General features: G+C 35.2%; 4 protein-coding genes and 1 long non-coding RNA gene across 7 annotated transcripts in view; 3 read left to right on the forward strand and 2 right to left on the reverse strand.

The window, feature by feature from the left end:
• The first annotated feature begins 17,641 nt into the window (after window positions 1–17,641).
• On the forward strand, window positions 17,642–28,502 carry LOC129888953 (uncharacterized). 2 transcript variants are annotated; one of them, XR_008766760.1, is made up of 3 exons: window positions 17,642–17,864; window positions 18,014–18,134; window positions 28,364–28,502. It is a non-coding gene; the product is annotated as an uncharacterized LOC129888953 (long non-coding RNA). The 2 variants fall into 2 exon arrangements; XR_008766759.1 differs by lacking the exon at window positions 28,364–28,502 and adding an exon at window positions 18,552–18,740 and having other exon boundaries at window positions 17,643–17,864.
• LOC129888952 (NAD-dependent malic enzyme 62 kDa isoform, mitochondrial) lies at window positions 20,173–64,913 on the reverse strand. The gene is made up of 19 exons (XM_055964025.1): window positions 64,520–64,913; window positions 61,262–61,358; window positions 60,655–60,773; window positions 57,853–58,020; window positions 56,999–57,127; window positions 49,792–49,852; window positions 48,669–48,772; window positions 48,501–48,584; window positions 47,711–47,817; window positions 41,868–41,979; window positions 33,303–33,416; window positions 32,473–32,538; window positions 31,550–31,622; window positions 31,390–31,476; window positions 30,816–30,870; window positions 30,655–30,726; window positions 30,488–30,550; window positions 29,557–29,671; window positions 20,173–20,590 (listed from the first exon to the last, which is right to left on the reverse strand). The coding sequence occupies exons 1-19, from the start codon at window positions 64,700–64,702 to the stop codon at window positions 20,516–20,518; spliced, it is 1,884 nt and encodes a 627-aa protein (XP_055820000.1). The 5' UTR covers window positions 64,703–64,913; the 3' UTR covers window positions 20,173–20,515.
• Window positions 64,914–95,551: 30,638 nt separating this feature from the next.
• Window positions 95,552–108,401, forward strand: LOC129888955 (uncharacterized GPI-anchored protein At1g61900-like). Of its 2 annotated transcripts, none has more exons than XM_055964027.1 (8): window positions 95,552–95,749; window positions 97,212–97,351; window positions 97,858–98,709; window positions 101,580–101,825; window positions 101,932–101,946; window positions 105,927–106,070; window positions 106,196–106,243; window positions 108,141–108,401. In XM_055964027.1, exons 2-8 carry the CDS (start codon window positions 97,318–97,320, stop codon window positions 108,206–108,208), a joined length of 1,407 nt encoding a protein of 468 aa, XP_055820002.1. In that variant the 5' UTR covers window positions 95,552–95,749; window positions 97,212–97,317; the 3' UTR covers window positions 108,209–108,401. The 2 variants fall into 2 exon arrangements, with proteins under 2 accessions (XP_055820002.1, XP_055820003.1); XM_055964028.1 differs by having other exon boundaries at window positions 105,930–106,070.
• A 1,576-nt stretch (window positions 108,402–109,977) lies between these two features.
• On the reverse strand, window positions 109,978–116,353 carry LOC129888954 (protein NLP9-like). Its single transcript, XM_055964026.1, has 5 exons — window positions 114,764–116,353; window positions 113,762–113,806; window positions 112,898–113,650; window positions 112,463–112,586; window positions 109,978–111,763 (listed from the first exon to the last, which is right to left on the reverse strand). Exons 1-5 carry the CDS (start codon window positions 115,610–115,612, stop codon window positions 110,625–110,627), a joined length of 2,910 nt encoding a protein of 969 aa, XP_055820001.1. The 5' UTR covers window positions 115,613–116,353; the 3' UTR covers window positions 109,978–110,624.
• A 20,926-nt stretch (window positions 116,354–137,279) lies between these two features.
• Window positions 137,280–138,161, forward strand: part of LOC129890390 (cell number regulator 1-like) — a 2,485-nt gene continuing 1,603 nt past the window's right edge. Inside the window, exons 1-2 of the mRNA XM_055965946.1 lie at window positions 137,280–137,877; window positions 137,964–138,035. Coding sequence (XP_055821921.1) covers window positions 137,280–137,877; window positions 137,964–138,035 — 670 coding nt within the window. The remainder of the gene's footprint in view (window positions 137,878–137,963; window positions 138,036–138,161) is intronic.

A 138,161-nucleotide genomic window follows, 5' to 3' on the forward strand; every position in this document is an offset into this window, starting at 1 on the left:
AATAAAACGAAATATACATATATGGTATCTCTTAGTAATATTTAAATTTGACTTATAAAAAGAAAATTATTATTTACCATAATTAATTATTTCGTAAATTAATAATTAGTTACAATGAGGTTAATCATTTTACTTTTGTTAAAATTAAGAAAATCGTAAATTAATTCGTCTAATTTGATAACCAATTTCACTAATTAATTTTACGTTTTCATTATTTCTCCTAAATAACAAATAATTAATATTGAATTAACAATTTTTTTATTTTTATTCTTCCATTAATACTACAACACGCAAATAATATATATGTCATCTCCTCGTCAAAAAAATAAAATAAATAAATCAATAAATAAATAATAATAATAATAAATAAAGAAATTAAAAAATATATATATTATTTATTCATCCGAAAATAAAAATAATAAAAAATAAAATAATAATATTCTGCACACCTTTTTGTCCCTCTTTTAAAATAATAATAAATAAATAAATAATTAAATAATTTAATCTTCCGTAAAATAAAAAATAAATAAAAAATAATAATAATTAATAATAATAAAAAATAATTTACTACCCACACTTTGTCCCCTCCCCGTTTCCCTATACTAATAAAAAACTAACGCGTGCCCCCGCCCATACCCCTTTGTCTCTAAACTATATATATATTTATATTCATCTGAAATAAATAAAATAAACAAATAATTTTGCCTATCCAAATATATCTATATCTATATATATATTTATATTCATCCGAAATAAATAAAATAAACAAATAATTTTGCCTATCCAAATATATATATATATATATATTATATTCATCCAATTTTTACCCTCAATAATGTAATTTTTTCAAAAAATATACAAATAAAAAAATAAAAATAAAATAAAAATAAATAAATAATAATAAAAACAATATATATATATATATTATTATTATTTTTAAATAATTTCGGTATATATATATATATTAAATAATTTTTGAATATAATATATTTTTATCATTTATTCGAATATTGTCTCAAAAAGATTTTTATCTTTTTTTAAATAAATATTTTTTTTTCCAATTAGTTTGACTTAGTTAACAAACTCATATTTCAAGTTAATTTGTTTAAAATTTAAGCTAAATATTTTACTTGTCAAAAGCAAGAGCTTGTTAATTAATTGACATTTACCCATTTTATTTTAATTCTAGCCTTCTTCAAATAAATTGAAATAATTAGATTTTATAAAAAACTTGAAATATTTTTAGTTATTTTAAAATCATCTTTATTTGTTTTAAGCTAATGTATATAGTTTGTATAATTATTACCATTTAAGAATATTCAAAATTGATCTAAAAGGGGGATTTTTATTTTGTAAATTATTCCATAAATTAGTAGCTTTTATTTTTGAATTAATCAGTTTATAATTAAGTTAACTATTTTATCTTATTTTTGTTAGAATCAATTTTTGTAGTCATTTCTTATAACCATTTTTTAATATATCTAACCACCCCTTAGATTATTATATTACCTATCCATACTACTAAATACATCCTCCCATACCCCTTTTGAGAATATATATATACATACTAATCTCATTTCCTTTTTCAGAAAACTTCCTACACGCGTGGCCCCTCACCCTATATAATAATAATAATAAAATATATAATATATTAACATGCCATCCTTTTTGTATCCTCCATATATATATATATATATTAAAATGCCATCATTCCTTGTCCCCTCCCTTTCCAAAATAACCGTGCCCCTTTTTCCCCATACCCTATATATATAATAAAATATATATATTCATCCTAATAAAAAAAAAAGCAAATAAATAATAATAAATAAATATATAAATAAATCCCTGCCCATACCTTATTAAAATAAAAAGTATAATAATAAAAAATATATAAATCCCATACCCTTTTTTTTTTCCAGAAAACATATTTTTAATTAACTAACCACGCGTGCCCCCTCCCCATACCCTATATTAATACTATATATATATATTTCTTTCAGCTATTTTATATTTCTATTCATCCCGCATTATTTTAATATTTTGCCCATTCCGCATTATTTTAATATTTTGTCACATTCCGCATTATTTTAATATTTTGCCACATTCCGCATTATTTTATTATTTTTCCGCCGTTCCGTATTATTTTAATAAACCGCCCATTCCGCATTATTTAAATATTCCACCCATTTCGTATTAATTATTATTTTTCCGCCGTTCCGCATTATTTTATATTTTCGCCCACTCCACATTATTTTAATCATCCGTTATTATTTTTATTTTTTATTTAATTTCTATCTCCCTATAAATAGAGGGATTAGACAGAACAAGGGGGGCGGACACGAACACGGACAGAATAGGGAAGAATTTTTGAATTTTCTCTCAATTTGAACTCGATTTTACTTGAAAAACAAGGGTATATTCGTGACCAAAGCATTTCCGTTCACTGCCCAGCAACAAGTAATATTTATTCCGTTCTTCTTTTATTTCTCATTGTTATTATCATAAAAGGTTATCCTAAATTATTATCTTGCTAATTTCGTCATTATTTTCTTGTTTTGCATGAACACCCCTGGAGCAAAAATGGAGTCTTGATCTGAGACTCGATATAATCATCCTACCCTCACATGGAGTCGATATCCTAGATCTTTTAAAAATAGCAAACGAATAAGATCGCCATATTCAGTGTCAATCCGGGCTGTTTATATTTTTAGCATTTATCATTATTGTTATTATTATTCTTATTATCAGTGTCTGTTTATTTGATGTCGTTATTATTGTTATTTTAATTATTATTGCTATTATTATTATTAGTATATTTTATTTTCTGTTATTACTATTATTATTATTATTTTCGCTGTCAATATTATTAATAGAAGTAGTAGTATGTTTATTTTTCCGTTAGTATTACTATTATTATTATTATTATTATTATTACTATTTTCGTTATTCATATTAATATTATTATTTTTATTATTAATATTATTAAGAGAAGCAGTAGAATGTTTATTTTTCTGTTAGTATTACTATTATTATTATTAATATTATTATTATTATTGTTATTATTATTTTCGTTATTATTATTAGTAGTAGTACTATATATTTTTATTATTACCGTTTTTATTATTATTATTAGTAGTAGTAGTAGTATCTTATTTACTGTTAGCATTATTATTATTATTATTATTATTAGTTTATTAATATTTTCGTAATTATTATTATCATTATTATTAGTACATTTTGTTTACTGCTATTATTATTAATGTTACCATTATTATTATTATGTTATTATATGTATTATTATTTTCGTTATTAATATTATTAGTAGTACTATTATTATTATTATTATCATTTTCGTTATTATTATTATTATTATTTGCATTATTATTATTATCATTTTCGTCATTATTATTAATAGCTATTTTTTTTACTATTATTATTACTTCGTTAATATTACTATCATCATTTCATTACTATTATTATTATTATTATTTTCGTCATTATTATTATTAATAGTAGCAATGTTTTTTTATTCACTATTATTACTATCATTGTTAGTATTTTTGTTATTATTATTGTTATTACTATTATCATTACTAGTATAGTTATCATTATTAATATCATCATCATTATCATTATTATTATTATCATTATTTATTGTTATTATCATTATTATTATTATCATTATTATATTTATCGATATTTTATTTATGATTATTATTATTATTATTATTATTATTATTATTATTATACTATTATTGTTATTATTTTATTATTATTATATGTTATTGTTATTTGTTATTAACGTTATTATTTATTATTCTTATTGTTATTATTCTTATTATTATTATTGCTATTGTTATTATTATCTATTTATTATTATTCGTATTATTGCTATTATATTTATCGTTATCATATTATTATTATTATTATTATTATTATTATTGCAATTATTATTATTGTTGTTGTTATCACTATTTATCATTATTATTATTATTATTATTATTATTTACTTATTATTATTATTATTATTATCATTATTATACTAGTATAGTTTATTTACTATTATTATTACTACTATTATTGTTGTTGTTGTTGTTGTTATGAGTTGTAGTTATATTTTATTTTACTGTTAGTATTATTATTATTATTATTATTATTATTGTCATTAGTATTAGTAGTATTTCTATCTACTATTATTATTTTCTTCATCATTATTATTATTATTAGTAGTACTAATAGTAGTAGTAGTATTTTCATTTACTGTTATTATTATTATTATCGTTACTATTATTATTCGTAGTATTTTATTTTACTATTATTATTATTAATATTATTATCGTTATCTTTATTAGTATTATTAGTATTAAATTCGTTATCATTATTATCCTTAGTATTTTTTAGTGTTACTATCATTATTATTATTATTATCATTATTATTATTATTATTATTTACTGCCGTTATTAATATTATTATTTCTATTATTATTATTATTATTGTTATTATTATTATTTATCATATTATTATTATTATTATTGTCGTTGTGTTCTCACTAATGCAATAGCTAACATTATATGGATATTTAGATTTGTGAAACTTTAATTAAAATGGTTCATCATAATAAAAGAAATCAATATTTTTTTTAAGGCTTAGTTATTAAAATACATATATATCGCATTTAAACACTCACTTAGTTACTAAGCTTTGTTTTCAAAACTTTTGAGCAACCTTTTTATAATTTTAATCATTTAACCTAAGTTTGGCCGGTAATCGTTTTTAACGAATCTTGAAGGATGCCTAACCCCTTCCCTTTAGGATAACTAGAACCCTTATCTAGAATCTCATAAGCTAAGTAGACCACTAATCGGAGATCATTTTTTTAGCATTGAATAAGTTAATTATTTAGGTATCCTAATTTACCTTAGAAATAATTAGGTGGCGACTCCTTAGAATTAAATAATTTAGGAATCATCAATATGTTGTACACCGTTTGACCTCGAGTTAAAATGGGGTATAACAATTACCATTAAACCGAAATGGTTTGTTTAGATCTCCCATCTTGATATCCGCGGATTTTTCAATTGTAGCCATAATCAATCTCCTTAAAATTGTTGGTGAAATTATAAGATTACAATTGAAAAATAAAATGAAGAAATTAACTTTTTTCGTAAGACCCATTTGCAACCAATTGTTTTACAACCTGATGGTAAATCAACTAACTTCCAAGTTTTATTAGAAATTAGTGATTCCATTTCATCATTTACAGCCTCTTTCCAAAAAATAGAATCATGCGAAGATAAAGCTTCTTGTAAAGTGAAAGGGTCATCTCCAACATTAAAAACATAAAAATCAGGCTCAAAATCTTTTTCTACTCTAGCTCTTTACTTCTTCTTAACTCAAAATCATCAATTTCTTTATTTTTTAAAATAAAAGAAGAAGTACTAGGTAGTGATAAAATATTTTGTTCAATTCTTTGACCCCCACTATTTTTAGAATCAAAAGGAAATTTATTTTCATGAAAAATAGCATCACCTGATTCTATTACAATATTATCACTAACACCTTTTGAGTTGTGGAAAGGTCACAAGCCAAATTTGGGATATCTAAGAATTTGGGGTTGTCTAGCCTTTGTGAGGCTAATTGTCACGACCCAAAAACTAAGGTCATGATGGCACACATCTCAAAACTCAATCTGATGTGTAACCCTAAAAATAAAACTCATACAAGACTCCCAAATGAGAAAGTGATGCCACGATTTAAATAAAAAGAAAAAAACAATGAAGAAATTATCCCAAAACCTAGTGTCATAAGTATAAAGAGCATCTAATACAAGGTTCGAATCTAAAGATACAACATAAGTCTCTGAATGATACAAAAGACTGAAAAATAAAGATAGACTAGTGACGATCCGAATTCTGGGACCTCACCACTAATCTGAGAATACACAATCTGCTAGAATATTAACTGCCACGTGGGGTACCCCGACTAGTATCTGCATCAAAAAGGGACACAGAAATAGGGGTGAGTACAATTCACATGTACTTAGTAGGTTTTAGCTGACTGAGTATAAGGAATTAATCAAACCTATGAAATAAACTAAGGAACGCATCCACCTACATACAGAAAAGTCTCACTTCGGCATCGGTGCCGCCAGTTTATATATATATTGACGCGAGTAAAGTAAACCCATAATAACATCTCATAATCACAATTAACCAGATAATTCAAGCAGCACAAATATCAATGCAATGCAATGCAATATAATGATGCAATGATGTGGTGGTACGGTGGAATCAAGACTGTTGCACAGACAGTCGTATACACCTGCTGAGCTGTGCTACCAAGCAGGGCCCATGGGGGTCTTGCAGACCATATACCTCAATCACAATATCTCATTATCCTTGCCACCTCCTCGTGGTCAAGGGATCACAATGCATCCACTACCCTGCCGGAAAACCGCCTCGGTCAGAGACTCAAGATACAAAGGTTGAGATCACAATGCATCCACTACCCTGCCGGAAAACTGTCTCGGTCAGGGACTCAAGATACAAAGGTTTAAAAGTGTTTCATTTTCTTTCTTAAAAAGAATTTCCATATTTCTCAACTTCTCATGTTTCATGATATGATGAATGAGGATGAATGCATCAAAACACATATGACATGGAAGTAATATTCAACTCACATGTGGTATAAGGTTCAAAGTTCTCAAAACTTAACCTACACATGTTATTCACCCTCAATAAATAGTAACGGGAAGGAAACACTTTCTTTTAAATATTCACCCCTTTCTCAACAATATTTCAATGCTCAAGTATGCTAAAAAAAAACCAACTCAATCTCTCAGGCGGCATCACAAGTCAAATAATATACTCAAGCCTCTCTCTTAGGCAAATCACAAATCACATGCTCTCAAAGCAAATAAGATAACAAATAAGTCCCCCACACGGGCTATGTAATACGAATAAACCCCCACACGGCAATACATTAATAAATAAGCCCTCACACGGTCATCACAATATATATAACATTCTCAACTCATACTACAACCCCATCCCAAAGTCTATAACATATGAATGACTAATTACCCCATCTCAATCTCAAAGAAAGATAGCCAAACCTACCTCAATTGTCGAAACCGCACTCGAATACCTCCACCGGACAAGCAACTCTCGAATTCAGCACTCAGAATGACAATCCACTATCAACAATGAAACATACACGTCACAAGGAGTCCAATGACACCCATATTGATAGGTTTCGAAATCGAGGGTAAAATGGTCCAAAATTTAATTATTTTCGAAAAGGGTCAAATCTGAAAATTTATTGAACAATCCCATTCTATTGGTAATAAGGAACTCATGGTTGAAAAACCCATAAAAATAGAGCTCAAAACGAGTTGGAAATCACAATTTTCCTTAAATTCGGATTAGGGAAGAAACAAAGATTTTTGGGGTTTGAAACTAAAATTTAAGAGTTAAAATCGTCAAAAACTTAATGAAAAGGAAGGTTTTAGGTCAAAAATCACTTACCCAACACTTTGCCTCGAAAATCTCTTCTCAAATCACCTCAAGGAGTTCAAGAACTCAAACAAATGATGAAAAATATTGAAATGGGAAGAAAGGGGCATTTTCTGCCCAAAAAGTTACTGTTCACGCGTGTTACTGTTCACGCATGTTACTGTTCACGCGTGTTTTGTACAAATTTTCGAAAATCACCCTCAAGGTCATTACAATATCCACCACTAAAAAGGATGTTCGTCCTCGAACATAAGATAAAATAAAGTACCTGGGGTCTCAAAAAGCTAAGGGTACCGAGCCTGCATATCAGACTCTAAGTCCCAAGTCGCCTCCTCAGCAGGCCGATGCTGCCACTGCACCTTGACCGAAGCGACCTCCTTGGTCCTGAGTCTACGAAGCCGCCTATCTAGAATAATTGTCGGCTCCTCCTCATAAGTCAAATCCGGACTCAACTCTACCGCATCATAAGAAATCACATGAGACTCATCCGATATGTACTTGCGAAGCATGGAAACATGAAACACCGGATGGACAGCTGACAATTTAGGGGGTAAGGCCAACTTATACGCCACTCCACCTACTCTCCTCAGGATTTCAAATGGGCCAACAAACCTTGGGCTAAGCTTGCCCTTCTTTCCGAACCTCATCACACCCTTCATGGGCGATATTTTAAGCCACACGCAATCACCCACCATGAACTCTAAGGGACGAACCCTCCTATCAGCATAACTCTTCTGACGACTCTGAGCTGTCAATAGTCGACCATGAATCAAACGTACCCGCTCCACAGCATCCCTAAGTAAGTCAGTATCCAATGCATCAACCACAATAGAATCAAACCATCCAATGGGTGATCGACACCTACGACCATACAATGCCTCAAATGGTGCCATTTGAATGCTGGAGTGATAACTGTTATTATAGGCAAACTCTGCTAAGGGCAAGTGTTGGTTCCATCGGGCACCAAAATCAATCACACAGGCCCTAAGCATATCCTCCAACACCTGAATAGTCCGCTCGGACTGACCATCGGTTTGGGGATGAAATGCTGAACTCATCTCTAGCCGCGTACCCAAACCACGCTGTAATGCCTTCCAAAAGTGAGAGGTGAACACTGAACCCTGATCCGATACAATAGAGATAGGCACCCCATGCAGCCTAACAATCTCACGAAGATAGATCCTAGCTAACTGATCCGCATTGTAGCTAGTCTTCACCAGAAGGAAATGGGCTGATTTGGTCAATCGATCCACAATCACCCAGACAGAGTCATACTTACCCAATGCCATGGGTAATCCAGACACGAAGTCCATAGTGATACACTCCCATTTCCACTCAGGAATGGGCATCCTTTGCATAGGGACACCCGGTTTCTGATGCTCATACTTCACTTGTTGGCAATTTAAACACTTAGCCACAAAATCAATAATGTCTCTCTTCATGCCACACCACCAATAGTGTTGTTTCAAGTCATGAAACATCTTTGCCACTCCCGGGTGAATCGAATACATGGAACAATGAGCTTCCTCCAATATCATACGTACCCATTCACTAACCTTGGGCACACAAATGCGACCATTAATCCTCAAAACTCCTTCCGAATCAAGAGAGGCTGATTTTGCTTCACCACTTAACACTTTGTCTCGAATGGCCCTCAACTTTTCATCTTCAAACTAGTGTGTACGTATCTGGTCCATCAAAGTAGACCTAGCCTCCACAAAGGCCAAAATACCATGATGTGTAGAAATATCAAGTCGGACCAACTGTCTAGCCAATGACTGAACCTCCAATGCCAAAGGCCTCTCCACAGCCTTAAGAAAGGCCAAACTACCCATGCTAGATGCTTTGCGACTCAGGGCATCCGCTACCACATTAGCTTTTCCCGGATGATAAAGTATGGTAATGTCATAGTCTTTCAATAAATCTAACCACCTACGCTGCCGCATGTTCAGATTCGGCTGAGAAAAGATATACTTAAGGCTACGGTGGTCAGTATAGACCTCGCATTGCACTCCATAGAGATAATGCCTCTACAACTTCAGAACAAACACCACCGCTGCTAACTCTAAGTCGTGGGTAGGATAGTTCTTCTCATGTACCTTCAACTGTCGAGAATCATAAGTTATAACTCTACCTTTTGGCATCAATACACCACCCAAGCCGACTCCTGAAGCATCACAAAACACAATAAATACCACACCCTCCTCGGGTAAGGCTAGAATAGGTGCTGAAGTCAATAATTCCTTGAGTTTTTGAAAGCTCACCTCACACTCCTCAGTCCACTGAAATGCCATGGTCTTTTGAGTTAGCCTAGTCAATGGGGCTACAATAGAAGAGAATCCTTGAACAAATCGACGATAGTAGCCTGCCAACCTAATAAAACTCTGAATCTCGGTAACCGAAGTAGGCCTAACCCAATCACGAACCGCTGCAACTTTGGCTGGATCAACCATAATACCATCCTTGGTCACTATATGACCCAAGAATGTCACGGACTCAAGCCAAAACTCACATTTGGAGAATTTTGCATACAACTTCTCCTCTCTCAATCTCTGAAGGACTGTCCTCAGGTGCCTAACATGATCCGCCTCATTCTTGGAATAAACCAAGATGTCATCAATAAATACGATCACAAACGAGTCCAAATAAGGTCGAAATACCCGGTTTATCAACTCCATAAAAGCAGCCGGGGCATTAGTCAACCCGAAGGACATAACCACAAACTCATAATGCCCATAACGAGTCCTAAATGCAGTCTTTGGGATATCAGATTCCCGAACTCTCAACTGATGGTAACCCGACCTCAAATCAATCTTTGAGAACACCGATGCACCTTGAAGCTGGTCAAATAAATCATCAATGCGAGGAAGAGAATACTTGTTCTTGATAGTGACTTTGTTCAACTGTCGATAGTCAATACACATCCTCATAGTACCATCTTTCTTCTTCACAAATAAAATCGGTGCACTCCACGGTGATACACTAGGTCTAATAAACCCTTTCTTCAATAAATCTTCCAATTGTTCTTTCAACTCTTTCAATTCTGCCGGAGCCATCCGATAAGGAGAAATAGAGATGGGTTTAGTGTCATGCTCCAAATCAATCACAAAATTGATATCACGGTCAGGAGGAACTCCCGGCAAGTCTGTAGGAAATACATCCATAAACTCTCTCACCACCCTCGTAGTCTCTATATGAGATGACTCCGTGGTGAGATCACGTACATGATCCAAATAAGACAAACAACCCTTATCCATCAAGCGACGAGCACGAATATAAGATATCACCCCCTTAGGATATGAACTCGGATTACCTTTCCATACCACGCTAGGTAAACCGGGATAAGCTAAGGTCACGGTCTTTGCATAACAATCTAATATAGCATGATAAGGAGATAACCAGTCCATACCCAGTATCACATCAAAATCAAGCATGTCTAATAAAATCAAGTCTGCACGGGTCTCTCTACCCGAAAATATCACCAAACATCCCTTGTATACCCGATCCACTACTAAAGATTCACCTATTGGGGTAGAAATAGCAATAGGCACAATAAGGGACTCACTCACATAATCAATACCCACATCAAAATAAGTCGACACATAAGAATAGGTAGACCCTGGGTCAAATAATACTGAAGCAGAACGATGGCAAACTGGAACAATACCTGTAATAACTGCATCAGAGGCTTCTGCCTCATATCTACCCGGTATAGCATAGCATAACTGACGGTCACCCTTAGCCTGTGAACCCCCACGAGCACCACCTCATGCTCCACCCTTAGCACCACGGGTGCCACCTCTAGTATTCTGCGAAGAACCTCGAACAGCTGGAGCATCTGTAGAACGAACAACTGGTGCCCCGGGCCGTCTAGTAGAAGGAGCATGTTTGGGGCAATCTTGGGCCTTATGCCCAAACTTATCACACACATAACAACCTCGAGGACCTGAACTCCGTGGGGAATAACTAGAAGTGTCAAAACGATCTCCGGAGCTCAAAGAACCCTGAATAGCTGCCTGGACTGGTCTGCCCTGATAACCATGGGTTCCTGAACCCGAATATTCTCTACCCTTGGAGGAATGATCGCTCAATTGACCCTGCCGACGGAACCTCTTGGCCCCGCCCTTTCTAGCACATCGGATACTCTCTATCATCCTGACATGATCAATAATACTCTGAAACGTACCCCAGACAATACAAGAGAGGCTGTAGCCTCTTGGAGATAACCGGCGAATCCCTTCACTAGTTTGCGAATCCGCTCGAACTCGGTGGGAATACTCGACATAGCATAATGAGATAACTCATGGAAGCGAGTCTCGTACTCAAATACAAATAGGGGGCCCTGCTCCAGTCTGTCAAACTCATCCCTACGCTGATCACGAAGGCTATAAGGCACAAATCTCTCAAGGAACACCTCAGTAAACTGTTCCCAACTCATCATAGGAGAACCAATAGGTCTACAAGCAAGAACTGACCTCCACCATTCTTTGGCCACTCCCGCAAATTGATATGAAGTGTAAGCAACTCCATGTGCCTCTAAAATGCCTAGGTTGAACAACCTGTCTTGGCACTCAGTCAAAAAGTCATAGGCTTTCTCTCCGGCTTTACCATCAAACCTTGGAGGTGCCAATCTAACGAACCTCTCAAAACTCTTCTGCTCAGATACCGACATGGCAGCATTAGCAGAAACTGGCGGAGCTGCAAATCTCGGAGGTGCAATAGAAGGCATTGAAGATGAACCAGGAGTATGAAATCCTACACTAGGCCCCTGAACTGGCGGTGTTGCACCAACTATGATAGGAGAACCTACAACACCTGAAACAATACCAGAGGTAGGAGCACCATCCAGTCTAGCCAATAATCGAACCAATAGCTCCTAAAGAATCGAAGCACTATCGGAAACCACAGGAGGCTAGGATGGCCTCTGCTCCTCAGTCTTCTGCTCTAAGTCATCCTCATGCCCATACATGGGCTCAGGTGATAGCTCTCTAGCTCGTCCACGAGCAGGTGCCGCTCCCCTTTCTCGGCCTCGTCCCCTGACTCCACCACGTCCTCTACCTCGCCCGCGTACTAGGGCTCGAGCAGCAGGTGCAGCCTCACCCTCAGTAATTGTGACTCTAGTCCTTACCATTTGCGCAGAAGGAATATATTAGAGGTATACAACACTTGATATGAATAAATCGCACGAAGGGAGTAAAAAGAAAGAAATTCTCCTATTAAGTATCTTGTAGCCTCTCGAAGATAAGTACGGACGTCTACGTACCGATCCGCAAGACTCTATTAGACACCCTGCTCTTTAACTTATAAGACCGGTGAACCTAGTGCTCTGATACCAATTGTCACGACCCAAAAACTGAGGTCATGATGGCACACATCTCAAAACCCAATCTGATGTGTAACCCTAAAAATAAAACTCATACAAGACTCCCAAATGGGAAAGTGATGCCACGATTTAAATAAAAAGAAAAAAACAATGAAGAAATTATCCCAAAACCTAGTGTCATAAGTATAAAGAGCATCTAATACAAGGTTCGAATCTAAAGATACAACATAAGTCTCTGAATGATACAAAAGACTGAAAAATAAAGATAGACTAGTGACGATCCGAATTCTGGGACCTCACCACTAATCTGAGAATACACAATCTGCTAGAATATTAACTGCCACGTGGGGTACCCCGACTAGTATCTGCATCAAAAAGGGACACAGAAATAGGGGTGAGTACAATTCACATGTACTTAGTAGGTTTTAGCTGACTGAGTATAAGGAATTAATCAAACCTATGAAATAAACTAAGGAACGCATCCACCTACATACAGAAAAGTCTCACTTCGGCATCGGTGCCGCCAGTTTATATATATATTGACGCGAGTAAAGTAAACCCATAATAACATCTCATAATCACAATTAACCAGATAATTCAAGCAGCACAAATATCAATGCAATGCAATGCAATATAATGATGCAATGATGTGGTGGTACGGTGGAATCAAGACTGTTGCACAGACAATCGTATACACCTGCTGAGCTGTGCTACCAAGCAGGGCCCATGGGGGTCTTGCAGACCATATACCTCAATCACAATATCTCATTATCCTAGCCACCTCCTCGTGGTCAAGGGATCACAATGCATCCACTACCCTGCCGGAAAACCGCCTCGGTCAGAGACTCAAGATACAAAGGTTGAGATCACAATGCATCCACTACCCTGCCGGAAAACTGTCTCGGTCAGGGACTCGAGATACAAAGGTTTAAAGGTGTTTCATTTTCTTTCTCAAAAAGAATTTCCATATTTCTCAACTTCTCATGTTTCATGATATGATGAATGAGGATGAATGCATCAAAACACATATGACATGGAAGTAATATTCAACTCACATGTGGTATAAGGTTCAAAGTTCTCAAAACTTAACCTACACATGTTATTCACCCTCAATAAATAGTAACGGGAAGGAAACACTTTCTTTTAAATATTCACCCCTTTCTCAACAATATTTCAATGCTCAAGTATGCTAAAAAAAACCAACTCAATCTATCAGGCGGCATCACAAGTCAAATAATATACTCAAGCCTCTCTCTTAGGCAAATCACAAATCACATGCTCTCAAAGCAAATAAGATAACAAATAAGTCCCCCACACGGGCTATGTAATACGAATAAACCCCCACACGGCAATACATTAATAAATAAGCCCTCACACGGGCATCACAATATATATAACATTCTCAACTCATACTACAACCCCATCCCAAAGTCTATAATATATGAATGACTAATTACCCCATCTCAATCTCAAAGAAAGATAGCCAAACCTACCTCAATTGCCAAAACCGCACTCGAATACCTCCACCGGACAAGCAACTCTCGAATTCAGCGCTCGGAATGACAATCCACTATTAACAATGAAACATACACGTCACAAGGAGTCCAATGACACCCATATTGATAGGTTTCGAAATCGAGGGTAAAATGGTCCAAAATTTAATTATTTTCGAAAAGGGTCAAATCTGAAAATTTATTGAACAATACCATTCTATTGGTAATAAGGAACTCATGGTTGAAAAACCCATAAAAATAGAGCTCAAAACGAGTTGGAAATCACAATTTTCCTTAAATTCGGATTAGGGAAGAAACAAAGATTTTTGGGGTTTGAAACTAAAATTTAAGAGTTAAAATCGTCAAAAACTTAATGAAAAGGAAGGTTTTAGGTCAAAAATCACTTACCCAACACTTTGCCTCGAAAATCTCTTCTCAAATCACCTCAAGGAGTTCAAGAACTCAAACAAATGATGAAAAATATTGAAATGGGAAGAAAGGGGCATTTTCTGCCCAAAAAGTTACTGTTCACGCGTGTTACTGTTCACGCATGTTACTGTTCACGCGTGTTTTGTACAAATTTTCGAAAATCATCCTCAAGGTCATTACACTAATGGATCCCAAAATTACAAAATTGGGTAAAAAAGTTAAAGCCAGATGGATCAATCGATAAATATAAGGCTAGACTAGTTGCTAAAGGATTTAAGCAACTAGAAGGCTTAGAGTTTTTTGATACTTTTTCTCCGGTTACAAGAATTACATCCATTTGACTTTTAATTGCTATGGCTGCAATTTTTGATTTGCATATTCATCAAATGGATGTAAAAACTGTTTTTTTATATGGAGAACTTAATGAAGAAATTTATATGGAACAACCTGAAGGTTTGGTTGAAGCAGGCCAAGAAAGCAAAGTATGTAAACTTACTAAATCTCTATATGGCTTGAAACAGGCACCAAAGCAATGGCATGAAAATTTTGATTCTTGCATGATTGAAAATGATTTTAAAACAAATGAGTGTGATAAGTGTATATATCATAAGTCTTGGAATAATACACATGTTATTATTTGTCTATATGTTGATGATTTATTGATCTTTGGCTCGAATATGAATGTTATTAATGATACTAAGAACATTCTTAGAAGCCATTTTGATATGAAAGATCTTGGTGAGGCAAATTTTATTCTGGGAATAAAAATTACTAGAACATGTGATGGAATTTTCCTTGACCAGTCACATTATGTTGAGAAAATTTTAAAAAAATATAACTTTCTTGATTGCAAGCATGTTTTAACTCCTTTTGATTCAAGTGTACACTTGTTTCCTGTTCAAAGTGAAAATGATGTGATAAATCAAAAGGAATATGCTAGCGTAATTGGAAGTTTGAGATATGTGACTGATTGCACTAGGCCTGATATTGCATATGCAGTAGGAGTACTTAGCAGGTTTACTAGCAAGCCAGGTAATGAACATTGGCATGCTATAACAAGAGTTATGAGATATTTAATTGGAACAAAAACTTGTGGTTTGTTCTATAAAAAATATCCTGCTGTACTTGAAGGCTTTTCTTATGCAGATTGGAACACTCTAGCAGGTGATTCCTGTTCTACCACTGGTTATATTTTTACATTGGGTGGTGGTGCTGTTTGTTGGAAATTAAAAAACAAACTATAATTGCTAACTCTACGATGGAGGCTGAACTAATTGCTTTAGCTTCAGCTAGTGAGGAAGCGAATTGGTTAAGAGATTTATTATTTCAAATACCTTATTTTGAAAAACCAATTCCTCCAATTTTAATTCATTGTGATAGCACTGCAGCAATTGGTAGAGTTCAAAATCGTTATTACAACGGTAAATCCAGACCTATAAGGAGGAAACACAGTAATGTAAGATCGTATTTGACAAGTGGTACCATTAATGTTGATTATGTCAAATCTTGCGAAAATCTTGCAGATCCTCTTACTAAGGCCTTAACAAGAGAAAAGGTCTGGAGCACATCGAGGGGGATGGGATTGAAGCCTATAAATCCATGAGTCATATATGAGGAAACCCAACCTGGAGACTAGAGATCCTATAACCAGGTTCAATGGGAAAAATGAATCATATGATGACTTGTTGTGAAAAAAAATGCACTATTTTTTATTCCCTCCCTATGATGTGAGTGCATTGTTTCCTATAGTGAATTGTGGAGGTTGAGTTTAAAAAATTCTTAATGAAAATCTGTAGCCCGTATGGGTGGAGTGTTAAATTTACAGGAGCACTCTCGACAAATTTTACCTATGTAAGTATGGAAGTAGGCCGCTTCCTATGAGAATTAGGCTTATTCTCAAAAGCACTCATAAAACCGGGATAGCACAAGGCCGTAATGTGCTGGCTTATAAAGCTAGTGACAATACCTTGATTACTATGTGTGAGTAGTAATATTTTATGTCCCTTAAGCAGTCATAGTTCAAGTCTGAGACCACTACGACTCTGGAGTAAAAGTTATTGTTTCACTAAGTGGAGGTTCAATGCAGAGCACACCTTCATTATGTATAGAAATCTTCCTTCAGTTGATAAACTCTCTTATACAATATTAAAATGAGTGGGGGATTGTTAGTGTGATCATTTTAACATTTTAGTAAATTGCAATTTTAGCAATTGTCCATTGATGACATTTAATGCCATCTTTATTATTCTTTCTTTAGTGTATAAAAATGTCTTTCATTATCATCTTTATTTAGTGCAAGACTAAATCATTCCATTATGTATTTTTAATCTAATTATCACTAATAAGTGGTGCACTAAATCATATTATTATGTATTTTTAATCTAATTATCACTAATAAGTGGTGCACTAAATCATAATGGTGCACTAAATCATAATGGTACACTAAATGATGATAATGATGGCATTCTATTATTTTTTCATCTTTGTATGATTTTCTCTCCTATAAATAGAGAGGTCTTCTTTGTTTTGAAAAGTAAGATAAGAGAAGAAATAATTGAGAGAGTTAAGTTTATATAAAAAAGAGAGTTCTTATTAGTTGAAGGGAGGTGTTCTTTGTGTAGAGCTTTAAACTCAACTCTTGTCCAGAGTTTGTTGAGTTACATTTTTGTGATAAGGTTGTTGTATCCTGGAGGGGACAAGTCAAGAGGACTACTGCTGGACCAGTGAAACAATTTACTGCAGTGGGCTTGAATCTCCTTAAAGAGAGCGAGATATCCGCGCCTCAGCCAAGAAGTGAAGTTAATTTCTTCATTTTATTTTTCAATTGTAATTTGTAATCTTATAATTTCACCAACACAGTTATCCAAGTACATATATTTAGAATCAAATATTCACGGATGCATTCCGCAAATAATAGATGATACAGTCTAGATATACGTGTCCAGTATCAATTATGCATTGATACATTCATCAAATAAAAACAAGTCACATTCTTGTTATTTTTCAAATTCAGATACATATTTCAGTATTAAATATGCACTGATACATCTATCAAACAAGGCATCTGGTTTCTGTTCTTCGACGAGTTAACAGCTCTCTAGGAGGTTCTAATTTGTTCTTTTTTCTTGCTTTTGAATGGTGGAGATTCTCTTTACTTTGCAGAACATGCTTTCTTCTTTTATATTGCTTTGCTTTGAGTCGATATACTTTTCGAAAAGTATAAAAATGGATCTTCTTTCTTAATTTTTTTCAGAGGAAATCATTGCAGGAGCAAGATTATGGAGAAAAAGATTGTAGAGGAGATCTAGAGAGAAAAAAATGATGCCAGCAGAGGGAGATTTGAAAAAAAATAATACTGCGAGAAAAGGAGAGAGGTGAGCCAGAATTTTCTATAAAAATTGAAAATGTCGATAAATTTCATAATTTGTTGAAAGTATCGTTAGCCGTTAGGTAGTATAAATAGGGAAAAAGGCATTAAATCCCTTTTAAACTTGTCCCAAAAGTCAGTTACGCGCTTAAACTATCGTGACAACTTATTACACATCTAATTTTATTCAAAGTGATATTAATATCCCCTTCTGAAGACAATCTCAGTTTCTGTGTGAAAAGGTGTGATGCACGCATTTTGACATACAAGTAATATTATTTTAATAATTTTAAACTCTTTTTTCTTAATATTTTCTTACACTTTTGCAAGACCTACTCGGGTGTTCTTCCTATTCTCACCATACATATCTCTCTCTTTTTTTAAACCCATTTCTTCATCCTTTTTTATCATTCATAAATTGAAGGGAAAAAGAGAAATTAGAAGAGAAAACAGAGAACACTAAGATGATTATGAAGTATAGAGATGTTGGCGGTGACGATAGGCGGTGGGCAACACCATTGTTGCCGGTGAAACAAATAAAAACTTTCAGATCTGTAAAATTCTTTAAAAATCTTGATTATTATGAATGAAAATAAAGCAGTTTATTTGTATTCTTTGTGTGTAATGAATAATCAAATATGCTATTAATAGTGGCTTGAAACAAAATGACATAGTGATGGCTTGAAACTCTGGTAATTTTCTTTGATGAATTTTGGATAAATTTAGACAATATAATCATGAATTTTATGCATAAATGTCATAGGATTTTCATGAGAAGCTATTATCTTTCTCATGATTTTTTTCGAAGATCTTATCTAGTGGATCCTTCGGTGAGTTTGAGCAAAAAGATCATGAACTTTGAATTGAAAAAATATTAACTTTTCGATGAAAGTCATCTTCTCCACTCCTTTCTATTTTTTCATGCTTCAATGAGGATAAAGTGAAAGAAATAATCAATAGTGACAAATAACAATGAATTGTTGTTGTTGAAGAAGAAGAATTAAAAAGAAACGAAAATGTAAAAACTTTAAAGAATGGGGCCACCAATAAAAAATAAAAAAGAAAGAACATTGATATAATTAATATATTAGAAATTATAATACTTACTTATACAATGACCAATAAAATAGTGTCACATATTCAAATTTGTCATTTTAATAATTTTTTCCTTTTCACGCACTTTAAGGAAGGTGAAGACACTTTCTCTGCCATGTCACCTTCTAAGGGGGCATTAATATCATTTTGAATAAGATTAGGAGTGTAATAGATCATCATGATTGTTTGAGCGTGTAACTGACTTTTCAAGACAAGTTCAAAAGGAAATTTATGTCTTTTCCCTGTATAAATATAATAGTTATGTTTGCTTAGCTATGCAAATTTTTCTTATTTTCATCTTATTTTAACCCCTAGTATTAAATATTTTTGAAATAAAATTAGCTTAATTTTGTTGTTAAATAAAGTGTAATTTATTGGAGAGAGATAATGGTAAAATATACTTCCTACGTTTTATTTTATTTGACTTGTATACTAGATGTTTAATTTTACTTGTTCCTTTTAGCAAATAAAATAATAGTATACAAATTTAAAGTCAGAAAATATCATTAATAAAGTTAGTTTAGTAAAAATACACCTCTAATAAAAAAAAATCTTAAAGGATATTTCAATTCAATAGGAATCAAGCCAATAAATGGTCCTCGACTTACTTTCTTGAGTCTTGGAAAAGATAGCACCTTCAATTCCAAAGATAAATTTGTTATTCCCATATGCCAAACACGACAAAATATGTAAATTGCTAATTTACCTGTGCACTAGTCGTCACCGTCACCATGCACCTTACTACAACAATATACTCAATATACTCCGTGTAACTCCACGAGTGAAATCTCGAAAAGTTGGAGTTTATGCAAATTTTATCATATCTTTATAGGGTAGAGATAGTTGCTTCTGTTATACCCTCGGCTCAAGGAAAATTGTGATTCAGAACATAACTATGCACGAGTAAAAAGCAACAATGAAATACTGGGGCAAAAAAGAGATAGTAGAAATAGTACCGATCACAATGTACCTTAATTCACAAAATTTATCCCATTATGTTTGTTAGTAATAATTTTGAGGTGAATGCTAGTCATCCCTTTATTGTACAAGTCAAATTGAGTACACAGAACTATCAGACCTACAAACACTTGTACACAACACCTACATCACAGGGCAATTATAGTACATTTGTGCAGCAAAGCCCATGATATTACATGAGCTGCGTGCTCGATGTTAAATTTAACATGATGCCATCGTGTCACAAAATGTCCATGATCATGTCTGATCCATCAAAACCTTGCTGATGTTGCAAGAAACATGAAAAGATGAAGCTTTGCATGCAGCTATAGATGATCAATCTTTCTTGTAAATCAGTGTTGGATAATCCGGACTCCACATATTGTTCTCCACAAACTCAGATATTTGTGCCTGCGATAGAGTTCCACCAATTAAAGTACCCAAGTTTTGAAATAATATTAATGTAGGCAATTACTACAACCAACAGAACAATCTTCTCGAATGTTCAAAGAAGGTTTAGGTTTTCCTAAGTTGTATTGCAGTAACACTCTGAATAGAAGCTACAACAGGGGAAAACCTTGAGAAATGATGGAACATAATAATCCTAAAAAAGAGAGTCAAACCAATTCAAGGGCTATAAATCTAAATGGATGAAGGAGAGAGAGTGCCTTAGGAGGGCTACCTTGATATTTCAATTTCTCTCGGGACCTAAGAAACAAAGTAGCACTTACAAAAATGAGCATATGGCTGGAAGAGGATATTTTTATGATGAATACGCTATAAAGATTTTCATTCATTTTCTAGATGTAACCTTATAAGAGAGTTGTCATCCATTATGGTAGAATACTTTATCCAGCTTCTAAAAATTGAGGTGATCTTGTGCCTAAGGCATTTCTGTAAATATACAGAATGACCTTTTATGAAGTAGGCAATATGTGAAATAGCTCGTCAAACATATCTCTGCAGTGTAGCGTACTAGTGAGTTCTAGCTTCATGCTCCAGTCTCTTTTTCCGCAGATCCTTTTAGTGTCCCCTTGAGTATCACATTATCCCGTAACTGAAATGCTCCACTTCAGATTTTAATTCTTTTGTACTTCATTCTTTTATGCACAATAATACAACAGGACTCATACACTGCTTATACAGTTCCCTTAACCTTAATCAACTGTTATGTTTCTCTCTTTCATTTCATACTATAGATTCTTGCTACTTCTCTAAATATTACCATAGAACCAAAAATTCAAACTCAAGTTAACTAGTAGAAATCAATCAATCCATTAGACCTTGTTAGAAGTTCCTCATCAGTTGTGGGATGGATAATTGGTTTCCTTAGATGGTCATGAGCAGTTCTCATCTTATGAGCAAGCTCTTTTGGAGTTGAGTTAGCCCCAAGACCCATTTCTCAACATAGTATCGGGGCACAGACCCATCCCAGTCCTTGGTTTACCCGATGTTGCCTCCCATTGTCTCCCATGTTATATTGTCCACGCTCCACATGTCAAGTCTTGGGTGTGCAGAGGGTGGAGATGAGAGGAGTCAGAAGTCTCACATTGGTTGTGTGATGGATAATCCGCAAATTATAAACTGTTGTACTTCATGGCATTGAATTCCGTCAAATGGCAAATAGAATGCATTAGGAAAAGGGGGGTAATGTCGTTGAGTCTTCAAATGTGGTGGAACAATCTCAACAGAGACCACAAAAGGAAAATTAATCGACACATGGGACTATTACCGTCACTTTTGGAAATGCCCGTTTGGCCTGAGCTCATTGAAGTCCTCACCGGATATTGGGATAACGCAAAAATGGTATTTCATTTTGGAATCGTAGAAATCACCCCAACAATGGAGAAAACATTTTCATTCCTAATAAGCCGACCGCCAAAGAAATCATAGAGTACCTCAAATTGAAACGTGGTCGAGCCGACTGGGTTTATGGGTCAAACATCGCTTTCAAAGATCTTTATGATCGATTTAGGCATACTGATAACTATATAACTTTTAATTAGGAGTTTCAATCATATAAAGAATGGGATGAAACGCGACCTCTAGCATTTGCCATTGCACTATTATAAACCATGGTGTTCCCTCAGGGTCCGAGTCTTACTATCAACTCTCGAATCATCATGTTTGCTCATATTGCCTTCCATGGACTTACTAATCAAGGAGCGGTGAAATATTACTCGCTTGCGCCCACTATCATAGCCGACATGTATCGTGCCTTGGGAAGGTGCATAAATGGGCATAGTTATTTTCAGGGATGTAGTTTGCTTCTCCAACGGTGGATACTCAGTCATTTGCTCAAGGTACAAGGAACTAAGGAGTTCCATGTCCAAGACAATAGGAACACTCTTTTGCATCTTAACGGGATATTGTATTGGGGGGATCTCAATACGAGGAAAACTAAAGGGCAGTGGGCTCAAATCTTTTCTGAGTTAGGAGAAAATGACATACAATGTATGTTTGATAGGTTCATCTCGAAGGAAGTCGTGTTGCGAGGTACTAAGTTTCCGTTCTTACCATTTTCGGGCATCCGAGGTATTTGTCCATACGTACCTATCCGAGTTATGAGACAACTCGGAAGAAGACAAACCATACCTTCGACAGGACCTATTAATGTCTTTGTATTTGATCATGGGGACGATAAAGTCTGAAATGCAAAAGATATGTTAAAAGAATGGAAGAACCCCCCAAAGTTAGGCGAGGAAAATATTGCTGAGGACCGATTCAATGCTGGATATGTGGAGTGGTACAAGGAGTGATTAAGGAAACACCTATAGAATGGTACAAAGCTACCTATTCGTTGGAACAGAGACTCTCTTTTAGAGATAAATGGTTTTAAAATATGGAAAGATTCAAAACTGAAATTGAATTTTTCAAATGGTTTGAATGCTCAGGACAGTTAGATGATACTAAATCATCTCTTCAAGTCCTTGTTAACAAATGGTACACCAGAGAACAAGTGGTTGAAAGCGTAACTCCCCCTTTGGAAGGATTAAGAAGTTATTGCCGCAGATGTCAACAAAATCTTCGAGCAGAATAACTACACCAACCAGGTTCTTCATGTGGTCTCTCAGCAGATTGAAGAATCCAAGGGTAGCTACAAAAGTTTAAGTCAGATTGGAGATAAACCAAGTACATCCAAGGTTACTCCCCATATCGAGACTAACCCTATCTTTAGAATCCCTGAATTCTCAAAGGATGATTTTCCTGAACTCTCTAACAAGTTTAGTCAGTCTAATGACTTTTTGGATAGGATTAATGAGCAATTGTCCAAGCTCAATATTACCAAAGGAAATAAGATTAGCGTGATGATAGGAGAACGCTATCCGAACAAAAGAAATTATTACTCCAGACCTTCCTTCCCAGATGTACAATTCGAGGAAGATACCCTTCACCCATCTGCAGCTACTGATGGAACGGATTTAACTGAATGGAATATTGACGGAATGGCAGAAGGCCAAATCTATGGAAAACTCCAGGAAATGGGAATGAATATCACGGCATAAAAGATGAAGAAGGCCAGGGATAAACAAGTTGCCAATATGCTTATAGCAGGCTTCACTGGAACGCTCAAAAATTGGTGGGACAATTATCTCACTGACTATAACAAAGCTGAAATTCTGAATGTTGTTACTATGAAAACTGTTGTCAAAACAGAAAATGGAATGGAAACTACAGCAGAAGTAGCTTTTGAACACGCCACCACTACGCTAATATACTACATAGCAAAACATTTCGTGGGTGAACCTCGTCTCTTCCAAGATAGAAGTCTTGAAATTCTGAACAATTTGTACTGTAAGAAGTTAACAGACTTCAGGTGGTACAAAGATATGTTCATAAACAAAGTCATGATAAGGGCTGACTGCAATAATGACTATTGGAAGGAATGCTTTCTTAGGGGTTTACCTCCTCATTTTGCTGAAAAGGTAAGAGCCAAAATAAGAGACAGATGTGATGAGAAAATTCCCTATACTCAGCTATCTTATGGAGATTATCAGCATTGTTAATGTTGTTGCAATGGAACTTTGCACAGATCTTAAGCTAAAAGAATAGCTTAAGAAAGAGCAAAAGTTGTCTTCTACAGAACTTGGCAGCTTCTGTCAAGATTTTGGGTTTCCTTTGTTGAAACCTTCGTCTGCAAGGAAAGCAGGCAAGAAGGAGTGTACCACTGGTCACTATAAGAAAAGATCTTCTAGGAAAAGAAGAGAAACTAAAGAAAAACCCAAGAGAAGGTTTAAGAAGAAAACCTCAAAAGATTCTTCTTCTGAAGAAACTTGTTGGACATGCAACAAGAAAGGACACAGGTCTAACCAATGTCCTAGAAATAAGAAGAAGAAGAAGAAAAAGATTAATCTTCTTGAAGTTGATGAAGAAATCAAGCAAAAGCTCTTCTCCATCATAGAAGAAGAAGAATCTGAGTCAGAATACTCTTCAGATGAAGAGCAAGAAGAAAGTGACGATGACTTCCTTAATGTCGCTCATGATTCAGAATCTGAAGAAGAAACTTCAGAGTGCAATTGCAATGGTGCATTTTGCCTCTGTGATAGTGAATCTATCAGAGTTATTTCTGAGAGTTCAGCCGAAACTGTATTCTCAACAATTGAGCATATCCAGGACGAAGAAGCCAGGAAGAAAAAATTACAGAAGTTAGTTACTAGGCAAAAGGAAGAAGGGCCTGCAGTAACTCCTTTTAGCATGAAACAAATCATGAACAGATTTGATTCTAAAAAGGACGAACCTTCTATCGAAGTGCTTCGTGGAGAAGTCAATCTTCTTAAAAAGAAATTAAAGAGGTGAAGGCAAGACTTCACAAGATTGAAATAGACGCCCTCACGGAACAAGTTCTAAAAAGGACAAACAACCAAGCTGAAACAACAACTTCGAAAGCCGTAATCACAGGAGATTAGGATGAAGATAGAGATCTTGAATCTCCCAAGTATGAATCTGAGGCAGGAGTAAAAACGATTACTAAAATCCGACCTCAGAGTTCTCATATTTTGATTAAATTAGTCATTAATAATAATTTTGTGCTTAACAAAATTGCTTTGTTAGATAGTGGTGCAGATAGAAATTGCATTGTTGAAGGATTGATTCCGACAAAATACCTTACTAAGGGTACCACAAAATTATACAGCGCTACAGGAGAGCGTATTTTGATTGATTACAAGTTATCCAATGCCCATATTTGCAATAATGATATTTGCCTTTCTAATGATTTTGTTATTACAAAAAACATTAATGAAGAAATTATTTTGGGTATACATTTTATTACTCAAATAAAACCATATCTTTCAGATTTTGATGCTATACGCACAAAAATTTTGGGAAAAGAAATTTCATTTCCTTTTATCAAAACTCTTTCTCATGAAGAAAGTAAACTTTTACATAAACCTTCTCTCGAGTTTTTCTTTAGTTTCTCTTCTTTCTTTTAGTCTTTCACTCTGTAATCATGTTCAAGCTTCCGCTTCAATCAATATAAACCAGCACTCATTTGTGAGTAATTCTTGTCTTTATTTACTTACAGTATATACGATCCATTAAATTATGTTCGGAACCGTAAAAGAAAGACCTTGCAGGTCTTCCCTTAACCACTCCTTGTACCACTCCACATATCCAGCATTGAATCGATCCTCAGCAATAGTTTCCTCACCAAACTTTGGGGGCTTCTTCCATTCTTTTAACATATCTTTTGCATTTGGGACTTTATCGTCCCCATGATCAAATACAAAGACATTAATAGGTCCTGTCGAAGGTATGGTTTGTCTTCTTCCGAGTTGTCTCATAACTCGGATAGGTACGTATGGACAAATACCTCGGATGCCCGAAAATGGTAAGAACGGAAACTTAGTACCTCGCAACACGACTTCCTTCGAGATGAACCTATCAAACATACATTGTATGTCATTTTCTCCTAACTCAGAAAAGATTTGAGCCCACTGCCCTTTAGTTTTCCTCGTATTGAGATCCCCCCAATACAATATCCCGTTAAGATGCAAAAGAGTGTTCCTATTGTCTTGGACATGGAACTCCTTAGTTCCTTGTACCTTGAGCAAATGACTGAGTATCTACCGTTGGAGAAGCAAACTACATCCCTGTTAATAACTATGCCCATTTATGCACCTTCCCAAGGCACGATACATGTCGGCTATGATAGTGGGCGCAAGCGAGTAATATTTCACCGCTCCTTGATTAGTAAGTCCATGGAAGGCAATATGAGCAAACATGATGATTCGAGAGTTGATAGTAAGACTCGGACCCTGAGGGAACACCATGGTTTATAATAGTGCAATGGCAAATGCTAGAGGTCGCGTTTCATCCCATTCTTTATATGATTGAAACTCCTAATTAAAAGTTATATAGTTATCAGTATGCCTAAATCGATCATAAAGATCTTTGAAAGCGATGTTTGACCCATAAACCCAGTCGGCTCGACCACGTTTCAATTTGAGGTACTCTATGATTTCTTTGGCGGTCGGCTTATTAGGAATGAAAATGTTTTCTCCATTGTTGGGGTGATTTCTACGATTCCAAAATGAAATACCATTTTTGCGTTATCCCAATATCCGGTGAGGACTTCAATGAGCTCAGGCCAAACGGGCATTTCCAAAAGTGACGGTAATAGTCCCATGTGTCGATTAATTTTCCTTTTGTGGTCTCTGTTGAGATTGTTCCACCACATTTGAAGACTCAACAACGTTTCTACAACTATGTCAAATTTGAGAAAATGGGCATACCTACAAAACAAGGTACTGTTAGTATCCCCACTCGAGGGATAACAGTTTAGTTACCACACATACATCTTTCAAATGTCACGTAAGAATGGTATGTCGTTAGGTTGTGGACGTTTGACATGTTTTGGCGGTCTACTAATGGACTTAATACACCTTGGGTATTAAGACGTCTTAGGCTAATGCTTAAATAGGGATTTGGTTTCGCTCTATATTATGTAGACTAAAGTGGGCTTTGAAAAGAGACCGGTTACTCGAGTTGGACAAACTGCAGGGTGAATATAATAAACGGTGTTGGACGACCATGAACCAACTATCCGTTTATTACTTCAAAAAGTAGAGAGTTATTTTCTTAAGGGACAGCCGCAGATGACCACGTAACCTCTTTTTTCCTAATGCATTCTATTTACCATTTGGCGGAATTCAATGCCATGACGTGCAACAGTTTAAAATTTGCGGAATTTAAACAAATAAAGGCAAGTAAACAATATTACATAGCCAAATAATCAAATCTAATGGTTAGAACCTATCAAATTCCCCGACGCTTTTGGGATCGGTTGTATGAATTCCCTATATCCATTTCCAATATTAAAATTATCTTCCTTATGGGGAAAATAGTTTCTCTCACACTTATCCTAAGCGAATAGCTAGTTCAATCCTAATTAATTGGTTAGCCTATATGAATTCTTTACTTATAGGCCTATAAACACCAAATTGGGGATTTGAACATCAAATTGAAGTTGGATTAGAAATCTAATTGTAGATTTGGACTTCTAGGGTTATGGGTAACTACATAATTTATTTTGAGATTTGACAACGGCACTAAGGGTTGACCTTTTTGGGTTGACTTTGACCTCGACCGAGCTTTCAAATATGGAATTGACATCCATGGATTGATCTAACCTCGTAGAGTATTCTTTTGAGTAGATCAAGTTTATTTGAGGATTCAGAGAGAGGAAAGGTGGTTTGAGAAGGTTAAGAGTTACTTCAGATCGAGGAAAGGCGGTTTGAGAAGGTTAGGAGTTACTTCAGATCGAGGTAAGATAAAGCTTTGACCTCAATGAGGGAATTTCCCCAAAATTTATATTGTTTTACGTATACTATGTTTATGCAAGTACCATATATGTAAGATGAAGAGTAGGAATGAGGGTACCGGGGTTATGATTGTTACACAGGATATAAGATATTGTTGTCATACATTCTTTACATGTTCTTCTCTGTATCATGACTACTTTATGCATTATATCATGCTAGAATAATGTTATAGGCATCGTATTTCCATGCTAATTTAACATTGAGTTATGTGCATGTTTGATTACATGTTTAGTTGTTAGTCATGCATTGTACGAGACTTTGTAATTGCATACTTGATTTCACATTTAGATGTGACTATGACATGTAACTTGTCCGTACGAGCTATGATATGGCATGTGTGCTGTCTGGGCGGCATGTACAGGCAGGACTATTGTGCTGCATCACTGGGGTCACTTGGGCTGCGACGTAATGTACACCCAGGACATTTACACACAGGATTATTGCACTGGGAGCACCGGTGTTGAGTAAAGGTCAAATCTTTATCATACATCCATGATTTCTGACTTGTGTATCTGTGCATAGCTTAATATGCTGCATCTGTGCAAATATTAATGTCATAATTGTGCATACTTTATTATGATGTTATGTGTTTTCCCTTTGTTCAGATTATACCATTATTGCAGGTTATTTAAGTGGGTATATTTAGACCAACCCTCCTCACTACCTTGTTGGGGCAGCCGATGATACTTAAGGGGTAAGAATTGGTGTACTCATGCTACATTTGCTGCACTTTTTGTGCAGATTCTGACCCAAGTACCATCAGAGCTCAGGAGCGGGTCCAAGAATACTTGGAGATTGCTGTGGCGAGCAGTTAGGCCTATTCCATGGAGTCATGGAGTTCTCCCCTATCTTGTTTCATTACTGTTTTCCTTCAGACAGTATTTGTAATTTTACTCCGGTGTATTGTCATTCCATTAGACACCCATCACTAACAGTCTTTGGGGGTTATTTTAGACGTTTCCACACTGCATTGGTTTTAAACATATGTCCTTACCCTGATTTTCTGCTTTCAAACTTAATTATGCCATTTTGGGTAATATTTGGAAAGCATGATTATTGGGTTTGCCTAATAGGTTTTGTTTAGGTACCATCGCGCTGCTTAGGAAAATAGGGTCGTGACAATCCAATTTTAATTTGCACCTTTAAATCTCTATCTATCATTGCCATTCTACCGGAAAAATGCACTTAGATATCCACATTGCCTGCATTTACGCACCACAATCTCATCAAATCTCGTTTCACATTCATTCTTCTTATGCCTTCGTTCTTATGGAAGCATAACTTGCAATATATTTTGTCTTAATTCTAGCTTATTACGAATCCTTTATGCTTCCAGTGGGTTCAAATTAGTTGACTCCCATGCTAATTCCATCAATTATAACAAATGCAAATTGCACATACTTCATCCTATATGCTATTGGTTAGTTCATCCAATAACTGGGGTAACTAATTACATAGTCCAAAAAAGTCCAACGTGGAAAGACGCAGCTATGGGAATTCCTTTGTATCTCCAAAGGAAACTGGCATGTAGAAAGATCCATAAAGTAAGAATACCTCATCAAGTTTCCGCAACTCTCGGCTGTCCATTTCACGGTATCCTTCTGCCAGATCCTCTTCTATAGCTTCTTTCACGACTGCTGCAGCAACCTCCTTTGTTATATCGCGTATCCTGTGATGAAAATAAACCATTCACTATGTTAGCAATAATGTAAATCTGAAGCATATAGAGCAATGACATCTTAGTGATGCATTTCAAAATGTAAAATGATTATTATGACATGAGAACTAGATCTAAGAAGGCTGAGGAAGTCTGGAGCTTTGTATGACACATTTACTTATATCAAGAGGATTTTACTGGGAATTTAGCAGATCTTCAGAGCTGGTCCCAACTTGAGACAAGTTTCTTATTGGTCTCCAACTAAAGATTCAGGTGCATAGTCTCTGAAATTGAATTTTCATTCTGAAATTCTATCTTTGTATCTTGTATTGGAAAGCAACTTCTGAGTGAAACTGAGAAAATTTCTATTCCTAATCTATTTTTAGACGGAAGTAGATACGACATATGAATTGATCTGGGAATTCCCTGCAGTAAATGTTTAATTTTGCTGCTAGGAACTGCTTGAGATAGAAATACCAACAGCAGAAACAACACATGCGAGGGCATGGCACGATGCATTTTTTCTACTATGTAAGACCCACTATATAAGCCCAAGGTGTGGGCATAAGTTCCATGAATTTTATTTTTATTAGTTTCAGTTACTAACATTAGTTATAATTTTTCTAGTAAAAGTTTTATTTTTTCCGACTTAAACTCAATTTCTTTTACTAGTCTCATAGTTCCTCTTTGTAGATCGAAGAAGCCACCCCCTGTAAATCTTCTTTTATTTCTTTTTTTTTTTGGAGGAGGAGGGGGAGGGAGGGGGGGGGGGTAAGCAAGGTTGTCCCCCTGTAAAGTAAAGTTCCCTAATACCCCTAAAGCATATACCTGGATATTGAAGGGTATATAATCCCCTTGAGCACCTCCTCCTCAGTCATATATGCAGCCAAGCTGTAAAAACCACACTGTAGTTAGAAAATAGAAGTAGAAGCTACTCATGTGCTATAGATCAATAGACTTGGAAACTTTACAAAAGCATCAAAAAAGGGAAGTACCACTCAGCTGCAGCCTGTAACATGCCATCTGAAACTATTCTAGATCCAGACAGAAGAGTACCAAGTCCTATTCTGAAGCATGTATGGAAACTATTGTCAGTAAAGAGAATATAGAAAAGCTTAGACTAGCTATCTAAAATTTTGGACATTTGGAGTCTAACCCAGGAAAAAGGAACATGTTGTTTGCTTGGTTGCAGTGTCCAACATGACCGTTTCCTGCAAAATTCACATGCAGATAAAATATTGTTAATCCAAATATGGATCTATATATAATCATCGTAGGTCAATTTATCATGTATGCATACCTATACTAATATCAAGTTTTCCAAATTTTTTTTTACAAAATTTTTCTTTCTTTTTTGTTGGCTATACATGATTTGGAGACCATGATGATCTAAACGTTACACAAAGTAATTCTTTTTCCAAATAAACTGCAGCAATATAAATATCAGAAAAGTGGACTGCAACATTTACCCTATCCTATTAGCATTTTTCTCATATGAAAGAGAATAAAAGAAACACTGCGAACAATTATTAATACTTGCATTATTATACAGATACATCCATTATTAATACTTGCATTATTTATACAGATGGATCCATTATTAAAACTTGCATGCAAACCAGTACTCCAAATGTTACTAACCAAAAGCAGAAAAGTATGAAAACTCTATCAAGACAGAGAACTCAAAAGAATGATAACAGATTTTAGAACCAATTGCTTACTAGACATACCAAGATCAACATCCTTGAATGGGCTTCCACTTGCAAAAATAATGTTGTCACCCAGAATTGAAAATGCTTCCTCAGGGGTGCATTCAGCTATTAATGAAGAAAACAGTGAATGAGAATGTTATCAATCTCAAAACCTTATATGTTCTCAATTAGTATATACCATTTCTCGTTGGATTTGACATTGGAAAAATTGCAGCCCGGGTTGAAGTTGAATGTTTAAGGGCTTCCAGTACCTGAAATGTTCACAATTTTTAAAAACCTTGTATGTTTTCAATTAGTATACACCATTCTCCTTTTTTTCCCCTTTGTAAGTAATGTTTAAAGCACTCTCATTTTCTCTGGTGTACAGATGCCAATACACAACTTCATTACCTACAAAAAGAGGGGGAGAATGTCTTCCCACATCTTTTAAGAGGCCACTAATGATTATATGGTAGGGAAACATTGTCCTCCAAAAAAAGCACAATATTTTCTATGTTAAACTTTTAAAGAAGATAATGAAGTAACCTATTAATCCGAAAAGGAAAATGAGAATCCTTAAACTGGCCTTGTCCTGTTCTTTATATGTTAGCATCCAGATGCAAGTCTGCTACAATGAATTTTACTGAAGCACTAATACAAAAATTCAATACCCATGCCCTCAATGTTGGTAGATAATTACAGAACTGACATTCATTAGTGGGACATGGAGAATTCACATTGTATGACGACAAGAAAGATTCTCTGTTTTCTAGTTTCCAAATGTCATCCAAGAAACAGAGGGATTGATTTCAGCTAGAGATGCATGGAGTGTTTGATAATCATAAACACTTATAAACAATGTTAAGTAAGATAGTTGTTTAAGTAAATTTGGACTAACATTGTTAGATCATGATATTGATTGCGACTAAAATGCTAGTATCATGTTAAGTAAATTTGGAGAAGCATGTTGGTTCTTATCAATGTTAGATTGATGAATCTTGAATCTCACTAAAATTTATTACGCAGGGTTCTGTTCTCGTTGTGGCCACAAATAAAAGGAAACAAGTGTATATATTTATGTAGCTAAAAGAGATTCAAATTATCAACTTTTATATGCTATACCTCTTTTGAAAACAAGCCTCCACAAGCAGATAGACCAAGAAGTACATCTGGCTTCACTTGGTGTACCTGATTGGAATCAATACATTGCAATTGTGTCATACTAATAGCCTATGGCAAAGAACATAAGGGATATTTCACTCATGAATCAATACATTTTTGGTATATAAGCTTCTATCTCTATACTCTCCATCTCGTACCTAACTTTCTCTCTCTTCAGCTCCGTTATGGCTTCTCACAATGGAAAAGCAAGCCATACGAGTTCAGAAAACAGTTGATTGGCAATGTGATTCAAAGCTAAGTCAACCTCATAATTACCTACATTTTCTGTATTTTGAATGCTTTCACACTTTTAGTTTATGGAAGATCCTATTGAATCAAAATCCATGTTCTGTTTTTCATGTTGGAACAAGTAAAAGTTCACAGCACCACTATTCAGGCAAACTGCCAAATCTAAAGATCTAATATATATTGGCTGGCCTTATCAGAGTTAAGCCATCATCATATTATTACGCTCATCTGTCCATTCAGTTTCTATTTTCCCACTAACATGATAAGTTGCATTTGAACACAACTACAATTCTTATTTTTGCCTCGGTCAACATTTCCTTAAGATCTCAAATGTTTATCTGATGAATAAAACAGTCGTCATGTGAACATTCTCCTTTCATATAAATTTACTCAGCATATATTCACAGTAAGCAATCGACAAATTATGAAAACTTTTGAGTCCTACACTAAGATGAGACAGAGTGACAGACCATAAAAGCCCTGATTCTTTATTCAAAAATGAGAAGTCAGTTTTCATGAGTGAAAGGATAAAGGTTAATTACCACTTCCGCTAGGGTTGCACCTTCACTTAGTCCCTGACGTTCAATCTCTTTGATCTTTCTGGCAAACGGGCGAGCATCAGGATCAACATTTTCACGTGCCTCAGTAATTAATCCCTAAATACATTGTTAAACACCCATCAATAATTATGTCATAGTTAAACCTACCTAATGCATTTCACTTCCCCAAATGATTTCATATCTACAGAGCAATATAGAAAAGCAAAAGAAGTCCAAACTAACATTTACAATATCATCAAACTAGACTACTTCGACAACCTAAGCTAGAGAAAGGAAAGAAACACATTAAATGCATTTAACGCACGACCCAAGTCTAAATTGAGAACTGCTCGCAGGCAACAAGCATGAAAGCACTTTTCAGGAACTTGCTTGTTGCTTTGACCCTTATAATCATTGCCAAAAGAGGCTGATGCTAAATATATGGTATAACCCTATAATTACTCACTATTCGTCAAATTTCTACCTGATATTCCACTCTGTTGATGTATCTGTACTTTCTTTCCCATCTTTCTACGCAATACGTAAACCACAACCAGATTTTTTTACTTGTTCACAAGGCTTATCACTTATATCTGTATTCATTGGACTCTAGATCAGCATTGGCAAAGATGTGCATAGAAAAGCACAAAGATTGATAAGGTTTAAGTGCAACGCATAATTCAAGCCCGACCATTAGTGAAACACGACGTAAATGAAGAAACAAACAACAACAACAACATACCCAGTGGAATCCCACAAGTGAGGTCTGGGGAGGGTAGGATGTACGCAGACCTTATCACTACCTCATGGAGATAGAGAGGTTGTTTCCGAAAGACCCTCGGCTCGAAAGTCACAGTTCCAAGTACGAGAGAAAAAAACAATATATATAGCATAAAGAAAAAAAGGAAAAAAAAATTAAAAAAAAAAAGTAAAAATAGAAATAAAAATAAAAATAAAATGCAATGCACAATTTACAAGACAAGAACAATAACTATAGCAAAGTAATGCAATAAACAAAGGCAATAGCAACACAACTATAAAGGCACACCTAGACCTACGACCACCCAAAACCGACACACGGTAAGACACCATTCTATCCCTACTAGCCTTCTACCCGCGACCTCCACTCTTTTCTATCTAAGGTCATGTCCTCGGTGATATGGAGTACCGTCATATCTTGTCTAATCACCTCTCTCCAATACTTTTTTGGTCTACCCCTACCCCTCCGCATAGCCCCCAAATCCAACCGCTCACACCTCCTAACTGGGGCGTCAACACACCTCCTCTGCACATGCCCAACCATCTCAGTCTCGCTTCTCTCATCTTGTCGACAACGGATGCCACTCTCACCTTCACCCCAATAACCTCATTCCTGATCTTACCACTCCTAGTGTGTCCACACATCCATCTCAGCATCCTTATCTCCGCAACATGCATCTTCTGAAGATGAGAGTTCTTTGAAAAATTATTTGAACGATGCAAAAAAAGTTGTTGTAAATACAAAAAACAACTATATGGGTATTTGAATTGAAAAAAGTACCATTAATTGAAATATATGAAGTAAATTAATGTAACCAAGCCCAAAATCATTTTAAACTTCTGATTCGAAAACAGATATGAAATCTTAAGTTCATAATAGAGGATAAATGCTAGTTTTCTTATACTCACTTTGTTTCAATTATGTGTTTACTTTCTGTTTTACTCTGTTTTAAAACAACGCCACATTCTATGTTTAGTAACCCTTTAATTCCAACTTCTCACATGACATGTTTAAGACCACATATTCAAAAGGCATTGGTACATTATATATTCTTTAGTTTAAAGACCACAAGATCTAAAAGTCTCACTTACTTTCCTAATTTCATGCCAAGTCAAACTAAGACACAAAATGAAACAAAAGGTGTAGTAAATTTATAATTTTGATTTGTAGACAGTAGCAATTTTATTCATTACATTCGCTAACAAAATATGTCCCTTCGTTGACGACATTCATTGTTTAATAAAATCATCTTTCAAGATAGAGCTTATGGGTGATAATGCGTCTCAAAGTAGCTTGATGTCTTAATGTCCACACTGAAGCACCACCTAATAAGCAAAACATTCATCATGTATTGCACCTGCCTTCAAGACTTACGCACAAATCTTTAACAACACTGCAGTGAACGGGACTTTTATAACAAAATACAAGCAATGGTGAACTGATAACATACAATCCAAAGTTTTACTCCAACGTCCATGCTAATGTTGTCAAAGACCAAAAGTTTAGGAAAGTACCAAAATTTGTTAGGGTAAGCTCTAAATCTAATTAAAATGAATGCTTTAGTAAAGGAAGGTGTATAATGAAAGGAAAAAAAAAGTATACGTAAAAATAAAATGCTCCCTCCCATTTTATATAAATGTGAAGGTGAAACTATTAGGGAAGGGAACAGTTTTTTCTTTGACTATGATTGTGTCTTGTAAAATACTTCAAATCATGAACTATGTTGACTTATACTCCCTCGTTTCAATCTATGTCTTACTTTCTTTTTAGTTTGTTTTTAAAATGTTGTCTCACATCCATTGTGAGATGTGAACTTGGTTAATTATATGGTCTTGGGGAACACTCACCTCATTAACTATCTTAATGAACCAGTTTTTGGGGTTGATTAGGTCCAAGATCCATTTTTCATCATGGTATAAGAGCCCAACTCATCCCAATTCTTGATTTACTGAGGTCGAGCTCCCACATCATGCTGTTCACAGTCCAGTTAGCAAGTTTTGGGCATGTGGAAGGGGAAGGGTATCAAGTTCTTTCATATCATTGTGGGATGTGAACGTGGTCTCCCTATATGGCCTTGAACACCCTCTCCTCATGAGCTAGTCCTGGGTTAAGTTAAGCCCAAGGTTCATCTCTAATCAGAAAAGAATGTATTGTTCTATATTTAGTAAGTTTTTTTTTTTTGAAAATGGCAACTTTTTCATCTATTTATCCACAGGTTTACTACATCAATGTAGTCCCCCTTCCAAAATGAATTACAATCTAACAGACTTCTATCAGTGCTTTTTGTCACAAATAGTCTAAAACATCAAAAAGATCTTCTGCCTGTACTAATAATTCCTGTTGACACCAAAAATAATAAAGAGCTAGACAATTCATCTTTAAAATCTGTAAATTGTTTTTCTTGCCCTCAAAGCACCTTTGATTCCTTTTTTTCCACACTGTCCACCATATGCAAGTTGGGACAATCTTCCATCTCTCTTCCTTTACTGTAGTATTGCCCACATTTAGTAAGTTTTTAATTCCAACATTCCCATTTTATCCCTTAATTACACTCCGTTATAAGAATAACATGGCATGTTTAAGACCACAAGATTCAAAAGCCTTCTTTACATTCTTAAACTTCGTACTCAGTCAAACTAAAACACATAAAATGAAGCAAAGGGAGTAGTACATGCATATATTTGTTTCCTCCCAAGCCTCCACTTGATCAATCTCTGAGGAAAAGCGAAAGCTCAATTCAGTTGGCTACCATTCTAAAGAGTTTTCTATTAAGTTCACTCTCTTTCCTTGATGAAAAGGTACAAATGGTCAAACTTTGCCAATAGTCAAATATCTCTCTGTGTTCCTTTGGAACCTCGACTTACTAGATTTATTAGAATGCCTATGAACGTCGGGCTTTATTGAAATCCATTCACAGATATATCGTTGTCAGCTGCAAGAACCTATGACTATGCTTCATAAGGAGTATTGGCGCCCGTAAAGAAATGGATATTGGGCCTAACTCAACCCCATAAGCTAGCTCAAAACCCTTTTTCATTCGCTGTGGGACTGTGCAACACCCTGCCTCATGTTCGGGGCTGGAAATCTAGAGTGAACATCGGGGTGTGGACAATTTAATATAAGGCCCAACATCTGGAAATAAGAAATGGAATGAGTCCTGTTCTACTACCATGTAAAGAAATGGAACTTCAGCATAACTCAACTCCAAAAGCTTGTTCTAAATGAGAGGGTCCAAGACCATATAAGGAACCCATCCCTTTTTCATTCGATGTGATACTCTTCAACATGACCTTTAGGACATAAATGGTAGACCTGAAACAAAGGCATGACTACTTCAAAACATAATTTTTAATTATAAACATAATGTAATTTTAGTTTGAGAAGGTACAGGGGGCAATTGTAAGATGAGAAAGGTAAGAGCGATTGAGTCACACGAGATTCATTTGCAATTTGGAAGAGGGCAGGAAAGTAGATATGGAGTGACTAACTAGGTTGTTTGATGTCATTTTTAGGACGACTAAAAAATGCCAGAAGAATGGAGGTGGAGTCCAATGATCTCATTGTACAAAAACAACGGTAATATTGAAAATTGCAACAATTATAGAGTATCAAATTATTAAGCCACATTATGAAAGTTTGAGAGTGGATGATAGAGATGAGGATGAGGAGGGATGTGTCTATTTTTTAGAACCAACTTGGATTCATGCCAGGCGATCAACTACGGAAGCCATCTATCTTTTAAGGAGATTGTTGGAGTAGTATATGGATAGAAAAAGAAACTCACATATGGTGTTCATTGATCTGGAAAAGACATACTACAAATTCCCAGAAAGGTTCTATAGAGATGCTTGGATTCTAGAGGCGTACATGTGGCTTACATTAGACCGATTAAGGACATGTACGATGGAGCCAAAACCCGAGTAACAATGGGAGAAGACTTGGAATACTTTCCAAAGTGATAGGGTTGCATCATGAATCAGCTCTTAGACCGTTTTTATTTGCCTTGGTGAAAGACAAATTGACACGGCATATCCAAGGAACTAGCAAAATAGACGATGATGTCACACTCTTAAAATTAGAAACATTCTTCCTTACGATCCTATCTGATCTCAATATATGCGTCATAAATTGGCTATCAAATGTTGATTTAACCCATAGAATTTTTTCTTTAAACTATCAATCTCCGGTGTTCTATGTGATAAGAATGTGTCTCCAAGACATAAACTACAAAGTGGTTGTTAGACCAACTATGTTGTATTGGGCAGAGTGTTGACTAGTCAAGAACTCATACGTTCAAAAAATGAAAGTGGCAAAATGAGGATGCTTAGATGGATGTGCGGCGAAGAGATAAGATTATGAATGAAGATATACGGGGCAAGGTGGGAGCGGTCTTCGTGATGGACAAGATGAGGGAAGCGAGGTTGAGATGGTTCAAGCATGCGAAGAGGAGGAGCACAGATGACTAGTGAGGAAGAACGAGAGACTGGCAATGAAAGGCCTAAGGAGAGGTAAGAGGAATATCGAAGAAGGGGAAGGAGTGATTAGATAAGACATGGGATGTTCAGCTCATGAGGACAAAAACCTAGATAAGAGAGCATAAAGGCTGAGGATTAGAGTAGAAGGTTAGCAGGTACTTGAGTGATTTATCTCTTTCCCATGGGAAATCATGGTTCTAGCTTGGAGTACCTTATTTTCTCCCTTTCTTTTTTTCATTATTATTTTACTATTATTTTTATTCTTCAATTTTAGCACTATTGTTGTCCTTTTGTTTTGGTTATCTTAATATTTTGTTGTTAATATTTCTCTTTTCTTAGAAATTCGTTCACCTTGTGTTTTTCAAACCTATTTGAGATGTTTTTCTTGAGACGAGGGTCTACCATAAACAGTCTTTACCTCACAGGGTAGGAGTAAGATTTCCTACACTCTATCCTTCACAAATGTCACTTGTGGGATTACACTGGGTATGTTGTTGTTACAATTTTTTTTGGATAAAGTAATACATTTCATTAAACAAAGAGCAAAAGTTTGCCTGTATACCAAAAGTATACCCAAGAAAAGGATAGAAAACCTTACAAGAAGACATGGTTTTCAACAAATAACACAAAATCATCTATACATGTAGGAATCTTATGGGTGCACCAAAAAGAGATAAAAGGGAAAATAGATTATTCCTCAAGTGTAAAAAATCTCTCTCTACTCCTACAAAAGCCCTCTGATTCCTCTCTCCATATGATTCACATAAGTGCTAGAGAAGCAACATCCCATGCCTTGTATCTTCTCTTCGCCTAAATGCCCAACTAAACATTGTTTCTCACCGTGCCCGACATAACTCACTCAAGTCTGAACCATCTCAAAATCTCCCACCACAAACAAGAAGATATCCGACAATGTAAAAGAAGGTGATTCAAATCTTCTCCTGATTCTTTGCACCTGAAACACCAACTGACACAAGTAATCTTTTTCTTCCACAAATTCTCCACCGTCAGGATCACTCCCCTAGTAGCTAGCCAAGTGAAAAAATACACCTTTCTCGGTACCATCCCATACCAATATATGTGGAAAAACATATTCCACCTTAGTTAGAAGCTTCTTATAATATGACTTCACTGAAGAGACAGCATTTCCCCCCTCCTCCCAACTCCACACATCAAGGCTATCCATAGTAGTTTTTTGTCGGTGATGCAAACCAATCAAGTTTTGAAATTCTTCAAACTCCCAGTCTAACAAATTTCTCCTAAACCTCGAAACCTAATGCACTTCTCCCCCTTATATACTCCATAACCGTTGAATCGACATCTTTTTTTGCCAAGAACTTCTATATGTGTTAGAAAATGTGCTTCTCAAGATGTTCCCACCCCCTAAGTTCCCAAAAACTCACTCTACCCCTGTCACCCACCCTGTAATATATGTTCCTATTGAACTCTTCCCACCCCTTTAAGATATTCTTCCATAGACCACACCCATATGGAAGTGAAATATTTTAGTTCTCCTACCCCCTTCCAAAACTCCATATTTCTCTACAACTACCCCTCTCTAAAAAGCAGTCACATCTACCCCAAATCTCCATAGCAACCTTCCCAACAACGCCTTGTTAAAGACACTAAGATCTTTAACACCAAGCCCACCCCAATGCTTTGGTGTAGTGACTATCTCCCAATTTACCAAGTTGAAACTTTCTTTCCCCGCTTGAGCTATCCCATAAGAAATCCCTCTGAAATTTTTCTCCAACTTCCCTGTAACACTTACCGAGGCGTGAAGCAAAGACATGAAGTTGTTATTACTTTTGTTTCGAAATGTATTTTGGTTTTTCCACTGGATACACATAAAGATTTTGAGAGGATGGGCTATGCATCATGGATGAGGTCAGGGAAAAAGTAGTGTTTGTAATCTACTTTTCCCATCTAGTGATGTTATGTACATCATTCTTTCACTTCTACTTACGTTCGAGGATTGTGTGGAACAAATGGGGTTTTAAAAAGCTGTCTTTGCCGCAGCCTTTTGAACCATCATTTTAGTGATATTTGCAACAGTCAAGTTTTAAAGATCAACATACTTCTTTTTCCTTCTATTCTCTCAAACTGTCTCCCCACTGATAGTAAAATATAGACATTTCAAATAGATCCAAAACACATTTTAAAATCGAGCAACTCACTGATGACTACAAAACTGTACTTTAGAATCGGGGTTACTCCCCCATGGGAAGAATCTTATTTCCTCTCTCTGATTTTTCTACACCCAAGAAATGCAAGAACAAAAACTGCTGGCTTTCATTCTATCTTGATGTTTGACTCCTTTTAAGTTTGGATAAGTACGGTAGGTGGAAGAACATATTGGTCACTTGAGCTAGCAAAATGTTCTACAGAAAAAAAAAATCTATGGTTTACAATAGTTCTAATTATTCGGTTATATTATCTTTCATCTTGGAACGAAATTGTGTCGAAAGACCTACAATCTCTTGGAATCTATGCACATTTAGTGAAAGATAGGGTACAATGGAAGAAAAGGCCCATATATGCGATGCCTATTAGTTGAGAATAAGTTGTAGTTGTGTTAGCAATTTTACTTTACCTGTTGTTTAGCCTTTCAAAGATTTATATGTCAGTAGAAAATATAATGAACTTCTGGTACTCTATATTTTATAATAATCACTCCCTTTGTCCCAATTTATGTGGTACGCTTTCCTTTTTCATCCATCCCAAAAGAATGGCACCTTTCCATAATTGAAAACAATTTAACTTTAAAATATCCATCTTACACTTAATGAAATGATTTATAGCCACACAATTGGCCAATGAGTGTTTTAGACTGCAAATTTCAAAAGTCTTCATTTTTTTCTTAATTTTTGTGTCAAGTCAAACGATGCCAAATAAATTGGGATGGAGGGAGCATTATTTTGTATAATATTATCTTAGATGAGTTTACATGATGTAACATGGTCAGCTAGGACTTATCTAACTGACCTTAACTTATTTGGGACTGAGGCATAGCTTTTGGTTGTGTTTGTCATCTTTATTACCTTTTCAATGGTTAGACAACATCTTTCAAAAGTTAAATGCACTTAAAAGAACAACGAAGATTTTATGAGAACTATCATTTCTACTATTACTAAAAGAGATGATGAAAACAGGATAAAGGAAAAGGTAAATATTCTTTAAGATAATTATGAACAGCTTGTAACCCGGCAATCAGAAAAAAATAACAAGAATGTCATTTAAACAAGGAAAAAAAATAACAAAAAAATGCTATGCTGCTCGATTGAAGCTTAAAAGAAAGTTGAGTCAAAAGGGAACATATGAGGAGATGCTTACCTTGGCATCAACCACCCAGAACTGACTCCTTGCACTTTCAAAAGCAATTTCAGTATTCCCTAGCATTCTTGCCATTGTCTTCCTAGCAGCATTAAGAACCCCTATTCCTGCACTGCACTACCAAAAGATTTAAAACATAGAAACCTTATAGATTTACCGTAATGCCAAAGGCTCCTACGCCTACTACCTGTAAGTTGATGCTACACATAAATTTTTTATAGTGCAAAAAGTCTTTCATGCAGATAGTGGGAAATTTAAGATTTAAAAATAAGGAAAACAAGCCAGTCAAGTCTCGTTTCCCAACTTCACTGTTCACTCTGCATAATAAAAGTATGTCCCAATCAAATGGTACTTCTTGCAGCCTACTACCAGGTAAAGTTTAAGGGTGAGTATGATAAGAAGGACTGAAATGAAGAGCAAGATTATGAAATAATTTATTGAAGATGGTCCATTTATATCTCACAATTAATTACTTTTAGTTTTCAGTGTGTTCAGTCAATCTACGTAAAGTGAATCGGTCCCTAAAGAACCCCCAAGCGGCTGTCAACCGAGTAACGGCCCTGGTCAACTGTTAAGGTGTGGTCCTCAATGGGTCTAGGCCAACACGGATTTGTCCTATGGGTTTTAACCCAAAAGACGCCTCAACAGTTGATTTTGAACTCATTCTTATAAGGTTCCTAACTTTTTTCACTCATTCCGATATAGGATTCGCCTGCGCACCTAAACTTGAGAGACTTGCTCTCCATCATGGGCAATTTGCTTCGCCTACAGAACATGATCTGTGGAGTGAATTGGATCTTCGGGCCTAGTATGCCAAGTTCTTTAAGTTATAGTTTATAGACTCTCAGAAGTTACTAACTTACTAATGTCAAATCAATCATATTTGAGATTCATTAAATAAGAGCTAACATTAGGTTAAAATATAGTCCACAGTGATAATGTCAGAAAGACAAGCAACGGTCTCTGTTTATTCGTTATGAAGAAAATGGACTCAAGTAAAATTGGAGGCAGTGCAAACCCAAGAATTCTAGCACTTCAACAATTCCAACATCAAATAGCAGGATGATGTAGGTCTCAACCTGGATTTCCACCTAAAGGGTCCATCTAGCAGTGATATAATTTGGATCAACTTATAAACTCTAAGAAAAGGAAGAAAGGATAAGATGTTTCAAATGTTCCAACTAGTATTTGGCTGCATAAAAGAACTCCTCAGTACAGAATTTCCACCTGGAGAACAAGGCGCCTTAAGAAGCACTAGAAAACAAGAGGAAAAGCTCAGTGCACCAAATGTCTCAGATAGTATTCTACTCGTCTATTAGAGTGTTCCAGAGTAATTGAATGATTGTGGTCTCCTTGTATAGATTTCAGCACTTAAGGAAATCTATAAGACGACGAAGACAGAAGCAAAGTTCACGATTACGGCTGCTACGACAGCAGCCTTCGAACGTTTGTATGTCGAGCTAGGGGACAAAGGTGGGGATAAGAGATTGTATAGGCTCGCAAAAGCGAGCAGAGAAAGGATCGCGACTTGGATCAAGTGAAGTGTATCAAGGATGAGGAAGGCAAGATGTTGGTGGACGAGACCTCCATTGAGAAAAGGTGGCAAGCATACTTCCTGTTAGAATTCTAGGAATACTCTATAACATATGTGTAAATATAGTAGGTAGCTTGATTTACTCCTATTTTAATTAGGTATTGATTTCCTTTCCTTTTTAGGACATGTATACTTAGCTATTGTTGTTGTTGTTGTATACTTAGCTATTTAAACCCCAATAGCTTGTGGGAATAATCAAGATGAGTTCTCTCTCAAACTTGTCTTCTCACATGGTATCAGAGCTTTGTTTAGTGAGAAAACAAGATAATAAGAGAACGAAATTGTTGAGAATTTTTATTTTTTTCAAGCAAAACCTCCACTGTTCTGCGATTCTAACACTCTCCAGGGGTATTGTGCATATACCAGTACCACCATTACGATTGGAATCCTCGCGGCGTGGTGTCATGATTGACTTTATTATTTCAATTCTCATAGATCCACTACAGTTTGTTCAGTCTAAGACTCTCCAGATTTGATCCATAGACGATTGGGACATCCTAGTTTATCCAAACTTCAAAAAATGATTCCTAGCTTGTCCAAATTGTCTAAGTTAGATTGTGAGTCATGTCAATTGGGAATGCACACCCGAGCTACTTTTCCACGTAGTCCTAATAATCGTGCAAAGTATCTTTTTTCATTTAGTTCATTCTAATAGTTGGGGTCCATGTAGGGTCAGTTCTACATTGGGATTTAAGTATTTTGTTACTTTCTTTGATGATTACCACACTTGGATGTTCTTAATGAAAGATAGTTATGAATTGATTATTTTCCATATTTCAAACTTTTTCTGCTGAAATAAAAAATCAGTTTGGTGTTTCTATTCGCACTTTCCGTAGTGATAATGCACGTGAATATTTATCATCCCAATTTAAACAATTTATGTCTACCCATGGAATTCTTCATCAAACATGTGAATCAGAGAATAGTAAAAAGAAGAAATATTATAACATACTACAAGTAGATTAGTTTTTGTTTCTATATTCTAAATATGAAGATTTTTTTTCTTCGTTTTTGATCTTTTTAATCATCTCAATTGTCTTTGTTTAATTATTTTTTGTTTCATCTGTTCATATGTTATATTTATTATATTTATATTTCAGCTATGGAACAATAGTGAAAATTCAAGAGTGATTTGGAAGAATTTCTAGACAAGACTTTTTTAAAAATTGTATTCACAAAATATCCTTAAACGAAAGACTTGGACGTAATTTGAAGCCAGACTAATGAAATAAGGTTAAAAAAGCTCTAAAAACCTCTCATGACTTCATTGTTACCTAAAGACAGATAAAGAACCGTTAATGATTATATCAAACTTGGTTGTCAATAACTAAAAAGACTTACTTTAATTTCATATGCACATTCAGATATTCAAAACAAACAATCTTAATCATTTAGTGTTCAGATTTAGAAACCACATCTTAATATTCAGATCCAGACATCTAGATCTTAATGCACATCTTAAAATTCAGAAGCTTATTCAATGAGGCTTAAAGGTGTACCGATGGTCTATATTAAGGCGATAAAGGACATGTATGATGGAGCCAAGACTCGAGTTAGAACGGTGGGAGAAGACTCGAAGCACTTCCCATCTCAGTGCTTAGCCCTTTTCTAACTTTTCTATTCACCTTGGTAATGGATGAACTGACATGGTCTATTCAGGAGGAGGTTCTATGGCGTATGTTATTTGCGGACGACATAGTACTGATTGATGAGACACAAGGCAAAGTTAATAATAGGTTGAAGGTTTGGAGATAAACTCTAGAGTCCAAAGGGTTCAAGTTGTCCAAGACCAAAAGAGAATATTTTGAGTGCAAATTTAGTGTTGCGTTGGATGAAGCGGATGTGGAAGTGAGGCTTGCTATACAGACTATTCCTAAGAGAAAGTTTTAAATATCTTGGGTCTGTCATCCAGGGTAGTGGGAATATTGATGATGATGTCACACATCGCATTAAGGCATCATGGATGAAATGGAGGCTTGCATCTGGAATTCTGTATGATAAGAAGGTACCACCTAAACTTAAAGGTAAGTTCTATAGAGTAGTGGTTAGACCGTCCTTGTTGTATGGGGTGGAGTATTGACTAGTCAAGAACTCACCAGTGTTATCAAAGGCAAAAAGCACAAAAAAGCTCTAAGGTCCGTTGGGGCTTTAAGCACAAATAAAGCGTGGGCTTTAATGAAAAAAGGCGCAAAGGGAGAAAATACAAATATATATGTTTAGTCCAATATTAATAATTATAAACATGCATTACTAATATATGACCAAAGAAATTGAAAACAAGTTATGATAAAGTGAAATATCAATTGTTTAGTGTCACGTCTTAAGAAGAGGCTCATTGGCAACGAAAAGTTTGCCTTAGAACCTTGATGACGACACTAAAGCGCACATAAAGCGAGGCGAAGCGCTCAACGCGTTTTGAGCCTCGCTTTAGAGCTTAAAGCGCGCCTTTGACTACACTGGAACTCATATGTGCAGAAGATGCATGTTGCGGAAATGAGGATGTTGAGATAGATGTATGGGCATACTAGGAGTGACAAGATTAGGAATAAAGTTATTCGGGAGAAGGTCAGAGTGGCTTCTACGGCGGACAAGATGAGAGAAGTGAGATTGAGATGGTTTGGACATGTGCAGAGGAGGTGTGCTGACGCTCCAGTGAGGAGGTGCGAGAGGTTGGTTGTAGGGGGTACGCGGAGGGGTAGGGGTACGCGGAGGGGTAGGGGTAGATCAAAGAAATAGTGGGGAGAGGTGATTAGACATGATATGGCGTAGCTTCATATTACCAAAGACATAACTTTAGATAGGAAGGAGTGGAGGTCGCTTATTAGGTTAGAAGGCTTATAGGGGTAGAGTGTTGTCTTGCTTTGAGAAGGTTTAGTGCCTGTCGTAGGACTAGTTCTTTCCATATGGTTGTTTATTGTATTTTGGTTATCACATCATTTTGCTGTTGTTATTGCTTCTCCCTTGTTGACTATACACTGCTTTTCTTTTTAATTGATATGCTTTTTTCATTGTTTCCTTCTTCTTGTACTTGGGCTTGATACACTTGAGCTGAGGGTCTTTAGGAAACAATTCTCTACCTCCACGAGGTAGTGGTACGGTCAGCGTACAGTCTACCCTCCCCAAACCCCACTTTGTGGGATTTCACTGAATATGTTGTTGTTGTTGTATGAAGATCATTTCATGCGCTTGTTATTGTGGCTATGTTAGGCCCAATGTCTATCTTTTTAACATGGTATAAGGGGGTGTTTGGATTGGCTTTTTTAAAGTGACTTATAAGTGAAAAGCTAAAAGTCATAAGTTGGGAACACCAACTTTTTGCTTTTGGAATTTTGGGTACTTTTTCCCAAACACTTCCAAAACTAAAAAAGAGCTTAAAAGCCAAAAGCCACTAAAAATAAGTCAATCCAAACACCCGCTAAGAGCAAGGCTAATCTCTATTATTAATTGACACAATATTGAGCAGTATGGTATGTTGTCCACACATATGTCCTGCCTTAGGTGTGTACAAGAAGGTGTTAAGTTTTCCGCTTGGTTGAGGGAATGGTGGTTGTCTCCTTACATGGACTTGGTTAATCCTCACAACATGAGCTAGCTTTTAGGGTTTGTTTGGTTGGGGAACAAGTTATTCCGAGATTAGTTATCTCAGGATTGTTGTCCCACCCTCAATGCGGAATAAAAATAACACTAAAATCTCGGGATAAGTTATCACGCGATTTTATCACAACCAAACATGGGATAAACTCATCCTAAAATTAATCCCGGGATTAGTTATCCCTTATCCCTCGTACCAAACGAGTCCTTAGGGTTGAATTCAACCAAAGGTCCATTTTCTTAAACATAGTCAAACTCTCCATCCTCCCCACTTCCCGATGTGTGTGTTAGTGTGTGTCCCCCGGCTCTAAAATAAGTCACTTGAAACGGAAAGCAGCAATAATTCAACTCAACATGAGACCTTTAAGTATCACCACGGGCATCTTCTACCATAACTAACCATTCAACCAATAATACAAAGACTGAATAACCAAATTCACTATACTTAATCGAACACTATTTCTAGGATTCAGGGTTATAAGACATGAACAACCGGATAGGATTGACTTGGAACATGGAAAGAATAGTACATTAATGCAATATATAAAGAATGAAGCATATGAACAATGAAACTGTTATTGTATAATGGCATGTCAATGACTCGAGTAAGAAATTACGTCGGTGCAGTGAGAGGAAAAGAATAGTTTACTAGTCTAACCTTCCAGCACCCGCCACCACAATCTTCATTTTTGGGAAATCAATCATTGGCCTTCCCTGTGCTCTTACTGCTCCCAGAAGACCAGCAATAGCAACTCCCGCAGTTCCCTGAGTAGAAAACAAAAATGCACCACACTTGTAACACGAAACTTGGTTAATCAATGAAGACCACAGCAAATTTAAGGAACTTGAATAAGGAATTCAATCTGATCTGAAGATAAGAGCAGACGTGTACAAGAACGATGTATAATGGCTCTAAATTCCAGGAGGAAATAAGAAAAATGACTTGAGAAAATCAGGATACTGGAAGCAAAACGTCTCATTGAGAGTAAGAAACACCCATCACAAGCCAAAAGGCTAATAATGTATCAAAAGATGGATACAATTTGTCATCTCAAGTCCCAGAGTTCCACCGTATTCTGGCATGCAAGAACAAGCAAATGTTGTGGAAGTATTGCCATGTAAGGCAAACATGATTATCATAATTATTGATTAATCTTTACACTCTCTCTAGATAACATGAGATGAGACACGTGGGGTGAATGCCATAATATTTTCTTTTCTCCCCACAAGGTTTGCAGACACATAACAAGTAGATGCCTTGAATATTTTGCAGATGCTTGTACCAGCTTAATCTTTTGCTTCATTCGATTTATGAGCAAATCAATATCCCTGATCCTAAGAACGTCAATCATTAAGGTCAATAACTTCTATTATTCACTCATTTACAATTGTAATCATATTTTTCCAAACACTAAAATACTTTGGCAATGACTGATAAAGTTATTTACCTGGACATCATCATTAAACATTCTGTAGTTGTTTCTATAACGCTGCAACAGCTTAAAGGCCCACTTGCTTTGAAAATCTTCAAACTGTGAATTTAAGGGCAATACAGACATAATGTGAAATTAGTTAGGAGAATGAAGAAAAGAGCTCAAATGAACCATGGGAAGTACCTGCACAATCACATGGGGCCAACGAGTAAAAACAGCCTCCATAAATTCATCAATTACTTCAAGATACTCCTCCCCATCAAGCCGACGCTCTTGCAATCCCAAATCTATGAGCATGAAAAAAGAATATCCTCAACTTCAGTACGAATGAGAGAGAGAGATCTTGAATCAATAGGCATTACTGGTAGCAAGCTAAGTATGACTGAGTAACAACAGATATCAAAAAATGATCTAACACATTGATTCTGAAAGGTAGTGAGCAATGATAGCAATCATCAATATCAAGGATAACAATAGTTGCAATAAGAAATTTCAACTATCTATAGAATCCATATAGATAAACTTAAAGAGTATGGAAACACGAAGTACTCAACAACACCAACATACCAGTCTAATCCCACAGGTGGGTTTTTGGGAGGGCAGAGTATACATGGCCCTTACCCCTACCTCATACAGGTAGAGGCTATTTTCGAAAGTCCCTCGTCTCAAATAATTCATATTAAAGCCAATAGAGAAGAAAAATACAGAATCAAAGAGGACATAGTAAATAATATGGAAAGCACTACATAGCATTCGTAGAAAAGGAACAACAACAACAGCTAAATAACGTGATAGCCGAAGCACAAGAAACACCAGGTAGTAACATGAATCAAAGGACAAGGAACTACGATAATAATGCTACTACTACTGGTAAGGAAGGAGAAATAGGACTAAGGAGGATATATCAGGAGCACGTTCATCTATCAAGTGATGACCATAAGGCTTAGCTTGGGTAGATTAGATCAAATGTTAAGCATCTGCTAGGCAAAGTTCATACGCGCTTGTAATTTTGAAAGTTCTTTTATACATGGATTAGTGTAACTCCAAATGCCAGGTATACACAGCATAAAATCCCATTTAACTGCACACTTCAATGAGTAGTATGATCATGCCTTCAGTTAAGATATTAAAATTAACTAGCTGAGTTAATAAATACCTATTCATTCAGGTAAACACAAGACGCATATACAGGGACATCTTCCAGAAACTAAAGAGAACATAATGTAGTAGTTGGTTTGTATTGATTTGATCATTGGACAACGATACTGTGAATTAACATCAACTGTAATAAAGAATAAATACTCACATAAAGGGTCTTTCAAGAGATTCTCGTTGTCAGTTCCAACATCAATCATTACAGGCAATACCTATTGGAAAGAGAAAATGGAATCAGTAAATTTAAAAAGAATGCTAAAGACAGTTTAGTAAAAAACATGTATGTATGAGAAACTAAACATGGCAAGAGAAACTATATCATAAGGAATTACAGACATCTGATGCCTCACATCAGCAATGTCAGAAATAAGTTGACCCACTAAAAACTAGCTTCTACAACAAGAAACCCATACTACAATTTAGCAAAAATTAAGAAAAAAATGCTCCCAGGCACTAATCCCAAGATTTTGAACTAAAGGTCCTTCTGACCTTTAGGAAACCCTTTTCCGGTGGACTTAATCTGCCGGAATCCTTCCATCACTCTTTCCTCCTCTTTCTTTCCCAGCTCTTATTTCTTCTACCCTTCTCCCATGGATAACAGGATTTATTTCAGATTAGGGGGAAATCCTATGATCTGACAAAAACCAGATCATCTTCTGATATTTGGTACGAATGGGTGGAGAGTGCAAAGCTTTACATGAGAAGAATGAAGATTAGTAGGGGCCCACTAATGTGACTTTGTAACAGATTTAGGGAAGCCTCAGGCATTAAAGGAAAGTCTTTTAAGACTTGGAAAAGCAAAGATATTTCCATCAGCATTTATTACAGCTTAAAGTTCAATAAATTTGGTAGATTTATCTCTGTTATTTCAGTTAATGGCAATGATAGGTCAGTGATCATTTTACCAGGGGTTGGGAGAGTTGGCCCTAAAAATACACAATTTCATTTCTCAAAAATCCAGTCTACAAGAGTTGAACAGAGAGGAGGTCTCAGTTCATTGAGACTCAAGGGAGAGGATAGCTACAAAGAAATAATACAAAGAAAGAAATGGTGCAGTGGAGACCGAAATCAGACATCGGCATCGTCTCTGGGAGGCGACAGAGGTCCTCTGAGTAGAAGTCTGGTTGGCAGATTCCCCGACTGTGACGAAATACCCACTAGAATTGAAGTTAGAAGTTGGGCTCAACAGACCTGAAGGGCTATTCACAATATGCAGATCTATGACATGAACGGAACCCATTTTCTTTTTGAGTTCCAGTCAAGACGAGATGCAGAGCACATTCTTCTTGGGTGACTGGAGACGGAAAAATCACCCTCTGCTCTTAGAATGGTGGAAGCCAAAAGCTAGAGCCTTCCATGCTAACACCATCTATTATTGGTTTTGGGTTCGGATTCTAGGACTCCTCCTACTGCTATGGAATGATAAGGTGATGAAGCAAATCGGAGACCTATGTGGTGGGTGGCTTGAGACGGAGGAAGAAACGCAACTGAAGAACCATCTGAGATGGGCTCGACTTCGAGTAATGGGGCCAAAAGAGAAAATCCCTTCCAGAATCGAGATCAGTGATGGCGACCTTAATTTTACTCTTCCGATCTGAATCGAAGCTCCGGCGAGATACAGGAAAAAGGAAGAAGATGGGCTCAGGGATCAGAAGTCAGTACAATGAAAGAGAAAGGGAAAGCTATTGCAAGCCCTAGTCTGTATCTGATTGAGATTCTGTTAGGATAAACTTTTTTTAAGCTGCTTATAAGCTGAAAACTGCTTAATATAAGCTTAAAAAAAGTTGGGGTAACCCAACTTATTTTTTTGGCTTATAAGTTGTTTTAGATAAGCTAAGAGCCAGTTTGGATGGGCTTAAAAAAATAACTTTTATGTATGAAGTGCTTTTAGAATTTTGAAGTGCTGAAAGTTCTTTTTATAAATAAGCAGTTGAGCATTTGGATAAAAGTGCTTATGCCGAAGAAATGAGGAAAATAATGTGAATCTTAGGGTTAAAAGAATAAAAAGGGTAGTTTGAAAATTTAGTTAAAATATAAGGGATATAAAAGTAATTTCCATGGTCAAAGAAAATGGCTATAAGCACTTAGAAAAAAAAATTAGGAATCCTAACTTTTCATTTTTGGCTGACTTTAAGAACTTTATAGCTTAAAGTTAGCATTAGGCAAACACCACAATAAGCTAAAAAGGGCTTACCAAACGAGCTCTAAGTCAAACAAACTCAATTATTTTTTGGGGCTTATTTTAAGCACAGAATGACTTTAAGTTAGTCAGCCAAACACTCAAAAAAATTGAAAACAGCCTATAAGCAGCTTATAAGCTAATCCAAACAGGCTCTGAGACAGTAGATAGATTTAGGGATAAAATTTCAAATTTTTATCCAGGGGATACAGAAAAGACAATTGTTCCCAGTACTTCAGTGCTCAGAAGTCACATGGATAATGCAAGGCACGTGGTTTCACATGTGAAGGAGGTGGACCTAGGAGAAGCTGAGAGTTTAAAAAGGTTTTGGGTTGTGGGAAATGTTTTGGACCTCCCAATGCCCAAACTTCTAAAAGCCCAAAGTGTGATTTCACTAAAGGAATAAGCCCAGATCCCCTTCTAATATCTTCTCAAGAAGAACAAATCTCTGTTCTGACTTCTCCAAACTCATACAAAAACAAAGCTGGAGAATATGATGAGAATGGAGACAAATCTGTCAACGGCGAGGAAAATTTGAAGCAAAGAATTGATAAATACAGACATGCAACGCACTGAGGTAAGAGACAAAGTCTGCTTAAATTCTTCTAGAGGTAAGGATTATACTTTGAACAAAAAGGATGAAGAAGATCAAGTCCAAGGGAGACATGATAATTTATGAAGAGCCTATGCCTTACAGATGGAAGAACCTCTCTCGAAAAAGGATATCGAAGATAGAGCCACAACATGGGTGCAGTCTAACGTTCTTGAATTACGCAGGAGGTTTGGAGCAGCTTTCAAGGGATGTGATAAAATAGCCTTTGAATTACTTATGAAGATCGACCAAAAGAGAGGCTACTTAGATCAAAAGGAGGAGATTACCAAGAGGAACAACAACCAGCATAGTGTCCCCAAGGAGCTAAGAAACTTAGAATTTCACATGAACTTTAAAGACAGGGGAACCTAGAGGCAGAGGGAGAACAACACCTCTTAGACTTAAATGAAGATCAATATTATTTCTTGGAATGTAAGGGGGCTGAATAGGGGAGTAAAAGGAGTCTCATTAGGAGTTTAACTAAATGAGAGGCTGACGTCTATGTCTTTGTAGAGACAAAGTTGAGGGAGTTGACAATGCTTTATTCAAAGAGGTGTGGTATAACAGATGGATGGGCGAGTTCCACTTAGATGCGGTGGGTAGAAGTGGAGGGATTGTAGTGATGTGAGACAAAAGGTTTTGGAAGGGGGAGCTGATAGGGACTGCTGTTCAGATACTTACATGTAAATTAGAACGCATCGAACAGAATTTCACTTGGTTTTTAAGTGCAGTGTATGCTGATTGCAACAGAATAATAAGAAGGGAACTGTTGGGGAAGCTGGCATCAATTAGAAACTCCTTTGATGGACCATGGGAGGTATGTGGTGACTTCAATGTTACAAGATATCCAAATGAAAGAACTGACAGCCATTACCTATCTGGGGCAATAACAGAGTTCACTGACTGGATCAACGAGATGGAGTTATTTGATCCTCCTTTATTTGGAGGATCTTATACTTCGAAAAGGGGTGAGAACCACACAACAGCCTCCAGAATTGACAGATTCCTCTATTCCAATCATTGGGAAGAATTGTTCCCACAAAATTAGACAAAGTGTGCTCCCGAGAGTAGGCTCTAATCATAATCCAATAGCTCTAAATTGTGGAAAGCTAAATCTCAGAACGACTTTTTTTAAGTTTGAGCAATGGTGGATGAGGGTGGAAGGGTTCAGAGAAAAAGTTAAAGAATGGTGGGCATCCTTTATTGTTAATGGAACAGCTTCTTATAGGCTGGCAACAAAACTAAAGATGCTCAAAGTGAGATTAAAGGAATGGGAGCCGGAGAATAGAGCCAACTGGAAACATAGAAAGGAGGATGTGCTGAATCAGATTGCTAACCTTGAATCAATCCAGGAGCAGAGAACACTTAATGAGGAGGAAAAGTTACACAAAGCTCAGTTATTCAATGAGTTTGCAGAAATTTTCAGGAATGAGGAAACAGCATGGAGACAAAGGTCCAGGGTACAGTGGCTCAAGCAAGGTGATAAAAATAACAAATACTTTGACAGAATGGCCACATCACACAGAAGACTCAATACAATCGAGAAGTTAGAAGTGGAAGGTGTGTGTTTCCGAACCAGAGATGATCAAGCAACAAGTTGTAAGCTTTTATCAGAAACTCTACGGGGAAACAGAACAATGGAGGCAAAATTTTAATCTCCAAGGGTGTGAAAGCATCAGTGTGGAGGAAAAAGAGTGGCTACAAAGACAATTTGAGGAAGATGAAGTCCTTGAGACACTCAAGTTGTGTGCCAGTGACAAGGCCCCAAGCCCTGATGACTTCCCAATGAGTTTTTATCAAATCTTCTGGGAAATGCTTAAGGAAGACATCTTGAACACCTTGAGGCAATTCCATGACCACAAGTGTTTGAGAAGAGCCTAAATGCTACCTATGTGGCATTGATTCCCAAAAAGGTGGGAACTGTGGAACTAAGAGATTTCAGACCTATAAGCTTGATGGGTGGAATATACAAGATCATTGCCGAGATACTAGCAGAAAGGTTAAAGAGAGTGATCAGTAAGCTTGTGAATAAACACCAAATAGCCTTCATAAAAGGTAGGCAGATCATTGATGCAGCACTGATAGCAAGTGAGTATGTGGACACTAGACTCAAAGGAGATGATCCAGGAATTATGTGCAAGTTGGACATAGAGAAGGCTTATGATCATGTCAATTGGGGCTTCCTGATCAGGATTTTAGAGCGGATGGGTTTTGGGGAGAAATGGCTGAGGTGGATTGACTATTGTATAAAAACTGTTAGGTTCTCCATTTTAGTGAATGGAGAACCTGCTAGTTTTTTCCCATCAAAAAGGGGTCTAAGGCAGGGAGACTCACTCTCTCCTTTCCTCTTCATCCTAGCCATGGAGGGCTATAATAGTATGATGAGAGTAGCTATCCAAAACAGTTCGTAAAATGGCTTCGGTCAGCAACTCTTCAGGAGGGAAAATGCAGATTTGTCATCTGCTTTATGCAGATGACACAATTATTTTCTATGAAGCCAAGGCTGAACAGGTCGCCTTTATAAGAATGACTTTGGTGGTTTTTGAAGCAGTCTCTGGTTTATCAGTAAATTGGAGGAAAAGCAGCATCTTTCCAATTAACGAAGTTCCTCAACTTCAGAGCTTGGCAAGGATATTGGAGTGTAGAATAGAACAGCTTCCCACAACTTACTTGGGCATGCCATTGGGACACAAACATAAGGAGCTAGAAATTTGGGATGGCATAAATGAAAAGACAGAAAAAATTGGCCAATTGGAAAGCTCAGTATATCTCTCTAGGAGGGAGAGTCACTTTAATAAACTCAGTGTTGGGCTCTCTTCCTACTTATGTTATGCCTTTATTCACTATGCCTGCCAAAGTGGAAGAAACACTTGACAAACTGAGAAGAGATTTCTTGTGTTTAGGGAATAAAGAAGGGAAGGGTTTGCATTTAGTCAAATGGCAGACTGCACAGTTACACAAACAATCTGGTGGACTTGGAATCAGAAACTTGGGGTTGCAGAATAGATGCCTCCTTTCAAAATGGCTATGGAGGTTCAACACTGAGGAACAAGCCCTGTGGAGGGAGGTGATAGTCAACAAGTATGGGTTGAATGGAAATTGGGTCTCCAGCTCAGAGAATAGCACTTATGGGGTGTCAGCTTCGAGAACAATAAGGAACTTGTGGCCTGATCTAAGTAGAAACATAGTCTACAAGGTGGGAAATGGGAATAAAATCCTATTCTGGAAGGAGAAATGGAATGGAAATGAGACACTGATGGTCTTATTTCCAGACCTATTTTCCTTGTGTACCAATCCGGAAGAAACAGTGGCTGAGGTATGGTCTACTCATGGATAGAATATTGTGTTCAGAAGGCATTTAAATAACTGGGAGATCAGGAGAGTGGCTGAGCTATTACAAGTTCTGAATGGGTTCAATGGGTTATCAGAAGAATAAGATTCTATCAGATGGAAACACTCTAGAGATGGAAGCCTTTCTATTAACAAGCTATATAATAAGGAGGTGAGGGAGCATCCAGGTTGTAAGCTTGGCCCCTGGAAGCAGATTTGGAGGAACAAGGTGCCAACCAAGATAAAGTGTTTCTCTTGGCTGGTTGCCAGAAGAGCATGCTCCACACATGAGAAATTGAAAAGGAGAGGTTTCCATATTTCCTCTTGGGGCTCTCTCTATAATGAGACTGAGGAAACCAACAACCACCTATTCCTCCATTGCAGAGTGACAACACAATTGTGGAACCTTTTTCTGGGACTAACACATACAGAATGGATTATGCCTGAGCATACAGAAAATCTACTTAGTTGTTGGAGTAGAGGGGGGAGAAAGTCTAAGAAAAAGTGGTGGAGTATAATACCATCATGCATTTGGTGGTCTATTTGGAAAGAAAGAAATAGCAGATGCTTTAAAAACAAGGCTAATTCAATAGAGAAAGTCAAATGGAACTGCTTGACTACTTTTTATTTTTGATGTAAAGAAGAAGGGATAGAAGAAGCTGCACAAATTTTGGATTTTATAGGCACTTTGTAATCTATTAGCCTTTTTGTTTTCTCTTGTTGGGAACCAATTTTTGGAGGTCTCCAGCATATCCTTAATGCTGAGGAATACAACTTTATCTTTCTTAAAAAAAAAAAGAAACCCATAAAAGACTACAACTATTCACTAGATATGACATAATACCTTAATTTAAAAGAATAAAAGAACCATGGTAAAAAGTTATAAAGCGCTTGACATGGTATCTCTTTGTTTTTGTCCATTTCCTAAAGCAAGCAAAGTTATAAATGCTTCAGGAGTCACTGACAATTGTATCAACCCTTTTTAACAAATCAAATTTCTCAAATAAAGAGAAAGAAAATCTCTTGACATACTAATACTTTATCTATTTTCTCTTTCCATCTCTTCCTGTAAGTTTTTTTCCCCTTTTTCCCATGTCGTTTTATTTGTTTTAATGCTTACTGCATGAAAACAACCTTATTCATCAAGCAATATCAAATGGCAACATGGAGCAAGATTTATTTGCTTTAGTGCTTACTACATGAAAGCAACCTTATTCATCAAGCAATATGAAATGGCAACATGGAGCAAGATTATACTCTTTGAGGGTTGATCCCAGCAGCAGCTACATACAGATCCAGCTTCCCAATTGCAATACCAATTCCCTGAACTCCAAGATCTCCAAGACCCAATATTCTACTTCCATCAGTTACAACAATCATGTCGACCTACATTGCAACTCCATCTATGAAATGCACTTTCATTGTTGAGTGTTCATATATAAAATAACTATCAGAAGAAAAAGAAAAAAAGGAGCAGTTAAGCACTAACATAATGGAGAAGCAGTAGAATTATTAATGCTAGTGAACAAGATAGTTAACTATCTCACAAGACCAATTACGACTCTAGTGAATTTCTTCTCTTTTTAATCTTTTTTTTTCCTTTTTTGAGGGGTGGCTGGGGCTGTAAAGGATAAGTCAATTGATAGTATTGCAGAGAGAGTATATATTTGTTCATTTTTCATGATAGGTGCCACAAGATCTTCATTTTTCTCCATTTGTGTTGGCGGTAGGCTGTTTTGATGAAAAACATTCTATTTGACATATAATGTTTACCTGATATTATGCAAAAGCAAATTAATGTATTGCATGGCTTTATGATCTAATCAATTTGACATGTTCTGTCCATTTAAAAATCGACTGAACTGCTGACTAATTGCAGAGCACCAGCGTGATTATTTTACAGATTTCTTTTCAGCCCTTTTATAAGCAAAAATTCAAACAATATGCATCTGTATGTATCGGGGGAAGATATTGAAGTACAAATGATCTGTACAAGGTAACTAAGAGCAGTTCACGTCAACTTAGTAGGAAAGACCGAAATATTCAAATGTCTTCCCAGAGTAACAAGGAAGCTTGACATATAGATTAGTGGAGTTCACATATACACAAACCTGATCAGCCGGCCAATTGTAAACCATTGACATCATTTCCCCACGATCTTCAGCACTGAAGTACATACCCCTCGGACGTCTGAACAATCCACTGTACTTCTGGCAAACAAGACCAACCGTAGGAGTATACACTATGGGTGCATATTCCTCAATATTTTCCATAAGAACCTGCCACGATCAGGTAAAAATCTCATCCATAGTTCCTCATATGCAACTTTTATAACAAACAAATATAAATTAACTAAATGTTGCTGTGTTTAGAGTCAAACTCAAGACTTTCCCCTTACAAACAGGAACACAGGTGTATGTGATGTCCAAAGAAGAAGAATATTAACAAACATGATAATAAAATACTCACAACTTCGAATAACTATAACTTTGTGCTCATTTATTTGTTTCAACTTTCAAGTGATTTCTTCCTATTTGTTATTTTCAAGTCTTCAAAGATTAGAGTATGCAATACGAGACCCATAGAAAAAGGAATATGGCAAACTTATACAAAAAATATAAAGCTCTAAAGAAGCACAACTTTGTATTGTTTGTCCATTCCTTTGTTTGCACGCAATAGTGTTGTCAAAGGCTCATTTGAAAGGCTTAACACTGAAACTATGTGTGACAAGCTGAGCACTTTATCTCATTTAGGAAATGCTTTAGTATATGAACCATGGTGTGCCTCTCATCATCCTTGGCTTTGTCTTCTAGGGAGCACAAAAGAATAACAGTTTCACTTAGTTATAATTTGTCCAGTTTCTTTGTGCATATGATTGTTGTCTGGGTTTATAGTTATTATTCTTGAATCGCATATTAATTCATTTATTTTCAATTTTGTCTTTCTTCACTAAAGCCTACAATTTGTGCTTAAAGCCCCAACATACCTCAACGCATTTTTTGCTTTTGCCTTTGATAAGGCTAGCACGCTTCGTGTGTGTTTGGAGGGGGGGGAGGGCTTCTTTATGGTTATCTTCCCAAGAGTCAGTTTATATATTATATTCTCCACAAGATAAATAATGAAAACGTTTAAAGACTGAACAAGCATTACTTTGTTATCTACTTCATGAATTCAAAATAATATGGTATTATTTGTGTGTTCCATGTAATAAAATGACTAAACATTGTTAGTTTACCCATAGATCAAACTACATTTTTTAGATACTTCAAGCATCATTCTTATTAACTTGCCTTTAAGCTAGTGTAACAACCAATCTGTAGTACTTGCCTTTAAGTTTAGGTGACACCTTCTTATCACACTATACTCCGGATGCGAGCCTTCATTTCATCCACCCTGCCCCAATACGATGAGTGACATCCTCATCTATCCCTGCATCTCCCTGGATAATAGACCCAAGAAACTTGGAACCACCTCTCTTGTCTTCCATTATTTTCAATTCCTAAGAGATTCATTTCCCACTCAAAAGCAAACTCATTTACCCATCCTATTATTTTCTCAACTTTTTTCTATAGAGACAACTTTAATGTTGCTTTTAATTACTATTTCTATGAGTTGTATTATGAGCATAAAAAAACTTGAAATCCAAACACCAGAGCTTGCCAGACTTTGGAGTATCAGTGGAACTCGCAAGGGAAAGAGGAAAAAAAAAAGGGGGGGGGGGGGGGGGGGGAGAGAGAAGGAGGTGTATTCGGTTTCGATTTTTCTAATGAAAGGACAGAAAAGTCCCATTTTAAATGAGATAGTGAGGGTATTTTAGGTAAACAAAAAATGGGGACATTGCTAACCTACTACCTTCAAATAGTATGTTAGCAATACCTTATATATGTGTAAAGAGAGATAGAGACAAAAAATAAAGGCTTCTCTACAACAGAGACAGAGACACATCCGACATAACCCCATTAAAGGCCATATCTGAACAAAACCAAAGATCTTTGATAGCTTATATAATGGGAAATGTTCTATTCTCAAAAAATATATATAATGGGAAATGTTCCGGCTTGGTATCAGGCACTTAGGGATTATAAAACATCAGGATGACAGTTCTTAAAAGGGGCACATGGGAGCTGAAACACAAGAAATTCCTAACGAGCAAGTATTTTGTATTTCTTCAGCAACAGCCAATTCCAGGATAAGGGCAAATATGCCACAAATAGATTGTAGCTTGCTGCTTTCTTTTTCCTTAGGAGGCGAGGTTTGCTATGCACTGCAATGGTAGCTACTGAAAAGAATGTGGGCATTGTCCCAGTGCAAGAGACATGTCCGGCTTAGATATGCAAACTGAAGCACTTTAGGGGTCGTTTAGTTCACATATAGACATGCGGGTATTATGTAGGGATTGTTTATGCAGGAAATAATAATGAAGGAATTATTATAAGGTGAATAATAATTACAAAGGTTGTTATGTGGTGAAAAATAATACACGAACCGTATCCCATGAAATTTGTTTAAAAAAACAAATAATACATGAACTGTTATATAGGGATTACTTATTTTAAAGGTACTTTTGTCTTAAAATACTTTTATCTCCGTATTGCTGATACATGTACTTTTATTTCATATTCGCACATAAAATAATACATAGATTAACGCACAACTTAATGTGTTTATCATGTAATACCGCCAATCAAGTGTCGCATTAGTTATGCGGGAATTATTTTTTCTATGACCAACCAAAGACTGCATTAAATATGAGTGGATTACTTTCAAAATTCCTCCAACCAAATTGTAAATTCTATGCAGAATTTTATATTGGAATTATTTTTCCTAATCCCTCCAACAAAAGACTCCTTAGTGTTATCATAGAGCATCACAAGACAATGTAGTGCTGTTAAAAGACAGGTTCAATTACTCACCTTGTAGTACAAAGTCTCATTTCTATCGTGCAAGCGATTAAGTATGCGCCACTTGGCCAAAACATATGGGTCAGATGGACCATCTCTAGCTTGTACTTCAAGCCTCTTCAAGTCAGCCACTGTTACATGCAGAAAAAAGTTCAAAGTTGGCAATGTAAGTAATTGAACTCAAAAAAAAAAAAAAAAAATAAACACTTCTTGGGGTGAAATGCCTACATGATTAAAACTCTGAATCTGTTGCTATAAGGATTCAAATTTCGGGAAAAGGATTGGTGAGCTTTAACAATTCAAATTTTGAAAAAAATCTGTAAGTGGCTCCATTACCTGGACTTGAGAAGGGGGGGAAGTATATGCCACTAATAAAAGCTAGAAATTACCAAGACATATTAAAAAAGACGGAAATATCCACTGTTAAAATCCACATGATCCTGAAAATATCCAACTGGTGAAGAACACTACAAATTTCTTCTAAAACTCAAAAAAATGAATACTAAAAGTATGCAGGGGAGATCTATTCATTACAACAATCAGATGCTAAAGTGTCATAGATTTTGACTTTGAAGATTACCCAAATTTGATTGCAATAAAATTGTGGATAGAGACTTACTGAACCGTGCAATTTGTTGTTCAAAAGACATCACGTTTGGAGGCAGTAGGCCACGAATGTGAAGACGATCACGTTCTGTAAATGAGAATGCTGTCCCCTAAAATTCATACATATTATTGTGAATCTTGACTTCAGTCTTTTCCATTGTTCACATGAAGTTCACAATATGAAATAGTTTAATGCAAGAAAATGCTTTATCGCATTATGCTTACCAGCACGAGTGATCAGGATAGGCTGCATTATCCACATTTCTATACATATTTTGTGCCAGTTAATACTCCAATTTAAGCACTTAAAACGAAGATGAATTGTTTAAAATGAAACAAACTGATGAAGGGCCTAAGGCTGTCTCCTTGTCAAATACTATTCACTGGAAAGAAAAGGTGTTTTAAAGCTTTTCTTCAGAGCTATACTTTTGCTAGCTACACTGGGTCAAGTTAAACAGTAATCTCTTTCCTTTCTTCTTTAGGGGAATGGATTGTGGTCTCCTATATTGTCTTCAACAATCAACCCTTCAAGAACTAGCTTTCAGCATTTGTTAGGCACAAGGCCTATTTCTTCACATACTTCAATCAAAAACTACGAAACTAGGAACACATTTTGGTGGTGCTGAAGACAAAAACACAGATGTTTTCACAATATGGACTATTACTTGAGGATTGGATATCACGCTCATCAAATACAGACAGCTAAATTTCATACCTTTTTGAAGTAGTGCACCAAAACTTTTTTTTTTTTGAAACTGAACAAGAAAAAAAATAGTACACTACTTCAAAAAGGTATGATATTACCAGAACTCGCTTTTATTTTAATCTTTTTGAGTAGACTATAACATAAGATCTAAACTAATGTATCTCAATCTTTTCGAATTATTGTCTATTTAGGATCTTATGGTGAAGCAATTACCCCAGACCCCACTTGTGGGATTACATTGGGTATGTTGTTGTATGACGAAACAAATTATTAGAACATCCTTGATGATTGGTTGTCTCGATATGTTGCATGCTCTAGAGTCATGTATCTATTTGAAGCAGATAGTCAGATGGAACATCCTTATCTGCATACTTTTAAGAAGCTTTGCCCTATTGTTTCATAATATATCTTCATTGGAGTGTGACTTGTGTCAGTGTGCAAAATATCACCATAGCTCGATAGGTCCTAGAGTTAATGAATGAAGAGAGTCTGTTTTGAGTTAGTTCATTCTGATTTACTAGGACCATGTCATGTTGTGTCCCAAATTGGGTTGAAATATTTTCTTACCTTTGTGTATGATTTTTATCGAATGACTTGGATTCACTTTATAAAGAAAAATTATCTTAAGTATATTCCCAATTTTGTGCCTTTTGTGTTGAAGCTAAATGACAAATTAATACTATGGTGCACATACTAAGGAGTGAGAGTATAAGTCGGAATCATTTAAGTTTGACATGAGACAACACGTGATTCTCCACCAATCATCTCATGTTGATACGCCCTCTCAAAATGGAATTGTTGACCATAAATATAGCCTTTGCATGAGACAACTCCTACACTTCCACTCCAAACAACAACAACATACCCAGTGAAATCCCACAAAGTGGGGTTTGGGGAGGGTAGAGTGTACGCAAACAAACAAAGGTTCCTAAATAGTTCAGGGTCGATGCAGTCTCTATGGCTTGTTTTCTAATTAATCGTATGACATCCATGCTTACTTAAGGTGTGCGTTACGGTAAGGAGCATTACAAAACCGCCCAAAGAGTTGAGCAAACTTTACGACATTACAAAGAATTTCAGGACATTATGGCTGCCCAAACAATAAATATGGTATTAGAGATAGACTCATGGATTCATGTTGCTGTGTAATTCAATGTTGGACCCCCGTGTTATGTCATCCACACTTCAGTTGTCCGGTCCTGGGCGTGCAGGGGAAGGGGGAGGATGGGAGTTAAGTCTCACATTGGTTAGGGCAATGGGTTGTGGTCTCCTTACATAGTCTTCAACAATCCACCCTCAAGAGCTAGCTTTTGGGATTGAGTTAAACAAAAGGTCCATTTTGTCACATACATTTAATCAAAAAGTACAAAACCAGGAATGCATTTTGTTGGTACTGAAGACAAAAACACGGAAGTTTTCACAATATGGACTACTACTTGAGAATTGGATATCAATCTCAACAAATACAGATAGCTAAATTTTATACCTTGTTGAAATAGTGTACTAGTACTTTCAGTTCAATAGTTGAAAGTCAGTAAGCTACTACCACTGATCCCTTCCCTGACGTGAATTCATTGGCCTCCTTTAATCTATTATTTATTTGTTGAGGGTTTGCATGGATTGCAAAAAACAAATACCAGTGGAAAGGGGTAGCAGGAATTATCTAACTATTGGTTCTTGCTTCATCATTTTCATATTGATTTCAGGATTTAATTTGCTCATAATTAACCCAAAGTGGACCTTACGTTCCTAAATTTACATTCACCAGAAACTTAGTGCATGGAGTAATTCCACTCTGTAGTGCACAAGTAGAATTAACAATTTGCAAGTGTCCTAGAGGATGACTGAGTGGTTGAGGCATAGGAGTAAACAACCTGGAAGTCCTAATTTGAGTCCCAACTACAACACTCAGTATGTGCTCAGTCCAACCTTGGTGGGCAAAATTGCTCAGTGCATGTGTTTCTATGTTAAAGCAAGTTGCCCCATAGATTAGTTTAAGTGCACACAAACTGCCCCATCATAAAATGAAGAATAACAATCTTCCGATCATGAGACTTCAATAACAAAAATAAACTTGCTAACCAAAAGAGATTCCAAATTTCCAATAACAAAAAAAAATCTTTCTTTTTTAAAATTGGGGGTAGAGGGAGGTGAAATGGGGGAGGAGAATGGACCCTTCACCGACAAGGTGAAAGTTTGGTAAAAGTTGGCAACTGAACTATTAAGATTCCCACAATAACAACAAAAAGAATTCAACTAGCTAAAAGAAATGCTAGGTAATTCTTTCCATCGGTCCTAACCTCAACCTCAGTGGACAGTTACCTTGTGCATGTTGTTGGTGAGAGGTGGCACATATCTCGTAGAATTAGTCGACATAAAAAAAAATTAACTAACCAAAGGAAAGAATATTTCTACTGATCTTTGAACAATTCATTTTACAAACCAAATAATTAGAATAACAATGCAAGTGGTACAGCTAAAAAATTCAAAAGTAAACAAGGATCTGGCAAATTCACGTTCAAGAAAACATGAAAATTGAAAAAAAAAAGTTTATCTCTTTATTACCTTGTTGAACCATGGATCGTGAAGAATATCATGACTACGCTTATGTACAATGGTGGGACGATGACCTTCCGTTGTAGTAAAATTTCTTGAACAAGTTGAATTCACAGCAGCAGCAGCAACTCTTTGCTGTAAACGCCTCAGAAGAGTAGAGGAAAGTCGCATTTGATGGGAAAAATTCGCCATTTTTTTGGGATCGAAGAGAGACAGTGAAGACTGAAGAGCAAGCGAAAGTAAATTAAATTAAACCATATAAATAAATAATTACGACATTCGATGTATAAGTGTTAAGTTCAGTGGCCGGAAAGCTTAAACTAGTGGTAATTGATTAATTATTGCCCCTTTCTGTTTCCCCTTTATTCCTTGCATTTTTGTGACTAATTTTGTCGGCTGAATTCCATTGACCAAGACTCAAGTGTGAAAGTATAGCTAGTTATTAAGCACCCTCAAATCATTTCCGATCATCTCTATTTTCTTTGGTCCTTTTTCATTTGATATTTAGATTCTGTAAAATTCCGATTAAATCTAAATAATGCACTGTAGGGGTGCGTCATTCAAGAGTAGCCTCCGATCCATTTCTATATTATTGTTTATATTTTATATTTGGGAGAGTATTCATGGACCATGATAGAATATTCGTATTGTCTTGCCCTATGAAAAAAATATTGAACAAAAAAATGTTATTCAACCATCTCTTTATTTACTTGAATCGGATATTTGGAATACCAACTAAGATTTATAATACTATTAAATCACATAATATTTCCAGTTATTTTTATCAGTTTTTTTTATATTCAAAAATAGTAAGCGATTACATAAGGAATTACTAGGAATTTCTAAAATAGATAATAGAATCTCTAAGTACACGCTCAAAAACCCTCTATTCTTTATTTATACAGAACTGAATATTAGTTCTCTAAATTTGAAGGACTACTATTTATCACTATGTTTCACTTTTTGATTATTTTAATATTATTTATATTATATAACATTCGTAATTGACATATTATTAATCACATAAGATCATTAATTAAGTCACTAATAATCATAATTATTTTCTAATGTAATATATTTATTATATTAATTTTAATTTTATATTAATTTATAATTTTTAGTAATGAGGTTTCGTAAAAAAAATTATTGACTCAACTGCCAAGGACCATACGTCTGAGTTAAGGTGCTAAGTAAACTCCCAGGAAAATATGCTTAATCATAGGAAATAGTAAGAATTTGAAAATACTGAATCATTCATAAAAAAATATGATAGTCATAAGAGTAGTTCCTTAAAAATCATGATAACATAACATAATTTGAGAGTCACTTTATCTTAAATTGATTGATACTTTATCTTAAAGAATTCTTAATTCATGAAAATCTAAGTTCATAAAGCTTCTATGTGAAAATAGGATAATTGTAATCATTAAATACTTGCATGCCATGGGTTCATGAAAATGTCTTTGAAAACATGCAATAAAGACCAATTTATACATAATAAGATAGTAAGATCAATCATAGAGGATGAACTGGCATCCAATAAGAATCCATAAGAAATCAGGGAACAGTAGAATTTAGGAAGATCATAAATTGAGAAATTAATGTTTCCTTGGGACTCGATAGGTAGAGAAGAACCCATTGATGAAGTTCCTACATACCTTGATAGAAACCCTAAGTGAATTCTTCAATGGAGACGTGGAAATCTTGAAGCACTAGGTTGCTGAGAGAGAAGAAAGAGAATGGGATGGTTAGGGGTCTTAGGAATCAGTTATACTCTTTAAAATAAGCCTAGAACGACATAGTATAGGAATTAAAAGAGCAGAAAAGACTCGATTAATCCTGAAAAATAACTACCAAACAGCTTTTTAGACACCTTCTACAGATCGGATAAATATTTACGAACCATGAAAAGGTCCGTAAAAGTGAGAGAAGTCTAAGTTTTTGAGGTCTCACTGTACGGACGAATCTACGATTCGTAAACTCATTTGTCCTGTACAAGCCAAATTCCTAAGTTGCTCAAGATGGTCCACGACCACTCATCCGTGAAACCTCTCATAAACCTCAAACCATATATTTCAATTTTCTGAAGTCCAATCCATGGGTGGCATTTAAGGTTCGTGAAACTTTGTACGGGTCTTAAATATTCATAAAATTCATTTTCTGAAAACTTCAGCAATCATTTTGTATTTTTCTGGACTTATCTGAACTACGCACTTTTGGGGTATTTACAACACCCCATACTATTTTAACTTAAATTAATTTTGAGAATCTTAAGAAAATTTGAGCAAAGATCATTGTTAGTGGTCTACGACCGTAGAGTGTTCTACTGATCATAGGAGGGGCTCGTAGAACTGTCACGACCCAAAAACTGAGGTCATGATGGCACACATCTCAAAACCCAATCTGATGTGTAACCCTAAAAATAAAATTCATACAAGACTCCTAAAGGGGAAAGTGATGCCACGATTTAAATAAAAAGAAAAAAAAAACAATGAAGAAATTATCTCAAAACCTGGTGTCATAAGTATAAAGAGCATCTAATACAAGGTTCGAATCTGAAGATACAACATAAGTCTCTGAATGATACAAAAGACTGAAAAATAAAGATAGACTAGTGACGATCCGAATTCTGGGACCTCACCACTAATCTGAAAATACACAATCCGCTAGAATATTAGCTGCCACGTGGGGTACCCCGACTAGTATCTGTATCAAAAAGGGACACAGAAGTAGGGGTGAGTACAATTCACATGTACTCAGTAGGTTTTAGCTGACTGAGTATAAGGAATTAATCAAACCTATAAAATAAACTAAGGAACGCTTCCACCTGCATACAGAAAAGTCCCACTTCGGCATTGGTGCCGCCAGTTTATATATATATTGGCGCGAGTAAAGTAAACCCATAATAACAGCTCATAATCACAATTAATCAGATAATTCAAGCAGCACAGATATCAATGCAATGCAATGCAATATGATGATGCAATGATGTGGTGGTACGGTGGAATCAAGACTATCGCACAGCCTGTCGTATACACCTGCCGAGCTGTGCTACCAAGCAGGACCCATGGGGGTCTCGCAGACCATATACCTCAATCACAATATCTCATTATCCTTGCCACCTCCTCGTGGTCAAGGGATCACAATGCATCCACTACCCTGCCGGAAAACTGCCTCGGTCAGGGACTCAAGATACAAAGGTTAGGATCACAATGCATCCACTACCCTGCCGGAAAACTGCCTCGGTCAGGGACTCAAGATACAAAGGTTGGGATCACAATGCATCCACTACCCTGCCGAAAAACTTCCTCGGTCAGGGACTCAAGATACAAAGGTTTAAAGGTGTTTCATTTTCTTTCTCAAAAAGAATTTTCATATTTCTCAACTTCCCAGGTTTCATGATATGATGAATGAGGATGAATGCATCAAAACACATATGCATGGAAGTAATAATCAACTCACATGTGGTATAAGGTTCAAAGTTCTCAAAACTTAACCTACACATGATATTCACCCTCAATAAATAGTAATGGGAAGAACACACTTTCATTTAAATATTCACCCCTTTCTCAACAATATTTCAATACTCAAGTATGCTCAAAACCCCCAACTCAATCTCTCAGGCGGCATCACAAGTCAAATAATATACTCAAGTCTCTCTCTTAGGCAAATCATAATTCACATGCTCTCAAAGTAAATAAGATAACAAATAAGGCCCCCACCCGGGCTATGTAATATAAATAAACCCCGTCACGGCAACATATTAATAAATAAGCCTCCACACGGGCATCACAATATATATAACATTCTCAACTCATACTACAACCCCATCCCAAAGTCTATAACATATGAATGACTAATTACCCCATCTCAATCTCAAAGAAAGATAGCCAAACCTACCTCAATTGCCGAAACCGCACTCGAATACCTCCACCGGACAAGCAACTCTCGAATTCAGCGCTCGGAATGACAACCCACTATCAACAATGAAACATACACGTCACAAAGAGTCCAATGACACCCATATTGATAGGTTTCGGAATCGGGGGTAAAATGGTCCAAAAATTAATTATTTTCAAAAAGGGTCAAATCTGGAAATTTATTGAACAATCCCATTCTATTGGTAATAAGGAACTCATGGTTGAAAAACCCATAAAAATAGAGCTTAAAATGAGTTGGAAATCACAATTTTCCTTAAATTCGGATTAGGGAAGAAACAAAGATTTTGGGGGTTTGAAACTAAAATTTAAGAGTTAAAATCATCAAAAACTTAATGAAAAAGGAAGGTTTTAGGTCAAAAATCACTTACCCAACACTTTGCCTCGAAAATCTCTTCTCAAATCACCTCAAGGAGTTCAAGAACTCAAACAAATAATGAAAAATATTGAAATAGGAAGAAAGGGGCATTTTCTGCCCAAAAAGTTACTATTCACGCGTGTTACTGTTCACGCGTGTTACTGTTCACGCGTTTTTGTACAAATTTTTTTGAAAATCACCCTCAAGGTCATTACAAAAACCCTTCCACACTTAGCCAAAATTTCAGTCTTCAAGGTCCCTTCTATGAGTTGAGTTACGACCAGCCAAAAAGGTTATAACCCATAAGGTCAATTCGTAACTCTTGTGACACATTCCAGTAGCTACTGAAATATCCTACGATAGGGTCTACGACCTGTAAGAATTTGTACTAATCAAAGAAAGGGGTCAGTAGACCCCAGACCCACATCTAGTTGAGTTCTATGAGAGGCCCTTTACGACCCATCTTAGGTTCTACGACCCGTAAAAGGGTGGTCGTAAACCCATTGATCAAATTCTAGTAAGATCCTATTTTGGACCTAAGATTCTACGATCGGCCTTCTACGGTCTGTAGAAAACCCGGTAGCGGCCAAAGATAATTTTTAAGTAAGGTTATATTTGTTTTTTCCCATCTTTACCAAACTAAAATCAAGATGTTTTAGGACTAAAATTAACCCCTTATCAGTACCCAACGAACATTTCTCTCATTTTCACTTGGAATATTTTGAGAGTATGGGTTGGATAGAAGAGGAGAAGCTAGGGCTAATCATAAAGTTGGACTGAATTCGTCTTCGTGCCCTATATTTTCATTCAGTCAAGATTTGAGTTTCGACATAGTAAAATTTTGAACATAGACATAGTGAGCTTTAACATAGTATTTTTTGAGTCTATATTCATAATTTCAAGTGATTTGGCGTTGTGGAGAAAATTTTATCATTAAAAAAGGTTAAAATTTTAAAACTTTGAAGAAATTTTAAGTGTGTTTTGTTGGGTTATGTTGAATTCGAGCTTAAAAGATGTTGAATTTTGATATCTAGCTCGGAGGGATGCTACTATTGAAATTTGAGGTGATTTAGTAAAGAATTGAAGAAGTTGGAAATTTGGAATTTTTGGTGTTTTACATGTGTTCTTGAAGAATAAGAAGCGAAAAGAGTACATTTGATTTAAAAGTCCAATGAAAAAGTGTTAAAATATAATTGGGTGGTTTTGCAAAATTGGAGTTAAAAAATAATGGCATAAATAAGTCTTTTTTGAAACGTCAATGTCATAGATGAGCCAAACCTTTAACGTATGACATAAATGAGTTTTTTTCAATGTTCGATGGCATATTTAAGTCTTTTCCCTTCTATGTGTAAATATATTATGATAATTTTCATGATTTGAGTTTTCGAATTTGTCATTCATGTCTATATTCACATGAACCCTAGTCCCTAGTTGAGAAAGTTGCATTATTAATATCATACATTGTTTAAATTTAAAGAATGATATATTTACTTTTAAATTGAGAAAGAGTTTGAGCAGGATATTGAGTTTTGAGAAGTCTCTTAACTACTATTTTGAGCATCAACATTATTGAGTCTTAATGAGTTGAGTACTAATACATTTAAATATCTATTTTGAGATAGTTTAGAAGACAAACTATGTTTTTAAATGCTTTTCTTGAGTTGTTGAGAATATAATATTTTAAACATAAGAGATGAGTTGAGAACACTTGAGCTAATTCAGTAAATTCCAAAGAGATTAATTCTAATGACCTTGAAGGTCATTTTTAAAAATTATCATAAAAAGACTATTTTACCCCTCACGATAGTTTCTTCAAGTCATATTTAATTGATATCTAATGTCGGTTACATGGTTTTCTTGAAAAGTTGGAATTTTTGGTAAACTTTGAGTTTTAGAGGTTTAAAATGACTCAAAGTGATATTTGAGGTCATTCGGAATTTCAAGTCTTAAAATAAAATTCTGTTAATTCCATCAGTTTTGATAGGTCTAGGAAAGTTGACGAAATCATATTTGGGTCATATCATGGATTTGAAGGGTTGAGTTGGAAATAATTGAGTTTTTGGCCATAGGTTTAACTTGGATCAACATTTGAGGACCGGGTGTTCGAAATTGAATTTTAATGACTCCATTTGATTTGGAGGGTGATTTTAGGCCTAGGGAGAGTTTCTGTATATTTTTTGAAAGCTCCGAGGGCATTTTGGTCATTTAAGGCATAATATTGGTCTAGTTGCGACTTTTTGGTTTTCGAGTTAAGGAGGCCTTAAAATCAAATTCTTATGGTTCCATTGAGTCTGGAATATCGAGTTTAGTAGGATTGCATATATGGTTTGTCTATACGGGGTTTCGAACAAATCCCGAGGGTCATTTGGAGACTTGGAGACTTAAGTAACATTGTTGTCATCTGGTGCTTGAAAGTCTTTCTCCGCATTCGTGGAGACTTGCCCCTGTTTGCAGAAGGAATGAAGTTCCTTCTCTGCATTCACGGAGGCTTGTTCTCGTTCGCAAAAGGACAGTTGTCCCTTCTCCGCGTTGTCCTTTATCCGTGTTCTCTGGTTAGCCTCCGTGTTCGCGGAGTTAGTGATCCGCATTCGCGGAGAGCAAATGACCCCTAAACAGTGACAAAGATGGGGTCTAGCCTATTTTCACCATTTTTGGTGATTTTGGAGCTTGAGGAGGCAATTTTCAGAGGAGATTTCGTGGGAAAACTTTGGGGAATGTGATTCTAACCTCCAATCTTGATTACCCATTGATTATTTGAGAGTTTTAGTATAAAATTGATGTTTTTAAATTGGAGAGGTTGGAGTTTTCAAGAAATTAAATTAGTTTCAATGTTTTGATGATTATGAGCTCGTTTTAAGTCTAAATGCACTTCCGTTTTCACTAGTAAACTCCAAATATCTTGAGGATGTTGTTTATGTAATGATTTCTAAAATTTTCTGCTCATTCAAAATTGTTTTTTTTTGGACATTTTGGGTCAATTTCAGCCCAATTTCCAAAAATATGATATAGCTATTGTTAGTTTTGATTGGGAACTTGAATTTATATAGATTGTGGTGAATTAGAGTGCATTAGAAAAGGGAAAGCTCACATGGAGTGACCGATCGCGTATTGGCTAAGGCAAGTGGACTCTTAAAACTCTGTGAATCTTTTAAAATTTCCGAGTATCCCATCGTATATGTGTTAGGGAATAATGGGGATGAGGTTGCGGATTTAATTGTGATATGAAACTAATCTAAAATGAAATGATGGGATTAATAAAAGACTATGTGTGACATTGTTGAGTATTGAAACTTGCATGCCGTAATCTAGATATTTACGTGTATTTGATGTGATACTTGATAATCTAATTGTGATTGTGGTTTGTCTGAATTGATTATTCCTTATTACTTGTGTGAGCATATTGTTGCATTAGTTCTGAAACACTATGATGAAAGGTATATGATTGTGAGACCGAGGTCATTTCTGGTCAGAGATATGCTATGGATGAGGTCATTTCTGGTGAGAGATTGATAGGCCGAGGTCATTTCCGATGGAATTACATGGTCGAGTTCATTTTCGGCGAGATTATATAGCCAAGGTCATTTTCGACGAGGTTGAGGGACCAAGGTCCTTTTTTGTTAGAGAGTATGAGTCCGAGGTCATTTCCTGTCAGAGATTATTATGTCGAGGTCTTTGTCGACAATTGCACACATGCATGATCATTGAGTATGCATATACATATTATGTATATCTGTGTTGATAATTTGATGTATATTTATGATTGTATAGTATATTTGTGATATTGAGTTGTGATCTGAACCATATTGAACCGTATAATATAAACTGTTAGGTTGGGCTGATTTCTATGCAGGTTGTAGTCTGGAAGTTCGGTTGGGTTGGAAATAGAGTTCGTGTATTCTTTTAGATTTACTTAGTTCTTCTAGTTAGTTTGCTGGATACCGTGTTGTTTGATACTCACCCTTACTTCTACACTTGTGTAGGTTCTGAGCCCGAACTTTGATCACCGTCTCTTTTCTTGATCATTCGAGGCTTCTGGGAGTTGAGAGAGGTAGCCAGTGATATCCAGCGAACTCTCGCACTTCCTGTATTTTTATGCTTTACTTTGTTTGAGAGTTGAAGACATATTGAGACTTGTACTTTCATTTCATTTTTGTTATTTTAGCGGCTTGTACATGTGATAACCAATTTTGGGGGCATTTAAGTTGAAGGACTTCCACTTTTGGTTTAATGTTTATTTATTTAGATTGTTTCTGCTATATTTATCAAAATATTGAGTTTTAGGCTGACTTGTCCGGTAAAAAAGAACAGGTGCCATCACACCCGGAATTGGGGCGTGACAAATTGGTATTAGAGCTCAGGTTCATAGGTCTTATATGTACAAGTCAAGTTTAAGTAGAATTTTGAGGATCGATATGGAGACGTCTGTACTTATCTTAGAGAGGCTATGAAGATTATTAGAAAACTTCTTTTATTCATTCTTTCTTGACGTACCAATTCATTATTGCTAGTGCTAAGTATGACATGTTATTTTGGAAGATGCCGAGGACCAGATCTATATCTATAGGTAGGGGAAGGTAGTCTCCGAGGTAGTTATTGAGACCCCAGCTAGGGGTAGAGGTAGGGGCCAAGTGAAAGGTCGAGGTCGTAGGGTAGTTTTTGGTAGAGGTCGTACAGAGGAGCGGCACCTACCTGAGGTCATGCTAGAGAGGTCTCCCTAGAGATACGGGTTTAGATTGCTGAGGACCAGGTTCCTCAGGAGCCCACACCACCATTGCTTCAAGACACCTTATTGAGGATGCTGGGTATGTTGGAGAGTTTTACTCAAAGTGCTACAGGCATGCCGCAGGGTTCACAAACTAGAGTTAGTGTACAGACTCTAAGGCATCATCAGATTTTAGTGGTTCAGGTTCAGGTGGGCCAGCCACCATTGGTTCCTGCACCAGATGTCGATGCATAGATTGCTCCTAATATGGTTATGGCTATAGCAGATCAGTATTGCTATGAGAGGTTTCAGAAAATAAAATCACCTAGTTCCAGGGTGGTAAGAGCGAGGATGCACATCAATTTTTGACATTGTGTTGTAAGATGTTAGAGGCAGTAAGCATAGCTGATGCCATGGGTATTCGATTTATTGCAGTCCATCTCCGTGAGTCAGTGAGAGAGTGGTGGAGGACATTCATGAAGTCTAGACCAGTTGGATACCCTCCGATTGAGTGGGGAGTTTTTGCTAGCGCTTTTGAGGATTGCTTTATCCCATAAAGTATACGGGAGGAGAGTAGACTGATATTTGAGAGTTTGACTCAGGGCGGCATGTCAATTATCGAGTATGAGGTTTGTTTCTGCTAGTGTTGATCCACAATGTTGATCTTGAATGATGCGAAGAGAGTCCGCAGGTTCGTGAAGTATTTGACCTTCTCCATTCTATCATATGTGTTCAGATCAGCCATGTGGTGGATTTTTTCCAGTCTATTATGAAGACCATCAAAGAGGCATAATTGAGTGTTATAGAGGAGTTTGGGGACCCCAAGAAGGCCTATTCTAGTGGTCAATTCTCAGGTACCTCATCTGGATTTAGAGTTTCACATAAAGGCGATAGTTAGTTTCAGCGCCAAAGACCTATTCATGCTTTTATGCCAGCAGCTGATAGTGGGCAGTTAGTCCGAGGGTCTCAGAGTTTGGGCTGAGGTGGTTATGGTGTTCTATCAGGGTCGTCGCAACAGTCTTTGATCCTGAGGTCGTGTTTTAGTTATGGAGATCCAGGTCATTTGATGCACCAGTACCCACTACAGACTCATTCAGGGCCCTAGTGTACTTATTTAGCAGCTCTAGAGAGAGATTCAGAGCCTCCGGCTAGTCGGGGTAGAGCTCAAACAGGTAGAGGTGGTAGAGCCTCTCGTGATGGTATTATGGTTTTGCGAGGTAGGGGTAAGGTTCAGGCTGGCGATGATAAAGAAGCTCAATGCTATGCTTTTCTAGGAAGACCCTAGGCTGAGGCTTCTGATGCAGTTATTACAAGTATCGTTTTGGTTTTCCATCGACCTGTATTTGTGTTATTTGATCCTGAATCTATATTCTCCTATGTGTTTACCTATTTTGCATCTAGATTTGATTTGACTTGTGATCACATGCCCATGCCTGTACATGTCTCTATACCTGTGGGTGAGCCCTTAGTGATGGATCAAGTACATCGATCCTGTCTTATTTCTTTAGCCGAGTATGATGCTTGGGTAGACATGATTATACTAGGGATGGTAGACTTTGATGTGATATTAGGCATGGATTGGCTTTCTCTTTATTATGCTATTCTTGATTGTTATACTAAGACTGTGACTTTAGCAATACCGGGTATTCCAGGGATCGAGTGGAAGGGTACTAATGATTCCTATCCTAGTAAGATAGTCTCATATATCCATGCTCAGAGATTGATTGATAGAGGGTAAATGTTCTATTTGGCTTTTATTTGGTATACTAGCGTTAAGTCCCCTCCCATGGAGTCTATTCCTATGGTTAAGGAGTCCGTCGATGTATTTTCTACTGATATTTTGGGAGTTCCTCCGAATAGGGATATTGACTTTGCTATTGATTTGGAGCCGGGCACTAAGCTCATCTCTATTCCACCTTATCGCATGGCTCCAGCAGAGTTGAAGGATTTGAAGGACCAGTTGCGGAATTTGTTGAGTAAGGGGTTTATTATCCCTAGTGTGTCACCGTAGAGTGCACTGGTTTTGTTCGTGAAGAAGAAGGATGGGTCTATGAGGATGTGCATCGATTATAGACAATTGAACAAGGTGACAATTAAGAAAAAATATTCTTTTCCTTGTATTGATGATTTGTTTGACCAGCTTCAAGTAGCGGCCTTGTTCTCTTAGATAGATTTGAGGTCTGGGTATCATCTATTGAGGATTAGACTATCAGATATTCCTAAGACCGCTTTCCAGACTCGTTATGGTCATTATGAGTTTCTAGTTATGTCATTTTGGCTGACTAATGCCCCAACAGCATTAATGGAGTTAATGAATGGGGTGATTAGGCCGTATATGGACTCTATTGTGATTGTTTTCATTATGATATCTTGGTGTACTCCAAGATAGAGGGGGATCATTCTAGTCGTTTGAGGTTGGTGCTTCAAAAATTGAGGGAGCAAAAATTATATGCCAAGTTCTCCAAGTGTGATTTTTGGCTTAATTCCATGGCATTTCTAGGACACGTGGTGTCTAAGGAGGGTATTAGGGTAGATCCGGCCAAGATTAAGGCAGTTAGAGGCTTGACCAGGCCTACTTCCCCCATCGAGATTTAGAGTTTTGTAGGTTTGGCTGGATATTACCATGGGATTCTCTACTCTTGCTGCCCCAATGACTAGACTGACTTAGAAGTCAGTAGATTTTCATTGGTCCGATGAGTGTAAGGCGAGCTTTCAAAAGCTCAAGGCCTTGTTGACTTCAGCTCCTATTTTGACCTTATTCGAGAAGGGTGTAGACTTCACCTTGTATTGTGATGCTTTTGGTGTTGGTTTAGATGGAGTTTTGATGCAGAAAGTAAAGGTAGTTAGTTATGCGTCTAGACAGTTGAAGGCTCATGAGAAAAATTACCCTACCCATGATCTAGAGCTAGCGGCGGTGGTATTTGTGTTGAAGTTATGGCATCATTACTTGTATGGTGTGCATTGTGAGGTATTCACTAATCACTTAAGTCTTCAGTATATCTTCAGTCAGTGGGATTTAAATTTGAGACACCATAAATGGCTTGAGTTATTGAAGGACTATGACATAACTATGTTGTATCACCTGGGAAGGCTAATGTGGTGACCGACGCTTTGAGTAGGAAGGCTCCTAGTATGGGGAGTCTCGCGATAATTAGTGTTTATAGAAGGCCCTTAGCTAGAAATGTTCAGAGGTTAGCTAATAGCCTTGTTCGATTGCGAGTTTTTGAGGAGGGTGGAGGATTTATTACTTCTATTAAGGCCCGCTCTTCCTTAGTTAAGTAGATTTAGGAGAGGCAGTTTGATGATGAAAAGTTTTGTCTCATTCGAGACAAGGTGTTGAAGGCCAAAGCCAAGGAGGATAAACTTGATTCAGATGGTGTCTTGAGGATTGGGGGTCGGATTTGTATGCCCAAGGTAGGTGAATTGATCAAATTAATACTAGAAAAGGCTCATTGCTCTCGATATTCTATTCATCCATGCGCAACAAAGATGTATCATGACCTTAGTCAGCATTACTGGTGGTGTAGGATGAAAAGGGATATCACAGAGTTTGTGTCCAAGTGTTTGACCTATCAGCAGGTCTAGTGTGGGCACCAACGACATGGAGGTGTGAGTTAGAGAATGCCCATTCCTACTTGAAAGTTGGAGCGGATCACCATGGACTTTATTGTGGGCTTGCCTTCCACCGTGGGTGGTTATGATTCTATATGGGTGGTGGTCGACAAACTGACCAAGTCTTCCCATTTTATTCTAATTAAGGTGAAGTACACGGCTGACAGACTAGCTCAGTTGTATATCAATTAGATCGTTCGGCTTCATAGAGTTCCAGTATCCATTGTTTCGGATCAAGGCTAAGTGCTTACTTCGTACTTTTGGCAGGATTTACACGAAGGCCTGGGCACTAGGCTTGATATGAGTATAGCTTTTCATCCACAAACTGATGGTCAGTCCGAGCGGACAATTCAAGTGTTAGTGGATATGCTTCGAGCTTGTGTTATTAATTTTGGTGCTATGTGGGATCAGAGTTTGCCTACAACAACAGCTATCACTTCAGTATTTATATGGCCCTATCTGAGGCATTGTATGGTAGGCAGTGTTGATCTTATTTTGGGTGGTTCCACTCAGTTGATATAGACTCATTAGACACGAACTTGCTTAGAGATACCATAGAGCAGGTTCGGATTATCCAGGGTATGCTCTTGACATCTCAGAGTAGGCAAAAGAGTTATGCAAATAGGAGGGTTTAACCATTGGAGTTCATGGAGGGTGACCATATTTGGCTTCGAGAGACACCCATGAAGGGTGTGATGCATTTCAAAAAGAAGGGCATGTTTAGCCCTCGATTTATTGGCCCATTTGAGATTTTGGGGCAAGTGGGAGAGGTGGCTTAATATTGGCCTTGCCATATAGCTTATCAGTGGTATATCTTATGTTTCATGTTTCCATGCTCTGAAAGTATGTGTCAGACGAGTCTCATGTGTTATCTCTTGACACGATAGAGTTGGGTCCAGATATGACTTTTCAGGAGGAGCCTATTACATCCTTGATAAACAAGTCTGTAAGCTTAGGACCAAGGAGATAGTACAGTGGAGGAACCGCTCTGTCGGAGAGGCAACTTAGCAGTTGGAGGACGACATACGGTCCCGATATCCATAGTTTTTCGAGGCTTCAGATACTTTCTTTTACTTTATGTTCGAGGACGAACATGGTTTTTAGTAGTGGATGATGTAATGATCCTGAAGGTTATTTTTGGAAATTGTTATAAAAAGACTATTTTACCCTCTCGGTAGTTTTTTAGAGTCATATTTGATTGATATCTGATTTTGATTTTGTGGTTTTCTTGAAAAATTGGATTTTGGGTAAACTTTGAGTTTTAGAGGTTTAGAATGAATTAAAAGTGGTATTTGAGGTCATTTGAAGTTTTGAGTCTCAAAATAAAATTCTGTCAATTCCATCAGTTCCAAAACGTTGAAATTGGTCTAGGAGATTTGACGGAATCATATTTGGAGTCATATCATGGATTTGAGGTGTTGAGTTAGAAATAATTGAGTTTTTGTCCATAGGTTTGACTTTGATTAACATTTGAGGATCGGATGTTTGGAATTGAATTCTATTGACTCTATTGAATTCGGAGGATGATTTTAGGCCCAGGGAGAGTTCCTATGTATTTTTTGGAAGCTTTGAGGGTGTTGTGGTTATTTGAGGTATAATATTAGTCTAGTCGCGACCTTTTGTTTTTCGGGTCAAGGAGGCTTTGAAATTGAATTTTGATAGTTCCGTTGAGTCTGGAATGTCGCGTTTAGTAGGGTTGCATATATGATTTATCTATACGGGGTTTAGAATGAATCTCGAGGGTAATTCAGAGACTTGGAGACTCAAGGAACATTGTTGTCATCTGGTGCCTAAGAGTCTTTCTCGGCGTTCGCGGAGACTTGCCCGCATTCGCAGAAGGACTGTTGTTTCTTCTCCGCATTTTCGGAGCTTATGCCGCATTTGCGGAGGGAAGTCTGGTTATCCTTCGCATTCGCGGAGTTGGTGATCCACGTTTGCGGAGAGAAAATGACTCCCGGAACAGTGACAAAGTTGGGGACTAGCCTATTTTCACCATTTTTGGTGATTTTGGAGTTTCAGAGGCGATTTTCAGAGGAGATTTCGTGGGAAAAACTTTGAGGTATGTGATCCTAACCTCCAATCTTGATTATTCATTGATTATTTGACAGTTTTAGCATAAAATTGAGGTTTTTAAATTGGAGAGATTGGAGTTTTCAAGAACTTGAATTAGTTTCAATGTTTTGATGATTGTGAGCTCGGTTTAAGTCCAAATCCACTTCAGTTTTCACTAGTAAACTCCAAATACCTTGAGGATGTTGTTTATGTAAAAATTTCTGAAATTTTCTGCGTCAGAATTGGGTTTTTTGGGCATTTCGGGTCAATTTCGGCCCAATTTCTAAAAATATGATATGGATATCGTTGGTTTCGTATTTTTATTGAGAAATTGAATTTATATAGATTGTGGTGAATTAGAGTGCATTCGGAAGGGGAAAGCTCACGTGGAATGACCGATCGCGTATTGGCTAAGGCAAGTGGACTCTTAAAACTCTGTGAATCTTTTAAAAATTATGAGTATTTCGTCATATATGTGTTGGGGCGTAATAGGGATGAGGTAACTCGTGTAATTGTGATATGAAACGAATCTAAAATGGAACTATGGGGTTAATAAAAGACTATGTGTCTGAATTGACTATTCTTCATTACTTGTGTGAGCATGCTGTTGCATTGGTTCTGAAATACTGTGATGAGAGGTATATGATTGTGAGACCAAGGTTATTTCTGGTCAGAGATATAATATGGCTGAGGTCATTTCCGGTGAGAGATTGATAGAATAAGGCAATTTCCAATGGAATTACATGGCCGAGGTTATTTTTGGCGAGATTATATGGCCGAGGTCATTTTCTATAAGGTTATGGGATCGAGGTCATTTTCGGTTAGAGACTATGAGACCGAGGTCATTTCCGGTTAGAGCTATGAGACCAAGGTTATTTTCTGTCGAAGACTATGAGACCGAGGTCATTTTCGGTTAGAGATTATTATGCTGAGGTCTTTGCCGGCAATTGCACACATGCATGATCATTGAGTGTGCATATACATATTATGTATATCTGTGTTGATATTTTGATGCCTATTTATGACATTTTGAGTATTTGCATGATATATCTGTGATATTGAGTTGTGATCTGAACCTTATTGAACCGTATAACGTGAATTGTTAGGTTGGACTGATTTCTGTGCAGGTTGTAGTCTGGAGGTTCGGTTGGGTTGGAAATGGGGTTCGTGTATTCCTTTAGATTTACTTAGTTCTTCTAGTTAGTTTGTTGGGTACCATGTTGTTTGATACTCACCCTTGCTTCTACACTTATGTAGGTTCTGAGCCCGGACTTTAATCACCGTCTCTTTTCTTGATCATTCGAGGCTTCTGGGAGTTGAGAGAGGTAGTCATGGATATCCAGCGAACTCTCGCACTTTCTGTATTTTTATGCTTTACTGTATTTGAGAGTTGAAGACATATTGAGACTTGTACTTTCATTTCAGTTTCGTTATTTTAGCGGCTTGTAAATGTGACAACGAATATTTGGGGGTATTTAAGTTGAAAGACTTCTGCTTTTTATTTATTATTTATTTATTTAGACTATTTCCGCTATATTTATTGAAATATTGGATTTTAGGCTGACATGTCCGATGGAAAAGAACACGTGCCATCTGTTAACACTCAATTTTGACTCTCTGTGATCAAAATTAACGTTTTCAGACTTCTTAATTGTTAAAGACCACAAAATATAATATTTTTTACACATTTTATCTGTTTTTTTAAAAAAACTATAATAATCATCCTTAATTTAGGATTTTCATAAATTAATTCTTATATTTTCTCTTTTAATAATTTATGGATAAGCATTTTTAGTTTCGTAAATAATAGGGTTATTATCTATTTATTATCATTGTAAAATTCTAATAGTCATGTTGATACCCAACTTTGGCCTAATTTTTATAAAATTAATACTCTTGAGTTTTTTATTATTTTATAGTTCAAAATATACTTTTTATAACCTTACAATAATTTAGTGATAATTATTCTTATTTTTTAAAATATTCTTATTTTTTATTAACTTATATTTTTAGTTTTATTTTTTAAAAAAAAATATTTATGTTTTTGTCACATCTTGTTAAGGTTTTTTGAATATTGTTCAATTTTGTTAAATCATTATTTTTCATTAAATTACATTTTCTATATGATTACATTTGTTTCATATATATTCATTTTAGCATTTTTAACACAATCTAAGAATACATTGAAACACGGATAAATATTATATTACTCAAATATTTAAATTAGTTCATGATTTTGGGTTCATAATTTTGAGCTATAATTTTGTAAAATGTGTAATCTTAAATTTTCTTTATGACCAAAAATAAAATGGTCCAAAAATAAAGGAGGGGGATATAAATATTTTCAAAGGGACGAAACCCTAAGGAAATCTTTCTCTTCTTCTCAAAAAGCTGCCTCCACCATTGCTGTTACCCTTCCTCACCTCTCTTTCTTCCTCACAAACACACAACCACCAAATCTCTCTTCACTTCATTTTCTCCAGCAAGATACATGTCACGACCCAACCCCGTAGGCCGCGACTAGGGTCCGATCTGGACCCCCCGTATACATATCTATCAGCTGTGGTCACATTGAACTGTAAATAAATAGTATCATGTAATAAAGCTCCATTGGGCGATAACATTTTCATAAACCTATAGCCCTTTTCGTTTGTACCACAACACGATAGGGCACGCAAGCCGACAAGGCTGCTATAACATAATAACATATATCATATATCATGTAGACCCAGCTGAATCAAACTGACATACACAACCCACATATACATGTCTGCAGACCTCTAAACATATAAATGAAAACATATGGCGGGATAGGACCCCCGCCGTACCCCTGAATGGATGAAATAATTTTTATACATCTGTGGACAGTACCAAAAACTAGGCCCCGATACAATGGAGCCTCTTCCAACTGAGCTGCATGGAATCCTAAGCTGACGAACTCCCAAAATCTGTATATGTACCTGCGGGCATAAACGCAGCCCCCCGAGAAAGGGTGTCAGTACGATATATGTACTGAGTATATAAAACATAATATAATACAATTGGAAGCATATCTGAGATACAAAAACAGGAGATAAGATATCAATTCAGAAACCTGTACCTGTACTTTGTGAATTACAAAAACATGTATGTTCGAGTCATATCATAAAGCCGGCCCTTTCGGGGGTCCGGTGAATCATCTCTGTAAAACCATCATGGCCCCAGTGCCATCACCACCTTATTACAACACATCATCATATATTTATACACGTATACTGGCCCTCTATTGAGGGACTCAGGGAATAATGCAGTGAACTGTGCACGAGAACATATCCTGGCCCGGGACTCAGGGAAAGAAGTGTTACAATATACACGAGTAGAGTAGTGAGTAACTATATGCAATTTAAATCATTATCAGAGACTCAACAGAATAAGAAACTTAAGCTTTTATTTGAGAACCCGAGTAACGGTGTAGTCATCTCGAGTGTCCCTTAAATGCCATTATGGGTTATCTCAAAAGTAATCTCGGAGGCCCTGGACATGTATTAACATAGGGCCAAATCATTTATGGAATCAGAACACTTATTACCTTATAGTCCTTAGGACGTAGAGCCTGTACATTTGTTACCTCTTTAACGTATAAAAGTTTCCAGGGAAAATAGTTCAACTACTATAGGAGTTAATATTCAGAAGTAATTAAGAGACGTTTAAGAATGGAGTTACCCCAGAGCTCAGATCATATTCAACTTACAACTAAGACAAAGACATGCCCAAAAGAAGAAAGAGAATAAGCTTTATGTAGTCTGTACTTTGTTTCAGATGAACTTCATACACATATTTCATACCCGGCCCATTATAGTTCTCGGTGAGCCACTATGGCATTCAAATCTCACTTTCGTACCAAATACATATCAAGAGAAGGGAAAGATAGTTTCCCATACACTATTCTTTTAGCACGTAGAAGCCTTAACATGTAATACTCAATCCTTGTAGGGGTGTTAACACTTAACTGTAGTTAGGGATTATGGGGCGTACCTGGAGTTCTGGGAATGGAATTATTCCCACATTCCACATACAATTCACTTAAGGCTAAAACTTGCCAAAAGGAAAGAAAGATAATTGTACGTGCTTATACCAAAACATGCCACAAGAAAGCTTTACATACCTCTTGGGAGTTACCCTTTATCCTGCTCGCCTCGTCGTCTTCTGAACCTATTCAATATAAAGTAATACGAATATCAACTACTCTTAACTTTTCAGTATCTAAGGTTACGCCTTAATGTTAATGGAATCTATTCCCTTAGTCGTTTCCTCGACTAGTTCTTTAGTTTGTTAAGGCATTAACGAAAATTGGGCAGCACCTCCCCTATAATGTGCCCTATTCGAATTTCCAATTAGGTCCCTAAGACCTACAGCCAACCAACAACAACAACCTGCAGCAACTCACACCAACAATATACAATATAGACTCCAAACGACCTATCCAAAATACGATATCAAAATGAAGTTTCTAGTTTCTATTTTTGTCAAACCTTTAACCGTGCGAGGCGGGGGTCATGTGGCTGAAACCAGCAGCTCCCCCACCTCATTTAGAACATGTTTAGTCCCTGCAACTACAGGCCACACCCCTGCAGCAGCACCTCACAAGAACAACACTTTGTTTCGACAACAATTCAACTATAACGACTACAAATTATTTTATTTCGAACGCCAAGTATTTCTAAGCCATTTTCATATTTCCAGCCACCAATTGGGCGTGTAACACCCTTTATAACAACGTCATAAAGTCCAACTTAAAATAAGAAACCTTACCTTACCCGAAATTGGCCAAAATTGTCAAGTCGCACCTCGGAACTTCTCTAGACGTGCTGAAATTAGGAGGACTGTTTGTATGACTTCCTTGCTGCCCCAAATTGAAATTTTTGGTTGTAAAACACTATTATATAACCTTGTAACACCTAAAATAATTAATTCATGGAACGAAACTCAAAGGCTCACCTTTTGGAGACCAAACCCGTAACCCTCTCTTTTTGGCTTTCTAAGTTTTCCTTCAACTTTTTCTTGTTTGTTCCAAGTGTAAAATTGAAACCATGGTTCCGTAGGCATCCTAAGACACATATATACACCTCCACATGTTTAAGGAACACTGTATATACTTAATTTATGGAGCAAAAGTGGAAGCTTACCTTTGTTTTCCTTGTTGCCGCCATAACACTCTCTCTTAGCCTTAGGTTGTTTTTTTTTCCTTTTGTTCACGTTTTTGGCTGAAATTTTGGATAAGTGAATGACTAAGAGTCATTTTAACATGTATATATGGGATGCCTTGGAGGTGACACGTGTCAGCCCCTTAGGGTGACACGTGTCGAGCCATGATTGGCCACCATGTCATGCTGCCAACTAGGGGCTGCCACGTGGCAGTAGGGTCCACCCCCTCCCCAAGCAGGTGGGTCACCTGCTTGCTTGAGGTGCTGCCACATGTCGCTTCTTCATTGGCTACCACGTGTCGTCTTTTTTTCCCTTCCTCGTGGGCTCATAATCTCGTCTTATTTTATGTACCTATGTAATCCGTGCTACGTAAGTTTGATATATGCTTAAGTAGCTCAAGTACATATGACTTTTAACTTAGTAGCTTACATAGGTAAATCGAGTCCTATGACTCATTTTTTTTAGCGTTCAAATCCTTCTGGGTTCTCATGACTCTATTTCCAACCTTCTCTAGTATGGGGTATCACATTCTCCCTTCCTTAGAGTCGTTTGATAGTGTCGTAGCGTATCCGGCTCACATGATAATGTCCAAGGAACTTATGAGACATTCCGAGTTTAAAAAGGGTGGGGTGTAACAATACACCAACCAAACAAGACCTATCTCCATTTTTTCGGTTTTTGTTTTCTCCTACTCCAAATCCATACAACCAGAGAAGAAAATAACAATTCAAAAACCATTTTTCTTTTCCCATTTTTTCGGAGAGACAACCCGAATCAAACAACAATAGCAACATCCAGACCACTATCTAAAACCTTCATTTTTTTATTTTCTTTTTCTTTTATTTCTCCACTAAATGATCCACCACCGCGAGCTTTGAACTCCGGCAAACTCATGAACAACAGACCCAAATGACCCTTCTATCGCCCAGATCCGACGAGGAGTTCCAAGCTCTAGCGAACCAACAACCATGAGCTCTAGTAGACAACAATCATAAATCTTCACAAATCGGAGCTCCGGAAATCTTTTTCCTCTTTTCACCTTCATCAATGTTGTGGGTAATTTCTTCAATTCAAGTAGCTCATTAATTCGTATGTATTATCTGTTTATCACTTTTTCTAGTTATTATGTTTGGTGATGTGATGTTAAATTTGTTTGAAACTAGCTTCAATAGGCTTTACTTTGCTTTAGTCATGGTTGCTTGCTTATTTTAAGTATTTTTATTTTTTTTACACTTCCTATTTTGCTAAATTTGTTTGTTTGTTGCTATTGCCATATATATTGTCATGATCCATCCCCGTAGGCCATTACTGGGTCCGATCTGGACCCCCATATACCTAACTATCAGATGTAATAATCAATATAAGAACTCCAGTGGGTCATAGCATTTTCATAAACGTGTAGCCTCTTTCATTTGTATCTTGTCATGAAAGGGTGTGCAAACCGACAAGGCTGCCATAGTATCTTGCTATTTACAATACATCATATAGATATAACTGAACAGAACTTACACGTATAGCCCACACACATGTCTACAGATCTCTAAGATTATTAACAGTAATATATGGCAGGATAGGGCCCCCACCGTACCCCTGAATAACCAAATATATACACTAGAAGGTCAACACCATAAGCTAGGCTTCGGAATAGTAGAGCATTTCCAACATAGCTGAGTGGAAATCCTAAGCTGGCGGGTCTTCGAAATGAAAATCTATACTTGCGGGCATGAAACACAGCCCCCCGAAGAAAGGGGATCAGTATGATATGTACTGAGTATATAAAGCATAAAAAATCATAACTGAGACAACAACTGAAATAGGGATGCAGGGGGCAAGTATAACATTAAGCCATCTACCGTACCTACATCTTATAAAATAAAGGCATACATACTATCATCACGTGTTGTATCCGACCCGTTCGAGGACTTAGTGTAACAACTATATCATTTTATCATCATAAGCACATATGTACCATTAGCGTTGTGGAAAGTACAACTTGATCCATATATATAGCAAGTACATGCCGAGGAAAGACGACCCGATCCATATATCGTATAATAATACTGAGGTACGATGGCCTGATCCGTATCTCATATATAGTGCTGAGGAACAACGGCCCGATCCGTGTATTGCATAATAATGCTGAGGTACAACGGCTCAATTCGTAAACATGCATATCATATAATCATGCCGAGGAATGATGGCTCGATCCACATATCATATAATCATATACATCTATTATAGCCATCCCGGGACTTGGTGAAAAATATATTACTGTGTGCGCGAGCAAATCAGCGTGTAACCATATGTAACTAAATTATCATCCGAGGCTCAACTGAGTAATCAAGCGAACCGTCACTTGAAAATTAGAGTAGTAGTCGTCTTAGGTACCCTCTAACGGTCAGTAAGAATCATATCAAGTGAAGTCTCAGGCATCAGAGGCATGTATCAAGGTGATTCCATATAGTTTATGAAATTAGAGACATTTGTCGTCGTAGAGTCCCTAGGAACAAGAGCTTATACATTCAATTAATATTAATCATACATGGACTCGAGGGTAGTATTTCAACTATTTCAAGAACTTTATATTCAGATGTGACTAAGAGTCATGGATCATGTCTTTACATATAGGAGGCTCGAGGGTAATAGCTCAACTACCTTAAGAGCCTTAGCGTTTAGAAGTAGGGCTGGGCATTCGGTATTCGTTCGGTATTTACAAAGTTTGAGTTCGAAAATTCGATAATCGGTAATTTAAAGTATATACCAAATATCGAACTTTCAAAGTTCAGTTCGGTAATTCGGTAATTGATAAATCAAAATTCGATTCGGTACGGTATTCGGTAATCCCATATTAAAGTCGAAGTCCACACGGAATATGTTAGTACATCATATTCACATTAGTAACAATAAAAGATGTGAAGATTTTATTTAAAGGCATGAGAAAAATATTGGAAATATTCTGAAAAACTCAGACTAAGAATATTTCATTTACCTGTTTAACAATGAAGACTAAAACAAATACCATGAACCTTGATTAGAATTTACAATTTAGAATACAAAGTCTCTAAGTCCAATTACTATTCTCAAGCCTTGGATTGCAATGTACATCGCTTTAAGTGTACTGAGAAATGTGTTACAATGGAGGACATCTAACACCTCTGCTAATTCATTGATAAGCAAAGCAGAGAAGTGAAAGATGAAATGCACTATTTCTTTGAATAGAATTGCCAAGAACCATAAGTAACAACAACAACCTGCACATGAGTAATAACCTGTATTTCTAAAATCTGCAGATGAGTAACAACCTGCAACAACAACAAGGATATACAACCACCACCAAAAGTCCAAAACAGGACAGCAACAACCTGTAACAACAAGGACATACAACATGCAACACCCTGAATTGAAAGGCTCAAGTGCTCAACCAGTCAACCTTCAGCAGTTTATGGACCTGCAATAGAAACATAAGCTGTAAGAGGATGAAACTTTGGGTGCTGAATACTTGAATGAATTCATCAAAAGCAAGGGAACACTGCAACACATAACAACAACAACAAATAATAGCAATCAACAACACCCACTTGAAGCAGCAACAATTGACACCTGCAATACACAACAATAGCAACAAACAACATAAGCTGCAGCAGCTACACCACACCTGCAACACACAACAACAACAGTCAACAACACCAGCTGTAGCAGTAGCAATTGCCACCTGTAACACACAACTACAACAATAAAAAACATAAGGTGCAACAACTACACTACACCTGCAACACACAACAACAGCAACAAACAATAACACTCAATAATATACTGATCCAAAATCTGAAAATGCTTCCAGATGTTGCAGGTTGCAATAATTTCCAGCATTAGTCGAGTGACCTTGAAAAAGTTAGTCGACTTGAATTAATGTTATAACACATTACAATCAAACTTGAGCCTCAGAAGACAAACAGTAGTAGCAGAGGAAACAGAGAACAAGACTTCATTGTAACGATGTTGTGTTATAGGATACAATAAGCACAGACAGTTTGAACTGAGAACACATCATTACATCAATACATCATAGCTTGGAATTTTTTCTAAATAAATAGCTCTTTACAACATCCATAACTGATCCAAAATCTGCTTTCACTGTTTTTCAGCTTGAACAATGCAGTCAATATCATCCATAGCTAAAAATAATTTAAAATGTGTCAATAATTAAATAAAGTAAAAAAATATAAAAATAAAATATAAAAACTAAAAAACATACCAAGTTCAAGTTTCATAAGATTATTAAAATCTTCTTCAATATTTATGGGATAAGGCTCATTTCGACGCCAATTTTGAAGACAAATAATATGCAGAATTACAAAATAAAATAAAAAATTCACATTCCCATATATAAAAATTAACAGTAGTTATTAGAAAGAAGGATGGGATGACTTACAGTTAGGAGGCAAGTGTTGTGTCTTGTGTGAGTCTTGGTTCAGAAAATGTCAATACAACAAATATATCAATACAACAAATATGTGAGTCTTGGTTCAAAAAATGGGGTGTATAGATATATTTGTCCACTTTTTTCAACTAAACTCAAAAAAGGACAAAAACTTCATAATCTATTTGAAATAGAATTTAGGGTACGTGTATTATTTGGGGGGAAAATAGAGACAGAATGTGAAGAAAGACTGGAAGAGGAAGAGGAAGAGAACTAGAGAAGAAGCAAAGAAAACTTACCTTTAGGTGAAGCGGTGAAGGTGAAGGCGGCGTGAAGCGGTGAAGGTAATGGCGGCGTGAAATGGTGAAGCTAATGGTGGCGTGAAGCGATGAAGGTGAAGGCGGCGTGAAGCAGTGAAGCTGATGGAGACCTGAAGTGGTGAAGGCGTGAAGCTGAAGGGCTGAAGGCGGCGTGAAGACTGAAGTGGTGAACTCAATTCAGAATTGAAGAGTGAAGACTGAAGTAGTGAAGTCTGAAGTATAGGGGTGATTAGGTTAAGTGTTAGTGTGTAATGTGTTAGCCTGTTAGGGACAATTGGGCTGGAGTAGTGGACTTCATTAGTTAAATTATAGGAATGGACCTATAGCCCTTTATGTTTAAAAGACATCTTTTAGGAGGCCTAACAGAAATAATTTTGGTATTCGGTATTTATCGAATACCGAACGAGAAAATTATAAATATTGAAACCGAACCCGAAATACCAAAATATTAAATTTTAGTACCGAATACCAAACCAAAGTACCGAATACCGAATACCGAAATACCAAAATACCGAAATCGGTAATTCGGTTCGGTAATTTGGTTTTTGGTATTTTATGTCCAATCCTATTTAGAAGTAAACACGAGTAACGAGTTATACTCGGAATTTACAATGAGAACTACCTCCACACTCATACTATATCTCATTTTACTTATATTTAAGACATATCGAAAGAAAGAAAGGACAGGCTCTACATATACTACTCTTCATCATATAAAAGCCTTAAAAGTCAATAACTCAACTGTTATAGGAGTTTTAACATCACGAAGTGAATGAGACTCATGGTTCCTGCTTGGAATTTATGAATGGAATTACCCCAAGCTCACATACATATCCATTATTTACTTCTAGGATATGCCATAGGACATGCCAAAAGAAGAGAAAGTTAGCTTTACATACCCTCTGCTTTTCATCATCTAGGAGACAGTGAGAGGCACTAACTCAATTAACATAGGAGCTCTCACTTCAAGAGGTAGGTAGGAGTCATGAATCACATTCGGAGATTCATGAGTATATCTGTTCCCATATTTCATATACACATCATACTTAAGACTAAGACATGCCAAAGAAAAGGAAAGAGGATAGGCTTTACATACCTCTTATCGATTGCTTTTAACATGGCTTGTCTCATCGTCATCTGAACCTATTTAACATGACGGTAATACTAATATTAATAACTTTTAACTTTCCAGATGCTAAATCCACAACTAAGCACCCATAGGAATCAATTCCTTATTTGTCTTTCTTGACTAGTCTCGACTAGTCTATTAGTTAGTTAAGAAGTTAACGGAATTCGGGCAGCATTTCCTCTATAACTTGCCCTATCCGAACTTCCAATTACACCTTCAATTAGTATAACCAACCAACAACACAACCATCAGCCAATACACAATTATACCACGTCAATATTACACAAAACAATTCCCAAATCACTCGTCCAAAACCATGATATAAAAATAAGGTTTTCAATCATTAATTCATAAAATCTTTAACCACGCAGAACGAAGGATTAGGTAGATGCAACCAGCAGCACCCACACTTTTTTTGACCCACGTTCCAGCCCTGCAACACACCATAAAACCATCTCCACAGACAACGCCACAATCACAACCACACTATACAACCTTAACAACTTTAACTCGGCTAGAACGATTTCAATTTAGTTTATTTCTAACGCCGAGTATACTTATACATTTTCCGTACTTTCAACTTCATTTAACATCGGTAATACACCCCATATCAACATGACTAACTTCACCTTAAAAGGGAAGAACTTACCTTGTTCAAAACTTGCAAAAACTAGCCTCGAAAATTCCTTAATCGTGTTGAAAAGTAGTGGACTACTCGTCACCCTTCCTTGCTGCCCCAAACCGAAATTTTTCATTATTAAACACCATAGGATACTTAAATAATTAATTCACGGAACGAAATATGGCCTTACCTTTCTAGTCCTCCAAACCCGTAGTTCCTCTCTTTGGCTTCCTAGGTTTTCTCTCTCAATTTTTTCCAAGTGTAGGCTGAAGAAATGACTCTTTAGTCATTATAATATACATATATACACCTTCACGTGTCTGAGGAATACCTTTTATAATTAATTCACGGAAAAAAATTAGAGACTTACCTTTGGAGGAGTCAAGCCGTGGCTCTCTTCTTTCTTCCTCTCAATTTTCTCTCTTAGTTTCTAAGTCTCAAAGTGAGAAATATGATGACTTAGTCATCAAATACATACATATATATCTCCTTAGGAGGTGCCACGTGGCATCCCCTTAGGGGTGACACATGGCATTCCCTTAGGGGTGACACGTGGCAGCCTCCCTAGGGTGCCACCTTAGTCCATGCGGCCCCTCGCACGCTGCCACGTGGCAGTGGGGTCCACCCCAAGCTGCTACATTACCTACTTGACCCTAAGTAGGTGCATCACCTACTTGTCCAAGTAGGTGCATCATCTACTTGCTTCGAGTAGGCGCGTCGTCTCCTTATTTCTCTTCCGTGAGTTCGTAATCTCGTCTCACTCCAAGAGCCTATGTATTTTTTGCTACTTAAGCTCAATGTACTCCAGTAGCTTAAGTACGTAAGACATCCAATTTGGTAGCTTACGCAAGTAAGTCGAGTCCCACGATTTGTTACTTTGGCCCCAACTCGTTTCAAATCCTTATAACCCTATTTCCAACCTTCACACTTATGGCGCATCACATCCTCCCTTCCTTAAAGTTATTTAATAACATTATAGATAATCTTGGTCACGTGGCAACTTTTAAGAAGTTTAAGAAAGCTTTTCGAAGTACAAAAGTACGGGGCAAACATATATGTCCTTATCTTTATAATTTTTTGTAAACATGGATTGAGTTTGTGATTTACTCCTCATTTTGGATTAATTTTGTTCTACGATTTGGGTACTATATATTACTATTCTTTTTTTATATTATTTAAGAAATACCATTTTGTCAATGACTCTGTGTTTGATTTCCTTATTTTATTATTGTTTCTCCATGTTTGTTCACATAGGATTCCTCTTGATTTATTAAAATTGATTGTATGCACTTTAAAAATTTTCAGCAAGTTTTTATTTTGTCATGATGTGGTTATGGTATTATTTTTTGTTCGTTGTATGTTACTTTACATTTTTAGTTTGTTAGTTTCATATGATTGTGCGTTTAAGTTAAAATTGGCCAATGAAAAGATTTCTCCGTCGGTTTTTGAGGTCTCCCTTTTTAAAAGACTGAAATTTTAGTTTAAGTTTACATTATACGTTATATTTTGCACTTTCATTAGTAAGTATATTTTTTTGGTAAGAACCCAATAGTAATTCAGATATGTTTTCCCCATTTTTCGTTTTCTTCTTTCCTTCATCATTATTTCATGCTCATTTTTGAAGATATGTTTTATTTTTGCCATGGTTACAAGTGTTTGAGTTGTTCAAATTTCCTATTGTGCCACTGTTATTTTATTGTTCTGATCTATGACTATTTTTGTGTTAATGTGATTGATGGATGCTTTTTGCTATTTTTATACTATTTTATTTCTTGTTTCTTCTGTTTTGTTGTTGTTAGTGGTATTAGTGTGTTTAGGACCTTTAATTTATTTAGTGATATTCGTCTTGATGATTTTATTTGGGTTGCTACGCCTACTTTATATTATTTACTATTCAGCATTTCAGAATGTCATTTTTGTTATTTTTATTTCTTTATTTATATTATTAAATAGATTATATATTACAAGTTAAAATTAACCAATGAAAAAATATCTCCGTCAATTTTCGAGGTCTCCTATGTTTATTTTATTATTATTATTACTATTATTATTATTATTATTATTATTATTATTTATCCATTACTAACACTTTTATTAAGTGTCTTTACAGGTACCCAGAGTTGCTTTTCGAGAAAGCTATTCAAATTTAATTAAGTTTGAATAATATTTTTAATTTATTATTGTGTATATTATTGACGTTAGGCAAACATTAGGTCATTCCTTATATTATTGATTAAGTTTATTCTTTGTGTATATTTCATTATATATTTGTGTAAGATTTTTATCTCCTCAGTTTAAAAAATCAATTCATTCGAGACCCACAATTGTGGATTTCGAAAGGGCTAATATCTTTCCTTTGGGATCACTTGAACCCTTAATTGGAATCTATTGGTTTTGTAAACATTTTTAAAAAAATTAATTGATTTCTAATTATCCTAAAATTATGGTGACTCCTTAAATTAAACGTTTTTCTTTTAAAATATTCTTTAAACAATTGAATTGAGTCACCAAGTCGTTGCTCCTTATTTGCAAAAAAATAAAAAATAGGATTGTAATACTTATTACAGTTACACATCTGAGCCAGTTATATAATATAATTATATATTTTATAGTATATATACAAACACATATATTTTTAGATTATTTTGATAATTATTTATTCTTTACTAATATTTTACAAAGCATTTGTATAGATATTCAGAGATATCTTTTGAAAATAATATTCAAAAGTATTTTTGTTTTCATATGGTAAAAAAGTTTTTTTTATATTAATAAAAAGAAAAAAATTTAATATTGCATAAAATCTACTTTTTTTTTCTTATATACATTTATATCGTCTTTCTTATATTTTCATACAAATAGTTGACAATAATATACATTATTTACTTGATACATGTTCTTTTATACATATATTTTATACAATTTTAATACATATTTCTTTATATATATATATGTGTGTGTGTTATACTTGCAAATAATGATTTTATCCCCTCCCTGTTTAATAAATTAAGTTTAGCCGGGTACCACATTTTGTGGATTCTGAAGGAGGTCTAACACCTTCCTTTCGGAATAATGTAAACCCTTACCTAAAATCTAAACTGTTTTTTTGCAGATTGAAACGTGAGTCATACATGTCATGCATCAAATAAATTTTCTTATTTTTCTTAATAAATTAGGTGACGACTCTATTCAATAATTAATCCTTTTTAAAGTCTATAAGTTATGCTTTATCTAACCTCGATAAAAATAGGACATAACACCATCACACCCGAAATCGGATCGTGACATTAATGAGTTAATTGAGTACATACATTTACTTGAGATATGAGCAAAACACATATATTTTTGGGAGTAGTATTGAGCATCGATTTGGATAAGAGTATAGAACAACTCAAACCTCATAAACTACGTAGACAACAACTCCTCACCAGCCTCATTTAGGGTTTTTATATGAATCCATGAGATGAGTTATGTCCCTTACCTCGACAGACGGTTGTGGCAACGACAACAGTTCGTTGTATTATCAGGATGCTCATAGTGATGGTTGTCGGTTGGAGAAACTCCTCAAGAGTAAAATATTATTTTCATATTAAGTTGCATTATTTATCCACGTTTTAAAAAGCATTGTCTTATTTATATATATTGCATGCTTTATTGAGTTGAGCTATTTCTGAGTTACGTTCATTGAGTTGAGCATTCTTGAATAAGTTTCTTTTCAGCTATTTTATATATCGTACATTTCATGTACTAACGCCATTTGACGCTACATCATTTTATTATGCATATACAAGTGATAAAGATCCTCAACAGGCGCATCGTTGAAGATCAGATTTCCATCCAGCTTTTGGTGAGACCTTTTTGTATTCAGAGGCGCTTTTGAGACTTTTATTTCAGTCTTTACTTACTAGTATTTGAGGTATCCGCGGGCCTGTGCTGAAACCTATTTTTGGAGTCAGTTTTAGAGGCTTCATATATAGACTAGTCACAAATAGAGTTTGAGTTCTTTCAGTTATTACAGAGCATATATTTTAAAACATCTTTTATATAATTATTGAGATTTTGAGTCTTATTTTGAGAAGTATAAATTACCTTATTAGTATGCCCATCTAAGTTACATTAATTGTGAGTTAAGTCTTTCACTTAATGAGATGGCCAGACCAAGGGTTCGTTTGGGAACCAACAATGATTTTTGAGTGATGGCCACACATAGGGTGTGACAATATTACAGTTTGAGAGAATGTGACAACTCACTCCTTTATTTTGAGTATATATGCGTTAAAGGTCTATAAAAAATAACCTCTCGATTTCATAAGGTAAGGATAAGGCTACGTAGAACCCACCCTCTCCAGACTTTTCCACTTATGAAATTATACTGGTATATTATTGTTGTATATTTTAGGATTTAATGAAACTTTTTTGATATTTGATTAATATTTTTTTTGTTAAATTTAACAAACATATATTATTAAATACTTGTTCGAAGACTAAAAGATTTATTTTTTGACAAACATACTTGTTCGAAGACTAAAAGATTTATTTTTTGACAAACTTAATGACCAAAACTGTTTAATACAAAGTTAAAGAACTATTATGAATCTACCTCAAACATAATGGATCATTTTGTCATTTACTCTAAAAATGGAGTAACCAAAGTCGGTCAGTTCGGTCAGGCATGGTGCATCTAAAAAAGGAATTCACCTAAAAAAGAAATAAACTCCACCTACTACTACTCTTCCTCTTCTTGTTCCTCTGGTTCTAGGGTTCTTATTGGGCACATCCATCTATTTATTTGAACAAATTTGTGGATTTATTTGAGTCTTAAGTATATAATTTTGGACCTAAACATTGTTTAATGACAAATCATGGGGAGGATTTCTGGTTTTTACTGAATTTTAACTTCAGGTATTCCATTATTTTTCTGTTTTATGTTTATCTAGATTTAATTTTGCAGTAAAGTCTGTAGTTTTGTATTTCTAAGCTTTTGGTAGTTCCGGATCTTACGGGTTTGGAGCTGCATTTTCCTTCTGCTGTTTATTTGGTTCTTGAGTTTGTAAATAGGCAAAACGTTTGGAGCAACTCAATTTTTTTTAGTTTTTTAAAATAAAAAAAGTGTTTCTTTCCATATAGAAGAAAAGCCCAAAATTTTACTAATTAATAATTAATAAATAGCAAAAGAAATATGGATTTAAGTTATCTTTCTCAAAAAATAATAATATGGATTTAAGTTATATACATTTGAGTTCCTTATATAAATGAAAGTATATAAAGATTGAGTTGGTTGTAGCTGGTATTTAAGTGGATAGATGCATACAAATAATTATCTTTAGTGTCAGTGTCAAGGAATAATATTTTTTTGATTAATTTTCTCCTGTTAATGTGTAGCCTTAATTTTCCTCTTTTTTTGGTTGATGGCAAGGGAAACCGTAGCCGCCATCCTTTGGGTGCGCACAGTGTAAAAGCCCGCTTCTATGTAATAGTTCGCAAACTACACATGAGAGGTAAGCCGCACTAGGCAAGCCCGGTGCGACGAGCTCGAGAAAACAAGGGGTTTCAAACTTGAGACCTCCAACATGGATGTCCCAAGCCCAAACCACTGGGCCACCCCAAACCAATCTTGTTTTCCTCTTTTATACCAATTAACATTTCCCTCAACCCCCCAAAAAAGGGCCATCACCAGAGAACAAAAAAGGAGGAATGAACTAGACACTTCTATCATCTATGAACAGACTAGGATAGTTCTGTTAAGGTTGAAAGCTAGGGTTGAGGGGAAGAGTTGTTGAATCATTCTAGGTCCGATTGTCACTTTTATGTGTTTATAATTTGTTATGAAGTTTCAGTTGTGTGGTAGAAGTTTCATGTTATACATAGTCAATGGAAATGAGTGGACCTTATCTTCCATTTCTTCTCCAAATTGGTAAATCATTATGTGATTACAGTGAAAGCAATGTTGCGCTATTTGAAGACATTCAGCTTTCTTTTGTTCTCATAGCATCTACTGCTTGCAATTTATGACAGGGTGATGAGATTCTGCATTTGTTTAGTAGTGAAGTTCCTTCACTTATTTTGCTAGCTTATTAGCTGTAGTGTTTGCTAGTACTCATATTAAAGTTGCTTTTTTCACGATATGGACCATTGGTATGTTTATGTTTCTAGAAAGAGGAATTGATGCATTTGGAATTTCCCCCTTAACAGATGAAGAATGTTATGCTCCCATTAGATTGTTATACCTCTTTCTTTCACAAGTAAGATAAAAAGTTATTTATTTTATGGATATGGATATGTAGACCACAGTATCCAAGGCAATTTCGGATTGTATGTTGTTGCCTTAATCTCTTAATTAACCCAGTGACTGAATCTGTCACAGGTACTGGTACATCATAATATTTATGTGACCAGCTCAACTGGTGTAGCATCAACAGCTTAAAGGTACCGATTGTGTGTCTCCATGTTGCCAGAGGGTTAGTGGACGGATGGCTTATGCAAATACCGCCACTCGTCTCAAGGGTATAGTACTGGACTTGTATGCTAGACTTTATCTTGTTAGAGATATGGGCAGAAAATTTTGGACTCCCTATGTGCCATCTGTTGTAAATGTACACATATTTTTGTGGGTTTCTGTGTTGTCCCCTAAAGAATGGCATCCAAACTATTTTTACAAATTTTAGCAGACATAATTTAGCTGCAGTTGTTGAGAAGGTTGTATAGATTTTTGGTTTGCAGATTCTCATTCCTTCCAGGTAGTGGTGATTATGTTAATTCTTTTCTAAATGAAGATGAGCAAGCTGCCATGCAGTAATTGGTTTTGCCTTGTGGTTTCTTTGAATCACCGTCACACCTTTATAATGCTGAATATTCTGTCAAATTTCAAAGCTGGTATTTACTTAAATTAATTCCATGAATTACCACTTCCCAGATGCAACTTGATATTCCCAACTCCTGCTTATTCCTGTGCTTGTATATCATATTTGCTTGTCTGTATACACTAAAAGGCGACTTGCATCTGATTGCAGGTTCATTGATCCATCAGCTGCTAGTAATTGCTATCTGTTTGGCTAGCTATCAGAATGCAGTGGCTCTAAATGTGCCACATAAGACAACCCTAACTTCTTCCACATCTGAACTGGCTAGCCCTCCCAAAAGTGGAATCTTTGAACCAATTGACATACCACCTGCTGTCATCCCTCATTATCCTTTCCCGGGGAAATCATTGCCGCCAATGTACCCTTCCTTTCCGAAGACATATGACCCTGTCTTGACTGGAAGGTGCCCTGTAAATTTCTCTGTCATTTCAAGCATCACAGAAAAAACAGCATCTGATTGTACTCGATCTTTGTCAACGGTAGTTGGAAATGTAATATGCTGTCCACAGTTCAATAGCTTACTCCACATATTCCAGGGATTTTACAGCAACCGCTTTGATACTTTAGTTTTACAAAGTGCGGTAGCTGATGATTGTTTTAGAGATATCATCAGTATATTAGCTAGTAAAGGAGCAAACAGCTCCATTTCTGGTCTGTGCTCTGTGAAGTCATCAAATCTAACTGGTGGGTCTTGCCCTGTGAAGGACATTGGTACTTTCGAAAAAATAGTGAATACAAGCAAGTTATTGGAGTCTTGTAGCACAGTTGATTCTCTTAAAGAATGTTGTAGGCCTGTTTGCCAGCCTGCAATTTCGGAGGCTGCTCTTCAGATTTCAGGGTTAAAGACGACTCTTGGTGGTAAGAGCATAGTTGGAGTGCCAAGTGAATTTGATACACTTAATGACTGCAAAGGAGTGGTCTATTCATGGATTGCAAGAAAACTACGATTTGATGATGCCAATTCTGCATTTCGGTTATTGTCTTCCTGCAAAGTTAATAAAGGTTAGTTTTTGACACATCTAGCCCTGAACGTGTTTGTGAGGTTTTTATTATTCTCAAAGAACTTGTTTTTCTCGTTTTTTACTATGTGACTCAATACTAGAATTCCTGAAAATTATTGTGATGAACCCGACACTACTCATTTTTATGTTTTTTTGTCAATGCTAGGTTGCTTTTTCTTGAGAAAGGCTTTTTTTTGTTTGGGGGGGGGGCATATTTGATTTTGACCAACTCTGATGGACGCTTGAAATAGACAATATTTTATTGTCATAGGGGTTAAAAGTAGCTACCCATGACTACTAATTCTTAGTCTTCTACCCAATTCTTTCTGCTAGGGACATACAAAATACTTGAGGCGAGGATTTATGTAGCACTTGTTTCTTTGTTGATTGTTGAAATCTTAGTTTGCCTGCTTGTTGTCTTGATGGCTTCTTTGATACTGATTCTTCTGGTCTCCCCTGGCTGTGAGCTTGTCCCTTCATCCTTTTCCGGTAGCCTTGCTTTTTTACTGAAGAGCACCTTATCTTCATCTTTTACAAAAAGACTTGATAATGGCTTCTCCAAGTCTCTTCATTTGCCAACAAATTTTATGATTAAGATAAGGTTGGTTCTGTGATCCACCTGCATGTGGCTACAACCATGCCTTTATACTTCGGCCTCAAACCATGAACAATAATTCTTCTCATCCTTGTGACTCTGATTGCATTTTCTGGATCTAAATTTTGATATTTCATCACATAAGAATTTAACCTTTGAGAAGAATTGGCTTATTGTCATGTTCCATTGCGAAATCGACAAAAAATCGTATTCAAGTCTTTGTAATCTCACATCATTCTTCTTTGTAAAAATCGTTGCCAGCGTGTCCCAAGCTTATTTGGGTGTCTTGTGTCTTGGTGTTTTTAATCCAATGTAAGAACTCATCTTCAACTGTTACAGTTAGAGCATACATGGCCTTTCCAGCTTTTGACTTTCCACTTTTTGTGCTGCTTCAGCATCAATTGGTATTTTAGTGTTTGAACCACCAACAATATCCCATAATTCCTAGCCTAGAAAATAAAACCCCATGTCCAAACAGGCCCTTAAGTCCAGCTAAGCCAAAGGGGCTCTAAAGCTTTGGTTTATGCACGATTTAGCCACATGGTTAATGATTCTTTATTTGTTGTATCATCTTACATGTTATAGCCTACCAAAGAATAATGTGAATTGCCTACACAAGTTAGCTGATTTTAATTTTGACCTTGTATTTTATCGATTGAGGATACAATCTCTAGGTTGTCCGGGCTAGTTTGCGCGCACCTCGACTAATTCTATAGGGTGCTTGGTACCACTCACCAAAGCAGTACTCGGGTACCAGATAACTTTGTCCACCAAGGCTTGGATATATAGAAAGGAATCACCTTGTGTTTGGGATCAAATCTTCCAACTGATCCTGTTTAGATGTTGCTTTAGGAGCCTCTAGGACCTTTTCGAGGGCTTCAGAGTGATCTTTGTGGGATCTTCCTTGTGACTTGTTAGAACATTGCTTTCTAATTCCTATATGAATTGAAATTGTGGCTTCTGTTCTACTATTTAAAAAAAAGGTGCTTTCTTTGTATCCGGATAATTAGAAGATCCTAAGAGGGTGTTTGGATTGGCCTTGTAAAAAGTAACTTATAAGCTAAAAACTAAAAGCCATAAGTTGGAAATGCCCAACTTTTGGCTTTTAGCTTATTTTTATATTTTTGTCCTAAAAGTAAATGCTTAAAAACACTGTCTTTTCCAAACACCACAAAAAATAGAAAAAGAGCTTAAAAGCCAAAAACACTTGCAATAAGCCAATCCAAAACAACCTCTTATTCTGGTTAGCTATACAACTGATATAGGCAAGTCGTTATATATGTGCTGCTTAATTCTTATGGCTTGTATTGTAGAGGCTTGCGAAAGGCTCTTGGTTACAATCTGATCCTGTAATAACGTTTGGAGAAAAAATAGTGTTTCTTTGTGCACCTGGATTCCAAGTTTTCATCTACTCCATAAAGATATGCCATCCCGTTCAAACTTAATCCTCCCCCTCTCCCCCTCACCCCTCCCCCCAAAAGACCAAAAGAAAAGAAAATGGCATATCCTTAAATTGCTGACCTGTGAGATTCAGAAGTTAGGAGATATATTTCCTAGTCTTTTTGGAACTTCACTTTTTTTGGGTTTTTATCTAATATTTCCAAAAGTCGGTCTTATTTTGACAGACGTTTGTCCTCTAAGAAATCATCGAGGTAGTTCCTAAGAATTAAGCACATGAAATTTGAAGTAAGAAAGTGGTTACCTTTGATGGATTAGAGTCGTATGCGGTCCAGTAAAATGGTATTTTGCTTGATATTAGATATGAGATATAAGAAGTCATCCATTGGGTGGAAATTTTCATGTCTTCTTCACGCCAAATACAACAACAACAACAACATACTTGGTGAAGTCCCACTTTTGTGGTTTGAGGAGGGTAGAGTGTATCTAGACCTTACCTCTACCTCATGGAAGTAGAGAGTGTTTCCGAAAGACCCTCGGCTCAAGTGAAGCAAATCAAAATAGTAATGGAAAGAAAAAATGACAGTGAAGAAAAACATGACAACTTAGGAAAGCAGTGCGGAAATGTACAGGAGGTATATAAGCCAAATGAAAATAATAATCAGTTAGCAACATTATCCCCATTTATATAGTGTGTTAACGTGGATCTTTTTTTAAAGCCAGTTGTACCTGTGTACCCTATCTTCTACACTAACAAACGTGCCCCAGGCCAGAGCTAGTGAGGGTCGGCTCACACCAGTGGAGTTGTACAACACCTTCTAGCATATATCAGCTGTGATTATGGGCATATTTTTAAGCAGTTGTCATCTGGATTGCAGTGTGTCCCCTGGAATTCAAGCCACCATTAGAAGTGATCAATGCTTGCAGAAATTTAGCCGCTCCAAGTCCTTCATGTTGTAGCTCATTAAATGCCTATATTGCTGGGATACAGAAGCAGATGTTGATTACAAATCGACAAGCAATTATATGTGCTGCGGCATTTGGTTTTATGTTACAGAAGGCCGGGGTCATGACAAATGTTTACGAGCTTTGTGATATTGACCTGAAAGACTTCAGTCTCCAGGGTGATTGTTCATTTTTTAATTTTGTTTTTCAATCTCCTGTTTATTTCTGTTGTTTTTATCTGATGTTTGCTTTCTTTGTGATTGGCGTCTGTTTGCAATGGAGCAGCATATGGGCAAGAAGGTATTGATTCTCTTTGTCATTTTTGTAGTTTTTTCCTTCTCTGGTTTGCGGTCAGGAAAATATTGATCTGTTTTTTCCCCTTTTAGCATAAAATATTCAATTTAATAAATTTTCATAGAGAGATATTTGGAAAATAAGTTGTTATGGCCCCTAGAAACTCTGAACTGGTTATGCTATCATACATTACTGTGATTACAACCAATGCAAAGCTCCTAAAGAACTTAGAACTTTCAGATTTGAATTGAGAAATTGCAGTTTTTGTTACTGTTGCAGGACTCCCCTTTTCCATCTGCCATAATGTTATAATAAACATTTTATTCTTCTTCTGTTTGTCATGCCCACTATAGTTATTACCTCTTCCCACTGCCCTGTAACGGTTTCTTTTCTCACATTTAGTACCGTTGGACTGTAAGTTGAAACAAGTTTCTTTTTCCCATTTTCTCATTAAACTGAATCTATACTTTCACACCTTAGTGACAAGAATATGACTAATTGCTCTATTGTATCTTACAAGTATCATGGGTCTTTAGAATAGGTTCCCTACAACTACCTTAGTGATCATTACAAGCAGGGGTGAATCCGAGATTTCAAGATGATGGGTGCACTATTATTGAGAGGTGGATTAAATTTATATTTAATGTGTTCAACCTTGAATCTGCTACACGTTTGTAATTATATTTTCATTTTCTTTTTGCAATTTTAGTGATTTTAACATAAATACCAATACCCTATGTCAAAAATGTTGTGATTAGTTGAACCCGTTGACTATATGATACATCCCCCACTTCTACAGTAAAATAGTAGTTTTAATATAGACACTTGGTTTAATTCTGTATATAAGATTTTACTGTGACAAAAGGAGAAAAGGGATTTCAATGTGTCAGATGTGGGGATTTTGAAGCGATAAATCAAATAAAGAAAGGAAGGTGAAGGAAGTACTTGATTAAAACACAAGAGGGGACACCACTCATCAGCCATGTCCACAAACGTGGAGATTTGAATCCCAGTTTAATTTCAGAAAGAAAGGAAAAAATAACAAGATAAATGTGAGATTTGAACCTAACTTCACTTGTTGAGCGTCACCAACTAATCATTGCATCATAAAACACTTTGAGCTTGGTGAACCCATATATTTTGAAGTAGTTATAAAGAATTATAGCTTTGCTGTACATATTATAGGAAGATGAGCATGGTTGCATGTGAGCCGATGCTCCTCCACATGGGTACAGCCCAATTCGCCTTATAAATCAGTCAGCTACTTCCTCGTCAACAAGTATGTTGAATTATTTGGTAAATCCTACTTCAGTCTTCCAGAATATGCATCAAAATGTGTGCAGTAGACAAGGCACCTGGCCCGAATGGTTACACAACACAATGGATTTTTTTTCAAACTTCCTGGGAAACTGTAAAGGAGGACTTCATGTTGACCTTCCACAACTTCCACATTCATCGGAAATTTGAAAAAGGTTTTAATGCTACATTTGTAGCTTTGATTCCAAAGAAGTTGGGGGCAAATGATCTGAGAGATCTTAGACCAATCAGTTTGATCACAGGAACGTACAAAATCATAGCCAAGGTTCTAGCAGAGAGATTGAAGAGGGTGATAAGCAAGCTTGTGAACAAACATCAGATGACCTTCATTAAAGGTAGACAAATAATGGATGCTACTTTAATTGCTAGTGAGTGTATTGACACTAGAATTAGAGGAGATGTACTGGGGTATATGTGCAAGTTGTATATTGAGAAAGTGTATGACCATTTAAATTGGAAGTTCCTGATCAACACCTCTTAGACATATGGGGTTTGGAAATAGATGGCTCGGTTGGATAGACTTTTGTATTAAAACCTGATGGAGAACCTGCAGGTTTTTTTCCAGGTAGAAAGAGGACTTAGACAGGGGGATCCTCTATCTCCATTCCTTTTTATTATAGCTATGGAGGGATTGCAGTTTAATGAGGAAAGCGTCGCAAAATAATTGGATCAGAGGCTTCAATATAAGAAACAGGGCAAATGAGAATATGGAGTTGAACATTTACTGTATGCTAATGATACAGTAGTGTTCTGCGAAGCAAACCAGGAACAATTATGCTATTTAAGGGTGATTCTGGTAGTTTTTGAGGTTTGTTCTGAATTCTAGGTTAACTGGAGAAAAAGCAGTATATTTCCTGTAAAAGAAGTTCAACAAATACAAACACTAGCAAACATCCTGAGGTCTAAGGTAGAGAAGCTACCAACAGTCTATCTAGGCATGCCATTGGGGGCAAAACATAAAGCAATTACTATTTGGCATGGAATTATTGAGAAAACTGAGAGGAAGTTGGCACTTTGGAAGTCTCAATACCTTTCATTGGGCGGTAGTTACTTTAATAAACTCTGTGCTAGATTCCTTACCAGCTTATGTGATGTCCCTTTTCCCTATACCTGGTGAGGTGATCAAAATTCTAGATGCTTTGAGAAGGAATTTCCTCTGGCTAGGAAATAAAATTGAGAGTAGTTTCAATTTAGTAAAATGGGCAGAAGTTCAACAAGGGAGGAATTACTGGGTTTGAGAGTAAGGAAGCTCAAGTTACAGAACACAAGTCTGCTAAGCAAGTGGCTATGGAGGTACAGAGGAGCATGCACTATGGAAAGAGGTGATACAACACAAATTCGGCCAAGAAGGGGAATGATGTTCAGTTGAAGTAACAACCACTTATGGAGTTGGAGTTTGGAGGACTATCAAAAAGCTTTTGGCCGGCTCTAGAAGTTAAGACAAAAGTTGAACTTAGGAGGGGGGATAAGGTTTTATTCTGGAAAGAAGATTGGACTGGTCAAGGATCTCTTCAAAGTTTGTTTCCTGGACTTTATTCTATCAGTGTGCATTCGGATAGCAAATTCAGTGAGTTGTGGTCTCAACAAGGGTGGAATTTGGTATTTAGAAGGTTGTTAAATGACTGGGAGATAGAAGGGGTAATTGAACTACTGAATAAGATAGAAGGCTTTTCCGGCACTAATTTGGAAACAAACAGTCGATTATGGAGACAACACCCGGATGGAAGATTCTTTGTTAACAGATTGTATAAGTGAGGTCTATCGGTAATGGGAGGAAGGATAACAGGGCCATGGAGTGCTGTTTGGAAGAGTGTAGCTCCCACTAAAGTGAAGTGTTTTGTTTGTTTGGTATCTAGGAGAGCCTGTTTGACTCATGAAGCATTACAAAAAAGGGGTATCAACATAGCCTCTAGATGCTTACTATGCAAAGAGGCACTGGAAACCAACAAACGCTTATTTTTGCATTGCAAAGTAACAACACAAGTATGGGCTTTATTCTTCAATTTATCTAGCCTAAACTGGTGTATGCCAGAACACACAACTGAGTTATTGGATCAGTGGATCAGAAGGGGGGGGGGGGGGCAGCAAGAGTCAAAAGAAGTGGTGGAGGACGGTACCTGCTTGTATCTGGTGGAATATTTGGAAGGAAAGGAATCAGAGGATATTTGAAGGAAAAAAATGCTCAATACCGAAGATGAAATGGCAAGTAATTACTTCCTTAGGTTTTTGGTGTAAAGAACAAAATATAGAAGAGGAAATCCAATTAGTGGATTTCATAGGTTCTTTGTATTTCTTTTTTTTTTCTCCCTTCTCTGTTACTACTTTTTGGAGGTGGCCAGCATAGCCCTTAATGCTGAGGAATACAAGTTACCAGTTTCAAAAAAAATAAAATATGCATACATTCTTCTCATGAGAAGTGATCACTTGAAAGGTTATCCTCTAGGTTAGGGATAACTGGAATGTTATCATACAGCTGTAGTTGTTAGTGAGCAAACTGAAGTTCATCACTGTGTTTGGCTGCAAAACTAAATTCAATTGCATGTTACAATACTAGTATGTTGTCAATGTTGCTTTTCACCAGTTATAGTTGGATACTAGTATTCGGTGTGGAAGGCGTTTTAGGTTTTCTTGGTTTATGTTGTACTGATTAAGTAATTCAAATTAATTAGCAGGGTGCTTGCTTCGAAGTTATCCAGCAGATATGGTGTATGACAACTCAACAGGTTTCAGCTTTACTTGCGACTTAAATGACAATATTGCTGCTCCATGGCCTTCATCATCGACAGCCACATCCTTGTCTCTTTGTGCTCCTGGTAATTTGACTGAACTTATTAATTCTGATTCTGTCAAAGTGGAGCTACTTTTGACATATCGCTCTATTATAAACCGTCTTTGTTTTCATCAACTAAATGTCTTGATGAATCACTTCAATTTGCAGAGATGTCTTTGCCGGCACTACCAACATCAGAGATATTGGGAAATTATAGTGAGTATCTTTCATTTCCAACTTTGTTTTGCTTATTCCTGTGATGCCATTTGTTTGCAAAGGTCATCCTAGTAGGTAGTATTATTTGCTTTCCTGCTCAAGCTAGAATTGCAGTTACCATCAGGGCTAGGCGTTTGGTATTTCCGAACTTCGTTTTTGATAATTCGGTAATCCACAATTGAAAGTTGATACCAAATACGAAACTTTCAAAGTTCGGTTCGGTACGGTAAATCCGGATATGGAAATTCAGGAGTTACCTTAACTAGACACAATTCTATATATTTGAACTCTCTTTTGTTTGCTTTTAAATAATTGTATACTGCAAAAATATTCGATACCATTGGAAAACACTTTCCAAGTCATCCTCTGTGTTATTTACTTTGTTGTTTTTATGTCAATCAAAGATAATCAAACAAGTCAAAAACATGAATATAAAGAAAAAAATCAACTACAATTGATAGCTGACACTATGCATATCCTAAGAAAAGATATATCAAGCTTTTTTGTCTTGGATAATCACAGCTCATGTTAGATAAGAGTAATAAATCTATTCATATTAGCAGCAGCGTCCACATAATTATATTATCTCTTCAGTAGTTCAGTGCATTATAAAAGGAAAGGAACTATTTCTGCATATATCCTCATAAGAGTTCTCCTATTCAGGATAAAAAAGAAAGACCACTGATATTATGAAATGCATGTTGCAACATTTCCACAAATTTCCAAGAGCCAACAACCAGTAAGTTTAAAGTGGTCTGAAGCAACTAAAAGTCTATAACTACTCATTCAATTCCAAAACATACCATATGTTATGGTCTTACTTCATCAACATTTAGTCTTAAACTAGAAATTATGTTAATATTACAACCAGAATAATATTAAAAGTTCAAAACAATCGATCACCTATTGAAAAATTCTATTCATAATAAAACAATGCAGTCACCAACTAATCCCATAAGTTCTCTTCAGAAGCAATGTCCTTTTCAGTTTTCAATGAACTTCAAGCTCTGTACTAGACCAAACACCATAACTAACAAAAGAGAAACCAAGAAAATCCTCCCAACTAATGCTTCAACCTACAACGAGTGGAATCTTTCAGTACAATTACAATTCCTACAACAAAGAGTGAATGATGTTTAAAACTTAGCAGAAAGCCAGAAAGGTAACTTGCCACTAGAAATCAAAAATGAGGGATTTCTTGTGCTATCTGTCTCATCTTAAGAGAATTTAGGGTCTCATACAATTAAAACCCATCTTAAGAGAATTTAGGGTCTCATACAATTAAAACTAAGTAAAAAATATTTTATTTTGCACTAAATATAAACAAAACGCAAAACCACATCAAGTTCAAGTTGCATAAGGTCATCAAATCCTCTTCAACATTTACCAGAAGAGGCTCATTTCAATATAATCTTGAAGACAAACAAGAGCTTGCACCAATTTTGGAGTCAATGAACTCCTAAATGAATCAAGAATACCCCCCCCCCCCCGGCCCCCGGGTGCTAAATGCACATTCCGAGGCCACACTAGAAATCAGAATTGCCAACACGTTACGTGCTATCTTGGAAATAACTTTACCTCTAGGAGCATCAGCTTTCCCCATAGCAAGATATCAAAATCATCACTATTGAGCCCTTTTTCATAGTGATGATTTTGATATCTTGTTATGGTGGAAAGTTAATGCTCCTAGAAGTAAAGTTTTTTCCGAGATGGTTATTGAAGATATTTAGTGTCTTTTTGTAGTGTACAATTATTTAAAAACAAAACAAAAAAAAGAGTTCAAATATATAGAACTGAGTAACTGTTGTGCCATATTTTATTCTTTGAAAAGGTCTTAGTGCCATGTTACTGTAGCAATTACCCCGTTTTGATGCATGTATTGATGCCATGATTGCAGGCTGTCCCCGTGGTGGAGCGGATCTCCTTGTGCCCATTCTTTTGTTTTTTGTCTCTATATTGTTTTGAAGAGATTTGCCAGAAGCTGATCCAGTTTGAGTTAGAGCCCCTGTAGGTACACTGAGTGACCATATTATGTGTATATATATTTTTGAATATCCTTCCTCGTGTATAGTTGCTGTCTTTTTGGTAAGTCAATTCATGGTTTTGTACTATTAGGGTATTCTACAGATTGCTTGCAAGTTTTTCTGTTAGTACTTCTGATGCTTTGCTATTTTGCCCATGCTGGTGCAAGGAAAGTTATACAAGTCCCTAACATTTTTTTTAAAAAAAAGGAACAAGGAAAAGCAAAAACGCATTGCAGAACTCGGTCCTCCTGCATCGACGAATTCTTCTTACATAAAAGAGAAATAGAGCAACAAATGAAGAGGTGTGAATTGTTCTTTCACCGCGAAGCACGTCTTTTTAGATAGTATTTTGCAGAAAAAAGAAAAGCAGAGGAAGAATATGAGAAAAATGATGTGGTCCTTGTCTGGATTCTAAGATGGATCTTCTGGAGGAGAACAAAATTATCCCTTGATTTTGTGCTGGACATAACTTCAGACATTCAAGAAGAAATAGGCCCATAAGCAAATTCAGTATGAAATTTGCAAATCCAATGTTGTAATCCTCCATCTATTACTACGATGAACTTCGATGCACAAGTAAACTCTAGAGCTCTTAATTCTTCTGTGCAGATTATGACGAAAGCAGTTGATCCTATTTCCATCAAAATTGTGTAATTTATCGACGGTGAACCTACTATAAAGTGGGCTGAAGCGAAAGTCACCAGGATGAATATGACCATAGACAACAAGGAGTAAGGAGAACCAGAGAAGATGAACAAGGCAATTGGTACATCTAAAGTAAAAGGTAGTAAGTACAATAAAACTAGGAAGAATCAAGTGCTATAACAAATCAGCTCCACCAAGAATTGGGTGGAAGGATCGTTTGGGATTGTAAGAACTCCACAACAGCCCAACAGTGAGTCGAAGAAATGGGTGATTGTCAGATAGAGGAGAAAGAGGATCCAGAAGAAGGTGATGTTGTTACTGAGAAAGCAGACATAGAAGACAAAAATAAGGAACATGCACAGAGGGTAGAGATCAAGAAAGGATGTGGTACAGAAGCTCCAGATGAGAAGGAAGAAGCTAAATACAGATGAATGATTTAGATAACAAAGCTATTGCGGTGGCTCCAATGAAGATAGATCCTATTCAGAAAGTGAATAATCAGGAGACACAGATGGACTCATCCCCTCCAAAACATGAGGAAACTGAAGTTGATCATCGGTTGGCTATCAATTATCATTGTCCCCAATCCCAATATGTCACAATATCAGTGAGACAGTCAGAAAAAGGAGTCTCCTATTAGAAAGTTGCATGATGCCATAACCCACAATGTTGAAGAGGAAGAGGACATGATGGAGAACATGGACAAGCAGACAACAAGACAAAGAGGAAACAATTGAACAGAGGGTGAATCAGATGATACAACAATCTGATATGTCCCCTAAATCAAGAGGAAGAAAGAGAGGCAGGAAACAACGCAACACAGATATTTAACAACCTTTTGGGTTGTAACAAGAAGAGAAACTACTAAATCCAATGTTAAATAATGATGAAGGCCATTATTTGGAACATCAGATTAGTGAAGACACAAGCAGCTTTCCACAGATTACAAATACTTCATAGACATCACATATCCACTTATGAATCCATTCCAGGAATGGAGCAAGCTGGTAGCAATTGCAATGGAAAAAAAATGATTCTGTGGAGGAGAATGTGAGGTTGAAGTAGTTATGGATACAAAGCAACAAATCACATTGAATCTGTTTTCATAGGAATGCAATATGCACTCTTTTACCACTTTGATGAGTGCTAAATGTTCTGACTGTGAAAGATCGAGGCTTCGGGGCAGTATCTATCAACTAATCAACACAATGTCCTTGCCTTGGCTGTGGACTTCAATGTGATATTGAATGAGGAGGGAAAGGTTGGGGGTTTACCAGTAGTGCCTCAAAATATGAGGACTTAGCCTTACTGAAAGAACTTTTACAACTTACTTTAACCATTACCTAACAACATTAACTACATTTTTACCGGTTGAGGCACTTGCGAGCTAGTGCCTTAAACTGTAATAACCTTTTACAATCTATCTGACATATACAGTACATAGATAGCAGATTAAACCCGATCCAGCAATATTGCATGTGTGAAGAACGGCAATGCCACTTGTAAGGCTCTTTCGTCGAGTGCAAATGATGACAAGACTCAAGGAAGAAGGTCTACTCGACACAAATTCCGTGTTAATGAAACTTTTCACAGGAATCTTTCACAAAATTTCAAATGATTTTGTTCTTCTATGATTCTAATCCATGTATACTTGAAATCCTCCAATTCCTGCCAAGACCATACAACACAAGAAGCATTTCTGTGTTGGATAACTAAGAGCCATTTGTCAAAAAGCAATTACTGCTGCCTGAGCTACCTACAGTGCATGACACATCTTGAACGAGAAATTTTACATTACGGGTTCCAGGAACGTCAAGTATTTCCAAACACTCGTTCAAGTCTGCATCATTTACCAACATCACCCTTTCCTCTTCATCATCAAGATATTGGAGCTGGAATGTGCCTGTCAGCAGTTTGAACCTCTTTGCAACCTCTTCATAGAGTTGGAAGCATCCTGCTGAAGGCTCAAATTTAAATCGGATTTTATCTTCCTTGTAAGTAGCTTTTACGGCAATTTGTGAGCCACCATCCTCAACTGTGGTATGTTTTCTCTCACCAGAACTGCGGGAGCTAGATGAACTTCCATTCATTGTTGAGCGGGATGTATTTGACGAATCTGTCACACCTGAAGAACTCACCTTGTTATGTTCCATAACTCCATCATCTCCATCTGTTTCGATACTTCCTTTCATCTTCTTCTCAACATCATCAGTATTAGCCATGGAATCTGGGCATCGGCTGATGAAATGCCAGCCAGAATTGTCCATTTTTAAGTTGCTTGTGTTCAAACCACAGCTCCTCCATCCTCCTTTTGTATGGAAAGAATCCAGTGACATTCCAGAACTGGTGCATGGCATCGTGTCCGGATTTGCTGGCAATGATGACCTCCCATCTAATGCAGCCAATTTGGAGCCATGACAAACTCCAGACAATGAACTATTTGGTTCATCCCCAACCCTGAAAGAGCTAGGATTGGAATGGTTTGACTCTGCTAGTTGGTTTCCATCCACATTCAAGTCCTCTTCCATTTTCACCAGAGAGTCGTGGTTGCCAATGCATGAAGTTTGGAGCGCAGACACAGCATCTTGGAAAAGGAATTCAGGACTTTCTATTGAGACATCTTTGCAAGGAAAGAGCGTACTTTTCTGAGAGTCAAAATCTTGAAGGATAGAGGTTGCTGCAACTAAACCTCCAGTGACTGTATCAAACTTCAATCCTCCTTCTATCCCTTGGACTGATTTAAGCACTGTCCGTATCTTTACTAAAGAACGATTCACTTTATTTATCTTCCGGGATGGCCATCTTGAGATCCCATATTGCCGACATATCCTTTTCAATGTAGTTGGACACACTACAAAAACACATAACAAACAAATGTTACGACCATCTTTTACAAGATCATATAATTTTGTGCTTTCAACTTCAAACAATTCTATATGTACTACTCTTTTTAAATCGTAAAGAGTCTGCACCCTTTGGTAATGTCACTTTTCTTTTAAAAATATTACTGAAGAACAGAAATCAAGTTAACCAATTTTTTCTTCTGTCGTCCATTTGTTTTTAAACCATCATGTTAAATTCCAGATACATAACATTAGAAGTTGAACTTGGCGCAAAGAAATTAGAATATTTGACTCGTGATAGGAGTTTGGATGGGTTGGGAAGAGCCCCAAAATCATGTTAGGAGGCAAATAAAGGAAGAAGAGATGGTACTCAGTACGTGTATATTAAGAAATATTACTGAAGAACAGAAATCAAGTTAACCAATTTTTCGTCTGTCGTCCATTACGAGTTTGGATGGGCTGGGAAGAGCCCAAAATCATGTTAGGAGGCAAATAAAGGAAGAAGAGATGGTACTCAGTACGTGTATATTAGCCCCAATTGGGACGCTCTCAAAAATCTGATGATTTCCATAAAGTTTTTGCAAGTAATATCTGAATCACAAAATAACCACCTAATGGAACAGGACAGAGATCAACATGATAATACAATTTTCCAGAATGTGCAAATTAGTTGATTGTTTCCATTTAACGAGGGTATATATTCTTACCACCAATGCTTTGTGCAGCATCCTTGAGGCTCCCAGAGAAGTATTTTTGAAGAACACTCAAGCTGACATGTTTCTCTGCTGCGCTTCTATTTTTCTCTCTCTGTCTTCTTGATACACTCGATGTCTACAATATGAAATGAAATAACTTCAGTATCGACAAACAAAAAGGATGAAATCGGACAAAGGAACATAACTTGTCTAGGAGCACATAAACTAAGACTTGGTGAAATTATCAAGAGTGCAAGACGATTGTTCAAGAACATGTAAAAAGGGAGACAGGAAACAGGATATTCAAGCACGGTGTAAACGTAGAACAATTAAGTACACTCTTGTAAACCACTTTAAACATCGTAAAACCAAGATTACATGCTCTGCCAAAATAAGCTAGGGGAACATAGACTAGATAACAGAAGGAAGACAAGTTGAGTGATATACCTGTTTGTGAGAACTATTAGCTTCTATTCCAGCTCTCTCTGAATCACATGCATCTATAGGAGCTTTACTCAAATCTAAAGTGCTGTCTAATAATGATTGCTGAGAAATCCTCCTTGACAAGTCAATTGGCGGTAGATTCAGAACAGATTCACTCTGTAACCCACAATTCTCACCTCCTTGTCCAACTAATTCTGCATCTGATAGTGTCCTCAGACTTCTGCAAATTCTCTGCATCGTGCATGAGAGGTTATTTAAGAGAAGCTGTTGCTCAGTGCTTCCCTCCATATCGACAGGAAGAAAGAACTCTAATATGTAATCATCATCACCGGTGAGTATACTACGTAATCTGATAGCCACTGCAGCATTTAGACCAAACTTCCGTGCATGATGAACAAGTGGATACTCACTTATATGGAACTCTTTCACATCAGGGTAGAAGAAGGGGTGGTTGGATTGGAGGGATTTCCCAACAATACCTTGTCCTTCCTTGAGATTATGTCCCATACATGCATGAAGAAATCCTTGCATCTCCTTGTCACTCACATAACAAGCCGTATTCCCAACACACAATACACTTTTTCCATCTAAGCTTGCAATACTCTCTCTAGCATCTGCTCTTACGATTTCATCGCCACCTCCTCTACAACTACGGGGTACCCATGTCAAAGCAAGAGGCAGTCTATGAGCATGGCAAACTGCTTGCAGAACATCTTTTATCTCAGCTAAAGCAGCTCTCTGATTCTTGGAGAGACTCTACAAGGAAGCAAATAAGACAAGGGGATATTAGAAGGGTACTATATCAAAACAAGCAAATGGCAGAAATAACGGATAGATCACAGATAAGATTAAGATATTGAGTATTACCTGGGAAGAAAATTGAGGAGGTGTTGTGCTCCTTAGGTTTACTGCCTGCAAATGACCATACAGTAAACCTAAACCATCGTTTCTTGAGGATAAATTAAAACAGATTAAGAGATTCTCAAAAGGACAAACTACAAACATAACAAGGGAAGAAAAAGAAAAGAAAAGAGCACACAGCAACATTCCGATACTTTATGCTTCCATTAAATTCAGATAACCATAAAGTGGAGCCCTCTATATGCACTGACAACCAACCTATATAACCTCCCAAAACTAGCATAACTTTTCAACCAGGACAGCTTACACAAAGATCTACATTTGTGATCAAACAAAAATGTCGATGCACTTGAAAAAGGAATAGTATAGCATATTGGCCGCAGGGAAGGCAGCAAGTGGGAGGACAAAAATGGATGTGTCGCTGTATCTGTCTTGATATACAGAAGAGCAATATATAACCAGGCTACATACCCAAATAAAACATAATACTGAAGGAAGTAAACTGACAAAACATTTCCCCTTCTGACAGGAAAGAGAACTTAATTACACATCACAAACATCACCAGAAAAAAAATAAAGTGTAAAGTTACAATGAGTTTAGTCATACACTACATCAAAAAACATAACTAAAACAACCAATTGATGCAAAATTACGCTTTCTGTTCTTCGCAAAATACTGTGTTGCGAATCAAAGGCAATATTGTGATCTTAAGTTCATCCATCCATACGTATTACAACTGACACACCCCAGAAAAAGGAAAAAGAAAAAAGAAAAAAAGAAGCAAAAGCCTAGTAGTTAGAAGTAATACTTGAAGCAAAAACTATTAGCCTTTTCATCATATGATTATAAACAGGTTCCAAAAAATATTCTGAGGCAGATATTATGATTTCTTTAGTCATCTATTTTTATCCTCAAATACACTGAAATAAAAATTATTCTTTCTCAGTGGTAAAGGTACATATGCAACAAATGAAGAATAAAGGAACTAATAGAATATAAGCAGAAACCTGCAGAGCCCTGCAAACATGACTTGTTTCCAAATCAAAATTTGGCTTCTCCTTCACAGTGACTAGTTCTAATACTCCACAACACAGTGTATCATGTCCATCATCCTCTAGAATCGGTAAAGCAATCGATCCATGGACTTTATGGTCGACTGCATATTGTACGCGTAAATACTCAGCCTCCTTGTAGTACATAACATTTGATGTCCACTCAGGTGTTCTTGAAGTAAAAACCCTACCAGGAAGACCTGGACAAGATCCTGGTTTCATTTCCAAATCAAAAGAGAATTTCCTCGATACCTCTCGATATCCAGATAACACCTGATCAAGTAAAAATGGCTGTTCATAGGTGCTTAAAATGTACTGATCACCACTCTTCATAGGAATCCAAACCTGAGCCAAGATTCCCTCACCAGATGATTTTTTAAACAATTCTAATGCCTTGAGCATTCTCTCAGCAAGTGATTGACAAGGTGATTTCGGAATTACACATTTCTCAACAACATCAGTAACATAATTCTGTTTGCTCAAATTCTTCCTCGTTTTATCAACCAAATCAACCTCTTCACAAGAATCTATCGAGCGAAACTCGTCATCCTTCTGCTGAAACATCAAATTTTCCCCTTCACAGACAAAAGTTCCAGTATTCTGTTCTTCAAATGGTAAATAATTAATGGACATTGGATTAATCGGCGAAAATGCTGGATAAGAAGCAAACATTTGCTCTATCCCATGAGGGCTAGTGCACCAGCCAGCATGTGTATCAAGATTCATAATCTCCATAGCATTACTGAATGTGTCATCTATATACGAACATCTTGGAGATGCCCAAAAATCAATACCATTTTCCATTATCAATCCAACTAACAAAAATTTCCTAATACTTTATTGCAACAAAATGTCAGACAACAACCCCAAATACTCCTTATGCCAGTTCAATCTCTCTATAGTTTTACGTATTCCAAGAATCCAACATCATAGGTATCAAATCTCAGTGGATTGTAGCAGTACGACCACTCTGTAACTTATAACCATACTACTAGCATATTAAAGTTTCCTAATTTAAGGAATCTACTAATTATTGCTCGATGGAAATTGTACTTCAAGGCAGTCACACAAAAAGTACACAAGATTACTTAGCAAAAAAAACTACAAAGGTGTAAACTTTATGTCTCAAAAAGGAGCAAAAGAAGCAGTTTTTAAGCACCAGATTCAAGAACTTCACAGTATCTAAGAAACCCAAAATTTATCAGCAAAAAAAGAAAGTTTTTAGGTGTCAACACCTAAATTTCAAGAAATTGTAGCAATCAACAAAACCCCATTTCACATAAAGAAAGAACCCATCAACCAAATCAATGGACAGATTCAAATCAAGATTTGTACCTACAAAAAGTGGCTAAGAAAGGAAAATGAATTTGGGGAAAAAGGGTGGAAATTAAAATCAGTATACAGAGGTCTTTTAGATATTGCAAGGAGAAAACAAATTGATTTGTATTCTTTTCCGTGTGTTTGACAATATAAACACTCTGTGCCTATGTGAAGAAAGAACTCTCTGACAGCTTGTTTGGAAGATATTTTTCATTTTTAATCTACCGTTCGATATCACTTTAGAACTTAATTAATTTGGATTAGCATCCCATAGGACTCAATTCGGAAGAAGCGCTTTCTATTAAATTTTTTTTATATACAGACTTGAATCGAGACCTTTGATTAAGGAAGGAATAACTAACTTATTTGGATGAGTGTTATATTGTATTGTATAGTTAAATTTTCTGTTATGTAATAAGTACAAAATGTTATTTTGTGTAATGATTAATTTGATGTAATTGTAAGATTTTTTTTTTCTTATTTTATTTTTATTTAGATGTGGAAATCGAAGTTCAGATGATTCAGACATATGTAGAAAAGATGCATGGGTGGGTGTGGAGGTGTGAGAGATTGGATTGTGAGAGAGGTAAAAATAGGCCGAAGAAGTATTGGGGAGAGTTGATTAGACATAACATGACACAACTTCAGTTTACTGATGATATAATGTTAAATAGGAGGTTAGTTAGTAAGTTGAGCATTGTATTACTCTTGTAGTTTTTTTTTGTTCTTTGAATTTTGTTATTATTTGTGATTTTTTACACTTTGATTATCGTTGTATCTTGTTATAACTATTGTTTAGGATGATGATTTGTTGGGTTGTCCTTAGTATATTAGACTCTCTCTTTTGAGTCGAGGGTCTATCAAAAAGAATTTTTCTATCTTACCTCTAAGGTAATGGTAAGGTTTACATGTGGGGGGGTGAATTAAAAGAGACTTTTGAGAGTGTAAATAAAAAAAATAGGACACAAATCTTGAAAATAAAGTAAAAGTTTGACATATATTTTAAGAACCCACAAGTTTTTTTAATTTATAAAAGACCCCCTCTTTTTTTTCCCTGCCCCTCATCCACCCCTCAGCCCCATCCTCCCCCCAACTTCCCCTCCTCCACGTCATCATCACCTCCAAACAACTAGCAGATGTTTAAACATTTGTCTAAACAACTAAAAAATATTTTCATATCTCGATCTCCAAAACAATTAACAAATATTTTCGTATTTCTCCAAACAACTAGCTGATATTTAAAATATTCTCATTGTTTTAACTAAAGAATCATAAAAAATACCTAAACAACTTAGGGTTGTTTAAATATCTTCTAGTTGTTTGAACTAAACAATTTTTGGTTGTTTAAACAACTTCTGTTGTTTGAACTAAACAATCTTAGGGTTGTTTAAACAACATCTCTTGGTTGCTTGAACAACTCTTGTTTATATAAACAACATATCCTCTCCTCTCTTCTCTTCTCTTTTCATCAATTTTCTTTTTATAATTTTCAAAATCAAATCGGAGTGAAAGAATTGGGAAAAAAAAAAGAGAAGAGAGGAGAGGGGAATAGAGAAAATCGAATAAAGAAGAAAGAATTGGGGAAAAGAAAAGAGAAGAGAAGAGAGGAGAGGAGAACAGAGAAAGAGGAAGAAATGCGTTTAGAAAATGGAGAAAATGGATGGAATTTTGGGTTTTGTTAAAAGTTTTTGATCTTTTAATTTTTTACCCTAAGTTTACAAATATTTTAAATCAACCCATCTCTTCATAATTAACCCCTAATTAAATATTTATAACAAAAGAAAAAAAAAGAAATAAAAATCCCCTAAGTTTACAAATATTTTAAATCAACCCATCTCTTCATAATTAACCCCTAATTAAATGTTTATAACAAAAGAAAAAAAAAATAGAAATCCCCTATCCCTCATTCTACTCTCAAATAACCCTTTTAGCTATTTTTTCATCTTACTTTAAGTGTAACATCTGTCTTTTGAACTATATTATTTTACTACTATATAATAAATACTCTTACATCAGCTTGAATCTTTATGAATTGATTTGAATATTCCACTGGTTGATATGTGATTGAACTTTTAAGAAAATAAAAACACTCTTAGACTTTTAATCTTAAAATACGTCATGATAACTTGTGTGATTATTATTATTATTATTTTATGTATTTATTTAATAATAAAAATAATGTTAAAGAAATAATAAAAATGAATTTATTAAAATAGATAAGCAAAATAAAAAATATATTAAGAGATCAAGGAAAATGAGATAAATATAATATTAAATGATTATATAATTAGTAATAGTCATATTTATAATTTCAAACATCATTAACAAAATTTATTTTAATAAATTACACATTCGATTAAAAATTTTCTAACATATATATCAAATTGACATAAGTCTAAGTAATATTTAATACCATTTTTTATTTCAATTTCAAATAGTATTATCATTTTATTTATTTTTTTAGGCTAAATGCCAAAGAGATATATCTCAAATAGGATAAGGAAGTTGAAGAATAGACTCTACAAACACAACACGGAACTCGAAAAAACATCTTAATCAACTAGTAGTAATTCTCACTCTATCGTCTATCTTTATTTATTCAGTATTAATTTAATTATTAAAATAAAAAATAAATTTATTATATTATTATTTTAATATAATAAATTTAATATCTTAAAAAAATATTCAATATATTTTCATAAATAAAAATAAAAAAATAAAATATACACAAATCTTATTTTTACGTTGATTCGACAAGTTATATGAAATGGAAAGGTATTGATAAGAATTTGAGAAGATACTCAGAATCTTCAATCCATGTGAGGCATAAGATTCCAAACTCATTTGATGGTGACACTATATATATATATATATATATATATATTTACTAGTGCTCTATTTGTTATTTCTTTGATTCTAAAATATTGTTTCACTTTATTGAAGATAGGATTATAAATAAGAGGGTGTATGAGTCATAAATTACGGTAGAAGATTAATAGATAGTGAAATATTATTTTGTTTTATTTCTATTCTCATTTAGTGTCTATTTGTTATTTTTTTTATTCTAAAACATTGTTTCACTTTATTGATGATATGATTATAGATAGAAGGATATGAAAGTCGTGAATTAAGAAAAAAGATTAATAGATAGCGAAGTATTATCTTGCTTTATTTCTATCCTCATCTATTGTTTAACATCTGCTTCTGCTTTCTTATTTATATTAACGACAAGGATATTTTTAAATTAAAATATTAACAATAATAATATTTTAAAACCGAATTATAAAGAAAAATATTTTATTCATTTTACATAATTTAAAAATATCTTTGACCCTTAAATTAGATAACCAGATTTAATAAAAGCCTGCCAAAAGTTTACGTCACCTTGATGGGATTTTCCGGATCTTGATGTCTAACATGTTGCTCATTAATGTCTTACTTTAGTTTCTAATTTAAGTAATAAATTTTTAAAAATATTTTTAAATAGCAATTATTGTTTAACCATTATTTTTAAAAAAGGTATTTTTAAGTGCATTTTTTCTTAAAAGTGTTTTAAAAATACTTTCGTTTTCGTTTCTGAAATACAACTTCTGTCAAAAATACTTATTTTCTCTAAAAAACTTGGCCAAACATCTTAAAATAACAACATATTCGGTGAAATTTGATAAGTGGAGTCTGAAAAAGGTATAATGTACGTAAACTTTACCATTACCTTATAGAGGTAAGAATACTATTTTCAAAACAACATCAGCTCAATTGCAACAAATGAAAGTATTTATGAAGAAAAAACTAAGGTATTTATGAAAAGATAAAATTGCACTCGAAGAAAACATAGAAACTAATAAGAAAAGTATCGCAAATCATACAAGGATCAATTACAATAATAAAATTGCGTGATAATCAAAACACAATAAACAACAAATAATAATAGATGTCAAAAGCAAATACTACAAGAATACGAATAATACTACGACATATAACACCAAGCCTAACCTGCTGAAAAGTAAGACAACACTCACTAGATACTAACTTTCTACCCTAATTCACGACCTTTAGTCTACTTCTACCTCTCTTCGTACCCACTATATCCAACCTCCCGTACCTCATCACTAGGCCATCCACGCATCTTCTTTTCACATGTTCAAATTATCTCAATCTCGTTTTTCTCTATTCGTCCACCACGGAGGACACTCCCACCTTTTAGATATCTCATTCTTAATCTTATAGTTCTCAGTATGCCTACACATCTATTTTAATGTTCTCATTTACGCATGTTGCATATTCTGAACATGAGAGTTTTTGACTGGCCAACACTCTACCCCATACAGCAAATTCGATCCAAGCACCACTTTGTAGAATTTATCTTTAAGTTTAAATGGTACTTTTATATCACACAAGACTTTGGAGGCAAATATCCACTTCATTTACGCCGCACCAATATTATGTGTGACATCATCATCGATCTTCTTACTTTCTTGGATTAAAGATCCAAGATACCTGAAACTTTCTCTCTTGGGGATAGCCCATGTGTAAAACCTCACTCCATGTCTACCTCGTACATTACATAACTGAATTTACACACCAAATATTTGATTTTGGTCCTGCTCAACTCGAACCTTTTAGACTCTAGAGTTTGTCTCCACACCTATAACCTAACATTAACTAGTTGCGTGTCTTATTAATCAATATTATGTCATCAAAAAACAACATACATCATTGCACCTCAACTTGAATATACCACGTCAATTCATCCATTACAATGCAACCCCATATTTAAAAAGTGTTTTGAGTCTTCCTCTACTATTCTACCCGAGTTTGACTCCATCGTACATGTCATTTCTCACTCGAATGTAAGCGTCTTGTACTTCATTAGTCTCCACGCATTTGTAAAAGACTTGCCTCGATCGGGACTTTGTCTTGGGTCCTTTCAAAGTCAATGAATACCATATGAAATTTTTTCTTTGATTTCTTATATTTTTTCACTACTCTCCTTAAAAATGAATTGCTTCTGTAGTTGATTGCCCTGACATGAATTCGAACTGATTCTAAAAAATGGACACATTTATCTTTATCCTCATCTCCACCATCCCTTCTCTCAAGCTTTCATAGTGTGGCTTAACAATTTGATATTCATGTAGTTGTTTGTAATTTTGGATATCACTTTTATTCTTGTACAACGGTACCATTGAATTCCACTTCTAGTTTATTTTTTTTTTGAATTTTGTGGTATAAAATAAATTATAAATGTTTATATAACTGTAAATTATTTTATTAAAGATAGAATAAAAATATTAAAATTAAATTATAACTAAATGTAAAAAGATTTCATTCTTTTTAAAATTAATTAAAAATGAATTATATAAATTGAGATAGAAAAATATTATTTTTAATAAATACAATAATGAAAATAGACCGGAAAAATATATTATACATGATTTCATTTTATTAACGTGTTAGGAAGGGAAATTAGAGGAGGATTAGAGTGCTCCAAGTAATTACGTATTGATTTCTGTTTGTAGTTAAACTGCCAAGGGACAAGAATCTTGTAAGTCGCTATCATTTCTATAGTCCACGCAATTCAATCATCAAGAAAGTACTTGTTGCCACTACATAAGCTAGATCGATTCAAGATTTTTTTTTTAATTTTATATTTGTATAATGATTTTAAATTGATATTGCAATAATAATAAAATTTATAGTTATATATATGGAAAAGGGTCAAAATTACCCTTAAACTATTTAAAATAGCTTAAATATACACTTTAACTATTTTGAGATCAAATATATCCTTGTCATTATCAAAAGATATCACAAATACCTTCCCACTTAACAGTTGATTGTTAAAGTTGACGTAGCAGTGCCAGATGAAAACAAATATCCACATGGACGGCCATGTCAGCTTCTCTCCCACTTCCTATTTAGTTCAGGGGTATTTTTGACCCCTTTTTTATAATTTTATTTTATTTTCTAAATTTTCTACACTACCACATACCCCCTTCCTCCACAATTCCACCCAGTTTTTTAATAAAAATTATTAGTTATTATTTTTTAAATTTTTTTACAACACCACATACCCCAACACCTCCCCCCGTCCGAACTTTTTTTAAAGTTTTTAATTTTTTTCTGAATTTTCTACACCACCACATACCCAGCCCCCCCACCCTGTCACCCCAAAACAAAATCTTAAAAAAGTTTTCAAAATTATTTTTTTGGGATTCTTACATCACCCATCCCATGACCCCCTCTCCCACACCCCCACCATCCACTCCAAAATTTTAAATTCTTAACCAATCAAACTTTTAATTTTTATAATTTTTTTTATAAAAAGTAAATTAAATATGAAGTAGATTGAATTTTTATTTTATTTTTTATCCCATGATCCCCTTTCTCCACGATCGATACCCCCACCCCTCCAAAAAAAAGTGAAAAGTTTTCATTTTTGAATCTCCATACCTACTTCCCGAAAAAAATAATGTAACACTTTAAAAAAAGCTTTTTTGGGGGGAGGGTTGAGGGGTGGGGGTGGGGGGGAGTATGTGGTGTTGTATAAAATCTTAAATAATAATAATTAATAATTAAAAAAATGGGTGGGGAGGTGGAGGATGGGGTATGTGGTGGTATAGAAAAATTAAAAAAATAATTATAATTATAAAAAAAGACTCAAAAATACCCCTGAACTAAACAGAAAGAGGGAGAGAGATTGACGTGACCTTTCATGTGAATATTTTTTTCATGTGGCACTGCCACATCAGTTTTAACAGCCAACCATTAAATGAAAGGATATTTGTGGTATCTTTTGGTAACGGCGAGGGTATATTTGATCCAAAAAATAGTTGAAGGGTATAGTCAGAAATAAAAGTATAAAATTGAGTTCTAAGTTAAGGACTTTATATACCAAATAATATAAATATAATTATTTAATTTACTATCGGATTATCGATTAACTCGTTAAAAAAAACCTAAAATCATTAAGAACTGATAATCCGATAATTAAAAAAATTAAAATTATTATCAAAACTATTAAACCTTATAATTCATTATTAATAAGTCAATAACTTTTTTTTTAATTTAATTATCAATTTTGATTCGATCTTAAACGAACCCAAGATACATTCATTAAGTAGACAAAATTTGGAAATTGTATTTTGTGTTGAAAAATATTACTATATTTTCATTCATGTTTTATATTTAGCATCAAATAGATCCAACACACAATATGAAATCCCTATTGGATACTTGAGAATCTTTTGATCACATGCTTGGTGAGGCATAAGATTCCAAATCCCTTTGGATGACGACACTATATATATCTATGTATCTCCAACTAACCAAAGCTGCAACTCTGTTTGATGTACTTTAAATCTCACTTTACTAGTTAGGCCTCATTTGAGTCCCAATCTAAATGGTTCAGACGTTAGATCGTTAAATATATTTGTTTTTATTAAGATTTAAAAATTTAATTAATTTAAATTTATCTTAATTATTAATATAATAAAGTTTTAAGGCACAATATATAAATAGGATCTTAAATTTGCCTTCAAATTTTAAATTGATCCTTAAATTTTTATATTGCATAACTAGACATTTTAACTATTCCATGCTTAAACAAAAAAACACTCGAGTCTTGCAACTAAACGCGTGTAAGGCAAACACTCCGATGTGGATTTATTAGTCATTTAATCACTGCCAACTAATTTACACGTAGATTTTAAAATTTAAAAATAAAATAGAATTATATACAAGGATAAGGGTATAAATGTCAATTCAATATTTTTTAACTGTTGCTGGCCTCGAATTTTACTCCGTTCTTGCACGAATTGAGTGTCTTACACGCGTTTTGCCAGGTAGGACTCGAGTGTTTTTTTGTTTAAGCGTGAGATAGTTAAAGTGCCTACTTGTGTACTATAAAAGTTCAAAGTTCAACTTAAAATTTGAAGCAGGTCCTATTAATGTATTATGCCGAGTCTTAATATCATAAAAAGATATTCTTGTGTGGATAATATTTATTTCCACTCTATCCACAATCATCAATCACCATCATTAACTGTCTCTGTCATCACAACCAGCACCATCATTGTCAACTATCATTACTGTCGTCAACTACCAACCAAAAACCACCTCTGCCATCACAACTACCATATTCGCCGATGTGACTACCAACCCAACACCACCGCGCCACTAACGTAACTCCACCATCACTATCAATCACTACCATCACTGTGACTAGACTCTGTAACCAATCAACTCCACCAGCACAACTAGCGTTGTGTTGTCGCTGCCACCTCCACCATCACTATCCGTTGATACCACCACTGCGGTCAACCTTTACTATCAACCACTACCATCAACTATCACAAACACACCGTCAATCACCACACATTCTTCAACAATCACCATTTATACTGTCAATTACTATACCATCAATCAATTTTATCATCATAACCATCATCATTACTAAAGATTGAGTCAAAATCAAAGGTCAAATCCAAACCGACAGACTCTACATCGTTGATTTGACTTGAGTCAGTTTCACAAAATCAATGAATAAAGTTGGTTAAAACTGAAGAATAACTGATCCAATTAGTTGGTCTAAATAAATTAAAATTGATATAGAATTCTTTTTTTAAAAAAATCCGACGGACTAAATTATTTTTTTAGAAAGATCCGGATGACATCAACATCTCTAGATCTTTCATTTGATCTAAGTATCACAGAAAATCACAACTCACGATTACATAACAAAGGAGACATGGTGATCATAGTGTACAATAATATCAATTTTATGAGACAGATTCTATTTTAATGAGGAAAAACAATCAATTATCTGCCTCCAAATAATCAGCAAATCTTCTGAAGATTATGTCTTTTTTTTTTCTTTTAAGAGGAAACAAATTAATATTTTGTATTAGGTGACACCTAAGAGTGATTTGGGGATATGTGCACACCACATTCCAAAAAGATTCTAGTGTGCTACTGAATCTCAATAAGTATAAAAAATAAAATTGATTCCTTTGTTTTAAAGATTCAATGAGCATTCCTCGTCAAAATAGTACGTGTTATTTCATTTTTTTTAAAAGTACAAAAGGGAAATTATATTTTTCTTTTCGTTTAAGTATTTTACCTCTTATATATATATATATCAATTAGTGTATCTAATTAAGAAATATAACTAAGAGCAATTAATTAAAAAATATGTCTAATTAAGTGATATAGCTGAAAGCAATTAATTAAGGAGAAAATATGCTTGTAACAACTTTAGAGGAGGTGACATATCAAAAATTCTAAAAAAATTTATTTATTTTTATAAAATTCTTCTTCTTTTTTTGGTGATTGAATTAAGTTTAGACTTCTTAACTCAGATTAATGAACTCTTATTCAAATACATGCGCACATTTTATCAGATACATATACACTTAATCAAATACACTGATAAAAATTAGATACACATAATCTTAACTTAATGTGTTAGATACAACAATAATGTGCCAAATACATGCGTATATTTGTTCAGATACATATACACTAAATCAAATATATTGATAAAAACTATATACATGTAATCTTAACTCAATAATATGCCAGCCACATCAATAATGTGACAGATACATGCATAAATCTCAAATTATTGTTACTTTCTGATTATGTTCTTGGCTGATCCAACATCTAACCTCGACGATGCTTGCTTCACCTTTTAATTTGTTGTTGTGAGCAACAATGTTTCGCGGCTGTGACTTACCATCAATGTCGTCGGAGTGGGAGGAGAGGATGAGGCGGCTTAGCAATTCTTTGTTGGAGAATCACCGTCCATAAATGTAAATTAAGAAAGTATTAAATCAATTGAGTTTTACCTTAACTTTTGAAAATTAGAAGACGACATGACTTTGAATAATGGTTAAACAAATACAAATCTCAAATTGGTGTGTTGTTATTTCAGATTTCAATTTTAATGGTTTAATAGTTGTAATCATGCAGAGAGAAAGAAGGAAGTGAGAGAAATGGTGGTGGAGGACGTGGAGTGGGAGGTTGATGAGAAAGCGAGAGTTGATTGACATTAAAGCATGAATTGTAGATGGTTTAATTGTGCAGATAATTAATTTAAGCTATTTTAAAAAAATATGTATATCTGGTTTATCTTTCTCAATATATAGTATAAAACTCTTAACTAGTAGTAATATATGTAATTATTTGAAAGTATAGATATGATTAATATATATGGTAGTGACGTATATCTAATAAAGTAGTTTTTCCAAACAAAAAAAAGTAGAACAAACATGTTATATGTACTTTACTATATATAACTATAATTTTAAAGAATTATAATTTGTAACTTTAATTAGAATTTTATAAAAAATTTCTCTTCCCTCTCTCCCTCGCTTCTCTCCTCTCTCTAGCTCGCCTCTTCTTCCTCTCTCGATCACCTCCTCCTTTCTCTCTCTCTGCAATTGGCAGAATACAATCGTATCATATATGTATTTATCTATATATATAATACATAAATATGATTTTTAACTTGGATTTAGTTGCCAACTATGACCTTTAATTTTATTAGTGTACAAGTAGGTACTTTAACAATCCAAAACATGAGAAAATGTACACATTCTATAACACCCTCTAAAATGTTGTATGTGGTGTTTCAATTCTCGACGAAAATGATACTACTTCTGTATTTTGGATATAACTTTTCATAGGATAGTCCAAATTAGGTGATTCAAAATTCTGAATAACTCCAACGTCATTACCTACAACTTTTGTGACCATATCTTAAGATTTGGAGGATATGTATGTCAAATAAATTATTTTTTTGCAAGACATGATGCTGTGATGAAATAGAGTATTTGTAGAAGAAAAATCATATCTCACGGTAGGATACCCCAAATCGGTTGATTCTTAAACGAGATAAAAGTAGACTTCTAGAGCTACAATTCATATGAAGAAACTAAATCCTAATTAGGAAGTATTTTATTCAAACGCAGCTCTGAAAAAGGATATTCTGTTAAAAGAAGGTTCATCTCACCAATCATGAAAAGATCTAGATCAATTTGACATCACCCATGACATCAATAGTCCTCCATTTAACATCACCCATGACATCACAATCATCCATTGGATTTTCAAGATCATCAATTGTAATTATTTTTATTTATTGTTAGGTCCTTCCTCCACACCTATAAATACCCACCTTATTTTCTCATTTTATTCATTGAGCTTTGTCAAGCAACTCTTCTCTGTATACACTTCTTTACTTATTCTCTAATATAGTTTTAATTTTTAGTAGTGTATAAATACTATTCTAGTGATTCTTATACTCTGGGTAGTACATCAAAACGCTCCGACGAGGAGAAAAGGCTAGGGGTTCAAGAGTGTTCATTGAGTTCTTCAATTCGGAGTAAAGCTTCGGATTCCAGGTATGTAAGGCTATTCATAGCATTGGATTGAGTTCGTCCATGCGCCCAATATTTAAATTTATCATAATTGAGTTATAGTTGAGTTTTTACCCTAATCTTGAATTCTAAATGAATTAATTCTTCTTCTATTAAGTTAGATATATTTATGCATTGAGATTTCTTTTTATCTCTCATATTATTGGAATTATTGTTCGTGGTTACTTTCCCATGAACCCAAATTGATTTAATGTTCATGAATATTTTTACGCGTGTTTTGAGTAAAGATGTTGACTTTTAATATTTATTGACAAAAAGAGTGATTTGAATTAATACTATATATCTACTTTATTGAGTTTTGAAAGAGTAAAATAATTGAGTTTAAATGATTTAATTAAATAATGTTTTGGGCAAGATGTTTTGATGAGATTTAAATAATGTTTTGAATTGTAATGATTGATGAAAAGGTAATGAGATGAGTTTGATGTTTTAAATAAAATTCCAATAAAACTAGATGATGATGTTAATATGAACACATATTTTGGGAGTAGTATTGAGCACCGAGTTGGGTAAGAGTTTAATTGACTTAAACCCCAGAACTATGTAGCCAGCGTAGGATGAAGGCTATACCTCTTAAGTCCCCAAAAGAGGACTTTATGATTGGATCCAAGATGGTGATGTCCTTTACCTTGGCAAGGTATTGGGTGGATGTGGCAACGACATCGCTTCGTTGTATCATCACTAGCTCATAAGTAATGGTTGTCGGTTAGATAAACTCCCAACTGAGTAAGCATTGTTTATTATTATTATTTTTAAACTTGCATTACATATTGATGTTAAGATGATGTTGAGTTCTGAGCTGAGTCTTCCTGAGAGGAGTTTCTTGATATTTATCCTTACTTTTCTGCCATTTTACATACTCGTATATTCCATGTACTGATGTCATTCAACCTGCATCGTTTTATGATGCAGATATAGGTGTTAGAGATCCTCAACAGGCGCATCATTGAAGATCATTACTTTTCAGCTATTTGGTGAGTCCTTCTTGTTTTTGGAGGAACTCTTTATCCTTTTATTATTGTTGAGTATTATGTTTCTTTTGAGGTAGCCATGGATATGTCATCGACACCATCTGATAGTGTTAGAGGCTTCGTAGACAAAGTTCGATGATGTAATTGGAGTAGTTTTCTTTTGAAACTACTTCTTCTAATGATTATTTCTTTCCTTTGATATTGATGATGAAGAGCCCACATAAGTATTCTTATTTTCACTTAAGTCTTCCGCCGATGAACGAACGAGTGGTGAGACGAAGTGGTTTTCTCGAAGGCCAGAGATGGTTTCTGAGTACCGGTCACGCTTAGGGTACCCTCTTGAGGTGTGACACATTCGTCCTACATAGTACCCTAAATCGCAATTTTTTGTCACATATGACGTTCTACGTGTATTATGCCACGTAGGACATATTTGTCTACTTGTTTAATTTTATACAAGTTTAAATATCTACTTGCACACATGCAAAGTTGGAGGGCAGAGATGCTACCTGAAGCAAAATTAAAGAGCATATTTATGTATTAAGCCTTATCTATATATGTACTAATTACATGGCAATGATACAACTACAAATGGTAACAGTCAATAATACAAATACAAATGATATTGTCAACTATACTGATCCTTTTCACTGATACAAAATGCAAATGAGATATTTAAGTGATACAAATTCTTGTCTATGATTCAAAATATAAAGGGTATATTTCAAGATACAAATACAAATGGTAACTTTTTCAAGGGAACAAATAGTAGCAGATACAAATATAAATACAAACACACAAGACAACAAATACAAATATAAACGCACATGATAACACAAAAATATAAAAAAATACAAAACAAAAAATGAATAAAGATATACATGAATACAAATATAATTTTGTTACGAATTACTACATTGATACAATTGTATTCATTGATATAATTATATTTGTTGATACAAATTATATTCGTTAATATATTTGAACCTAATACAACTCGATACAATTGTATTTATTTCAAATTAATTGTGTCAATTATATTTGTGTTGTAATTATCCATTATATATATATATATATATATATATATATATATATATATATATATATATATATATTTAATATAATTGTATCTCTCTCCTCTCTCTCACACACAAATCTCGCTCACTACTCTCCTTATTCTAACATGTAATTATGAATCGTAGTTAGATAAATTATAATTATAAATCTCTAATTAAACTCAAACTATAGTCATTTCTAAAAATTCCTCAACTATAAATAAATAAATACGAGAAACCCCAAATTCAAAGTCCACTTAATCATCATATATAAATATTACAAGTTAATGTTTCCATTTAGGACTTAAATTTTTCAAAATTTTAAAAAACTTTTATTTGACGAATCAATATATTTAAATATAATAAATTCATATTTTTTATTATTATTTTTTTGTACGCATTGAGAAAGAGAACACGCGCAATGTGTGTACCGATGGGATAATTTATGCTCAGATTATTTTTTATTGAGTGTTTGATTTGTTGTATTCAAAATAATTTGCATTGCATAAAATTTAAGAATAAGTTGTTTGTTTACAAAAATACCCTTCACTTTATTTAGTTTTTTATATTTTATTTGCAAGCTTTAGTTATTCAATATCCATTCTTAAAATAAAATTTTCATCTTTTTTAGTTTAAATATTTTTATGTGTGCATTTCCATGATATCCATATGTATTTAAAAATAATTTTTTCTTCTTATTTAATTTAAAAATAGAATTTCCATTTTAAGTTTGTTAAAGTAAAAAATGATTTATGAGAAATAAAAATATAAATAAACATAAGAATTAATCAAATAATTTTATAAATAAAAATTATATTATATTGTGTAATTTTTTAATAGAAAATATTTGAAGAGTTATCATAAAAATAAGGAGTGAATGTTGTTATATATGATATTAAAAATAATGTAAAATATATGAATTTGAAAAGTGAGGTATAAAAAGAATTTAAAGGGATATTTTTATCATTTACCTATTTTATTCTGAGATAAGTTATCTCGGGATTAGCATACCACCTTATCCATAACTAATTATTAATATCGGGATAAATTATCCCCAATTTGTCAACCAAACAACAAATTGCTTTCAGCTAGCATCTCTACCCTCCCTTTGCTGCTGGATCAATATGATTGTGAGCTACTCCCTTCGTTCTAATTTACGTGGCACAATTAACTAACTTTTTCTTATATGTCTTTCAAATTATTGCACTCAAGGGTGTGGTAGCCTAGTGGTTGATAAAGTGTTTGAGAGCATGAGGGCTCATGTTCAAATTCAGTGGTGGAGTCAAGATTTTCGTCAAGCGTGTTCATACTTTAGGACAAGTAAAAAAAAATTGTTCTTTTTTTTAAGTTAAAAAATGGAACTAAAAAAATTAAACAAAATACCTAATTTAGGCTTGAACCCAAGCCATTAAGGCAACTTTAAACAACCTTAACCATTGAGCTATTTGTTTTTACTATGTCAAGGGTGTTCAACAATTAGTATATATCTAAAAAATATCGATATTTAACATATATACTCACAAAAATTTTCCGACAAAGGTTGTTCATCTAACCACTCTTGCTAAGGTATAGTTCCGCCCCTATTCAAATTCCAACGGAGACAAAAGAAATCATGTTGAAGTGTAATTGAGATAGTTGTATTGAGCCTTTAAACGCTTTCCATATGTTGTTTATTGTGTTTCGATTATCACACTATCTTAACTTGAAGCAGTGGGTGAATAATTCACTCCCACATGCAGTAATAGAAGTTGTCGATGCCAACTTAATAACGGCAGTTAGATTGTGTAATATCCATCTTGTGGCGTTATTATGTTGGCATCGACAACTCCCATTGCTCTGTGCTCACTGCTTCAAGCTAAGTTCTCCATCAAGCATTTCAATCATTAGGCTTTGTCCTTGTAAATGTTCCTACCAACATGATCCCTTAACTATAAACATCACATTTTGTTGACACCAATCCCTCCCATCCATATTCTACAATCATTCAATTTTAAAGTTACACATTTACTAGTGGAAAAAATAGGAAAGAGAAATATTCAAAAGCAATTAATTACGGGATTACTTGCCTGGTGCAATATAACTCAATGTTGCTGAAGTTCTAGTTTGTGAAGCATTCTCATCTTCAGACAACAAGCAGTTTTGAAATGCCAAAGTCACTTAGGTGAGCAACCATGTCCTCGTCCAACAAGACGTTACTAGGCTTCAAATCACGGGCAACGAGCAGCCATAGCAGAGATATTCCAAAGCAAAGCATCCATAGTAGCCATAGTTAAAGATGATGACTGTTTATTTTGTTGGTAATTTCATTGGAAGAACATTATGAGCAGTGGCGGACCCAGGAATTTTATGAAGGGTGTTCAAAAAAAATTAAACACGCTAATCTGAAAAAAATTGTGCTTATTCAGATTCGAACCCACGAGCTGAGACAAGCTAAGATGAAATATTGAACCTCATTTGCCACTGAGCTAGTCCTTTGGTTTACGCTCAGGGGTTCAATGTTAAATATATATACATAAATTAAAAAAATTTATCTTATATATACAATGTAATTTTTTAACGAAGGGGGTTCGGATGAACCCCTGAACTTGCCTTGGGTCCGCCCCTGATTATGAGATTGTGGCTGATTTGAAATACCATATGTGAATTCTCTCACCGTGAAATTTTCTTTACTTAAGTTCTGAATCATTAGTCAAGAGATGTTTGTTTGCACTGATAGTAGGGCCTGCCTATCAGGAGCAGGAGATCCTGTTCTCACTCGAGAGCTTATAGTTGCGGATTTGTAAGATCCCTAAGTAGTGGCGGAGCTAGAATTCTGACTTAAAGGGTTCAAAATCTGAAGAAGTAGACACACGAACTAATCGAAAGGAGTTCGACATCTACTATATATACATAAAAAAATATTTTAACTATGTATAAATAGTGTAATTTTTTGTCGAAGAGGATTCAGATGAACCCCTAACCACAAGGTGGCTCTGCCACTGTCTCTAAGGTGTAGTTGATCCTACGAAAGTAGATCTTGTTCCCACTCGAGAGGTTAAACTAAGCTAATGTTTATCATAGATTTTGATCAGATTTAAAAATTTGTCTTCAAATATCTATTTGGCTATAAATTTTGGATCAAGTTTAGAAAATAATTTCAAACTTGACCAACTTTTAGGAGAAATTTCACTTTCTTGGACAAAGAACTTTCTCAACATGCAATATGTTGAATCATGATCTTCTTTAATCTCCTTACAACATCTTTCATGTTGTTCCTTTTTTCACGTAGATTCAACACATCAATCTACTCTAAAGAAAGGTTTGACATGAATCTTTAGAAGATTCAACACAACAATCTACTGCTATTGTTGCTCTCAAATGCATACATACGTATATGAGGTCGTACAAGTAATATAGTGATTTGAGAGTCGGATATTATATTCACAAAGATTTGTGATTAATTATTTATTATATTAAACTAATGCTAATTATTTATTCAAGCGATAAAATTCAAAAATATAAATATCAACTAACTAAAACAAAAAGAAAATAAATAATGAACCGCAAGAAAAAAGATTAGATTTCATGTTATCGATTAATGAAATTGATCTAGGGATATGCGCTATCTAACAATCATGTTATACATGCCCACCATGGCTCGTAATTTTTGGATCGTGACAGTAAAATGCAGAAGTGTTCCAATTATTATGTGACCCAATAATCCACGTAATTTGTTAGAAGAGTACCAAAAACATTTACGTTGGGTGCAACATTAGATTTTCTATGTACCGAAGAAAAATAACAAATTTTAATATGAAAGTTTGTTCCAAACAAATACCATACTGCAAGAATTCTTCCCAAACAAAAACAAAATTTTACCAATAAAAGATTAAAACAAACAAAAAATTAAGATTTTAAAGAAGTATTAAAAAAACAATTTTATTCACTGCACCACATTCTTTGACGGTGTAAATGATTTTCACCCATATATATTAACTAGTTCTGGGGAAGTGCTTTGAACGTTTATCCCAAAATATTTTATCAATTTTGTATTGCAAATGACATATTTTATTCCCTTCAAATCTATTGTTATTTACTAAAAAATATACATCATTTTTATGATAGAAAGTACATATATCTTCCTAATAAAAAAGATATATCTTTAATTATAAAATTGACTAAAAGTGCATAAAGTAAAAATAACTAACTATTGTACAAATACAATTTTCAAATGAGGTTGCAAAAATACCACATGCTAAGCTAATCTATACAAAGCAACAAACTACGGTAAATTCTCAATAATAATAACAACAAAATAATAGAAAGTTGTACAATAACAACAAACAAGAAACATAAACACTAAACAAAACAAATTAAAAGAGACAAGAGAAGAGAGCATAAAGATTTTCTCATTTTTTTTCAATTGATATTGTGTCAAATATCATTATTTATAGAATATGATTGAGAAACACAAAAAGTTGTCATGAATATGTCATTAATCTATTTGAGATCATGGATGAGGATGAGATGTGTGATTAAAAATTATAATGAATATAATTAGTGAGAGTTACATATATTCACATAATGGAGAGTTAGTGCTAATAAAATTTATGTAACATACTTCACATAAATACAAATATATATATAATATATGTTTGTACGATTTTTTCTTTTTGTGAAGGGTAAACATAACTATTCATATTTTCAATTGGAAGATGAACAAAACAAAAAATTCATGAATTTACTCAAACATGAAATTAATACAAACAATACATATTCAAGAGACTTTATGGTGGTTAATTCATGTACTAATATGATAATTTATTATTTAATATTTTATTATTAAATAATTTATAATATTTAAATTTAATATAAGGGTAAAATCGTAATCTAACTTTTGTCTAATATATATATTAAAAGCATGAAAACTCTTAAAATATTGATTGAACTTTTTGCCCTTAATTAAAAGACTTTCCTTTAGAAAAAATCGTCTTTTCTTTCATTTTTTAATTTTTAGGACTTAAAATTTGGTTATTAAAGAAACTCTAATATATAAGAATCCAAAACCAACTAAGATTCTACCTGTAAATTATTTTCGCACTTTCATTTGTTAACAAGTACCAACTATTTGATATTACCCCAATGCTGTATCTTTTTCTTTGTTTGGGTTTAGGTTTAGGTTTAGGATTAAGTTACGTTTCTAGAATTTTAAAATCAAAACAATTTGCAAGAAGGAAGGAGTTGATCTCTTATAAAAGAATAACAATGAATGTATAATTCAGTTTTGCCTCATCGCCCACAGCTTAAATGCTTATCAAGTTATCAATTGTATTTCTTTATCTGATTTTAAATTGGTTTGATTCTTGATTGGCTTGAAATTAAACACTAAGGGGTCGTTTAGTTTGAATACAAGTTATTATGTGATTAGTTATACTGAGAGTAGTTTTTATTTCTTGTTTGGTTAGTCATATTCAAAATTATATTCATTGTATAATTTCTAAGAATAAGTTGTTTGTTTACAAGAACACCCTCCACCTTAGTTAATTCTCTCTTCTTTTTTTTTTTTACATTTTCTTTGCGAGCTTTAGTTATTGATTCCTAAAAATAAAATTCCCATCTTATTTGACTTAAATATTTTTATTTATGCATTTTCATGATTGTGCCATGTATTTTTAAAATTAAACTTTTATCGTATTTAACTTAAAAATAAAACCTTCATCTTATTTAGCTTTAAATAAATTTTTTATCTTATTTAACTTAAAAATAAAACTTTCCTCTTAATTAGCTTAAAAATAAAACTTCAATCTTATTTAGCTTAAAAATAAAAATTTCATTTTAAGTTTATTAAAGTAAAAGAAATTTTATTATTAAAATTATCTACATTTTAATTGATATATAAAATATAATTTTTAAGTTAGTAATAAACTATTTAATTAAAAATATGTAATTTAGCAGTGGAGTGAACTTTGTAAGAGGAATCAAAATATAAATAAACATAAGAATTAGACAAATAAATTCAACTTATAATAAATTCATAAATAGAAATTGTATTTATAAAATATAGTTTTTTAATAAAAAAATATTATATTATCATAAAAATAACGATTAAATAAAGTTATGAACGTTATTATAAATGTTGTTAAAAATTATGTTAATATACATGAATATAAAATTAAGTGGTGTATAAAAGAGAGTTTAAGGGGATATTTTTGTTATTTTACATTTTTATCTCAGGATAAGTTATTCTAGGATTACTAATCCACATCTAGGAAGGGATAACTTATCACAGTACTAATTGTTAATCCTGGGATAAGTTATCCCAGTCTTTGCAACCAAACAAGAGATTAAAGGCCACTCAAAAATTATCTCGGAATTAACTATTCTTATCCATCACACCAAACGACCCCTAAAGTTTTATCAATTTTGATTTTGCATTCTTTGATTTTACTGCAATTTGTGTGATTTTCTAAGTTCTATCACTACATCAAAAATAATTTTCAGCGGCAATTTTATAGGTAATTAGTACTCTTTGTAAATGTCTCTAAAGCATATAATGACATTGGATCTAATGACAATAAATTAATGTCAGTAAAAACGTTAACACTCTTTATAAATGTGCATATGTATTGATGCTAAAATTTATCTTTGTTGTAGTGTATGTTATTTGTTGGTATTACTTGATATTTGATTCGGCAGATATCATTTCTAATTCATGTGTATTTTTTTTTTTTGTCATTTGGGAGTATTGACTTGAAAATTTTGCATATCTTAATTATTGCTTTAAGTCTTTTCTGCCTTAAAATAGTGGTTTCTTAGATTTTATGTTCATTTATAATGTAGTTCATTTTTTCTTACCTAATTGTTTAAAGTGTGTTTTTGTGTATCAATATCGATATAATTTTGACTTTTGATATCAATGACGAAATTTTGGCCACTACATTTAATTTTTAGTGTAATGGTGAGTTATCATATTTCTCTTTAAATACGTTTTTATCTTAATTTTTTTTGATTACTTTGTAAAAATTTGGCACTTAATATATACACAGTTTACTCTTTATAGATATGTATTATTAATGAACGCAATACACACATGCAGAACACATAGACTTATACAATACACACGTGCAAAGCATGCATGTAGACTTAACTAGTATATATATATATATATATACATGATGGTATGTTTCATAATTCATATCCTCCAAACTACATCTTTGCATTTTTAATTTTTTTTGTGATAGAGAATGAGCCACAAATTGTAGTTGATGATCAAAAGTAAAAAAAAAGAGGGTAGAGTTGCAACTATTAGGTTACAACTCTCCTCTTTCATGATATTACCTTATAGACTTATACAATACATACGTGCAAAGCATGTATGTAGACTTAACTAGTATATATATATATATATGATGGTATGTTTCATAATTCATATCCTCCAAACTACATCTTTGCATTTTTAATTTTTTTTGTGATAGAGAATGAGCCACAAATTGTAGTTGATGATCAAAAGAAAAAAATAGAGGGTAGAGTTGCAACTATTAGGTTACAACTCTCCTCTTTCATGATATTACCTCATCTCTTTCTTCTTTCTTCTTCTCATTCTTCCAATAATTAATTTGTATCCTATAAACACATAAAACATATTTTTATTTCAACAATTTGTTGATTGAATTTACATTTTTCAACAAAACAATTCATTCATAAAATGCAAACAACAGATGGTAGTAATGAGAACATTCCAACATCCCCTGGTCATCAATTGTCACCAATATTACAAATTCCAAAACATGAACCTCTTTCACCACAAAATTTTACACAAGGAGAACTTTCATCGCAATCACCATCATCCTCATCTCAATTACAAAATTCAATTCATAGAATTCCCTCCTCATCCTTATCACAAGATTCGACGAATGCATCTCATTCAGCTATACCACCAGCAGCAGCAACAACAATAACAACAATTATGTCTAACTCAATATCATCACCTCCAAAAAATCTCATTTGTGGACCCCCCTTGCCAGCGCAATTGTCATCGTCATCGACACGAATTCCGTGGCCATTAATGCCACCACCACATCAACCACCTCCATGTCACCAATCCCCTATGATGCCATATTACCCCCCAATGGGGGTTCCACCACCATTTCCTCCACACTTTCCTATGCCCTATCCTCATGACCAATTTCATTCATTTCATCATCCAATGCTCCTTGGAAATAATAATAATCTCTCAAATGGACAAATTTATAGTCAGCCTTGGTCCACAGGCCTTTTTGATTGTTTTTCAGACATCAAGAATTGTAGGTTCCTCTAATTATTTCCTTGATTTTTCTCTCGTTTTCTTTTAATTATAGAACTAATCATGTTTTTTACAATTATTTTGTAGGTTTTATTACATGTTTATGTCCCTGCGTTACTTTTGGTCAAGTGGATGAAATTTTATCTCAAGGGAAAATGAGTAATTTTCTATAATATTACTCCCTCTATAATATCTATAATATTACTTCTCTATCCCAATTTAATTATATGACATAGTCGCATTTTGAGATACGATCTTTAAGGTTTTTGAAAAATAAGTTACATA

This window comes from Solanum dulcamara, chromosome 5, assembly GCF_947179165.1.
Source record: "Solanum dulcamara chromosome 5, daSolDulc1.2, whole genome shotgun sequence".
Lineage (NCBI taxonomy): Eukaryota > Viridiplantae > Streptophyta > Magnoliopsida > Solanales > Solanaceae > Solanum > Solanum dulcamara.

Excerpts from the sequence above, each read along its gene's own strand:
- LOC129888952 (XM_055964025.1), bottom strand. The coding sequence starts at position 64,702 with ATGGCGAATTTTTCCCATCAAATGCGACTTTCCTCTACTCTTCTGAGG. Across the intron at positions 32,539-33,302 it reads GTGCAACCCTAGCGGAAGTG|GTACACCAAGTGAAGCCAGA; the intron begins GTAATTAACCTT and ends GATTCCAATCAG. Across the intron at positions 31,477-31,549 it reads GTCAAATCCAACGAGAAATG|CTGAATGCACCCCTGAGGAA; the intron begins GTATATACTAAT and ends CTTCATTAATAG.
- LOC129888954 (XM_055964026.1), bottom strand. The coding sequence starts at position 115,612 with ATGGAAAATGGTATTGATTTTTGGGCATCTCCAAGATGTTCGTATATA. Across the intron at positions 113,807-114,763 it reads ATGTTTGCAGGGCTCTGCAG|GCAGTAAACCTAAGGAGCAC; the intron begins GTTTCTGCTTAT and ends GGTCATTTGCAG. Across the intron at positions 111,764-112,462 it reads TGCTGCACAAAGCATTGGTG|TGTGTCCAACTACATTGAAA; the intron begins GTAAGAATATAT and ends GTGTTTTTGTAG.
- LOC129888955 (XM_055964027.1), top strand. The coding sequence starts at position 97,318 with ATGGCTTATGCAAATACCGCCACTCGTCTCAAGG. Across the intron at positions 98,710-101,579 it reads TTCCTGCAAAGTTAATAAAG|TGTGTCCCCTGGAATTCAAG; the intron begins GTTAGTTTTTGA and ends TCTGGATTGCAG. Across the intron at positions 106,071-106,195 it reads CTTGTCTCTTTGTGCTCCTG|AGATGTCTTTGCCGGCACTA; the intron begins GTAATTTGACTG and ends TTCAATTTGCAG.